Source organism: Saccostrea cucullata, unplaced genomic scaffold (assembly GCF_032062105.1).
Source record: "Saccostrea cucullata isolate Sc308-1 unplaced genomic scaffold, CSIRO_AGI_Scuc_v1 ctg118, whole genome shotgun sequence".
Lineage (NCBI taxonomy): Eukaryota > Metazoa > Mollusca > Bivalvia > Ostreida > Ostreidae > Saccostrea > Saccostrea cuccullata.
In genome coordinates, this window is record NW_026938921.1 from 72,415 (window position 1) to 200,454 (window position 128,040).

Below are 128,040 nucleotides of genomic sequence, written 5' to 3' on the forward strand. Positions count from 1 at the left end.
AAAGAATGATGTTTCAAATGTTCTTGGATAATACTATTTGTGTCCTTAAACAATACAGATTGATAAAAATTGAAATTCAAATATTGCCAAGTTGTGTTGTGAACTTTAAGCTCCTTTATATTCTATTTATGGGATTTTACAAGTTTTTTTGTGAACAAAGGGATGGTACCGGTTTTGGAATTGATGTGAGATGATGTTTGAAGATAGCGTTTGCAATTGAAATTTCAACTGTCTCATTATATTAAACGTTTTAGATTTGACAGTGTGCCGAATCATGTCAATCATAGGTGCAAGTGATACAGAGGAAGTGTGGAGTATATATTCGACATTTTGAATCATTTTAAGGCAGAAACATGAAAGCAAGACGTATTATTATACAACTGGATATTAAAATTGTTTTATGTGTAAACTCTGTAAGCTTTGGCAAATGTTTTATTTAATTATTATTATAATATTGAAACAGACTTAACAGAATTTGTTAGAAACTAACAAATAAATTGTACAGTTTATCACTTTTTCTTTTGCCTCTTTGTCAACATTAGCTCGTTATTTATTTTTGTCAAGATGGATTAATTTTGAATGGAAATCTTTATTTACGTAGGATAGGTTGGGCCTCTGTTGGCCCTACGTTGAAAAAAACAACTGTCCGTAAAAAAAATAATATACCATTGTTTGACCAACACAGGTACCGGACACTGAACCCCCATTGAGCCATCGGTGGTATGTTGGTGAACGGACGTTGGGCCATTGTTGGGCCAACACAAAAAGTACGTTGGGCCAACGTTGGGCCTTTGTTGATACAATCATTGTTGGTAATTGACGTTGGGCCAACGTTGGGCCAACATTGACCTAATACAGTAATAAAGAGGGCTAACGTTGTGCCAACGTTGGGCCAACATGTTGGGCCAACGTAGGGCCGATGAGCAAACTTGCATTGGGCCAACGTTAGGTTGCCAACGTTGGACCAACGCAGTCAACAACTGTGCGCCAACGTTGGCCCAACATAGTCATGCTATCTGGGTGATTATTACTTTTCGGTCTTGTTTGACATCTGTAGTTGAAAGTTAATTGTTTTCATTTGATGTTTAGTGAATGCAATTTGCACATGTTACCAATATCTAATTCTTGACATCTCTTTCCTGTCTCACGATATCAATGTCATTTACTCATACTTGTTATCAACTTTATGGTTAGATCTAAGGATCGTGTTCTTTGAATTTGTTATGCTTAGCTCTACCTAATTTCAGTGTTGTAAATTAATGTCATACGAATTCCCCCTGTTCTTGCAATTTTCTATCCTTAATTTAATTGGCTGGTCAGTACGAAAGTGGGCGGAGTTGTCAAAGATTAGATGTGAGTGAGTTTGTAAGTGAGTTACTTTTAAGAAATTCTTTGTAAAATTCAGTTTGTTTTATCTACAAAATTTGTTCTAAATTATACTTGTGAAATTCATATTTTTGGACTTTAAACCTGACTTATCAATTTGGCAATTTATTACAGGGGAATCATTCCCGGTCCAAACCCCTAGCCATTTTTACGTTATGGAAAAATCACGTAGGGTTTATCTTAAAAAATATTTTTTTATACTATAATTATATTTCTGAAATATTTATTCTCAAAACATCGTTTCTTCGTACGTTTAATTGTTATTTAGCGAGAAACTTATTTATGACCCACTTTCTTCTTTCGTTTTGCGTACACCTCGTGTAATTTGAATTACTGCCCTTTTTGTCGCCAGTTTACAACGACAGATCTTGGTGCTACATGTATTTTCGTTATAACATTTGATTCACAAACACGCAGTATATTGAAATAACCGAATTATTAAAAATATTAATTTTAAAGGAAAGAATTCGGGAAGGACCCTGTCCGCAATAAAAACCTGCTTTTTTCATGTATTTCAATTGAGCTACACATCGGATAAAAACGGCTTCATTTTACAATGTCGTGGGAAAACGCATACAGGTAATACACTCAGGTAACATCCTGTGTATATAGATAGTATACACGGGCCAGCCTCCTTCCCTCGGGGCTTCTCAGCCGCTTCGATTAAGCTCCACCCCACACCAAACTTACCTGAGGAAAACCGTACGGTTAAAAACCTGGGCCTTTAAGACTAAGACATTTCCTAAGACGCTCTTAGGACACACCGTAGTCCTAATATAGCTTCGTTAGCATGCCTGCTGTTTTAGAAGCGAAATTAGTCGGATTAATAATATTATAACATCTTGCTTCGCATTTAATTAATATTTGAAATTGTGAACCCTGAAAGAAAAAAAGTATGATGCTGATGATTCCATTCGTGTTTCACACATAGGCCTAGCTGTCAGGGAATCATTCTCGGTCCGAACCCCTGGCCATTTTTACAGACCATGCGTTATGGAAAAATCACGTAGGGTTTATCTCAAAAATATATATATTAAGACTTTAATTATATTTTTGACCAATTTATTCTCAAAACATTGTTTCTACGTTTAATTGTTATTTACCGAGAAAGTTATTTATGACCCATTTTCTTCTTTGCGGCCCCGTGGGGATCTGGGTTAGAATAGGTCCTCAGTACCCCCTTGCTTGTCGTAAAAGGCGACTAAATGGGGCGGTCCTTCGGATGAGACCGTATAAACCGAGGCCCCGTGTCACAGCAGGTGTGGCACGATAAAGATCCCTTCCTGCTCAAAGGCCATAAGTGCCGAGCATAGGTCAAAATTTGCAGCCCTTCACCGGCAATGGTGGCTCTCCATATCAGTGAAATATTATGGAGAGGGACGTTAAACAGTATACAATCAATCAATCAATCAATCTTCTTTGCGTACACATCGTGTAATTTGAATAACTTCCCTTTTTGTCGCCAGATTTCAACGACAGATCTTGGTGCTACGTGTACATGTATTTTAGTTATAACATTTGATTAAAATTGTCGAATTATTCAAAATATTAATTTTAAAAGAAAGAATTTGAGAAAGACCCTGTCTTCAACAAAAACATGCTTTATTTTATGAATTTCAATTGAGCTACACATGGAAAAAACGGCTTCATATTAGAGTGTCGTAGGAATTAAAACGCATACAGGTAATACACTCAGGTATCATCCTGTATGTATGTAGGTAGTATACACAAGCCAGCGTCGTTCCCTCAGGGCTTCTCAACCGCTTCGATTAAGCTCCAACCCACACCAAACTTACCTGAGGAAAACCGTACGGTTGAAAACCTGGGCCTTTAAGAAGGTAAACTTTGATGTTGTCACTACCAGGCAACTTTGACAAAAAATAAGTTGTCATGACAGTAAGTCGTGGTGGGTAACTGTCATATTCTAAAATTAATTTTTGTGTTTTCTTTTTGTTTTAAAAAAATAATTGATCAAGAAGAGCTACTGATTGTAGATAAAATTGCAGTGATTATCTCTAGAATAAGGATATAAGAATGAACGTTCTTATGTAATGTGCGTACTTTGAAAGCTGACAAAGAGTTTAAAAATCTGTTTTAAAGGACCCGTAATATATTCTGATTTTTATGGTATTTAAAGAGTTCTATTTCATAGTGTAATAGAGGATCCTAGGAATTTATATAAGTTTTGATTACTTATCGTCCGGTTTTTTTCAAGAGGGCGAATAGCAGGTGTGATTGTTCTCTTCCAACGCATCTAAGATAGACGTGGGGATAATTAATAAGTTCAAAACTTACTCAAAAGGTATTTATCTTTATTATCTTTTTTAATGCACTATTAAAGGTGCATGGATACAGATTTGAAGTTAACATTTTCTGTATAATTTTACAATTTATATATTTTAGTAGCATTTCAAACAAAAATTAATTGGCAATCTTATTTCATTTAAAAGTTATTAAAAATTTTTGGCGGGTCTGAATGACAAATCATTGCACTTTCACAAATTTTACTTAGTTTATAATACTTAAGAAAAGTTGCAATCTAGTTTTGTGTTAATGAGAAATATTAAAACTTTAATCCTAAAAAATAATTTTATTCAGAGTAGAAATGTTAGAAAGCAAAACTCCTACACAGGTATAGTCATTCCGAGCTAAGAGTTGCGTACAGAGTTTAGCAAATTGATCACACCCGTGTTATGTACACAGTTTTTTGTAAACAGGACACGAGCTCTGTTATTGTTGATGTTTACGATTCACCGGGTGCGTTCAATTGTTAAAGTCTACCAAACACAATTGCACGGCAGATGTGGCACGATAAAGATCCCTTCCTGCTCAAAGGCCATAAGTGCCGAGCATAGGCCAAAATTTGCAGCCCATCACCGGCAATGGTGGCGTCTCCATATCAGTGAAATATTCTGGAGAGGGACGTTAAACAATATACAATCAATCAATCTTCTTTGCGTACACGTCGTGTAATTTGAATAACTTCCCTTTTTGTCGCCAGATTTCAAAGACAGATCTTGGTGCTACGTGTACATGTATTTTAGTTATAACATTTGATTAAAATTGTCGAATTATTTAAAATATTGATTTTAAAAGAAAGAATTTGAGAAAGACCCTGTCCGCAACAAAAACATGCATTTATTTTATGAATTTCAATTGAGCTACACATGGAAAAAACGGCTTCATATTACAATGTCGTAGGAATTAAAACGCATACAGGTAATACACTCAGGTATCATCCTGTGTGTATATAGGTAGTATACACAAGCCAGCGTCGTTCCCTCAGGGCTTCTCAACCGCTTCGATTAAGCTCCAACCCACACCAAACTTACCTGAGGAAAACCGTACAGTTGAAAACCTGGGCCTTTAAGAAGGTAAACTTTGATGTTGTCACTACCAGGCAACTTTGACAAAAAATAAGTTGTCATGACAGTAAGTCGTGGTGGGTAACTGTCATATTCTAAAATTAATTTTTGTGTTTTCTTTTTGTTTTAAAAAATAATTGATCAAGAAGAGCTACTGATTGTAGATAAAATTGCAGTAATTATCTCTAGAATAAGGATATAAGAATGAACGTTCTTATGTAATGTGCGTACTTTGAAAGCTGACAAAGAGTTTAAAAATCTGTTTTAAAGGACCCGTAATATATTCTGATTTTTATGGTATTTAAAGAGTTCTATTTCATAGTGTAATAGAGGATCCTAGGAATTTATATAAGTTTTGCCTACTAATCATCCGTTTTTATTCAAGAGGGCGAATAGCAGGTGTGATTGTTCTCTTCCAACGCATCTAAGATAGACGTGGGGATAATTAATAAGTTCAAAACTTACTCAAAAGGTATTTATCTTTATTATCTTTTTTAATGCACTATTAAAGGTGCATGGACACAGATTTGAAGTTAATATTTTCTGTATAATATTACAACTTATATATTTTAATAGTATTTCAAACAAAAAATTAATTGGCAATCTTATTTCATTTAAAAGTTATTAAAACTTCAATTTTTGGCGGGTCTGAATGACACATCATTGCACTTTCACTTAGTTTCTAATACTTAAGAAAAGTTGCAATCTTCTTTTGTATTAATGAGAAATATTAAAACGTTTATCCTAAAAAATAATTTTATTCAGAGTAGAAATGTTAGAAAGCAAAACTCCATCACAAGTACAGTCATTCCGAGCTAAGTGTTGTGTGCAGAGTTATCAAATTGGTCACACTGGTGTTATGTACACAGTTTTTTATTAACAAGACACGAGCTCTGTTATTGTTGATGTTTACGATTCACCGGGTGCGTTCAATTGTTAAAGTCTACTAAATACAACTGCACGGACTGAAAATATACTGTGTTTATGTTTTGCTTTTGGACATTTCTACTCTGACTTTTCTGGATTATAGTCTTATTATTTTTCATTAATACACAACAAGATTGCCATTTTCCTTCGTATAATGAATAAAATTAATATTTATGAAAGTGCAATGATGTGTCAATCAAACTTGCCACAAAATGTAAAGTTTTAATAACTTTTAAATGAAATAAGATTTTTAATTTATTTTTATGTGAAATGCTATCAAAATATATAAGTCGTTATATTATAAAGAAAATATTAACTTCAAATCTTTGTCCATGCATCTTTAATGCTTTTGTTTCGTAAAAGAAAGTGTGTTACAATGGATAGTTCTTAGCTGATATGGATAGCACTGCGTGAAATTCTTTTAAAATGTAATTTCGAAATAAATCATTTTTGAAATGCAGATGGTTTAAAAAAATATTTTAGGGGGTAAACTTTTGATGCCTTTCAAACTTAAAACTTATTAAACATTAAAGTTGTAATACTATCAAGAAAACACAAGTATTTTTTATTTACTTTATAATATCCTTATAACCATATAATAGAAGGAACAAAAAGACGCATGCTATATAATACTTTTTTCCCACATTTTAAAGTCTTAAAACATTTTTTGAGGATATGTTAACTTAAATTCATCATTGTTTAATTATCCAGGTCACACAGAATGAGGTAAGTAAACTTTCTATTACACTGGTGTGCATTTTATTTCTACTTTTGTCCTTATGAGTTCCAAAAGCTAATGTTCATACCATCTTTAATTTTTATATTTTGTTGAGATTCTTCACTGACAAATGTCGTTATTTTATTTTTCAAGGACATTTTAATCCTGAAAAATTGAAGCCTTATTTTGCTTGACAGTATATAGAGCATGTTATTGTATCAGTAAAAATTGTATGCAATAACACTAAAAGAATGGAATTTTTGTCCAAGTTTAAGATATCAGACCTCATGTGTATATGATAGAAGATGCAATACTAGAATACCCCAAGAATTATGGTTCAAAACTAAGCTCCATCGAATAAGAGAATAGATGTAAATTGACATTGGTTTACAGAAGCTTTTACTGATATTTTCTACTTTAAACTTTTAACTTTTTTGTTTATTTTCCACTATTCAATGGATGAAAGATAACAAACAAAAATGCAACATATTGTGAGATAAGAATTCATTCATAATACGAATATTTACTTACATATGAAAAAATGAAATGCATGCATTTATCCCGTGTGTTATTTCCATTCACGACAATAAAGCATTTATAAGAATGTTCTTTATTCGTTTTTTTTTTCTAAAACCATATTATTTCCATTAATTTAAGAATGAATTTTATAGGGGAAAGGTATTACGAAAAAAAATAAGAATTACTTTAAAAATATATCAAATGAGATTTTTTGGTTTACTTGTCTATTCCTGAAAAATTAATCAGACCAGATTCATTTTAAAAGATCTGAAATGATACGGAAGGGAAAAAATCCAATTTCATTGTGACAATAAACATTTGCATGTATAAAGTGTCTTGGAATGTTAAATCTAAATCCATATACTATACTATTTTCAATAATTAAACTATTATACTTTAAATATAATTGTCCCCCGCTTTCACTAAAAGTAATTGATATTATTTTTGGTCGGTGTGTTCCACAGTCAATCCGTCTGTCTTTTGGTCTGTCTGTAACATTTTTGTTTCCTTGCAATATCTCTAGAAGACTTTTTTGCCATGAAAAAATATGAAACAACTCCTTATGGATTAAGAAAGATCGCTACTGGTCTTTAGGTCAAAGTAAAAGAATTCAAACATTCTGTAATTTTTAACAATTTGGTTTTCGCTCGATATATCGAAAAACCTTTGAGCTTTTGTAATAAAATTTTCATAATGTAATAAAATTCTGTGCCACAATGTCTCAAGGCCTAAGAGGATCCCTTTTAATTTTGAGGTCTAAGGTTAAAAAAAAGTATGAATAATGGTAATAAATACATACATTCTGTTAATAGTAAAAAAATAATCATTTCCGAGCAATATCGCAAGAAGCTTTTAATCTTATGCAATGAAATTGGATACTTACTCCCTATGGCCCCTGCTTACCCCTGGATTATCGCCTCACCGCACACAAACCCTCCAATGCCCACACCTGCACATACTTTACTTTATTTCCTATGCGGGGATACCGATTTCCTGAGTTGTCTTTGTTTTTTATCGATTAACGTATGATATGAACAACAAAAGAAATGCATACTGACAGAAATAAAACCTTCATTTGAATGAGGATCATGCATTTTTAGTCCTGTGCGTGACAAAGATTACAAAAAATAGAATATAACACATTTTGTACCATTGTCACATGGAATTCTTAAAACAAATGAATCATATTTAATTATTTTCTTGAATACATTGATTTAAAATTCTATAGGTATTCCATTTAAAGACTTTGATCAAAAACAACGATTCTATGTCAGTTATTTGTAAAAACAGACTTTATACTCTATTCAATATGATCGATAGTGTGTTGATAAAATAGCAATCGTAACTGATATTTAGGTAATACAATGAAGCGCACTGAAGTGGGAAAATTTTCCGTTTGGATGAAATGTTCTGAGTCATGTTTTGAACGTCAATTACAACATAATGACACGCCCATATTTTTAGAAACGAGAAAGAAATATTCGTCGTAATGTTTTAGGACACCCCATTCTTCGCGACAAGCAATATGATTTACACTGAAATGTAGCTTTAAAAAAATAAGAAGAGAGAGTTAGAGACCCTCCGCTTCTGTAAAACACAAATTGCAACGAATATGTACATATTTTTGAACTTATCATGTTTATTGAAGTTACCACAACACATGTTTCGGTCGAACACGTGTTTACTCGGTATCTATTTAGACCGTCAATTTCATTGGCTATTATATTTATGGAAAACCTGTTCTACAGGTATTCGAATAAACAAATTGAACGTTTTATCAATTTCTAAGGAAATGGGCGTGTCATAAGATGACAATAAACGTTCTTAAGATCGCCCAAAACGTTCCATTCGAACGGAAAATTTTACCACTTCAATGCGCTTCATTGTATGTCTAAATCGACTACTAAAGGCCGGTTTACACGGTAAAGCGAGCTGTATAAACCTTGTCGTATACAGCAAAATGTCACCGTGTGTACGCCGCTATTACACGGAATTTAAAGCTCCCCGAAATCATATATTCCACGCGTTCGAATAGAAAGTGTCTCTATTCTATACAGCAAGTTGTATGAGATTTTTTTTCTCTGGCCAATCAGAGGCCTGGGATTCGGTTGATCTATTTATGCTTCACGGACCACTTCGTTATTTTTAAGAAAACTTCAACCTTTTTATACGTGTACCTGTACATGAGATATGGCGTGCTCCAAGAAAAAAGAACTTTGTACTTGGAGTAAGGAGGAAATGGACGATTTGATAATTCTCTATCAAGGGGAAAGTGACCTATGGGACATAAGTACCCCCAGTTATTCCAAAAAAGATTTTAGACAAAGAGCGCTGGAAAGAGTCAGCGAAGGAATGCATGGAAAATTTACTGGTATGATTGTAAATATATTGTAAATAATAAAAAAAAATCACAAATATGAATTATTGAATTATCAAAAACTATTATGATGCATTATTTATTTTTATAGTAATTGGGTGGGAGGAAGTTGTTCGCATCTATTCATCCGACCATACTAATACCTGTTTTATAATTAATATCCAGCATAATTCAAAGAAGAAAACATAATTATACTAGTGCCTGTATTTAGTTTTATTGAACATGATTCAGTTGTTTGTTTCTTATAGTTTTAGAAATTAATCAAAAGCTTCAACATCTCCGATCCTATTACGCTAGGGAACTGGCAAAAACAAGCAAGAGTACAAAAAGTGGAGCAAGTACCGATGATTTGTACAAAAGTAAGTGGATGTACTTCGACTCACTGGACGCATTTCTGAGACCACAGATAACACCTAGAAAATCTGTCAGCAATTTGGTAAGTTTATGATAAATCCCATTGCCATTCAACACTGCCATTGGTATTAAAATAGTCACAATACTCATCTCTCACAGATCTTGCATCAGAATTGCATCTGTTGCCACCTTGCTGAGTAATACCCCTCAAACAGCTACCTACCATTTCAGTGCTGCATCTTTTGTCAGATTCCTCTAACATGTCTTCCGGTGTATATATTTGTCTCGCTGAATCCTTCGATCTCAGATAATTGTGCAGAACACAAGACGCTAAAACAAAAATCTTGACTTTGTCAGGATCAAATGACAATGGCTTTTGGAAAATACCGAAGCGACTAGACAAAATTCCAAATGCATTTTCAACAACCCGTCTTGCCCGGGACAGTCTGTAGTTAAATACGCGCTTTTCTAAGTCTAATTGTCTTTTGGGGAAGGGTTTCATAAGATAAGGTTGAAGGGGAAAGGCATCATCACCTACAATGACAAATGGTACCTCTAAATGACGCTCAGGAAGTGGGCGGGGAGGCGGTAAATTCATATTGCCACTTTCTATCATTTCTATCAAGGCAGACCTTGCCAAAATGCCACTATCATTGGCTCTTCCATTAGTTCCAACGTCAACGTATAAAAACTTATAATCAGCATCAACTAATGCTAACAAAATAATACTGAACTGATTTTTATAATTAAAGTAGGTTGAACCACTCCCTGTTGGACACTTAATCAAAACATGTTTTCCGTCAATAGCTCCAGTGCAATTGGGAAAGTCCCATTGTTCATCAAAACTATTCGCAATAGCCATCCACTCTTGTTGTGTTTGTGGGATCTGAAATAGAAAAACATTTATACATGTACACATCATATGTTTCTTATGTAGGATTGCAGTTCAGTGGAGAAAGATGATGAAGAATCCAAAGAAACGTGTGGTTCAGATGAGGGGAAGGGCAAAAAGAGGAAATCTACAGGAGCTATGGCGGTGATGTCTGAAGCCGTAGATGTTCTCAACAAAATCAAGAACAGAAACACAGCTACAGCTCAAGTAAGCATTGTCACAGAAAATAAAAAAGAAGACCATGTTTTTGCTACGTATTTGGCAAATGAGCTAGAGAAAATAAAATCAAAGAGCATAAAAAACGAAGTGAAAATCAAATTGCAGCGCGTCATATTTGAAGCTCAAGACAAAGACGACGTTGCTCAAAGTCAATCCCAAAGTGAATTTACTCAAATACAACAACAGAATGTGTCCCCCCAAAATGTAATTAAACAGCGCATACCACTTTGGAATCCGTGTGTTTATGATGCAGAAACATCAGGCAATGCTTCCAATTACTTTTAATAATGTTGCTTTTTGTCACATATACGACAATAAAAAAACAGCATTTCATATGAAAATAAAGCGTATTACCTTCAAGTAATTTTCTTTCAAAGCGTTATATATTGCAATACACGTTTCTGGTATTATCGTAGAGGCTGTAGATACAGGAATGCGATAAAGATACTCGAGAGAGCGATAGCTATCACCTGAAACAAATGTAAGTAAATTGTTTGAAAAGAGTTGGTTAATCCAACTCAGTGATAAAATATATGTTATATAATATATATATCAATGTGGCAGTGCATGAATGCAAGCTTATTATTTAAGCAATATATGTATTACTAATTCGTAATACCAGTATGCTAGCTATATATTAATTCCTTTTACCAGTGGCCAAAAAACGCAGGGTTAGAGCAAGTCTCTCTGCAGGAGAAATTGCATCTCCCATGAGGGTATCTCTCCTCTGTATCAATGGCGAGACAGACTGCAGAAGCTCATTAAAGGTTGCAAAATCCATTCGCAGAAAATTCTTCAAAGACGAAGGATCTTCATTCCTAAGCTCTGCAATGAGTGCATGGTATGCACCAAGGTTGTCCCTCCTCCCAATCCACTGCCTTACCCAAGGTCTCCCCCTTCTTTGTTGGCTCAAATGTAATGCAGACATGATGATGATGATACAAATTAAAATAACACATTGTTCCTCTTCCAATGTTTCCATGTCGATTAAATCGAACCTTATAAGGGCGTTTTATTTGTTTGCATAACAAAGAATTGAATATAAACCTGTTTTACCGTGTGTACAGGTAGGTAACATATTACAAAAGTTGTATACGACAAGCTGTATACAGCTTGCTTTACCGTGTAAACCGGCCTTAATCGATCTGTCAGGACCTCGTGGTTCTTCTCAACCCACTTTTTCTAAATCACCAAGCATGTCTTTCAGTTTTTGAAAAATACATAATAGATGCAATGTATAATTTAGAAAAAGGATAAGGAACATAAAAACAAACCAGCTAAATCTTAAGACAAATGAATAAATCTGATTTTTACGGGGTGTTTTTCTAAATTAGCAAGGAAATAGTATTCATGATAGTACTATGTCAATTTTGTAAGTGAATATTTTGTTATCATCATGATCGGTTATATTATATTCAGGAATATTCCTAGCAAAGTGAAGGCCAAGCAAATATATAGTTTGAATAACCTTTTACATGTACGTAATGTGCTGAATGTCCCATACGTATTATGAGTCGTGTGCAAAATCAATCGATATACTAGTACTACCTTAACAAACGAGCATTGTTAACTATAGTAGGCCTTTCATCTATATTTTTCAAGTTGCACATAATTTATGTTTAAAACATTCCATAGATATATTTATGAAGTAATGCAGGATGCCCCGATATTGATCTCTAAAACACATCCTCACCTCTCTTTTTTTTGGGGGGGGAGGGGGGGTAAACATTTGGTTTGAGATTTGTATGTGATCCTCAAATCATTTAAAACTTTGATGTTTAAATCTAAGGAAAATTGGTTGCTGTATCACAGCAATAATATATACTGAAAGGAAAAAGAAACGCAGGGTAACATAATTTTCGAAAACTTTTTGACCGCAAGACCGAAAAAAAAAGAAATTTAGTTACTATGCACCAAAATCAGTGTTCAGAACTACTCAACCGTAAACTATATGATGTTACGTAGGGAAAACGCTTAAAAGTCCAAAATACGTGCAATTTGATGATGGCGAGTTAATCAACAAATTTTGTTACACCATTGATGCACCTGAGGTGTACACATCGTTTTTCAATACTTAGAGACGGTATGAATTTCTTGCAATCTTGGTACAGTTTAGGGAAGTTACGTGGGGTCTGCTTTTCAAATTTGCCTATTTAATGAAAATGACAACAACGGGTAACTAAGCAGTTTCTTGTAGATTTTCCCCCATAAAACTTGTTACCCGTTGTCAGAGCAGGTCTGGGATTGTTTTCAATCAACCGTGACGATGACGTTAACGCGAAACAGAGTCATGTTAAGGGTGATTTATTCGTCCTGCCATCTCTTAAATCGCCACATTACTACCATATAAACCGTTATTTATACAGTAGACAATGATAATCATTACATTCACACGAAAAATGAAAGAAAATAAATCCGCAATTGGATTCTTTGAGCCGGCCAACTTACTGTTGTATTCCTCTTACCGGCGCACGCGCGCGTCGTTTGACTACTTTTTTGGTTACCCATGCCCAATATAGCCAGGGTTTGAAAGATAAACACTCTGATAAATTCTATGCAAAGGATAAATAACGCTCTGACGGATGCGCCGGAGACTTATTGAGGATCATGAGAGTTTTCGATTTTCACTTTTGGAGGTATCGTCATGTGAGTTTTTATAACTCATGAATTATTAGACAAAATCTAATTGGGTTTTAGTTAAATCTTTTTGAAAGATGATATTAAAAGTTAGATAGGAATACTGAAAAAAATGAAGACAAATAAAATTTATTCACCTCAAAAGTTTACCCTGCGTTTCTTTTTCCTTTTAGTATATAATTTCTTTGAATAGTAAAAGCAGAAATACAAATTCAATGCCCATGAAACTTTTTTAGATGACAAAATTTCAGCGATATTTTATCCCCTAGAGAGATTGTGTTTCTTCAATATTCATTTTTCTTATCTGCATTTTGTTACAGGACTCCGATGTATTTTACTTTTTTACTACTTTCTGGCTTTCCAATAACCAATGGACATGGTTGGTGGAAGAGCCCAGAAAATGGACCAACATGTTTAAAGGGTACATGTGGAGAATTCGATACCACATGTGAATGTTCTTTTACCATAGAACATGGTTTAACAATGATGACTTCTCACCCTGATCCATTTTTAGTTTGGCCAAAAGGAGGAAATCTTTATAAATATGATGATAAAACAGCAGAACACCCACTGCCACAGGAGGTTACGAAAGATGTTATAACTGCTGATGGATATGGATCGCGTCTCGTTATCCTTATCAATGGAAAATTTCCTGGTCCTCTAATAGAAGCGTATGAAAATCAAACGATGATCATACATGTCCGCAACCTTATGCACACAGACTCGACAACTGTCCATTGGCATGGTCAACATCAACGAGGAACTGTCCATTACGATGGAGTTGGGTTTGTTACGCAATGTCCAATACCACCAGGACAATCGTTTACGCACAAGTTTCAGACATACCCCCACGGTTCTTTCTTTTACCACGCCCATATTGGGGATCAAAGAAGCATGGGGTTGTATGGAGGATTAGTTATTTACCCACGACAAAAGCTGTCCCAACCACAGGAAGGTTTTTCACTTCTTTTACAGGATTGGAATCACAGTGACGATCCTGAAGCAATTTACCAAAGAATGTTAAAGGGGGTATATGATCTTTCAACCCTTACCAAAATAAACACTTCACAAGCAGTTGATGGCGCAAACTTTAGTCGATTTCATTTCCATTCGGGGATTTTTAATGGAAAAGGCCGCTTTTATTCAACATTGAATTCAAATAATGAAGCTCCTTTAGTAAAATTCGAAGTTGAATCTAATAAGCTCTATCGTTTTCGAATAATAAGTGCAGCAACATTGTACCCTTTTCGTGTGTTTGTTGAAGGGCATCCAGAACTGATTCTGAAAGCGTCCGATGGATATGAAATCCAAGGAGGTTATGGTAATGAATCAAAAGAAATAGTGGTTGAGTCATTCATAATTCACCCTGGGGAACGATATGATTTCATATTGAAAACTAATCAAAGTCCAGGAACCTACCTGTTGGTTGCAGAAAGCATTGAAGTAATTCCAGCTTCTCTTAATGAATATCGAGCAGTTGAGGCTATTATCCATTATAAAAATTCATCTTTCACATACCCGACAAAAGCTTTGCCTAACCCTTGCTCAAAGGAAAAACCATGTACAACATTCAACTGTCCATTCCGATATTATCCTGCTGAATCAAACAGAGAATGTATCACGTATGATAATGTTTTTGGAAATGAAACAACATCAAATTTCAACGACGTTACTGAAGTATACGAAACACTCTTTTTCAATTTTGCCTTTCCTGGAGAACCAGGAAATACCCCTGGGTCAATAAATGGACATCAGTTTGAAGTACCAGAATATCCTATTATTTCTGGTGTAAGTTATAGCTCTGTCTGTAACCCATCAAAGTGTACAGATGATTCTATCTGCACTTGTACATATACTACAGATCTCGTCAAAGACAAAGTTTATCAGTTTGTTCTAACTAACATTGGAAATGGTCGTGGATGGTCACATCCAGTGCATCTTCATGGACACTATTTTTACGTATTGAAAATGGGCTTTGGTACTTACGATAATGTTACAGCAAAATTCATTTCAGAAACAGATGACATTGAATGTTTTGGTACAAAGGGTTATTGCAATTCAGCCTCATGGAAAAATGATTCCTGGGATCTTAATGCTTCATCTATCACGGGTCTCCTAACAACATTTCCAGCAAAGAAGGACACAATTATTGTACCGACTGGTGGATATGTAGTGATTCGATTGAAAGCCGATAACCCCGGGGCATGGTTCTTTCACTGTCATATTGATCTTCACAATACTAATGGGATGGCTATGGTTTTATTGGAAGCTAAAGATGACTATCCGGAGAAACCTGACAATTTTCAATCCTGTTGGCACGTTGATATCAAAACGAACACAGGTAAGTGCAAAGAAAAGGAAGGAACTGCCCATTCATTATTCCTTAACACAGTCTTGTGGATACATACACACACATCCTAACATATATATATATATACAAATAAACCATGCCTTTTTTCCATTTTTTAATGAGAAGACATGAAAGTTAAATAATAATATACAAGTTTTTTTAATGGCAATTAAAATTAATATTAGTGCAAAAAACATTGACATTTCTCTAAAATCCCTGAAAAATCTGAATAGCAAGGAACATATAGAATTTCAAAAATGCTATATCATATTTTATACAATAAATACCCATTGTTGAAGGTTGAAATATTCCATTTTGTACCAACATTGCATTTGTTTTGGAATTCCACTTCTTGAGAAATTCTGACTAAGGATATAAAGGTAGCGCTTGAGCTTAATACACGTTTATAAATCCATGAAAATTCCCTTTGAAAATTATTAATGTAAATCTTGATTTTATAATGCAGGTATAAAGTTGTTTTTCATAAACAAATACTTCCCAGAGTGTATAACATGAAAAGTTTTATTTCATAAGGGGCATACATGGGATATCAGAATCAGTCTATTTAATTGATAACATGTTCAGAATTTGCAATTCCATGCAACTAAATATGATTTGTTTCTTTTTAATTGAAACTGTACAAATCTAGTTATCATGTTCTTAATGGTTTATTTGAACGAAGACTTCAAAGGCTTTATATGTATCAAGACAGAGAAATACCGGTTGCATTTTTATCTAGACACTTTTTTGTGGAGATAGAATCTATTTGTTATATAAATAAATTGTTTTCATCACGTAACACTATGTACGAGGGGTGATTAAAAAAAATTGCGAACTTTCTATATTTATATTGACAACGGATTTTCCCGTTATTTGAAGATCATGAGAAGGAGCACACGGAGGGTGTGACCGGTCGGCAGGAAATGGTCACTCCTCCATGGCACCTGATCCCATGGCCACCTCTTTTGTTTTGGAGGTCCGTGTTTGCTCTACTCATATTTTGTATTGTTTAATGGACTTTTGACCTTGAATAGTGTTTGTTTTTTTCCATATATTTCATTTACAAAAGCAACTTTCAGATCAGTATAATATTTGGTACACATATAGTCATAGACAGGTTCTATAAATAGCATATTGTTCATGTTTTGTTTCATGATTGTGACGTCAAAGTATGGAAATGATGTCAATATGTAGTTGACTAGTGACAAAAAAGGTCCACACAGTCTTACTCTAGCAGGGAACGACTGTAAAGTTTATGATATAACTTGGAAACTCCTTTGAAGTAGCATGTCATAATATTTACAAGGTTACTGAAGACAAGAAGGATATGGAGATAACGAACAGTATTCAATCTCAACGTCCATTAAACAATATACAAAATAAGAGCAGAGCAAACACGGACCTCTGAAACATCAGAGGTGGGATCATGTGCCATGGAGGAGTGAGCATCCCCTGCCGACCGGTCACACCCGCCGTGTGCTCGTTGTCATGATCAGGAAATAACGGAAAAAATCCGTCGTCAATTCAGTGTATAAATAATGGACTAACAATTGGTATGAAAAACGTCAGTCAGCATATGACTCAATGATAAATTGTATTTGCTGACAAGGTCATTGTATCGACCATAGAATTTACGGAATGATGACTTTAAACGAGACTGTTGATATTCTTGTTTCATCAACTTGCTTGTCAATAATTTACCTCGTTTAAGAAATTGTTCATACGTAGAGCTCGCTCTTGCGTATCGAATCAACTGAGATATATATACTCCGTATGCAGGTGATGAAGGTTAATATTGCTGCATAAGTAAGGGAAGTTGACGATAGAAAACGTAAAGTCATCACGTTTATCAAATAGCTTGGTTGTTAGATTACCATTAGTGTCTTTTTCAAGTAAAATATCCAAGTATGAAGCAGAAGTGTCGGACTCTGTGGTATCTTTTATCTCAAGCTCACCAGGATATATCGTATCGACGTAGGAATGGAAATTATCATTATTAATTGACAATACGTCGTCGATATATGTAAATGTCGAGTTGAAGGCCACAGCAAGTGTTTTCTTCTTTTCACGCATAAGATTTTGTATAAATTCTGCTTCATATGAATATAAAAATAAGTCTGCTAATAACGGATCGCAATTTGTACCCATGGGAATTCCAATAGATTGTTGGAATACCTGGTCTCCGAAAACCACATAGATATTGTCAATCAGAAACTCAAGCATCTTCTTGATATCAACTTCAGAGTACTTATGTGTGCAATCAGAATCTGTTTTAACAAAATAATTTTTCAAATGACCAATGACGAGGTAAGTAAATTTACGAGTTCCATTTTTGTTGAAGAAGACAAATAACTTTCCAGAAGTCCAATATTAATTTGGATTGATTATTTTAAGTTAAGGACGAGAGAATGGTTGAAACTGACATTTGTTCTAATGCCCAATAAAAACAAACTGAGGAAGAGATTTGTCTTTAGTGGAACAATTTGTCGTGAAAGATCGCCAAGCTAGAGTTTGAAAAATAGTTGTATATCTTAACAATAATGATAATATCAAATCCCTAAAATGTTGTTTACTTTAGACTTTACTTTAGCATATCAGATATAATTGAAAGAAGGCCACCATTTTATATCAATATTAGATAAAGGATGTTCCAAAGACAGAGGAATCGGGTTGGGATGGTCACCATCCTCTTATTGGGAAAAGCTCCAAATCCACCCAAACCATTACCAAGAATCGGCCATTTCGGAAAAATGGACTGTTCTTGTTATAAAACAAATAACTTGTATGTTAAGATAAGATTCGGAAAAATATTTTAGCTTTGATGAACTGAAAGCTACGTAACACATCAAGTGGTTGTCCGGATCACGTGATTGATGCATTGACAGAACAACGGAAAATGTTCATTAAAGATTGGAGAGGACTTCTTTAAACAAAATAATGAACACCGAAACCTAATTTTCATAGTTCTATGAAAGTTATTTAATTAGTTAGCAAAATTTTCTGACACCCCTCGTACTTTGTGAGAAAAAAGTATAATTTTTTTAATCCTATCAAAGAAAGGCATAAAAGTGTGAAACACAGTTTTATTCAGTTTGTGAGTACAACGGCATGAATTTATACAACGATAAATTCTGAAAAAAGAACATTGAAATCCTATATAAAACTATATAAAGTTTTAACATGTTTAATATAATCCTATACAAAGCTATAATAGATACGCATCATGCATAGCTTTCAGAAGTGTTATCTAAAAGAAAATACTAAAAATGTAAATATATTTGTATATCTTTGCTAATTTAAGTCTATTTCACAATTCTTGCATTAATTGATTCATTACGATTTGTTTTCTCGTTTACAGATCAAAACCAGAAGAATGTGCCAATTGGCCTCATTGTAGCCCTTATAATTTCTTTGATAGCGTTAGTTGTTTTTATAATTCTCTTTATACATGCAAAATGCTCAAAAAAGGGCTATGAAATATTTTAGCGATTAACTTGAGCATATTGTCAAAAATAATATCATATCACATGTTTTGATCATTAATCGATTGATGTCAAAAAAAGAAATATAATACAACAAAACTAATTTCATAAGCAAACATATATACAAAGCCTACGTCACTTAAAATGTATTTTGGAATTTTCTCCTCATAGAGTGGGTGAATAATATAATAATATAATAATAAGATACATGCACACATTAGTCAAGATGTTTTTCAAACTATAAACATCTTCGCTGCCTAGCCAAGTTTCCGATTCGGATTCGGACACTTGCCTAGCAAAGATGATGAGGGAAACGAATCGGACACATGACTAGCGAAGATAGGCTATAAATGATTTTCCGGTACAGTGATTTTAATACCGAATTTTAAATAGAAATAATTCATGAGCTACGATATAAAAAAGTATTGTTCAATAATTATGGACTGTTTAGTCGGTGAATTTGGTTTGTTATTCAGAAAAATGTTCATATTGACCGCGGCTTCGCCTCGGTAAATACTGATATTTTATGGTTAACAAGCATTCTGAGAGAATTGCCATAGCAATATTAATCCCCTTCTGAGAAGAGTAGCCATCCCCCCCCCCCCCCCCCCCCTAAAAAAAAATAAAAACCTGGAAATGTTGTGATTCCAAAAAAATCATTGAAGTGGAATGAATTTCAAACTTTATTTTTAAAGTAATACATGCTATATGAACGCCAAATTTTGTGTGAAACAAAATGATTAATAAATTGAAACACTTGAAGTGTAATGAAAAAAATAATACTTTCCACAAAATTTTACTATTGACGTCGTTGTAATAACAAAACAATTAAGCAATATCTGGCAATTAAGAATTCAATCTTTTTATGAATATTGATGAAGGAAGTGCGTAAACAGTAGGCCTTTATATAGACACGCATGTCCACGGGAAATCACAGACAACGAGATATACGCATTTTGACAACAATTATTAATAAAAGGTTAATATGTAACAAAGCAGATGGTTAATACTGATTACATTAAAAGATAAGTATCATTAAGAGTAAGATGCTTGCCTTCCACGTCAAAAGTTAGTAGTATCTCAAACGGCCTACTATGTTTTCTTCACGCCATGTTATTTTTTTATCAATCAGGTGATGGATTTATTTAAAAATAGCCATTTCTCTCCTAGCAGAGTTATAAATAATTATAATTTGATAACTTTATAACGCGGTAAATTTTAATGGTGTAATTAAGGTCTTCAGCGGAAGACCTTGTTTTTCTTAGGTTTCTTTTCCACTATTTTTAAGGTCTTTCGTCTTCAACGGAAGACCTTCTTGTTATTCTTAGGTTTGTTTTATTAAGGTCTTCCGAAGACCTTACTGTTTTTCTTATGTTTTCTATTATTATTCCCTTTTCATAGTACACGTGATTTCTCGGAAACTACTGAACCAATTTCAAAGATTTTTACAGGAATGATGCATTGTTGTTGTATCTCCAACAACATTTTTTTTTATTTTTTGAAAAATCAATTCCAGTCACATTCTTTGTCCGATTTTCTTTTTTTAAATTGCCACTTTGTCCAATCATCTTTTACTGAACCACTCAAGATTGAATCACGATATTTTCGGGGACCTTACTGTTTTTCTTATGTTTTCTATTATTATTCCCTTTTCATAGTACACGTGATTTCTCGGAAACTACTGAACCAATTTCAAAGATTTTTACAGGAATGATGCATTGTTGTTGTATCTCCAACAACATTTTTTTTTATTTTTTGAAAAATCAATTCCGGTCACATTCTTTGTCCGATTTTCTTTTTTTAAATTGCCACTTTGTCCAATCATCTTTTACTGAACCACTCAAGATTGAATCACGATATTTTCGGGGATGATAAAACATCTCTTTGAGATATGCATGGAGTCTTTTGAGTTTGCATCCGTCACTTCAGGTCGACACAGGAAGTGATATTCAATTTCAATATTTTTTTGAAAAATTCAACCGTTTTGAATAAAGGCAAATAAAACTTATGTTCACATTCACAATTGTCAGCAAAACGCATCCATTGGAATAACTTCCGGTGTAAACCGGAAGAAGTAGAAAAATTAAACTTTCTCTCTTGAGAAATATAAAGTTTTTGGTACTTGTGACTTTAATGTCATCCGGAAATGATGCCTAAATTGTCTAAATTCGTCAAATGGCGTCACTTCCGGTGAAAACGGAAGTAATCAGAAAATGCAAATTTTGCTTTTTTTCACGTTATTGGTTAATTAATGGCACTATAAGTGTCCAACCAGATTTTCCATCCTTTGATATAACTTCCGGTCAAACCGGAAGTAGCCAAAAATAGCTTATTTTCAAGGTTTTGATGCAAAATTCAAACCTTTTAAATTTTAAAGTCCTTGGAGGCGTCTTAACTCATTGCTTTCTCTTGTTGACGTCACTTCCGGACGAAACTGGACGGAAGACCTACTCGTTGCTCTGCAACGAGCTTTGCAGATTTCTTTGCGAGTTAAGGTCTTCCGTCTTCAGCGGAAGACCTTATTTTTTTCTTCGGTTTCTTTTTCACTTTTATTATTATTGTTTTTTTTCTAACCGATTTTGTGCACGCGATTTCTCGAAAACGGCTCAACAAGATCTTATGAAACTTTCAGGACGTATGGAACATCACTTGAACCTTATGCGTTTTTTTCCGTTTTGATGACGTCACTTCCGGTCTAGAGATATCGTCGATTTTCTGATTTTTAAGATTCATTTTGTCCACAATTTTCCCGAAAAACGGCTCTAGATAGAAACTTCAAACTTTGAGGCTAGGTAGAACTATGTTTGGAGAGGTGCATCAGGTATATCAAATTTACCGGATATGACGCACGTCGGCGCTCGCTATGGCCCGAAAATAGACCTATCACAAATTTCAAAATTTCTCATACCTTTTCTTCGATATCTTTTTACCTGAAAATATTTTGTTAAAACATAAAGAACAAAAGAATTGTAGAATTCCTAGATCTTTCAAATGATTTCTTAAAAAAAAGGCTGGCCCCTAAAATAAGGGGCCTAAAGGGGCCGAAAGTTTTTCCTTTATATCTCAAGAAGTATTGAGAATTTGTAATACGTCAAAGAAGCAAAGTTGTTCAAAATGTCAAGCTTTATCTAATGACGTCGTCAAAATACATCCAGCGACGTCACTTCCGGTCCAAATTTGCATATCTTTGCTGTTCTTGACAGGTTTTTGGATATCATATGTCACTAGAAGCTTAAATCTTAATTTTCCGTACGTCGACGTCACTTCCGGTCAAGCCGGAAGTAGCCAAAATGGCTTAATTTAGCATTAATTAACATAGATTTGGAGAATTAAACCCTTTTTGGACTTCATTACTCTTTTTTTTTTAAATGAAAGTTACTTCCGGTCAAACAGGACGGAAGATCTACTCGTTGCTTTGCAACGAGCTCGGCTCTAGTTATTATTCTTTTTTCTTACCGATTTTGTGCACGCGATTTCTCGAAAACGGCTCTATGGATTTCCATGAAACTTTCAGGACTTATGTAACATTACTTGAACCTTATGCATTTTTTTTCGATTTGATGATGTCACTTCCGGTTTGGAGATATTGTCGTTTTTATGATTTTTGAAGGGTCTGGTTGTCTCCAGACTTTCTACACAATGGCTCTAGATAGAAACATGAAACCTTCAGGTATGATAGACCAAAGTCTAAAGATATGTATAAGGTATTTCATTTTTATCGGAAGTGCCGCACGTCGGCGCTCGCTATGGCCCGAAAATAGTCCTATCGCGAATTTCAAACTTTTTAACACCTTTTCTACGATATCTTTTCACCTGGAAATATATTGTTAAAACATATAGAACAAAAGAAGTGTAGATTTCTAAGATCTTTCAAATGATATCTCGAGAAAAGGGCTGGCTCCTAAAATTTAGGAGCTAGAGATGCCGAAAGTTTTTCTTTTATATCTCAAAAAGTATTGAGAATTTGTAATACGTCAAAGAAGCAAAAATATTCAAAATTTCAAGCTAAATCTACCTGGGTCGTCAAAATACGTCTGGTGTCGTCACTTCCGGCTAAACCGGAAGTAGTCTGAAAACGCGTATTTTTGCCATTCTTGACAAGTTTTTGGGTAACATATGTCATTTGAAGCCTAAAACTGAATTTTCCGTTCGTCGACGTCACTTCCGGTCAAACCGTAAGTAACAAAAACTGGATTATTTTTGCGTTCATTGACATAGATTTAAAGGATTTAAACCAATTTTGGGCGTTATTTCTCACTTTTGTACAAAAAAATTAAGTTACTTCAGGTCAAACAGGACGGAAGACTTACTCGCTGCTTTGCAACGAGCTTTGCTCAGTTTACAGTTTTTTCGTAACTTCAATTGATAAACAAAATGTATAAATTTCCAATCTTATTTAAACTGGCGTAAGTTATAGCGTGTATACTTTTAACCTATTAAGGTAAATCAAAACCAAAAAATAGTTCAATATGTGCAAGGTTTAAAAAAAGTGAGGAAAACAAAGTGGCACAAACGGAAAGACGGACGGAGGGACAGCTACATATTCAGAGAAAACATATACTAGTAGTCTTCTTCGGATTCACCGGTAAGGGTACTAACTATAAAACCATATTAACCACCAAAATAGTCCGTAATTGTTTTATTATGAAGTCAGAATGAAGATGACATTGAGGATTGAAAGACTGTTGATAACTAATGTACCGTGTATATATCTTCCCTGTTTTGATTTCGCTGAGAGCAAGACATCGGAATGTTGTGAAAAATGACGTCACAATGCCGCTGCACGCGCACTTACCTCCCATCATTGAATACGGCTTCTAATCCAGTGAAGTGTTGCGTTATGGACTTTTTTTTAGTTTGCATAGGTTTTATAGTCTATTTGTAATCTGGAATTTTAATTATATGAAATGTTTATATCACGATTTTAATATTGCTTTTTTCAACAACTAATGTAATGGATTTTCGTTCTCCTCTGGAAACCAACCATTATATGCCCTCTGAAGAATTTTGTAACTACCGATAATTGTCAGTGTATGCATGAATTGGTGTCTGTGAGTAGAAAAATTCATTTTATACAGAATTAAAGAGATTTATGTGTACATGTATGTATCTGCTATGTATAAATGCAATGTTAAATTGTAATAAAAATATTATAAATTTTGACAGTATATTCTTACTTTTCAAGTTGCCTATAAATGGCTTCGGGGTCATAGAAACATTAATAATCAAAGTACTGAAAGTACTGGGAAGCGCTAAGCATATTGATTTGGAATTCGTCAGAATTATTTTAATTTAAAATTCCTGTTCTAATGAATTCTAAGCGATATTTTGACAGTGCGATAGCGCTAGATCGAGCGCAGTTGTCAAAAAGTATGTGAGTCTTGAATATGTGAACCCCATTGGGATATGAAATTCAACACTGTCTCATGCCTTTTTTTCAAGCATTATACATTATCTTCGTATGTCAAAAGATCAATCAATTTCATTTGCAGTACTGTACAAGAAATTGCAAGGTAATATTTTTCCGTGTAAAATTATTTTCCTTTGAGATGGTAATCGAGTTTTTCGATCAAATTTAAACTCTAAATGTACATGTAGCTATACTGTCTTCCCACAAATTTTAATTAAAATAGAAAATTTGGTGTTAACACCAAATTTTCTATTGTAATAAAAAATTGTGGGAAGACAATACTTTTGCTGGAAAATGTATACATTGTATTCGAAAAAAAAATGTTAACACTTGAAAATGTCGCTGAAATTCCTCACATTTACGTGCAACACTGAAAGATAAAATTTTCTGGTGATCATATTTAATAACAAATTCATTTTGCGTTTACAAGTTTTTCAAATTGAAGATAGGCATCATGTTTATAACAACGTATAGGTAAATGAAAGAACTACGAACTCTAACTCTTGATTCCCGCCTACATTTTGCACCCATTAAATTTAATATTAATGGCAATTTGGCCATTAAATCTTTTTTTAATACAAAGAACAGTTCTATGGTAAATGATTAATCATTTTAATTCCAGCGCTAGATTGTAAATTATCATTAATTTCAGCTCTTGAAAAAAGGGGGTAGACGATATTTTCTAGTGAAATCGAACTTTCAAGAATCACCATATTTTGAAATAGTCTTAAATATGATAAAATGTATCTCATATTTTTTCTTATGTTTTACGCAAATAAATAAAACATATATAAATTAATAAAATACAATTATTTAGTTGTAAATAGCTTTAAAATTGGTAAAAAAAAATCAGCATTTTTTTCGTTTTATGTCTATAAACATATGCCCCCCCCCCCCCCCCCCCCGTGAAACACAAAAAGCTTTGGCATGAATTTGTAAAATGACAGTCCATTTTACATGTAAAAAGGAATTTTTGTTTCACGGGGGGGAAGATGTTTTAAAAATATTTTCCGTTTTCCATTGATTTCTATAGTGAAAAACACACGTTTTACCAAAATTATATAGTTATGTCTCTTAGGTATCCATAATAAGTACCGTTTTATGAAAATTCATATAAATATCTATAAAATTTGTGAAAATCATTCGAATATGTTAACTTTTGAGAATTGACTTAAAGGTAGGCGGGAGAACAATACTATCGTTCGTAGTTCTTAACATCCGTAGAATTAACGCCCTTTATGTCAGAGATAATATGTAAATATAGTATAAAGATATTATATTTATCTTTTGATGCTATCCTGTAATCTCTGATTTTCAAATATATATGATTTATAGTGTATATATATTTGCAGTAACATTTGTGTTGATATACAATATATGTCACTCATTAGTAAATGATACGTTTTTTGCAATAAAAATTTTACACTTTTCTTCTTTGGATTAAAAATAATAATTAAAAAACTCCCAAAAGTATTTTTGACTATTGTTGAAATAATTTAAAATGCTTCATTATTTTTTGCGGACGTCTGGTGCTTTTCACCATTCTTTACTTGTGTATGTATGATCTTCACTACCATGCAAAACATGTTGAGACGAAAAACATCTACGGCATTGTTGTGCTAGTTAAAAAGGAATACTGAAAATTATTGCTCATAATATTTCGGCTATTTCAATGATTAATAATTCAAGAGTCCAAGAAAGAAAATACAGTATTAATTTCAAGTATTAATAAATCTTCATGAAGGTATACTTTATTCTGTTTTTATTTATCTTCATTAAGAATCGGCAACACAAGCTGAGACACATCTTTATATAAACTATTTAATCCTAGTTCCCTACTTCAAGTATTACACCGTTTGTTTAACATTTTATCAGCCCTATTTTGCTCCATATCCATTGCTTAGAACGCTAATTAAAGTTTTAGCATTTTTCGCCATATCCTGCACACTACACGCACACATGCAATACATGTATTCCGAGAAATAAGTTTTACTATAATTTGAGTGGATTCGTTGAAAACACATCCACCACATGCTCTACATGTCTGTACAGCCACAAACTGCCCTTCCTTTCGAATTATGTACAACAGACGTATAGACATTAAAAAAGACCGTCCTTAAATGCATTCCAGTCCGTTACTAATTGATACTTAGATGCGAAATCAACTTCACTGATAAATCTCAGCATGGCGCAAGATGTTAATAGAAAGGCTTGTTTTAGTTACATTGCCAGATATAATTGTCTAGAAGAAAAATAATTATAGTTAATATGGATATATAGAAGGTACCATATTATGTAAGTAGTACATTGTAAATCAATTTTATGTGATTTCTTTTTTGAATAACTCACTTCCAGTTTAAGATTTAAAAACTTATCAAAATCCCATCTGAGTTTTAAATCATGTACCGGGTACATATTGAATATTCAATCGCTATATTGCATTGTTACAACGCGAAATGTAATAACAACGCAAAATGTAATAACCCTAGATTATTACGTTTTGCGTTATTACATTTTGCGTCGAGATCATCGCAAAATGTAATAACGCAAAATGTAATAACACAATTTTTAGATTATTACATTTTGCGTTAAAACATTTTGCGTCGAGATCAACGTGCTTTTTCGTTGTTACATTTTGCGGTATTTTTATTTTTGCACTGAAGACAGCGCAAAATGTAATAATACAATATGTAATAAAACAAAACACAATTATTTTTTTTGATTGCGTTTTACAACAAAAATCATAAAATTTATTCAAAATATACATAAAACCAACATTGGAGACACGCTGTACAAAATATTTAGAACTTAAACAATGAGACCAACGTTAGGGTTTTTACGGACATAAATACATCAAAATGTATCGTTTTTCTGACTCTGACTTCAGTTATATTGAATACACTGTGCTAAATTATAAAGCAATAATTTAACTTTGATTGGCATATTTTTGATGAACCTTATTAAATTTCTTACCAATAGCACAAAATTTATTTAATTACCAAAGATTGACCATAGGTTCATTAATAGCTCTTGATATGCATGTTTGGCATGTGTACATTGATTAATAAAGAAGTTTATGTCTGTGTCAAGCGAGGAAGGGCAGGGATAGAGTGGAGTGTTTACTTATTATGTTTATCATTGTATTACTTTGGACATGCAGAATCAATCCATTATATTATAAGATGGAGAGGAAGAGAGAGGGGGGTGTTTTTGGATGTCTGCAATGCTGTTGATTTGCATGGAACAGTATGGTATCACAATTGTCAATAAACCCCTTCCGATATATATTTACACCTGCTAGTACAAATAAATAGGTTTTCTTTTAGATTCATTGCATTTGTCTATATAAAAAAAACAAAAGTACACTGGTCAATACCCCAACAATCCCATCTACACACGCGTGTTTCTAATTTGCAACGCCTATTATTTGAATACATTTATGAAACTGATTTTAAATACATGTAGCTTATTAAATCGATATTTAAGAAATTCATTAATCGTAAGAAATTGCATAGATCTATATCTGTTTTTTTCTCCCTTTTGTTTCATTTTCTCTTCATCGGCCACTACTCTATTAAAAATTGTACTCAATCTGGCTGACCAAAGAGTGTGTTATTACATTTTGCGTTCTTGCTTTTTGCTTAATCTCGACGCAAAATGTAACAACGCAAAATGTAATAATCCAAAAAACCTGTTATTACATTTTGCGTTATTACATATTGCGTTGGTCTCGACGCAAAATGTAATAACGCGAAATGTAATAATCCTCAAAAGTGTGTTGTTACATTTTGCGTTATTACATTCTGCGTTGATTTCTACGCAAAATGTAATAACGCAAAATGTAATAATCCATGTTTATTACATTTCGCGTTGTTATTACATTTTGCGTTGTAACATTGCATGTACATAATAAATAATATACTGGTTTTATCATTAAGTAATTGCGCCATAGAAACAGCAATTGTAAGCTACATGGTACCAAATTAATGTGTGCCGACATGATTTAAATGAACTACAATGTATAGAGAAGAGCATGATAAGAACTGCTCTTATCGTCTAACAGTATTATATTCTTTTACCTTACTAATTGCCTTCTATTATAAGAAGTGAACGTAACGCAGCATTACACAAAAATAGCAGAAAGAGAGTCAGAGATTTCCAGTTGCATATTTTTAGAATAACAAGTGGAGTTATCTAACTTGCTTATAGTGGCGCTGGATCCAGAACGGAAGTAAATTTACGCTGACAGAAAGCGCTTTGCGCTGCGCTTAAAAAGGAGGATCAGTAGAGAAAAAAAGAGGTATGCATGGCTTGTCGTGCATAATTTATACATGTTAGTAAGTAACAGAACAACATTTTAAAATTTATTTATTTTAGGCTTGTTTCACATGGTGTTAATCTTTTTAAATTCCATTTGTGGATCTAAGTGGGGAGAGGTGTTTTCAAACTTTGAAGATTTATACCGGTACGCTAAACCAACTAAATGTGACCTTGGATCCTCCTAGGAAACGCAAACCCTCCCTAGAGAATGTGATATATATTTCTAGTTTGACAAAGAACTTAACTTTTTCTGCTTGTCAAGATATTTTCGAGTTGGATGGTTTTTTATTTGGGTGGAATCAATGCTCCCTCCCCGTGGAAAAAAAATCCGCGCCTAAAATTCTGAAAATCACTTTTTTTTTTTCCAGTGACCAGTAGTCTGCTTTTATGATTAAGCATGCTTTCAGTGTTAATTTATCTCGGAGTGCACTTTTTCTTAAATTTAATTCAAGCGTTCAACATCAGCATGTATGGAGCATAATATACATGGATGGCAGTGTCCATATAAAGATGCAATACTGTTAACAAACTTTTTATACAAGGGGTTATATAAGGAATCTCTCTGATTAATCAGCGGATAGTAAAATACGCTGATTTCTAAGACTCTCACTATATGCCACACATTTTTTTGTAAGATGGAACAAATTTCCGTGAAAGAAAAAATTGTAGCCCGCAGCGTACACAGCGTTCATTAATACCATCGGTATACTTCTACAGTATCTGCACAAGAATAGTATAGATAGGTCATCTAGCATTTCTGAAATAAAATTTTAAACCAGACTAAAACTGACAGAAAGCAGTTAAAGGGATGTCCTGTACCAGTCTGAGAGCAGTTCAATAATGACAAGAGCAGTGTCCTGCAGTCGTGTTACAGGCCTCGGGAAACAATTTCTCAGGTATTCTCTATCTCTTTACAGACATTCATGTTTTGATTCTGGAAAACGTGTAAAATGCATGCAAAACCCGTGACAGTCAATACTTCAACTAAGATTTCTTCTGAAATATGTTTGATTATAGGCAAAAGCATGTCCATATTTTTTTAAAAATAGAATGAAGTCTAACCCCAGTACTTCGAGACAACAGTTAGATTGTTTCCATCGTAGACATAAAATAATTGTATTCTGTGTACTGTATTAAACGTACTAGTTTTTTTTAATTGACTAAGCAAAATCTAACAACACAGTGTATTTTGTATATATTCGGTCTTCTCTAGACTGATTCTGCTAAGATGGCCCTCATTGTATTTAAAAACGTTTACCTGATTTTGTAGGATTATTGGTCACTATATTGCAAAAATGAAATATTTTATGGTATCATCATTATTGCAAAGGGATAGACAATTCTTTAGAACGAAATTACAATGCATGTTGTTAAAACATTAGAGCAGGTTATTTTACAATATACATGACCAATAATCGTACAAAATCAGGCAAACTTACTCTTTTAGAATTGACATTTTTGTCCTTCTTGACAAATACTAATCTTGAGATTCAAATACACTCAAAAGTCTATGATCGCAGCGGGTGAAGTTGCATATCCTGCATTGTAAAATCAGGAGAAAAATAAGTCCGAATTCGACTGACAGAACTTCATTTTTTTTAAAAAATAACACCACATGTGGTGCGATTTGTCCTTTACGATTAGAACAAACTATAGACAGTATACGGAGATAAGGCTCTGATATGATCCTAGTGTTCTAAAATACATTTGAGTCGACAATCCTAATGTTTGATTTGACCCCAGGTGCCACTGATGCCAGGTGAGCATCCGCTGCTGATAAATACCTGCCAAGACCGGGTAAAACGAAAATATAGATACGAAAGAGCATGCTGTACGTATGAACAATTTCTACAACGAGGTAAATTATTGACAACAAGTTGATGAAACAAGAATTTTATCAGGCTTGTTTAAAGTCAACATTTCGTAAGTTTTATGGTCGATACAATGATCTTGTCAGCAAATACAATTTATCACTGAGTCAAATGCGGACTGATGTTTTTCATACTAATAGTTAATCCATTATGTAAACACTGAATGAATTGATGACGGATCTCTCTATTTTCTATCATGACAAGATGCACGATCGAGGCGGGTGTGATCGGTCAACAGGGGATGCTTACTCCTCCATAGTACCTGATCAGACCTCTGATGATTTGCTGTACTCCTGTTTCGTATTGTTTTATGGATTTTGATCAAGAATACTTTTTGTTATCTCCATTTGTTTCATCCTCAGACAATGCTGAAAAGTCCACTGTCTGTCGGAATCATCTTCAGGTTGGGGAAGGGGAGGCACAACAAAATATTCCAACATTTTTAGTTTGGGGAAGTATAAAAACATCTTAAAAAGAGTAAGTTATCTGTAAGGGGGCACAAGCATTTAAAATATACAAACTATAAGATAAATATCATAGCATTCTTTATATCTGTAAAATCTGTGATGGTGGGGGTATGGCCCCTCGTCCCCGCCCTCTCGATTTTCGTGGGTAGCAATTATGTTCCATTATTAGAAGACCTATTTCTGAATTCATATGAAGCAGATATTGTCTTAAATAGCATACGTGAAAAGAAGAAAACACTTGCTGTAGCATTCAACTTGACATTTAGATATATGGAGGACGTACTGTCAATTGACAATGGTTATTTCCATTCTTATGTCGATACGATATAATATATTTCGGTGAGCCTGACGTAAAAGATACCAAAGAGTCTGACACATCTGTTTCATATTTAGATAATTATATTACTTGAAAAAAAAAACGTGAATGGTAATCTACTTAGTATTAACCAAGTTTTATGATATACGTAATGACTTCCCTTATAATACTTATGCCGCAATACACTTTCATCACCTGGATACGGGGGTTTTATCTCTCAGTCGGTTCGATATGCAAGAGCATGCTCTTTGTGTATGAACGATTTTTAAAACGAGGTACCTTATTTACAAAGAAGTTGTAGAAACAAGAATATCAGCAGTCTTGCTTTAAATCATCACCTGGTAAAATCTATGGTCGATACCATGATCTTGTCAGCAAATACAATTTATCAATAAGACAAATGCTGACCGAGGTTTTGCAAGTTGTTAGGCCATTATATCCACACTGAAGTGTCGTCAGATTTTTCCAAGCAAATGTGTCAAAGAAGATAATAATATTCATGATTCAATCAGGAATGGTTTAAAATCAATATGAAATAATTTGAATATATGGAATGAAAAGCTTTAAAGTTTATAACAGAATTTAAGTCAATATTCAATTGAATATGAGTATGTGGGAGAAAATTCTGATTTAAGCGTAAAAGGGAATAAAGTAAAATATTGAAAATCTTTAACACCGTTAATCTCAGATAGCAACACTATTATATAATTATGGACTCTTTTGGTGTTGAATATGGTTTGTTAGTCACCAGAAAATATTCATATTGACCAAGACGAAGCCGAGGTCAATATGGATATTTTTTCTGGTGAATAACAAACAATATTCAACACCAAAAGTGTCCATAATTGATTTATTATTTAGTCCGAATTTGACAGTTTGTCACCTCTGTGTTTTCCTTTCCGAGTTTCGCTGTGTAAGAAGTCTAACTGTTTAAAAATAACCCTACAAAAGATTTGTATAATATTTTTCCTGCTCACGCGTCAGCGTGACGATTTCGCTAAAAAGGCAATAAAATGCAAAAATAACCTATTTTTTGAATTCCTCGTCATTTTTCATGTTAATAAACTTCGTTTAACTAACGAATTTATTAATTAAAACTAAAAGCACTTTCAAAACAAACCATTCACTTTCATTCTGTCGGCCACATTCCAAAGTCGTGACGTTGTTAAGCACGTGACTTATTTCAGTCCTGTGATTGGTCAGGATAGGTAACGTGAAATAGAAAGTTTGACTTCCACTCTATATGATTGTAAACAGTGATTCAACATGCACCTTATTTACGATTATTTGTATTGTGTTTTCTATGAATGGATATTTTTAATTGACTGACTGCAGCATTCTAGAATTTTTTGAAATTTTAACGATAAATGTGATCCTTAGTTTATATAGTATATATTGAATAAGTGGAGGGGCAAAACTTGTAAACATGCAGTGAGGACGGTCTTGTTTCGAGAAACAGCAATCGGCAGTATAAGAAAAATGAAATGTAAGAGACACATCTTTGATTTCTGGAAACAGAGCTGCAGTTAATCTAACATACTCCTGGATTTACGAACTAAAAAATCTAGAGATTTCAATTTGCATAACACTGGATACTTTACAATCATTGAGACTACATGGAATGCAGTTATATAGGAAATCTCTACTAAAACAAGAATGCACTAGGATAGTAGCTATTTATTTCCTTCATCGCCCATAAAAAACGTATTTACAACTCAGTGCAAAAAAAAAAGACAGTTCTATATGTATGTATAGTGACACGTACGTATGGCTCCGAGTAGCGAAGATTTATCTTACGACTAAGGTAAGTTTGTTTTATTCATTTGTTTTTTTAGATATCGTTTTTCTGGCTTCTCGAGTTTCTTACACAACAAAATGGCGTCGCCCATCATAGTTAATACGTTGCTTAGTTTTTACGCCGCACACTGTCACGCGCGGATCTAGAATCAAAATGGCGGCCGTACCAGTAAAGTGCATTCTATCCGTTTTAATCAAACCTAGGAGCAGAGGAGACTTTCAAAGGAATAATGCACTTTCAAAACATGAACTATATTCTCGTAAATGTTTGTTTAAATGCAGTTGTGACATCACTGTACAACGTATTGAAACTCTCAGAGAAAAGTAGTTAAAACTGTTATGAACAAAAGAGAATATAGTGTACTTTATATTGATTTTAACTTAAAGGATGTTTTCTTAGGTTTCGTAAGTTCTTAAAATTCATTTTAGAGCTGAAACCATTCTTGAAATAAATTATTACAGAAATCTCGCTTTTTCTGAACGTAAACACATTAGTATGAAGAGTTATCATTCTTTGTAACTATATGCATAATTTAATTACCAGATAAATTATATGGCAGCTCTTTTTACTTTTAAGAAATTTTTATTACACATACTGGCCAAAATTAATTTTAAACTAGAAATATCTCCATAGGACATGAATGCCCCGCCGAGGGTATATTAGTAATACAACATAAAAACCAGAAGTCTCTGTCGAGACTGAAGCTCTACTGGTTTGTACTTATAGCAAAGGAAGAGAAAAGTACTTAAGCAGTTGGAAATTGAAACTTTTCAACAGCAATAAATAGAATAATGATCCTTGATTAAGTCTCTTTATGTTCTTAGTGCAGTCTACTTGCATGCCACATTTATATTATAATCAGACTAAACTTGTATTTGGAGTAGCATTTTTAAAGAATTTCACAGAAATTTCTATTTTTAGTAACCACGGGAACACCGTTCATCGAAATCAAAAACCGATATATAGAATTATGTATCTTATTGTAGTCTACTTGTGTGCCAAGTTATATTGAAATCAGACTAAAACTGTAGGAGTAGTAGCATTTTGAAAGAATTTCACAGAAATTTCTATTTTTAGTAACCACGGCAACACCGTTCATCGAAATCAAAAACCGATACACAGAATTATGTATCTTAGTGTAGTCTACTTGTGTGCCAAGTAATATTGAAATCAGACTAAAACTGTAGGAGGAGTAGCATTTTGAAAGAATTTCACAGAAATTTCTATTTTTAGTAACCACGGGAACACCGTTCATCGAAATCAAAAACTGATACACAGAATTGTGTATCTTAGTGAAGTCTACTTGTGTGCCAAGTTATACTGAAATCAGATTAAAACTGTAGGAGGAGTAGCATTTTGAAAGAATTTCACAGAAATTTCTATTTTTAGTAACCACGGCAACACCGTTCATCGAAATCAAAAACCGATAAACAGAATTGTGTATCTTAGTGTAGTCTACTTGTGTGCCAAGTTATATTGAAATCAGACTAAAACTGTAGGAGGAGTAGCATTTTGAAAGAATTTCACAGAAATTTCTATTTTTAGTAACCACGGCAACACCATTCATCGAAATCAAAAACCGATATACAGAATTATGTATCTTAGTGTAGTCTACTTGTGTGCCAAGTTATATTGAAATCAGACCAAAACTGTAGGAGGAGTAGCATTTTGAAAAATTGTTTACAGACAGACAGACGGACAGACAGACAGACAGACAGACAGACGGACGGACGACGGACGCATTACTATCGCATAAGCTTTTCTGGTCTCTGACCAGTAGAGCTAAAAAATCAGAGAAAATTCGAATTAAGTGTAGAAACGACTAGATTTTCTGAGTTTAACTAGTAATGTAAGCATCTTATTATAATTTCTATAGTTTTATTACACTCAGTGAGATATTCACTCATTACTTCTCCATTTTGAACGACATTAAGAAAAAAATTTTAAAATTGGATGTCCGCCATTTTGAATCGCCATTTTGACCTCTTTAATGCCATTTTCACGAAGGCCAGCATATTTTTTCGGATTCAGCATACTCGAAATTGGTTAAAAAAACTATGCTGCACCGAATAAAAATTATTTGCCGTTAGAAGTTATTTCTAGCCTTCTTTTTAACCAGAAGTCTCTGTCGAGACTGAAGCTCTACTGGTTTGAACTTATAGCAAAGGAAGAGAAAAGTACTTAAGCAGCTGGGATTTGAAACTAAATAGAATAATGATCGTTGATAAAGTCTCTTTATGTTCTTAGTGTAGTCTACTTGTGTGCCAAGTTATACTGAAATCAGACCAAAACTGTAGGAGGAGTAGCATTTTGAAACAATTTTACAGACATTTCTATTTTTAGTAACCACGGCAACACCGTTCATCAAAATTAAAATTCGATACACAGAATTATGTATCTTAGTGTATTCTACTTATGTGCCAAGTTATATTGAAATCAGACCAAAACTGTAGGAGGAGTAGCATTTTGAAACAATTTTACAGATATTTCTATTTTTAGTAACCACGGCAACACCATTCATCGAAATCAAAAACCGATAAACAGAATTATGTATCTTAGTGTATTCTACTTGAGTGCCAAGTTATAATGAAATCAAACCAAAACTGTAGGAGGAGTAGCATTTTGAAAGAATTTCACAGAAATTTCTATTTTTAGTAACCACGGCAACACCATTCATCGAAATCAAAAACCGATATACAGAATTATGTATCTTAGTGTAGTCTACTTGTGTGCCAAGTTATATTGAAATCAGACCAAAACTGTAGGAGGAGTAGCATTTTGAAAAATTGTTTACAGACAGACAGACGGACAGACAGACAGACAGACAGACAGACGGACGGACGACGGACGCATTACTATCGCATAAGCTTTTCTGGTCTCTGACCAGTAGAGCTAAAAAATCAGAGAAAATTCGAATTAAGTGTAGAAACGACTAGATTTTCTGAGTTTAACTAGTAATGTAAGCATCTTATTATAATTTCTATAGTTTTATTACACTCAGTGAGATATTCACTCATTACTTCTCCATTTTGAACGACATTAAGAAAAAAAATTTAAAATTGGATGTCCGCCATTTTGAATCGCCATTTTGACCTCTTTAATGCCATTTTCACGAAGGCCAGCATATTTTTTCGGATTCAGCATACTCGAAATTGGTTAAAAAACTATGCTGCACCGAATAAAAATTATTTGCCGTTAGAAGTTATTTCTAGCCTTCTTTTTAACCAGAAGTCTCTGTCGAGACTGAAGCTCTACTGGTTTGAACTTATAGCAAAGGAAGAGAAAAGTACTTAAGCAGCTGGGATTTGAAACTAAATAGAATAATGATCGTTGATAAAGTCTCTTTATGTTCTTAGTGTAGTCTACTTGTGTGCCAAGTTATACTGAAATCAGACCAAAACTGTAGGAGGAGTAGCATTTTGAAACAATTTTACAGACATTTCTATTTTTAGTAACCACGGCAACACCGTTCATCAAAATTAAAATTCGATAAACAGAATTATGTATCTTAGTGTATTCTACTTATGTGCCAAGTTATATTGAAATCAGACCAAAACTGTAGGAGGAGTAGCATTTTGAAACAATTTTACAGATATTTCTATTTTTAGTAACCACGGCAACACCATTCATCGAAATCAAAAACCGATAAACAGAATTATGTATCTTAGTGTATTCTACTTGAGTGCCAAGTTATAATGAAATCAAACCAAAACTGTAGGAGGAGTAGCATTTTGAAAGAATTTCACAGAAATTTCTATTTTTAGTAACCACGGCAACACCGTTCATCAAAATCAAAAACCGATACACAGAATTATGTATCTTAGTGTATTCTACTTGTTTGCCAAGTAATACTGAAATCAGACCAAAACTGTAGGAGGAGTAGCATTTTGAAAGAATTTCACAGAAATTTCTATTTTTAGTAACCACGGCAACACCGTTCATCGAAATCAAAAACCGATACACAGAATTATGTATCTTAGTGTAGTCTACTTGTGTGCCAAGTTATAATGAAATCAAACCAGAACTGTAGGAGGAGTAGCATTTTGAAAGAATTTCACAGAAATTTCTATTTTTAGTAACCACGGCAACACCGTTCATCAAAATCAAAACCCGATACACAGAATTACGTATCTTAGTGTAGTCTACTTGTGTGCCAAGTTATACTGAAATAAGACCAAAACTGTAGGAGGATTAGCGTTTTGAAAGAATTTCACAGAAATTTCTATTTTTAGTAACCACGGCAACACCGTTCATCGAAATCAAAAACCGATACACAGAATTATGTATCTTAGTGTAGTCTACTTGTGTGCCAAGTTATATTGAAATTAGACCAAAACTGTAGGAGGAGTAGCATTTTGAAAAATTGTTTACAGACAGACGGACAGACAGACAGACAGACGGACAGACGGACGGACGCCGGACGCATTACTATCGCATAAGCTCTTCTGGTCTCTGACCAGTAGAGCTAACCAGAAGTCTCTGTCGAGACTGTAGCTCTACTGGTTTGCACTTATAACAAAGGATGAGAAAAGAAGCCATAGCCATCAACTGTAGAAGGAGTAGCGTTTTAAAGGAATTTCACAGACATTTCTATTTTTAATAACAATGGCAACACTGTTCATCAAAATCAAAAACCAATGTACTATTTTACATATCTTAATGTAGTCTACATGTGTGCCAAGTTATATTGAAATTACACCAAAACTGTAGGAGGAGTTGCGTTTTTAAGCAATTTTACAGGAAATTCTTTTTTTTAGTACCCATGGCAACACCGTTCATCTAAATCAAAATCTGATGCTCTATTCTATGTATCTTAATGTAGACTACTTGTGTGCCAAGTTATACTGAAATCAGACAAAAACTGTATGAGGTGTAGCGTTTAAAAGTAATTTCACAAAAAATTCTATTTTTAGTAGCCATGGCAACACTGTTCATCGAAATCAAAAACCGATACACTATTTCATGTACCTTTGTGTAGTCTACTTGTGTGCTAATTTATATTGAAATCAGATCAAAATTGTACAAGGAGTAGCGTTTTAAAGGAATTTCACAGAAAATTCTATTTTTAGTAACCATGGCAACACCGTTCATCGAAATCAAAAACCGATATACTATTTTATGTACCTTTGTGTAGTCTACTTGTGTGGCAAGTTATATTGAAATTAGATCAAAATTGTAGTAGAGGTAGCGTTTTAAAGGAATTTCACAGAATATTCTATTTTTAGTAGCCATGGCAACATCGTTCATAAATCAAAAACCGATGCACTATTTTATGTATCTTAGTGTAGTCTACTTGTGTGCCAAGTTATATTGAAATCAGATCATAACTGTAGGAGGAGTAGCATTTTAAAGGAATTTCACAGAAAATTCTATTTTTAGTAACAATGGCAACATCGTTCATCGAAATCAAAATCCGATGCACTATTTTATGTATCTTTGTGTGGTCTACTTGTGTGCCAAGTTATATTAAAATCCGACCAAAACTGTAGGAGGAGTAGCGTTTTGAAAAATTGTTTACAGACAGACGGACAGACAGACAGACAGACAGACAGAAGGACGGACGACGGACACCTTACTATCGCATAAGCTCTTCTGGTCTCTGACCAGTAGAGCTAATTAGTATTAGTGTATGAAATTTGATCAGAATATCTTGAATAGTGATGCAGTTGAATTGGTTACATCAATAAGTACCAGCATATGAAGTTTGACACTAATTTTATTAAAATGAGGTCAAGGTCAAAGGAATGCCAAAATCAAAAACTGTTGATGCAGTTGAAACGTTCTCATCAGCATATTCAGCATATGAAGTTGAAAAAAATATTATAAATGGTTTCTTTAAAACTGACTTAAAAACAATTTGATAAAAGTGAGGTCAAGGTCAATTAAAGGGTCAAGGTCAAATGTAAATACAGTTGAATTGATTACATCAGTATGCATCAGCATATGAAGTTTGAAACTAATCTAAGAAAAGTAAAGTATAGGTCAAAGGAAAGGTCAAGGTCAAAAATGCTGATGCAGTTGCATACCTCTCATCAATATGTATCAACATATGAAGTTTCATAAAAAAATATCTAGAATGATTTCTTTAATAAAAACTGACTAAAACACAATTTGATAAAAGTGAGGTCAAGGTCAAATAAAAGGTCAGTCAAAAATGTTGATGCAGTTGAATTGCTTACATCAGTATGTATCAGCATATTGAGTTTGACAGTGATTTAGGAAAAGTGAGGTTCAGGTCAAAGGAAAGGTCTAATATATTGATGCAGTTTAATCGCTCTCATCAGTATGTATCAGCATACAGAGTTTGACACTGATTTAGGAAAAGTGAGGTAAAGGTCAAAGGAAAGGTCAAGGTCAAAATGTTAATGTAGTTGAATTTTTCTTAGCAGTATGTAACAAAGTTTGAAGTTTGATAAAAATATCTTGAATGGTATCTTTAAAACTCAACATTAATTTAAGATAAATAAAGTCAAGGTCACAGGAAATGTCAAGGTCAAATAACAGGTCAAGGTCAAAAATGTTGATGTAGTTGAATTGTTTACATCAATATGTATCAGCATATGAAGTTTGACACTGATTTAGGAAAAGTGTTCAAGGTCAAAGGAAAGGTCATGGTCAAAAATGTTGATGCAGTTGAATTGCTCTCATCAGTATGTACATGTAACAACATGAAGTTTGATAAAAAATATCTTGAAGGGTATCTTTATCCTGAGCTTAACACTAATTAAAGATAAGTGAGGTCAAGGTCAAATGAAAGGTCAGGGTCAAAATGGTGATGGCAGTTAAATAGCTCTCATCAGTATGTATCAACATCTGAAGTTTGATAACACCATCTTGAATGATATGTTAAAAAACTGAGCTAAACACTAATTAAAGAAAAGTGTGGTCAAGGTCAAAGGAAAGGTCAAGATCAAAAAATGTTGATGCAGTTGTATAGCTCTTATCAGTATCTATCAGCATATAAAGTTTGATGAAAATATCTTGGATAGTTTCTATGCAACTGAGCTTTGAACAGAGCTTAACACAAAGTTTGACGGAAGGACAGAATGATTGATTGATTGTATGTTGTTTAACGTCCCTTTGAGCAGTGAGGGATCTTTTTCGTGCCAGCACCTACTGCGACACGGGGTCTCATCTGAAGGACTGGTCTCCATGTCCCGCAGTAGGATTCGAACCCGCGACGTAAGAGGCGGGCGACCGGAAGGACAGAAAGACGGAAGATGGACATGACAAACACTATACGCTTCGGCCATATTCATGGCAGGGCATAAATATTGCTACACCTCATTCAGCAAATTTTATTTATTTTGAATTTCTTTTTCCCCCAAATTTTTAATTAAAACTAACATTCCTTTTGCACAACACTTCATATATTATATATTTCTGAATGCATTCTATTAATAAACTTGTTCTGTACGCATGTGAGAAAGGAACTGCAATCCTACCAGCTGATGTTGTGTACATAGTCACTGTGATATATTTGCATTTCCAATAATTTTTACCTATGATTCTTTATGAATTCCAAAACGATTCATTTTCTCATGAACTACCATCAATAAGCTGGTCTCCATTGTTACGTCATAATAACATGCTTCACGTCAAAACTGTAGCGCAAAGGGTTTTGCTTTACAAATGAAAGTTAAATGGCATAATTTGTTGTAACTCATCAGAAAATCAAGTCAATATCAGATACCAATTTAGTTTTTGAAAATTCATGATATACATGAACTACAACGCTTCTCGCCAGCATATTCATCATGAAGCGCAAACGTGTTTAATAAAATATGGCGGCATGAAGCGTCATAATTCATGTCCTAGTGAATTTTCAAAAACTAAATTCATTTCTGTATTATGAATGCAACTTTTCAGTGCATGTTCATAGTTGGAGAAAAACAGAAAGTATGCAACTATACTGTTCTGGTTAAAATTTGGATTTATAAGAGATGACAAATGGTAATTAAAAAATAAAAACACATTTTAATTTTTAGATGTCATGTATTACACCAATTAAACATACATGTATATTACCGTACTTTATTGACTTTGGAAGCTGCCTTGTTATTATTCACATTGTGTTAACAATTGAAATCATTCATGTCATAAACATGTACATAAATTAAAACAAGAGGCCCACGGGCCTTATAGGTCACCTGAGCATCATGCAACAACTTTCAAATGAATGTTTTAAGCTAGATGCTATTGCATTCACGATTTTGAAAGAGGCACCAATGCTAATCATAACTATACACTTAGTAATTGTTTGGTTTGTTTACTTAATACCCATAAGCAGGGTAGGGGAACAAAAATGTATGTCAACTAATCAGTAATATTCAGCTATAATCAGGAGTGCTCCTACCACACATGAACCCCTGACCCTAGGTCTACACATTGCACAATTTTTGAAAAGGCACACTCGATTATAAAAAAATGTTTTATTAATACCAAGGAGCATATTTCAAACAATTCATTTTCAGTATATAAGTAGAGCCCCCCCCCCCTTAAATATTGGTATCCCAGACCCAGGGGCCTTGAAATTCACAATTCTGGAAGAAGAGCCCATCATAAATATGTAAATAGTTCATCTGCTTATTACCCAGAAGCAGAGAAAAAGATTTTCATAGATGTAATGCATTTTCACTATATAATCAATAGAGCCCCGCCCTAACACCATAACCCCTGACCCTGGGGCAATAAAATTCAAAATTTATGTAGAGACACTCTTGCTCATCATAACTATGTCCTTAATTAGTTAATTTAATACTCAGAAGCAGAGAAGAAGATTTTCAAAGATTTCATGCATTTTCACTATATAATCAATAGAGCCCAGCCCTAACACCATAACCCCTGACCCTGGGGCCAAAAAATTCACAATTTTGGTAGAGGCACTCTTGCCCCACATAACTATGTACTTAATTAGTTTATTTAATACCTAGGAGCAGAGAAGAAGATTTTCAAAGATTTAATGCATTTTCACTATATAATCAATAAAGCCCCGCCCTAACACCATAACCCCTGACCCTGTGGCCAAAAAATTCACAATTTATGTAGAGACACTTTTGCTCATCATAATTATGTACTAAATTAGTTTATTTAATACTTAGGAACAGAGAAGAAGATCTTCAAAGAAATAATGCATTTTCACTATATAATCAATGGAGCCCCACCCTAACACCATAACCCCTGACCCTGGGGCCATAAAATTCACAATTTTGGTAGAGGCACTCTTGCTCATCATAACTATGAACTTAATTAGTTTATTTAATACCCAGGAGCAAAGAAGAAGATTTTCAAAGATTTAATGCATTTTCACTATATAATCAATAGAGCCCCACCCCCCTAACACCAGAAACCCTGACCCAGGGGCCATGAATTTCACAATTTTGGTAGAGGACTCAATGCTGATTACAATCATACCAACAGTTTGACTGCTTGATGTCCGGGAGTAAAGAAGAAGATTTTTAAAGATTGCACTAATTTTAGTGGTTTTTGCCCCACCCCCAGGCCCCAGGGGGGCAGGGACCACGAAATTCACAATTTTTGTTCCCCTTCACCCATAGATGCTTTATGCCAAAATTGGTTGAAATTTGTTCAGAGGTTTCAGAGAAGAAGCTGAAAATGTTTAAATGTTAACGCACGACGGACGACGACGGACGAAAACAGATAGCAATAGGTCACCTGAGTTTACTCAAGTGACCTAAAAATGGTGAACACTGAACAATGCAAATATGTGACAAAAATATAAAAGGTAGGCAATTAATTAATAATATTCATGTAATAGTCAAAACATTAAAAAAAAATATTTTCTTAATTCATAATTTCTTAAAGTTTATACAATGTATTTAAAACATGATTGTGACGTAAACCTTTTGTTTGTGTTGTCCATTCTATAGCTTAGTGTTGAGCTAACTTCCCTAACAATCCATTAAGTCACCTGTAAGTGTCCATTCTTTTTGGAAAACTGTCCATTCTTTTTAAGAATGGACAGTTTTTTCAATAAGAATGGACAGTAAAAAACAAACAGAATGGACAGTTAAAACAAATAGAATGGAGAGTAACAGGTAAACCTTGGCATGTGCACAAGAGGGAAATAAAAACAAATTAATATATATAATACGATTTAATGTACATGTGAATAACAAAAAGAACTTTGAGATATGTTAATCCAGAACACAGTGTCTGCATCGGATCAGTGTTCGATTTTACACAATTAAATCCATGAATAACGCACATTACTATAGTATTTCAATTCACAAAACTTGAATTTAAATGAAACAATTTCTTAATTGATTAAGATTTTGGAAGCATCATTCCCTCGAAAAGAATCTATTTTAAACTTGAAGTAGGCTTATATTAAATCCATCACCAGAAAACAGTTTGCACCATGAAAACTACACTGCTGCAGTGAATATTTCGGTAGCAAATAATTAATTTAAAAATTGAAACATTTCCAGATTTGATTTAATATACATTTTCAGGTCGAAGTTTGGAACATGGCTATCCAACACTCAGAACACAATTTGCATTTCACCATTACACTGCTGCAATCAATATATCCTCAAAAACGGAATTCGAATTTTAATGAAACGGAAAGCCGTTTTCTATATTTTCATTATAGCGAAAGTTATCGCCCTTGTCATTTTAATAACTAATTATATATGTGCTTAAATAAATACTTAATTAGTGTTGAATTTGAATTAAAGTTATCAATAATAATCATTGTATGTTACACTAGTTGGATTACTAAAGATTGGTTGATTGGAAGCTTGATTCGTGTTTTAATTACTTTGTAAATAAATAATCACTAAGTATTTTAGATGGTGTTAGGATATATAGGATTTTTACTGGCGAGGATTGCGAGGTCGGTTCTAGAGGTAAAACTTGACAAACCTGTGTGTGTACATATAAGTGTGCGGACTTCCCTGCTTATAATGTACTGTTTTAAGTAGCAAGTGTGTGATCATCCCTGCTTATTACTTGACAGAGTGTGTGGTCATCCCTGCTCTGTGATTGGCATCTCTTAGCAGCAAGTGTGCGGACATCCCTGCTTGTTGCTGCGCAAGATCAGGTGTGCGGACATCCCTGCCTGCATCTTGTGATAGAGCATTGGTGTGCGGACATCCCTGCCAGTGTCTCTAGGCTAGAACCGTATTAGTGTCAAGTGTGTGGCCATCCCTGCTTGTCACTGCCCAAGGGCAAGTGTGCGGTCATCCCTGCTTGTCTCTTGTGGAAGTGCGCTGGTGTGTGGACTTCCCTGCCAGTGTCACTTGTTCGCTACCAGTAAAGACTTTATATAACGCAGTACCAAGTGATTAAGACTGCGCATTGTACATATTTGCAGCATCTCAAGGCTATCCGTTTTTATCACGGGTACGAGCCTGCGGGAGTTCACAGGCAGTGACCTCCCTTGCACGTTACATAAAATTTGGTGGCAACGGTGGGATACCTTGAGATAGCTGAACGATGGAAGACGTGGACAAAGAACCGACTTTGATAGAAGAGAAGCTTGCGGAGCTGAAGGAGGAAAGTATCAGGAATAGAAGTTTCAAGTCGTCGACTCCAGTGACCCCACGTATAAAAGACAAAGTAAGAGACTCGGGTGTTGGTGAATCTCGCATCTCCGGAGAATTGCGGCAGACAGAAGAAAAGTCATTAGCGCTTGAACATGATGGTGCGCTAACCCAGCGCGCACCTATCCTTGAAGAAAAGTCTCTAGGACAATCTCTCAGGGACATGTTTAGAGAAACCGGAGCAAGACCCTGCGATTACATTCATTCAGAGTCTCCTACAAGATTCGATCGAGAAGCGGCGCAAAACGACAAACATTGGCGTAGACTTCGTCCTGAAGAACTTTACAGAGACGATCAAGACGATTCTCTTCTCCCTGGGATAACAAGGAGATCCAGAGTAAGATTTAGAAGTCCTCAAAGGGGAGACGATGCCCTAACAGAATTTCCATCACCAAGACAAATGATAAAGCCAGCATATGATGGCAGTGGACCTTGGTTGGATTATCATGCGCATTTCGAGGCATGTGCGGAAATAAGTGGATGGAAATATCATCAGAAAGGATTGTACTTAGCAGTTTCTCTTCGGGGAAGTGCGCAAGGAGTGTTAGGGAACATGCCAAAGGGTGCAAAGCCCGATTATCAAACACTTGTTAAAGCCCTTGAAGACAGATTTTCACCCCCGAGTCAAACGGAGCTATACAGGGTGCAGATGCGTGAGCGGCGCCAAAGAGCTGGAGAATCTTTTCCGGAGTTAGGGCAGGCTATTCGCAGACTTGCCAACTTAGCCTACCCCACTGCGTCAGCTGAGATTCGGGAAACGCTGTCTAAAGACCAATTTGTGGACGCATTGGTCGACTCGGAAATGCGCATCCGCATAAAGCAGGAGCATCCTAAACATCTTAATGAAGCTATACAATTGGCTGTCGAATTAGAAGCTTACAACAGAGCTGAGAAAAAGAACTATGCGCGCCCAACTACCGTTGAATCCGCGGAAGGAAGAACTGCCTCGATACTTGAGGAATTAAGCGCAAAGTTTGAGACTTTGCAGAGGGAATTCAAAGAAATGAAAGGCACCTGGGCCAGCAAGTGAACCTGATTGGTTCTGTTTACCATTGGGTTAAACAAAATATAACATTTTGTTTTGCGCAATGGTAAATGTGATACTGTAATTACTATTCTGTTGAGTAGAATATTTTTACATATTTTATTTTGCAGAATGGGGAATACAGTGTAGATATTTGTTTTTGTAAATAGCATTTGTTCGATTCTTAAAAATGCAGTTCTGTTTTTTTTTATGCGAGGACGCATAAAGCTGGGGTGGGGGTGATGAAACGGAAAGCCGTTTTCTATATTTTCATTATAGCGAAAGATATCGCCCTTGTCATTTTAATAACTAATTATATATGTGCTTAAATAAATACTTAATTAGTGTTGAATTTGAATTAAAGTTATCAATAATAATCATTGTATGTTACACTAGTTGGATTACTAAAGATTGGTTGATTGGAAGCTTGATTCGTGTTTTAATTACTTTGTAAATAAATAATCACCAAGTATTTTAGATGGTGTTAGGATATATAGGATTTTTACTGGCGAGGATTGCGAGGTCGGTTCTAGAGGTAAAACTTGACAAACCTGTGTGTGTACATATAAGTGTGCGGACTTCCCTGCTTATAATGTACTGTTTTAAGTAGTAAGTGTGTGGTCATCCCTGCTTATTACTTGACAGAGTGTGTGGTCATCCCTGCTCTGTGATTGGCATCTCTTAGCAGCAAGTGTGCGGACATCCCTGCTTGTTGCTGCGCAAGATCAGGTGTGTGGACATCCCTGCCTGCATCTTGTGGTAGAGCATTGGTGTGCGGACATCCCTGCCAGTGTCTCTAGGCTAGAACCGTATTAGTGTCAAGTGTGTGGCCATCCCTGCTTGTCACTGCCCAAGGGCAAGTGTGCGGTCATCCCTGCTTGTCTCTTGTGGAAGTGCGCTGGTGTGTGGACTTCCCAGCCAGTGTCACTTGTTCGCTACCAGTAAAGACTTTATATAACGCAGTACCAAGTGATTAAGACTGCGCATTGTACATATTTGCAGCATCTCAAGGCTATCCGTTTTTATCACGGGTACGAGCCTGCGGGGGTTCACAGGCAGTGACCTCCCTTGCACGTTACATTAAAAAAAAAAATTCAGGTGTGAATTCGAAATACCTGTATTTGTTGTCAAATCTTTGAGGGGATCAAAGTTTGGATAAATAAATGTTTCTTTTACGCTTACTATTCTCTATTTCCAGATCAAAGTATCACTGGTTGTGTGCATCTTTTGGTTTCAATTCGATTTCTAGTCTGTCATATATTCTCTCCATCGGTGGGAAACATGTTTGCCCTAACAACGCAAAATATAAACTGATTTTGAGGAGTTGCATTCTTATAGGTAATTGCAAAAAGGCTAACGGATTGCTTGTCGAGAGGTTTAAATACTACGTCACATTGTCACCACATCAAAGGAAGTAGCCGAGATCGCTTCTCTCCCACGCTAAAGTCGGTCAGCTGCAACATACAGCTTGTTTGTTTGGTAAAAAAAGTGGACTAGACAGTCCAGATGTCGTTTTCTTGAATATTACCAGCATAGTTAAATGTCTTTAAAACTTGAATTAAACAATTAATCAATGAAAACATTTTATGCTGCGAAGCGGTTTATAAAAAAGCGTAAACTGCCCCAAGTTTTGTTATATCGTATAATATAAGTTGAAATAAGCTTCGTTCCTTATAATTTAATTTCAGTGCAAATAATAAGACAATTTTCCCCCTAGAATAAGACTTCACACTGATTAAATTTTAAAAGTAACGTCAAGCGGAGTAATACGTTTTTGACGTAACTCATTGTGACGTAGGCAAGTTATGTTATACAAAATGGATAAAATCTTTCATCCAATCAAATGACGTGTTACAAGTAAAATTAAATTATTCATTTGTTAAATTATTCTCTTTATATTTATTTGTTTTACTCTATGATCTCTCTTCTCCTCTCTCTCTTTCTCTCTCTCTGAATTCATTCTAAATACATGTATGTACCAATTGAAAGTCTACTCCTCATACATTTTTTTCAATGTTCACATCAATTACATGTACTCGTAATTGTACCTTGAGTTATTGAGAGAACAAACATAGGCATCTAAGTCTGCTGTTCAATCCAATTCAATGAATAAAATATATTTTGAACTAACCTTACCCGAATAGAGTTTACCTTTTTTTCCTTGGCTTGTCAAACATTTTTCGGATGAAAAAAAGAAAAGAAGTTATCCGTCCCTGACTTACATGATGATATGAAAGAAATACTCAGTAATCTGAAACGGAAAATTCACCAGACCCTCTCCTGGGGTTCCCTTTACCAATTCAGTGTATGTTCATTCATTTTCCCAAGGCAGCTACAATCGTCTCGTCTCTACAGCTCCATTTTTTCCCTTTCGCTTGCGTTAATACAATATAAATTGTGACATATACATGTACACAAATGGCAAATGCTATAAAATATACAATTATCACCTTCAATTTATCGTGGACTCTAAAAAATGCATAATAATGCTCTTTTTCAACTGTTTAATAAAATTTGTGCTGCCTCTCCCCCTTTTTAAACAGTTTAACGTCGGCGATGTGTATTGCAGCTGACCGACTATAGTGTTGGAGAGAAGCAATCTCAGCTACTTCCTTTGATGTGGCAAGAATGTGACGTAGTATTTAAACCTCTAGACAAGCAAAGCGTTAGCACGTCACAAACAGCGCAATACGTTAGCCTTTTTTGCAATTAGCTCTATATTAAAACTAGCATCCCCTGAAATCCACCTGTAATTGTCCATTCTTTAGACAAAGACCTTTTGTTATTTGCATATGGAAACACAATGGCTATTCAACAAATTGCTGTGCACCCCAAGCTTACCTGTAACTGTAAACAATGAATTTTTAGAATGTGTGCTACCTGTTTTGCACATTTTTGGTTATATTTTCAGAACAAAGAGAATCATGTTTTATGTAGGAGAAAGGCCTCAAACTGTCCATTCTGTGAAAGAAAGAACTAATCTCGGGTCTACGGCCCTCGATTATTTCTTTCTCTCACAGAATGGACAGTTTTCGGCCTATCTCCTTTACATAAATTTTATGCATCACTCAAGTTATCCTGACACACATGTATTTTTTTTAATGCTTTAAAACTTGATTTTTTTTTGTCAAAACAACACATCTTTACTAAATACTTATATTTTTACATTAAAGCAAATAAGAGGCCCATAGGCCACATAGCTCGCCTGAGCACTTTGGCTAGGAAAAAGCAGAAATCAATTCAGTATTGAAAAGTTTAAATTTAACAAGAGGCCCACGGGCCTTATAGGTCACCTGAGTATTGTGCAACAACTTTCAAACAATTAAGTAAAGGAGAAAGGCCGAAAACTGTCCATTCTGTGAGAGAAAGAACTAATCGAGGGCCGTAGGCCCGAGATTAGTTCTTTCTTTCACAGAACGGACAGTTTGAGGCCTTTCTCCTACTTAAAACATGATTCTCTTTGTTCTGAAAATTTAATCAAAAAATGTGCAAAACAGGTAGCACACATTCTAAAAATTCATTGTTTACAGAATGGACAGTTACAGGTAAGCTTGGGGTGCACAGCAATTTGTTGAATAGCCATTGTGTTTCCATATGCAAATAACAAGTCTTTGTCTAAAGAATGGACAATTACAGGTGGATTTCAGGGGATGCTAGTTTTAATATAAGAATGCAACTCCTCAAAATCAGTTTATATTTTGCGTTGTAAGGGCAAACATGTTTCCCACCGATGGAGAGAATATATGACAGACTAGAAATCGAATTAAAACCAAAAGATGCACACAACCAGTGATACTTTGACCTCGAAATAGAGAATAGTAAGCGTGAAAGAAAATATTATCCAAACTTTGATCCCTCAAAAATTTGACGACAAATACAGATATTTCGAATTCACACCTGAATTTTTTTTTTAAATTCGAATTTCGTTTTTGAGGATATATTAATTGCAGCAGTGTAATGGTGAAATGCAAATTGTGTTCTGAGTGTTGGATAGCCATGTTCCGAACTTCGAATTGAAAATGTATATTAAATCAAATCTGGAAATGTTTCAATTTTAATTATTTGCTACCGAAATATTCACTGCAGCAGTGTAGTTTTCATGGTGCAAACTGTTTTCTGGTGATGGATTTAATATAAGCCTACTTCACGTTTAAAATGGATTCTTTTCGAGGGAATGATGCTTCCAAAATCTTAATCAATTAAGAAATTGTTTCATTTAAATTCAAGTTTTGTGAATTGAAATAATGTGCGTTATTCATGGATTTAATTGTGTAAAATCGAACAGATCCGATGCAGACACTGTGTCCTGGATTAACATATCTCAAAGTTCTTTTTGTTATTCACATGTACATTAAATCGTATTTAATATATTAATTTGTTTTTATTTCCCTCTTGTGCACATGCCAAGGTTTACCTGTAACTCTCCATTCTATTTGTTTTAACTGTCCATTCTGTTTGCTTTTTACTGTCCATTCTTATTGAAAAAACTGTCCATTCTTAAAAAGAATGGACAGTTTTCCAAAAAGAATGGACACTTACAGGTGACTTAATGGATTGTTAGGGAAGTTAGCTCAACACTAAGCTATAGAATGGACAACACAAACAAAAGATCATGTTTTAACTTTGGTTCGTGTTTTAAACCAGAGGCCATGAAATTCACAATTTTGAAAGAGGCACCATTGCTTATCATAATTATTAACTTAGCATGCTTACTCTATTTACCTAATACACAGAGGTATATCAGAGTAACAAAGACAAAATGCACTTCCACTTTATACCCAGTTGTGCACCTCACCCCAAAGGAACCACTGACCCAGGGGCCACATATTTCAAAATTTTGCAATTTTAAAACAAAATGATTGATTAATAACAAAGAACAGATTAAAAAACATTGGTTTTTTTTCAGACTATGCAGCCTTCCCCCCCCCCCCCCCCCGGATCCTCTGACCCAGGGGGCAAAAACACCCACTTTGCTAGATGCAACTTTCTTCATCATAAATATATATACTTGAATCATTGACATAAAACCCAGAAGCAAAGGAAAATATTTTCAAAGAATTAATGTATTTTTACTATATAATCAATAGAGCCCAACCCTAACACCAGAACCCCTAACCCTGGGGCCATAAAATTAACAATTTTGGAAAAGGCACTCTTGCTCATTATAACTATGTACTTAGTTAATTTATTTAATACCCAGAAGCAGGGAAGAAGATTTTCAAAGAATAATGCATCTTCACTATATAATTAATAGAGCCCTGCCCCAACACCAGAACCCCTGACCCTGTGACCATAACATTCACAATTTTAGAAGAGGCACTTGTTCATCATAACGATGTGCTTAGTTAGTTTTTTTTAATACCCAGAAGCAGAGAAGAAGATTTTCAAAGAATTCATGCATTTTCACTATATGATCAAAAGAGCCCCACCCTCACACCAGAACACCTGACCCTGGGGCCATGAAATTCACAATTTTAGAAGAGGCACTCTTGTTTATCATAACTGTGTGCTTAGTTAATTTATTTAACATCCAGAAGCAGAGAAGAAGATTTTCAAAGAATAATGCATTTTCACTAGATCTAATCAATAGAGCCCCGCCCTAACACCAGAACCCCTGACCCTGTGACCATAACATTCACAATTTTAGAAGAGGCATTCTTGTTTATCATAACTATGTGCTTAGTTAGTTTATTTAATACCCAGAAGCAGAGAAGATTTTCAAAGAATTAATGCATTTTCACTATATGATCAATAGAGCCCCACCCTAACAACAGAACCCCTGACCCTGGGGCCATAAAATTCACAATTTTATAGGAGGCACTCTTGTTCATAATAACTATGTGCTTAGTTTATTTAATACCCAGGAGCAGAGAAGATTTTCAAAGAATAAATGCATTTTCACTATATAATCTATATAGCCCCGCCCTAGCACTAGAACCCCTGACCCTGGGGCCATGAATTTCACAATTTTGGTAGAGGACTCAATGCTCATTACATTCATGTAAACAGTTTGCCTGCTTGAAGTCCAGGAGCAAAGAAGATTTTTAAAGATTGCACTAATTTTAGTGGTTTTTGCCCCACCCCCCAGGGGGGCGGGGACCATGACATTCACAAATTTTGTTCCCCTTCACCCATAGATGCTGTATATCAAATTTGGTTGAAATTGGTTCAGTGGTTTCAGAGAAGAAGCTGAAAATGTTCAAATGTTAACACATGACGGACGACGACGGATGAAAACGGATAGCAATAGGTCACCTGAGTTACTCAGGTGACCTAAAAATAGTTGTCTTTGCTGTTCTTGAGAAGATTTTTAAAGAAAGTAAAATTTGATCTTGATTTTAGATAACTCCAACCCGGGGTCCATAAATAACCAGAAGTCTCTGTCGAGACTGAAGCTCTACTGGTTTGTACTTATAGCAAAAGAAGAGTAAAGTACTTAAGCAGTTGGGAATTGAAACTTTACACTAGCAAAAAAGAGAATATAATGATCCTTGAATAAGTCTCTTTATGTTCTTAGTGTAGACTACTTTCTTGCCACATAATATTATAATCAGACTAAAACTGTATTTGAAGTAGCATTTTGAGAGTACAGAAATTGCTATCTTTATCAACCAAGGTAATAATGTTCATTGAAGTCAAAAACGGATATTAAGAATTATGTACCGTAGTGTAGTCTACTTGTGTGCCAAGTTATATTGAAATCATACCAAAACTGTAGGAGGAGTAGCATTTTGAAAGAATTTCACAGAAATTTTAATTTTTAGTAACAATGCCTACACCATTCGTCGAAATCAAAAACTGATATAAAGAATTATGTATCTTAGTGTAGTCTACTTGTGTGCCAAGTTATACTGAAATCAGATCAAAACTGTAGGAGGAGTAGCATTTTGAAAAATTGTTTACAGACAGACGGACGGACGCCGGACGCATTACTATCGCATAAACTGTTCTGGTCTCTGACCAGTAGAGCTAAAAATTATGGCAGATCCTGGGATGTTGCAAATCAATGGTTCTATTGTGTTTTTTCATCAGATTTCATTTTTTATTATCCCTTTCTATGGAAATTTTAGTCATATTTCCCCCCTTAAAATCAGCCTACTGTACAGGGGATTAATTTCACGGGTTGTAATTTTCACATTTTTCTCTCATCTGACACGATCGCGGTTTCTTGAATTCGCGGAATTGGTATATAATAAAAATTACCTCCCTTGACTATATACATTTAATCCATACCATAGCTACATGTAAACGACATTAATAAGCATAATGTCTTTATTTCACGAACAACAGGGTAGGTTAATATAAAATTGTTAGATATAAAAAAAAATACTTGCAATTGACAATTAATTAAAACAAATACAGTTTTCAAACGACCTTGACTGTAAACGCACATGACTTTCCTATATTATGCTATTACGATGAGTTCATGTACAACCTAAGATCTTCAATACAACGCAGCGAAAAACCACTGGACAGCAATAAATGTACTAATGTAGTCCGACGATCAAAATAATATCCCTCCACATCTTCAGTAAGTTCGATAGTCATTTGAATGATTTTGAAAACCAAATTGTCGATTAAAATTGATATGCATGATAATACAGGTAACAAAATTTAATACACGTGTAAGATTATTTTCGCACGTGTAAGCAAAACCCATGGCCCATGTGTTTGATTCAGGAAACGTAGCTTGGCTATTAAAACAGTTTTTTAACAAGTACAGGTTATTATCTGCTGATTGGAATTCAAGTAAAGCGCGATAATTAAAATAATTGAATGTCAAGTATACTACTCGTAATTACTGAAATGGCCATGAACTGCACATATATGTTTATAAACATACTGTTGTCTATATAATCTCAAATTTCCAAATTAAACATGTAGATTATTGAAAATTTATTCACTGTTTCTTGAATTCACGGATTTATCAACACCGTGAAAATAGCGAATATTAACACCGCAAGTTATTTTCCCCCTATACAGTATATTGTGATCCAAACCTACCCCAGGGAACTATGATTTGAACAATTTACAATCTATATTATGTACAAAACCTTTACATAAGTTCCAAAATTTCGGGTCAGGAAATTAATACAAATTACTTCAGATACAGGTGATATCTGAAATATCTAAATACAACCTCAAATTTTCAAACATAGGTCACCCAGACCTACTCTTTGGTTGAAATACTCCACAGACTTCAAATGCATCAAATGAAAAAGAAAATTAGCTAATATCATTTCATAACTATGTCACCATGACCTACTTTTCAGTGAACATACTCCAAGTTCTTAAGATGCATCAAGTAACAAAATTTGATGATTGTAAGACAATCAGTATACTTTAAACCAAGTATTATACGCGTGCGATAAATATTCGCGAGTTCCGCGAGTAACCTCTGCTCGCGGATATTTATCGTCGCGAACCAGTTGTTCATTTTCCCATGTTATGATTAGAGTTATTTGCCCTTTTTTGAGTACTGATCCCGACGGTTCAATAAGTAATCACGGAAGAATTTTAGTGTTCTAGAAGCAGTTGAAGTTTTATTACAAACATTCAGAAAAAATATATAAACGAATGGAAAATCTAAAAATATTTGTCTAAAACGATTAAAATGTCAATAAATATTTCAGCTTGTGTTATTATTGTTCATTTATTGTCACACAGGCGGACGAGTGGGAGATAGCCTGGTTAATTACAACTAATTATGGCCCAGTCCTGCTCCGTCCCAACCATTTATAATAATTGCCCTTTGGCTATGTAGATCTTATAAAGCATCAATTACCCAATTAGCACGAGGTACTTTTACACTTGAGAGTTTTAAACCAACTTAAATCTCCTTGATTTTTTTTAACCGATTTTCATTCGAGCGTCGTGAATAATGCGTAAGAAGTATACTCATGGTAACATTTTACCTACTTTAGGTGCGGATATAAGATTTTAAATAGACGCAATCCACAGAATGTCTTAAATAATAGATAAGCAGTACTTACGGTAGCATTTTACCTAGTTTATGAGCGGATATGAAATTTTGATGCAAAAAATAAAATACTTGTGGAAATAAAAAAAAAATGACCACTTGTTCGCGGAAATAAATCGTCGCGGATTAGTTCTCCAGCGGTCAGTCGCGAATAAAAAATGACGCGTATAATAATTGGTTTACAGTATGATATATTTAAATATAGCCAGAAAATTCCAAAAGTATTTCATCTTAAACTATCTTCATTTGAACAAACTTGAATTTTCTTCACCAGAGTTTGGTGGAAATTTGTCCAGTGGTTCAAGGAAAGAAGATCAAAATGTGAAAAGTTTATGGCAATGCTGATGCCAAAGACAACAGACAATGGACAATTTTTAACAAAAGAGCTCAATTCAGCTTTCAGCTCAAGTTAGCTGAAAAATAGATCACTATGACACAGTAAGTCAACATGAGGTTCCAAGATGCGTCAACAGACAATATTTGTTGATTATAGTCTTTATAGTAGACGAAATATGAAATTTTTAACAAAACAAAATTGAGGTCAACCTTGAAGTGACCTTGAGACCATGCCCTTTGCCCAAGGGTGATGCTTTAAACAATTTTAATGTAAAACATATCTTCATCCTCAATTGCAAGTTCGATGATAATCTGCCAAGTGGTTCTTGAGACAATGTATTAGAAGCCCCCCTTTTTTGCCATAATTATCTTCCCCGTTTAATGGTCACATCCTTATTAGGTATAAATTAAAGACCTTGGGCAAAGGACACTCTGTGATAAATTTGACAAATATTGATGAAAAGGTTCTTGAGATATGGCCAGTATTCCAAAAAGTTCATGCATTCATGCACACTGCACAAATGGCCCTAGAATAGGTCTTTGAAGATTTGGTTCAGATGAGCTAAAATACATCTTGTTTTATTTCAATACAGCATTAATGATGGTGATTTGTCAAATTTTCTTCTAAGACAGGATGTTAGTTGTCCCCTTAGTTTTTCTCTGCCTTGCTACTTTTTCATGAACAAAATCCATTAATTTTATATGGAGAATAACCTTAAACAATTCTTGGCGTTCCGATTTTTTCAAAAAATCATATCGTCGACTGTAGTGAAGAACTGGTTTCTCCATATGCTTAAGTGATCCCTTTCTGGTGGTATTTTGAATTTTTTCCCAGCTGAGTTCAGTTAACTGTAGATGTGTAACAGTCACCTGCAAAGAAAATTTAATTTTTTTTTTCAATGAGAGTGATAATAATAAGAGTTGTAATTAACAAGTGGCCCTTGTTTTGAAGGGCCTTAATGGTCTCCTGAGAATAAAAAAACAATCCATAAAAAGATCCATAGAGTACATTAGTAAAATGAAGTGATAGAATAAGCTTACGTAAATCTTTCATTGTCCATTGTGGCCCACCCTACCCCTGGGGATCATGATTTTAACAAACTTGAATCTACGCTACTTGAAGATGTTTCAACATTTCATCTTTCTTAGCCCAGTGGTTCTGGTGAAGATTTTTCCAATGTATTCCTATATAAAACTTTGATCATCCATTGTGGCCCTACCCCAGGGGTCATGATTTGAACAAACCTGTATCTACACTACCTGCACTAGTCCGAAAAATCTTATGTTTTCCTGGCTTTTTTTTTACGATTTTGATATTTTACATGCCAGGAAAACGTCAGTACCAGCGCCATTATGAAAACTGGGAATATGCCGCCTCTAACCAGAGACGGCATTCTCAGCTTGATTTTCAATACTCGCAAACCGAATTAAATGCTGAATTCACATTTTATCAATAGTACAATACCTTTAGTATTCACCAACATCGTTCTTATGGTTCGTTTATGAAATAATATAGGATGAGTTCACCATGCATCGGACACATACCTTGCTTCGGACAACTTTAGGCAATAAACTCTTTCAACTTAAGAGTTCTGTGTATTTATTTGTTTCTGTCATCAAGATGAAGATTTAAATTTTTTAATGATACCGATTGTGTTTATCATGTTGTGATAAAAATACCCCGCAAATGGCCTTGAAGTTACGTCATATTTTACATCATCAAAGGGGAATAACCCGAAATTTATGATTTTGCAATTTTTAGAGTTATCGTTCTTTTAAATTCGACTTCCACGGAACGAGTCGGACTTTGGTGAATTTTGTCAGGGATAGGTAATTTTACATAAATTATAAAGAAATTTCACTTGAATGTTTAATTCTTATTAGAGCTGGTTTTTACTTGTATGCTAATTTCACTGTACATCAGACACAAATTAACCATGCATCAGACACTTTTCGATGCAAAGGTAAGCACTACCATTTACATACAAAACCCAGCTGACAGCTGTTTTTTGCGGAAAAAGAAAATAAAAACTCTATATTTTCAGTCAAAATACAAGTTATCGATATATGTCGTCTGGAATTTTACTCAGAGTATGATAAACCATGAGAAAAAGGTGCGAATTACGGCATTTTAAAGCATTTCTAAGGCAGAGTGAGGTCTCTAGAATCGTTCTACATTTGTGCAATAATATCATCGATTAAATTAAAGTTGAGGTTTATTTCTTAAATAAAAGATGAAAATATATCCATATCAAGGATTTTAAAGCACTGTGATAAAGGTATGACTTTTTTCCAGTCTCCATACCGTCTGTCCGATGCATGGTGAACAATGTCCGATCCATGGAGAATTCTCAGTTTTTCCTAAAAACTCGATTTTTGGAGATATTTTCTCAATAAACGGCATATAATTGTGTCCTAAATTGATATTTTAATCATAAACTAAATGTTGAACTCCATTTTGATAATTTTCCATCGGTAGCGATATCGCTAGAACTTGTTGAAGTACAAGGGTGTCCGATGCATGGTGAATTCACCCTAATACAATGAAAACATTTTATCTGACTGTTGAGATTTGTTTTCATTTCGTATATTTTAAAATCTTGCAAGTTCTGAATCGGAATGTGGAGTTGTAAATTCTATTCATTGAGTTTTAGGAGCATGGTGCCATTGACAAATTGTGAATTCTGCATCTAATTTGGTTCCCAAGTATAGAAAATCAACTTTGGGTTGAAACGGTGAAATTCCCAGTTTTAGTAATGGCACCAGCTCTCACATTTTCCTGGCATGTAAAATATCAAAATCAAAAAAAAAAGCCGGGAAAATGTCAGATTTTTTCGGACTATACCTGAAGATGCTTCCATACAAATATGAATCATCATTGCTTTGCTGTTCTTGAGAAGAAGATTTTTTAAAGATCTTTCCTATATAATTTTATGTAAACTTTGATCATCCATTTTGGCCTCATCCTATCCAGAGGTTCTGGAGAAGGTCAAGCATCTCAAAGTGGGAATTCTACCTTCCAATGATCCACTAAGATCATCTTAGCAGGGTTCGACACTAACGGTGGACCGGCGGCCCGAGTCCACCAAAAAATTGGAAGGTCCACCAAATGTTCTGGACTGGGTGGACCGTCGGTCCACTTAAAATTCAAACACTGTATTAAAAAAAAACAGTGAAATTCCAGGTTTTTTCTTAAATACGTAACTCAAATTATTAATTCCTCCATACCTGTGTTTTACAAAAAATTAATATATATGTAAATAATGTTTTAGGTAATCTGGGGGACATAGCAACTCGATATATTTTACATGTTAAATTGATAATTCAAACATTAAAACAATAATATTGAGACGCAAGAACATTCAATGTGGACCTTGAATAAGAAGCATGAAAAATCCATGCCAAATTAGCCAGTCTCTCTTCTGTTTACATAATGCATAGAGAGGTGTGAAAATCGCTTCACGCCTGAACACACACAGTTGGAGATAATCAGATTTGAATGACAGCTGCATTTATGCATTGTTTTTTTTTTGTTTTTTTAAATAGATGATCAAATAGGCGTAATTTACATTTATGAACTAATTTGCAGTTTCATTTTTTTCTTGATTTATATTATATCTTTACTTATTTAAATAAATAATAAATTTAGAAAAATAATTGATTAATAGTTTAATACACATACATGTTTCTATCTCAGTTTTGCATCGTAGTTAAAAAAAAAAAAAAGATCTAACCATAAATACATGAAAAATTCACTTGTTTAATATTTGAATAAATTAATTAATAATTGGAATATTAAATTTAATCTACCTTTGGAAACAAAATAAATGCAGGTTTTACGTTTTCACCATTGTAACTTTATGATAATAGTTAAAATTTTTTTTTTTTTGGTTTGTAGATTAGTTTTTTTTTTAAGTTCAACTATATTTCTGACAAAAAAAATTCTGACTAGTCCCTAATTGATTTGATTCTGTTAACTGGTTAGATTTATCCTTTATTAGTCTGACTGGAATTGGCATGTATTAAAGTTAGCTTTAATTAATGCCTCATGTAATGATTCATTCATTAATTCAAACATTTATAAAGGTCCACCAGATATTGAGAAGGTCCACCAATAATTTTTGACAAGTAGACCTGCGGTCCACCAAGGTAAACAAGAGGCCAAGGGGCCACATCGCTCACCTGAGCAATTGGCTAGAAAAAAGCACATATCGGGGGGGGGGGGGGGGGGGGGGGGGGGGGGGGGGGGGGGGGGCTTGAATTTTAACCCCCAGTGGGTCATGATTTGAGCAAACTAGAACTTACACTACCTGAGGATAATTCCCTATAAATATCACTAAGCTTTGAAGTACTTGAAAAGAAGATTTTAAAAGGTTTCCCTATATATTCCTATTTAAAACTTTTAACGGTCATTTGGCCCCACCCTACCCCCGGGGGTCATGATTTGAACAAATTTGAATCTACACTACCTGAGGATGATTCCACATGAGTTTCATCTTTCCTGGCCCAGTGGTTCTTGAGAAGAAGATTTTTAAAGATTTTTCCTATATATTCCTATGTAAAACTTTGATCGGCCATTGTGGCCCCATCCTACCCCTGGGGGTCATGATTTGTACAAATTTCAATCTACGCTGCCTGAGGATGATTCCACATGAGTTTCATCTTTCCTGGCCCAGTGGTTCTTGAGAAAAAGATTTTTAAAGATTTGTCCTATATATTCCTATGTAAAACTTTGATTGGCCATTTTGGCCCCACCTTACCCCCGGGGGTCATGATTTGAACAAACTTGAATCTACACTACCTGAAGATGATTCCACATGAGTTTCATCTTTCCTGGCCCAGTGGTTCTTGAGAAGAAGATTTTTAAAGATTTTTCCTATATATTGCTATGTAAAACTTTGATCGGCCATATTGGCCCCACCCTACCCCCGGGGGTCATGATTTGAACAAACTTGAATCTACACTACCTGAGGATGATTCCACATGAGTTTCATCTTTCCTGGCCCAGTGGTTCTTGAGAAGAAGATTTTTAAAGATTTTTCCTATATATTGCTATGTAAAACTTTGATCGGCCATATTGGCCCCACCCTACCCCCGGGGGTCATGATTTGAACAAACTTGAATCTACACTACCTGAGGATGATTCCACATGAGTTTCATCTTTCCTGGCCCAGTGGTTCTTGAGAAGAAGATTTTTTAAAAATGCCATTAATTTTTTTCTAATTCATAATTATCTCCCCTTGGAAAAGGGCGTGGCCCTTCATTTGAACAAACTTGAATCCCCTTTACCCAAGGATACTTTGTAGCAAGTTTGGTTGAAATTGGTCCAGTGGTTCTTGAGAAGAAGATGAAAATGTGAAAAGTTTACAACAACAACAACGACAACGACTATGACAACAACGACAGACAACGGACAAATTTTGATCAGAAAAGCTCACTTGAGCCTTTGGCTCAGGTGAGCTAAAAAGTTAGTGTCGAACCCTGCTTAGTGGATCTGAAAATTTGTCACCTTCTTTTATTTTTCTTAGTTTTAATATTTAACAAGAGGCCCATGGGCCACATCGCTCACCTGAGCACTAAGGGTAGGAAAAAGTAGAAAATGGCTTTTTATTGTAAAGTTTAAATCCAAAAGTAGTCCCATGACCAATCATGGATTTGCTATTTTTAGAAAATGATTTTTAAAGAATTTTCCTATATATATCTTTAAAAACTTTGGTCGGCCATTTTGGCCCCGCCCTACCCCTGGGGGTCATATGGAATTCATCATATATAAATATGATGAATTATGGCTTTGTCATTCTTGAGAAGAAGATTTTTAAAGAATTTTCCTATATATTTCTATGTAAAACTTTGGTCGGCCATTTTGGCCCCGCCCTACCCCCGGGGGTCATGATTTGAACAAACTTGAATCTACACTACCTGAGCATGCTCCCATATAAATATGATGAATTATGGCTTTGTCATTCTTGAGAAGAAGATTTTTAAAGAATTTTCCTATACAGTGGACCTTCAGATATCCGGACGCCAGATATCCGGATGCTTCAGTATCTGGACGATTTTTCATCATAACGAAATTTTTAAATATTATTCTGTCTTGTTTAACTGGTGATTCAGATATCCGGATGCTTCACATATCCGGACAAATTGACTGGGAACCAAAGCGTCCGGATAAATGAGGGTCCACTGTATATTTCTATGTAAAACTTTGGCCGGCCATTTTGGCCCCGCCCTACCCCCGGGGGACATGATTTGAACAAATTTGAATCTACACTACCTGAGCATGCTCCCATATAAATATGATGAATTATGGCTTTGTCATTCTTGAGAAGAAGATTTTTAAAGAATTTTCCTATATATTTCTATGTAAAACTTTGGTCGACCGTTTTGGCCCCGCCCTACCCCTGGGGGTCATGATTTGAACAAACTTGAAACTACACTACCTGAGCATGCTTCCATATATATATGATGAATTATGGCTTTGTCATTCTTGAGAAGAAGATTTTTAAAGAATTTTCCTATATATTTCTATGTAAAACTTTGGTCGGCCATTTTGGCCCCGCCCTACCCCCGGGGGTCATGATTTGTACAAACTTGAATCTACACTACCTGAGCATGCTTCCACATAAATATGATGAATTATGGCTTTGTCATTCTTGAGAAGAAGATTTTTAAAGAATTTTCCTATATATTTCTATGTAAAAATTTGGTCGGACATTTTGGCCCCACCCTACCCCCGGGGGTCATGATTTGAACAAACTTGAATCTACACTACCTGAGCATGCTTCCATATAAATATGATGAATTATGGCTTTGTCATTCTTGAGAAGAAGATTTTTAAAGAATTTTCCTATATATTTCTATGTAAATCTTTGGTCGGCCATTTTGGCCCCGCCCTACCCCCGGGGGTCATGATTTGAACAAACTTGAATCTACACTACCTAAGGATGTTTCCCCATAAGTTTCATCTTTCATGGCACAGTGGTTCTTGAGAAGAAGATTTTTAAAATATGCCACCAAATTTTCATTAATTCCCAATTATCTCCCCTTGAATGAGGGCGTGGCCCTTCATTTGAACAAACCTGAATCCCCTTCACACAAGGATACTTTGTGGCAAGTTTGGTTGAAATTGGCCCAGCGGTTCTTGAGAAGAAGTCGAAAATGTGAAAAGTTTACAGACAGACAGACAGACGGACAGACGGACAGACAGACGGACAGACGGACGCCGGACAAAATGTGATCAGAAAAGCTCACTTGAGCCTTCGGCTCAGGTGAGCTAAAAATTATAGACAAAATTAGGTTGTAAAAAATATTATTTAAGCATAGAGTATTTATTCAAATTAACAATGGCATACTTTTGTTTTTTCAACCGTAAATCCAAGAATATCTCTACCAACACTTCCACAGAGATCCATATGTGTAACTGATTTGTCAAGATAGGCTAACAGTTCTCCTATTTGTTGAGCAAGAAGGGCATCTGGTAGGCAGGGATCTACTTCAGAAGATGCATGGCATGTTTTCTTGATTACAGGACTGCCATAGGTATCTTCACCTTTTATGTTCTTTTTAACCTGAAAATATAAAAAAATTACTGTGAAAAATAAAAACAACAAAGCAGAGAGAATAATACAAGCTGACTGAGCACATTCTCTTCCCCAACTTCACTACGTCAAGGTTTTGTGACATCATGCCTCTTCACAAATCCTAGCAAGAAATGTATCCATAGGATATGATCACCAGGCCCATGGTACATTCAGACAGGTGATTCGATGTGGCTATGGTGCAACATTGTGGAACAGTCTTCCTCAAAACTTGAGATTTGAAAGACATTTCTTAAAAACTTATTTATTTACTACTGCATACCCATGCAGATTATTCTTAAGAAGCTTCTTTGTTTTTAATTTTTAAATTTGAATTGTCTTATGACATGGGACATTACAGCAATTTTACATGCATAAATATTTCTTGTCTTCTTAAAAGTTTATTTATGTATATTCTTATGGCTTTAATTTGTAGTCTTTTTAAAAGTTTATTTAAGTATATTCTTATGGCTTTAATTTGTAGTCTTTTTAAAAGTTCCTGTATATTCTTATGGCTTTGACATGTATTTTAAGTTGTATAGTGCTTGTAATTTTAATGTCTTTATGCTTATATATTTTCATGTGCAGCACTTTAGAGTAATTTTATATCATATTAAACACAAAGGCACTGTAGTCTGCACTAAAAAGATGGTAAGGAAATATGGAAAAGGAAAGCAATATACAGATCACTTGAATCTTCAAGACAGAAATAGTCACAAGATAAAATGTTTTTACCTTTACAACACATAAAACTTTCCCCTCCAAACCATAGCATAATATATCTGGTGCTGAAGAAACAATTTCACCCTTGACCTTCATCTTCTTTACAGCAATATCAGGTTGGTGCCTAAAATTAAGTGGAACAGCAATGTAAACATGAATAAATAAAATACACTACTTAATTAGGGCTGATCTCTTTGTATCTATAACATGAAATTCTACACAAAAAACTCAAAGCCTATACCAGATGTCTCAGAATGACAAAAATATGTCATTTATGAAGCATTATATACTTGGCAAAAAAAAAAATAACAGTCATGCATGTTTCTTACTACCCAACCAACCCTATTTTTGCGGCTGACTCTAATTTTTTTTTTTTGATTTTGGGGGGAAAAAAATCGAGAATTTCTGGAATTTCATCATTATGCCATCTGTTTCCATGTTAACACAAAACAAGCATTTCATGTAATTCTAAGTTTTAGATATGGACTTTCATCAAATACTAGCTGCAACAATGTTGCCCTCTCCAATTTTTTTTTAATATGATATTTTCAGGAGAGGGCTACAATACCACTGCATCTCCGTAATGGTGCATTTATTTGTTAGATACGGGCGACTGCAGGCAAAATAAATTGTTTTTGCATTCAACTTACTTCTAATGAGACAGAATTTTTATTCACTATCAGCTTCATAGCCCTTTATATGCAAACACCAAGTAAAATAAATGCGTATTTACCAGTCGTTCTCCTCAGCAGCCATGACAGTTCTCGCGTGAGACTTGCACATGAAATTTAGAATCACTTGATAAAGAGCCATGAAAGTTCTCGCATGAGACTTGCGCATGAAATTTAGAATCACTTGATAAAGTAAATGTTGGTGTTGATAAATGTTTGTGTTATATGATATCACTATAAACATTGATAAATCAAAGCATTCCATGGGATATTTTTAATTTTTATCATAAAGCCAAGAGTGATATTTATGCTTAAAATAAGGGAAATCCTAACCAATCCGCTTCCCTATATTCTGAATTCTTATTGGTTGTCCCAAAATAAAATCGATCAAGGTCCGTAAATATGGCAGATAAATTTGAGTTGTGATGTTGACATACACAAAAAATAACCAATACCACACATTGTTCTGTATATTTTTGGATCAATTCATGTCTTAATGCATAACTGATAATTTCAGCTGAAATCTGTGCGGTAGTGAATCACTCCTGCACTTGCACCATTACGGACCCTCCCCCCCCCCCCAAAAAAAAATTTTGTCAGAAAAAAGGAAATAAAATCATTTTCCTTCCTACCTACCCATCCCGTGAGGATCCGGGTTAGAATAGGTCCTCAGTACCCCTTGCTTGTCGTAAAAGGCGACTAAATGGGGCGGTCCTTCGGATCAGACCGTATAAACCGAGGCCCCGTGTTACAGCAGGTGTGGCACGATAAAGATCCCTCCCTGCTCAATGGCCCCGAGTGCCGAGCATAGGCCCAAATTTGCAGCCCTTCACCGGCAATGGTGACGTCTCCATATCAGTGAAATATTCTGGAGAGAGACGTTAAACAGTATACAATCAATCAATCAATCCTACCTACCCTATTTTTCAAAGGCTGGTAGCAGGAAACAAGACTATTTTTTGCTGACAATGCACTATCCCCTTCCAGAGTTTGGACTGCTAGTCAGACGAGCTTATTTTGGTCTTATTTTGACAAGAGGTCATAGGCATGCATGAGTCAGCTGGTGCAACACAGTTAGCAACTGGACTCTGAGAAACTGGCAAAGGGTTTAGTTTAGTGAAGAGTGCAGATTTTTGCTTCACCATCGAGATGATCGTATGCGTATTAAGGGATGACAGAATGAATGTTTTGCCAGGAGTTGTATTATAGAAAATGACACACTCCATGGGACAGTGTTATGATGTAGGGCACAATTTAATACATCCAAAGAACACTGAGGCACGATACATGTAAACTCTTTTGAGACAAATTAGAATATTTTTTCCCTATATTCCTATGTAAAAATTTATCCCTTACCGTCTCCCTACCCCATTCTTCTGTCACATGATTTGAACAAAATTCATCTGCATTTTATTCATCAGGACTCCAGTGATTGGGATGGCCAAAATGGTCAATGGGACTATGGCGCAACTGTCCACATTTTTGATGGGCCATTTCGAAAACGAATGGGCCATCAATATAATCTGAATGGCCATTTTAAGAAATAACAAAGTGACAAACAAATATGAAATACAAGAGAAAACACGTTTTTAATTAATCGAATCTGATTTTTAACGCATGAAATGCAGTAAAGAACTATATGCGGTATATTACATATATTTGCCCCCACAAAAGTCAAATTTTGAAAACTTCCCGAAATGTGCTGAATTCAATAAATTGTATGAGAAATATAAATTAACAGAAAATATTATAGTGTCAAAGCAGTGTATTCACAATTTTTGTTTTAATGACGTCACAAACTAGTCTGATTTTATATCCTTTTTCAGAAAGAGGTCAAAATTGACAAAATTTCAACAATTTTAGCTTTAAGATTTGTAGAGCGCAAGTTTGTTCAGGAACAATGTTGACATATTTCATTGATATTATCATTCTACACATCATATCAAAATATTGATCCTGAACACACATGCGCTCGGTGACTTTTACTCAAAATATCGACGAAATATGTACATTTTTCTGTAAAATTCATAAAAAACTGAAATTTACGTCATGTTTGTGACGTCATTACGTACATATGGCGTCATTATTTATGAAAATATTCAGTGCTTTGAAGTCAGCATATATCCCCCTGTTGAAGAACATAATCAAATATTTCTTAGTCAAAGTTCGATTTTGGGGGGCAAATATTGGTTATTATCGAATAAAGTTCTTTAAAGGAACTTTCTTAGAATATAACTGACCCATATTTTGTGTTAAAATTACGACAGTTTTTGAAAAGGAACAGCCCTATCATACAAATGAATGAAGTATTGTACCTCATGTAAGTGCTTTGTTTAACCGGAAGTACTTTTTGACAGGTTTCAACCAATTAGATTAATTGTGATTTTGTTTTAAATTGACTGCATTTAAATGAAATTAAAACAGGAGAGAAAGTCGTACACAAAATATTTCCAAATAACTTCGCTAAAAATTGAATGTGCACCTTGGCGCCATGATTGATTGATTTAATGTGCCATTTTTCACAAAATTTGACTATGGCGCGTGGCACAAGCCCTTTCCAATCACTGGGACTCTGATTTTTTGGGGTTTTTTTTTTTGGAGGGTTTTTTTTTTTACCTACATCCTCCTTAACATTTTAAAATCTTTTAGTATGGTCCTACATAGGGGTCATGATTTGAGCAAACTTAATATTATACATGTGCACACATACATTTGAACAAATTTCAATATGAATTTTTCAACAATTTCAAAACCTTTACTTAAGTGAACTAAATATAGTAATTAACGCATATTTACCTGGTGATTATGCCACATATTTTGAGAAAGTCCTCAAATAATGTTTGAAAGTTGGATTCTGAGACAGAAGCATTCACTTCAATTCCCTCTCTTAAAACAAGTTCCAATTTTTGTTGAAACTCCTCAAATCGTCCTGAACATCTGTTATTATCGAACAAAAATATTAATTTAACATTTGTACTAGTCTTAACATTTGTACTTATATGGCAAAGAATTCATTAATGAAATTTTTGGTGTGAATGTTATTTATCCAGCAATTTCTATCAGTCAAAAAAAAATTTCTAGTATGATTCATGATGTAATTTAAAAGAATATATATGACACTGGTTGGGACTGGTCCGTTTCACCTGAAATTAATACATGTATATAAAATTGCTACAGAACATCAATACAAACCTAACTAGACCTTGAAAGTACTCAGATTAATGTGTCAATGATTCGACAGATCGGGACAAGCGCTCAAGTCCCAGAGTTCTTGAAATCTTTTGGTCCTGTCGGCAAAACCGATAAAATCAACCAAGGACCGATTACTTTCCATTCTGTGTCAGTCCAAATGACCGGAACTTGCGAAAATCTTACTAAATTTCGTACGAATTCCCTGTAATCGACCGATCGTAATCTCTCAAACTCTTTTTCTGCATGTTGAAATAGCTTCTCGATGAATAAGAGTGCAAATATAGAGACAATGTTCTATCGTTAAAATGATATATGTTCTACGGACCCAGTTTAATAATAGAATTTGCTCCGTATATTCACTATGTCGCAAAATAAACACGGGCAATAACTCGAACTCAGTACATTTACTACGAAGATTCGAGAGAGTTCTGAATGCAAACATGGCATGTAAATTTGAAGCGAAAAAAAGCATAAAGAATATTAGTTGAATCATTGTCTTTATTTGGATCATAATTTAGGTTTAAAGGCATACGCGACCTAAAAGAGGTTTGTTGTAATTAATTTGAAGTTATTTCCAGTGCAAATTCGTTTCGGAGCAATTCTGAAATTAATTGCTACATTGCGAGTATAACTGTGAGGACTTGTTCTGAGACACAGATTATATCTAACTTGTGCCAAACTACTACAGTAACAAAATGGTAACTATGATTGGTAAACTGTTTAAACAAGTTTGTTGACGGCTCTAGGGTAAGAAGTGTGCAGTGTTTATAGACGCCCTGTTTATTGATAATAAAATTCAAATACAATTTTCATGTGTTTATTGAATTTATTTTGGACTGATAGAAATCTGTCTGGACTGACAAACTTCACATGGCAGTCGGTCCAAATGACTGACAGCGAGAAAAAGATTTCAAGAACTCTGAAGTCCCATTAGTAGGGAACCTATTCATCATTGTAGCAAATTGGACTGGATCCGCTCCGAAACCATTTTGAAGAATACAAAAAAGTTGCACTGGAAATAACTACCGATTTAAAAATAACTATCCTTTTTGAGCTCATATATGTCTTACTCTAAAATATAACCCATATAAATATATAGACACAAATTCAACTCTGCTTTTTATTGTTTTTTCACGCTTCGAATTTATATGCCAAATTCGGAACTCTCTCGATTATTCGTAGAAGTGTAGATGAAAATTATCTGTCCCTGATTATTTTGCTTCATTGCCAGAAAATAACTCGTTGAAAAAAAATCACAAAAGACTTTTTGAGATTATGATGAAAAGACAAAAACTATAAAACTATAGGTACAAAGAACACTAAAAAAAAAAACAACAAAAGATTGTTAAGGCAGAAAATGATTGGTTACAGGGACCGGTACTGTAGCAAATTGCATCAGACATTTCAATTTTCTCTTGGTTTTATCCGGTAGGACCATAAGTTTTTGGAAACTCTGCAGCTGTGTTATGTTGCCCTCAGAGAGTGCCTTCCGCATCGGGCAACATTATAACAAGCCTGAGCTTTCCCGTCACCTCGGGGCTAATATTCTGGTATGTTGCCCTTGAAGCCCAGTTACATAGGTATATATAATAGATTGTTCGGGTCATGATAAATCTTTTGGGATATAATATATCCTGTTTGGGAGATATTGGTCCAAACCTGTTTATCCCACTTAGGTGAGTGACCTAAACTTAGTAAAAAGTCGGCAAAGTTCACACAAAATTTCTCATCATATTTCATATATGAATGACAATCTTATATAGGACAATACTTACAATCCAATTCCATCAGGGATCTTTTCTCTTGGAACGAATTCATTACATATCACGGAATTTCCAATAAACTTTCTCTGTAATTCTTCAAACGATGTGAAATTCGCTTCAATTGAATTACACACATGTAAAATTTCCTCCACAGTATTCAATTCTTCTGAAACTACATCCTTTCTAAACATTGTATATAGCCCCCATTCATATACAACATCCATCGCGAAAGCCCTGTACAAGAGTTTTATTCCCAATTTGTCTATATCAGATCGCCTCCATTTGGAAGTGCTATTTGGAAATGAACGCTCTAACGTAGTTGTTGACTTTTCAGTGTCACTGTCGTGTGGTGGTGAACTACTCGCACTTTCACCCGCATCGGAGTGTGCCCTTTTCCTGCCTTCCATCTTGCAGATGAGGCAACCATTGATTTTGGATCCTTACTTATTCTTTCCCAGTCAATCTATGTAAAAACTACAAAAATTCTTTAATATATTTTTTTTTCAATGCAGGGCCATGTTAATCTTGAAAAATTAAACTTTTAACTAATGCTAAAGCCCAATGTCTAATCATGGTAGGCCTAATTTCTTATCCCCTACTTTTCTTATTTTAAAGCTCTCGTTTCTCTTAAATCACTGCTAATTTTATTTTCACTATATACCACAACAGTAGATTACGTCATTTTATTATAACACCTTCTTGGGTACTCATTATGTGGCGGATTGAACTGAACTAGTCTAAGCCAGTGTTTGTATGCTTAGCATGACAGGTCCAGTACAATAACTAGATTTAGCTACGTAGGTAGAATTACCTACGTAGCTTTATTAACCTACCTCAGGTAGCTTTATTTAGCTATTTCAAGGTAAATTTTCAAAAGTTTTCTTTTTATTAAAAAGAGACAAAAAGTCGCAATTAAATGACTATTGATATTTATAATAGGAAGGCTTTAAAAAACAATTCAAAGCAGAGATAATTTATACATTGGTGCGTTTGGACAATTTACAGCAAAACATGTAATTCCATTGTTTGGTTATCTGACCGTGCGGTAAGGTGCGGTGAGGCATGACTGAGTATGATTACTTCACATTGTGCTGAATAATTACCGACCTATTATCGTGTTAACCGGAACTGGACTTCTTTGTCATTTTATTCAAGGAGTAACTGTTCTAACTGTCATACATAGCCCCAAAACTTTCAGAACTTTGATTGAAATTGCGCAGAAAAAGACTTTTTTCAAAGAGGGATTTTTTCATGAGTTGTTTTCAGATGAGTTCAAAGTTGAAAATGATCACTGCATCAAAATGATATTGTCTGCACACCCTGAGAAAAATGCTTTTTAATAGAAATAGATCAATTTGGTAGCTAAATAAAGCTACCTCAGGTAGGTAAATAAAGCTACGTAGCTAAATCTAGTGATTGTACCAGACCTGCATGAATCTTATAACGTTGCAGTACTAACATCCCCTGACACAATAGATGTTAAGCTATGTAATAAAACTCAAAGCATCAGTTTAAAGTGATTTCCTAATAGTATGAAATCAACTGAATCACTTTAGATAAAAATAATGTATTGATTAAGAACAATTAATTACGAATTCAAGGAGCTCTGAAATTCGTGGCCTGCACCCAGCTTGGCGGAAACGCGTGAAGAGACAGAGAGAAATGGGCTCCCGAGCCCGAACCCAATTACAAAAAAACACCCCCAAATACACTACAGGTTTATTAACACGATTAAAATGACAATTGTAATCTTTGTTTTTAAAAAAATCAGTCTGAATTAATTTTAACGTTTCACTTATTTCTCATTTTGTTTCTGCATAGACCTAAAGCGAACGATCTATGTCTATGGTTTAATCATGTTAGTACAATGATATTTTAGTATAACGTACATGATCCAGTTTTGGAATAGTTAATTTCAATAAAAACCGTCTTGATCACTTGGAAATTAGAATTTGATGCCTGTAAGGATATTTTCTTTTCAGGTTTGTTGATGTTAAAAACACCTTTTCAACCAGAAGATAAAATCTATCGCCATCAAATATATTTTTTAGCAAGAGAAAAAAGTTTCAAAAATTTAACATGAAAAGGAGGCTATGAAATTTACAGTGAAGTCTTAGAATAATTTCCCTTGCAGAAACATAGGATAGTCGTAAATGTTTTCATGGAAGTTTTGAGGATTTAATCTTTTTTAAGTTCATTTCACAGAGATTAAGATGACCCAGTTTTGGAATACTAATTTCAACAATGTTGAAATAGGAGAAATGTTCAATACACGACTTAATAATATGTTTTACGGTGTGACCGTTGGGGCGAGCGCAGTTGTACCATCGAAAAAACTTGAAAAATTTATCAGCCACTTCAAACATCAAGCCGCACGAGACGTCTCGACTACCTGTGACGTCACGCGACGTCACGGAGCTCGTCGGAGCTTACGGAGACAGCCGAGCGTCTGGTTGAAACTCTAGACCTAGTGCAATTTTGGTCGAAAAACAATGCAGAGTTATTTTTTGATTATTTGAAAAATATCTACAAACTGATTGCCTTTCATGCTTTACGTTATTATTTATTTATTTATTTATTTATTCGCGCAAAGGTCATTGGGTAGTGCAGGAATTCTGGGAATGTTGCACAGAGAAATTTGCCTGACGTATGTACAGATTTCAATCCGAATTTCCTCTGTTCTTACACGTTAGTCTATTGAGCTCGCTTCGCGAGCGTCGCTTCGCGACGCTCGCTGCGCTCGCTATTAATGACATTTGTATGAACGGTACATGATGCACTTTTGAAATAGATAACACGATTATTGGAATTTTTGGCACCTAAATTTAATGATAGTCTTAAATGCATTTATGAAAGTTGCAGGGATTTGAATTAATTACATATAGTATCTTTTCAACAGTGTTGATATTGAAGAAATGTTCAATACGCTACTTAATTTCAATGATATTTCAGAGGTGTAGTCACAAACTTAAAAGGGGGGGGCTCAACTACAGAAATTCCTAGACAAGCAAAAAAAAAAAAAAAAAAAAAAAGGCCATGTGTGTTATATAAAGAAATATTAAGATGAACAACATGTAACATCCATGGGCGAACACAGGATATGTAATACGGGGGTATGACATGAAATAATATTAGTCATATCACACTTTTAATGGTGGGGCCTAGGGGGCGAAGCCCCTGGAAGCTCCTGAGTTTTCGTGTAATTTAATAGTAAAACCAGAAACAAAAATAGCGGCATTGGTTATATATGTATCAAAGTATGGCATTAATAATATTAATCATAACATACTTTAAAAATTTTAAGTGTGTGAGTCCCCCCCCCCCCCCCCCCCCCCCTTAAATCAGCAAGCCTTTCTAAGCTGAATGAGAGGATTTCAAATAGTGTTTTTAAAGTTGATTGATATTCATCACAGGTATACCGTCAGCATCAGAATCTCCAATACTACAGCGATCTTGTAGAAATTACTTATTTTGATGAGATTTGGATTGACTAGACAGAATTCTATAGTACAGATATGTAAAAATAAAAAGAGTGCTAATGAATCAGCAAAATGAAAGAATTAAAATCCGGAGGTTTGACAAAACTTACTTTGTGACTGTGTTATACAAGGAATGGGATACAGCAAATATTTAATAATGACTTTCAGATGTCAACACAAGGGGTAGCTTGTAATTCTCATTTAATTTTGTTAGATAACAGATCTATGCTGAGTGAACAGAAATGTCTAAACTTAAATTTATGACCTGTACTCCCTATCCCAAACTAGAAACAAAAGAGGTCTTGACAGATTTAATTACTATATTACATTACTATATTATACAACTATTACTTCAAGAGAAATGCTTACTTAGTTGTTGTTGAAAATATAATAAAAAAAATTGCCACACAATGAGGTTTAATATTTCAACATAGATGTGATTTTGTTCTACATTAATAAGTGGGGGGGGGGGCACAGACATATCTTGCCCCCCCCCCCGATCTGAAAGTGGGGGGGGGGGGCTAGTGCCCCCCCTGTGACTACGCCTATGTATTTGTATTAAAAAAAAACACACACCACTTTCCAATTTTGAAAAAGATATCTCTCAATTAACCATATTGGTAACATGAATCATAGAATTTTTATGCGTGTGGAGATGTCTTCACTTCAAGATTTATTGATGTCAACGACAACAATTCAAGCAGAAGATATAATCTATCAGAATCAAATTTGCATTTAAGGTAGAGAAATAAAGATGCAAAATACTAATTTTGAATTTCAAAAGAGGCAATGAAACTTGCAGATGATTAAAATTTGGTGTCTGTAGACATTTCCTCATTTTAAATATTTGTTAATGCAATCGATATCCTATTCAGCGGAAGATAAAACTTATCAAAATCTAGGTCTGTGTATTGAACAAAATATTTCAATACGATACACGATATTTTTAAAGTGATATGCGATATATTGGATTCTAAAAAAGTTAAATTAATCAAAAAGGCGTATGAATTATTTAACGCATGAATTTTAAAAAAAAAATTAGTGTTTTATTACCCTTAAAGAAAGGCTTGGTAGGTTTTACATTTAAACATATGTCGATAGTCATTATAATTACGAGTAAAATGATATACAACACAACAACCATCTCTCTTGCTGATTAGAGATATTACAAAAAGTAGCTTAGTTTACACCTGAGAGCTCGCACTGAAATTGGCTGAATACCGGAAGTGACGTGTGTGACGTCACAAGTGTGACCTGCAGAATTAGTATATATAGGGCCTTTTAGAAGATCATCAACACTGTCACCTTTGGCACAAAACTCAGAGGTTTAAAAACTGCAAGACGCAATAAAATGTGAAGCTAATAAGCAGTGCTAATTTTCAAAACTAATTTGATGTCCTATTTTCATTGCCTACAGTAATGGCAATGAATTAAAATCTAAAACGAAACGAGGTGTTATTTAAAAAAATCAAACGCATGCAGGCAGAACATTCGTTTTATTTTTGATAACTAGTTTTATTTCTGTCAAAAACAATATTCTTCCGAACTACAAGTATAAATATTGTAATTAAATGGTTTGATTACCCCCCTCACCCCACCCCACCCTCATTTTTTTTTGATGCGCATGCAAGTTTTTTATCACTACGGAAAGGGAGGCCTTTCAAAGATAATTCCGATTTTTTCTTTATTCTCTCTTAAAAAAAATTTTAAGTAATTTTTATTTCGTTTTGATCAGTTTTACTTCTCCATTTTCGTTTTTAAACATTTAGTTAATTTTTAGTTCGACTATAACCTTTAAAACGCTGGTACAAACACCACGCCCCCCCCCCTCTTCTAATAAAAAAAACATCGCTCGTATATTTGATCAATTAAATTGTAATGAAGTGCCGGATCGTTGTTTTGAAGTTCACATCATCGGCAATGTTTTAGAATTTTTTTTCAAACCTCAATTTCCGTATTCCTTTTCTATCAAAGATTTCATTTTCAGAGGATCAAAATAATTAATTTGACATTTGGAAGCTGTTCACCCCTCTCTTAGTGTTGCCGTAGACTTATCTCAGTTTACTCTGCAATTGTATTTACATGAAATCACTGCTTATTTACGCTTGAGAACTCTAAAAAATATTGTCTGTTGACTTTCTTTTTTTTTTATCTCTGTAAAATAATCTTTATAAAACCATTTCATAACAGCATAATTTGATTTTTTTTCATTCAGGAATGAAGACATTTTTAAGATTTACCCACCCTGTCATTACCTGACTATAAGAATGAAATGTTAAAATAATTTTTTTTTAATTTTAACTACGTTTTTTTTTTTTTAAATAAAACCCGTGACTTTATTAATTCTTTTGTGTGTGTGTGTGTGTGTGTGTGTTGGGGGGGGGGGGGTATGCGTAAACACATTACTCGGAGCTCCTTGGAACTTTGGAAGGCTCGTATACCTGTTTGAATGGAGTGAAGCAGAGTAAGCCGATTGTGCAAATCTAACATTATGCAAAAATGATCTTTCTATCACAGATAATTGAAGTTTTTGCTTACAGTCACACTCTGAAACTTCTACCGAGAACAGTGTGTACATGTATATTGTACATAATTGAAAATTGATTGGATTTTTAGGGGTGAGGCCCAATTCACACCGTCTATATTTCTATTCATCAATTGTCTTGTTCTCATTGACACTGAATACGAAGTTAATTGATTATTATTGATTTATATTACATAAATGTAATTGTGAGTGTGTATCAACTTCTATATTACAGTAATGTTTAGATTGGACATCTAAAAGGTAGAATAACGATCATCCGGGACCCTTGACTTGTTCAAAATTAAATAAAATATTGCATGAAACAACGTACAAAGACATGAATAATGTGACACATAAAAACAGATTATACAGATCAATTATATTTTAACAGTTTTAGTAAACTCACTAAACTCTGAAAGTCGAATTTAACATCTGACGTTTAATTGATTGTGTTGCATCAAGCCTAGATATAAACGTAACCTGTTTTTTTTTTTTTTTTTAATAACTGAACAAATTAAATTTCTCAATATTTTAACATGAGAATTAAAACTTTTTTTTTTCTTTTCATAAAATTGTAAAGCATACAAATTTTCTCTTTTAAAATCAATTTATACAACTGCAAGCACCGAATTAACGTGCCGTTGTTTCTAAATTAATTTTAAAAAGTCATGCAACTAGTTTTACTGGAGGAGGGGGGTCATTTGTTAAAATAAATCATTGCAAAACCTAAAATAATGTCAATGAAAAAAAATATTCTAAAACTTAAAACATATAGCAAAAAGAGTGGGTTCCCACGACAAATGAAAAAAATGAAGGCAAAATTAAAATCCGTAGGGACTAACATTATTCATGCGATCAGCTGTTTAGGCCTTTATATGTTAAAGTTGGGGGGGGGGGGGGGTAAATAGGTAATGTGTTGAATTGTGTTTTTATTAAATATATTTTTTTAAAATAATGATTTAAATACTACTTGTGAATATTTTCTATCGTTTTACTAACAAAATAATCAATAGTATACAAACGATTTGCTTCCACAGGTTCCGCATCGTTTGTGGTCGATTCTTCTTCGTCTGACGGTTCGCTAGCATAGGTCTCAAAAAGACGGTTCTACTCCCATATTTTCTGTTTTATTGCACAGCAATGAATCCTCCTAAAAACTGCACGACCCACAAGAAAGTTCTAACGATTCTTCCCCTATTGGACTATCAGAATTATCCGAAACAGCGTTTTCTGTCTATCGCTTGAGGGAAGCGAGACACACTTGTGACGTCATTTAACTTGATTGCGTTTAAACCGGAAGTGACATTGTCAAGGATTTTCCATCGTTTTCACAGGTGCAAATGCAGACGTTCTACATTGATTATCTTTGAAACGGCAGGATCGATTTTAGTCGGATCTTCGCCAAAATGTTTTATGAAGAAGGTTTAGTGAATTACGTTGATGAGTAAAAGTACCGTGGCCTATCTTTAAAGTTCTTGTCTCATTGTCATTACAAAATAATACTTCAAACTAAAACTTTTAATGACTGTAAAATTAACGTTAAAATAAAATTGTCTATGTATTTTGTAATAATTATAAAAACTGTTATTTCTTCAATAATTATCAGTGATTATATAATTAATGAACAGTTTTAATTTAGAAAAAAAAGAAATATAATTTTGTTGATTAAAATTTCCATCTTTTAAACAGAATTAGAAGAAAAACTGCCTGTCCAATACGTATTGGAAGTTATTTTTCGATACGATATGATTCTTGAATATCGATACGTATCGATATATTGATATAGCCCTATCAACATCAAATCTTCTCTTTAAGGAAGAGAAAGAAAATATGAAAAAATCTAATTTTGCTTTTCAAAGGAGGCTATGAAATTTATAGTTAAAACTCAGAAGAAATCCCTTGCAGGTACATAAGACAGGCCTTGATGCATTATTGCAAGTTGGGAAAATTTGAATCATTTTTGGCTCATCAATAAAGTTCATTTCAAAGAGTTTGAGATTATCCAGTTTTGAAACAGTCCCTTTTCAATAGTGTTGATATAGGAGAATTGTTTAATACAGTACTTAATATCAACGATATTTTTATATAAAACGTGTATGATCCAGTTTTGGAATACTTATTTCAATAAAAACCTCTCATACTTTAACATTTATCAATTTGAGTGGGTCTTCGCACCATTTTTAGCTCTCCTGGTCAGAGACCAGAAGAGCTTATGCAATAGAAATGCGTCCGTCGTCCGTCCGTCTAGCTGTCTGTCTGTAAACAATTTTTCAAAATGCTACTCCTCCTACAGTTTTGGTCTGATTTCAATATAACTTGGCACACAAGTAGACTACACTTAGATACATAATTCTGTGCATCGGATTTTTGTTATTTCGATGAACGCTGTTGCCGTGGTTACTAAAATTAGAAATTTTTGTGAAATGCTTTAACAAGAGGCCCAGGGGCCACAGCGCTCACCTGAGCACACCAGCTAGGAAAAAAACAAATATCAGATCAGAACTGTAAGTTAACTTAAGTAAGGGGGGGGGGCTTGAATTTTAACCCCCAAGGGGATCATAATTTGAACGAACTAGAATCTACATTACCTGAGGATGATTCCATATAAATATTACTAATCATGGCTTTGAAGTGCTTGAAAAGAAGATTTTAAAAATTTTCCCTATATATTTCTATGTAAAACTTTGGTCGGCCATTTTGGCCACACACTTACCCCCGGGAGTCATGACTTGAACAAACTTGAATCTACATTACCTGAGGATAATTTCACATTACTTTCATCTTTCCTGATTCAATGTTTCTTGAGAAGAAGATTTTTTCAGATTTTTCCTATATATTCCTATGTAAAACTTTGATCGGCCATTTTGGCCCCGCACTACCCCCGGGGGTCATGACTTGAACAAACTTGAATCTACATTACCTGAGGATAATTTCACATTACTTTCATCTTTTCTGATTCAATGTTTCTTGAGAAGAAGATTTTTAAAGATTTTTCCTATATATTCCTATGTAAAACTTTGATCGGCCATTTTGGCCCCGCACTACCCCCTGGGGTCATGATTTGAACTAATTTGAATCTATACTACCTGAGAATGATTCCACATGAGTTTCATCTTTCCTGGCCTAGTGGTTCTTGAGAAGAAGATTTTTAAAGATTTTTCCTATATATTCCTATGTAAAACTTTGATTGGCCATTTTGGCCCCGCCCTATCACCGGGGGTCATGTCTTGAACAAACTTGAATCTACACTACCTGAGGATGATTCCACATGAGTTTCATCTTTCCTGGCCCAGTGGTTCCTGAGAAGATTTTTAAAGATTTTTCCTATATATTCCTATGTAAAACTTTGATCGGCCATTTTGGCCCCGCCCTACCCCGGGGGGTCATGACTTGAACAAACTTGAATCTACACTACCTGAGGATGATTCCACATGAGTTTCATCTTTCCTGGCCCAGTGGTTCTTAAGAAGAAGATTTTTAAAGATTTTTCCTATATATTCCTATGTAAAACTTTGATCGGCCATTTTGGCCCCGCCCTACCCCCGGGGGTCATGAATTGAACAAACTTGAATCTACACTACCTGAGGATGATTCCACATGAGTTTCATCTTTCCTGGCCCAGTGGTTCTTGAGAAGAAGATTTTTAAAGATTTTTCCTATATATTCCTATGTAAAACTTTGATCGGCCATTTTGGCCCCGCCCTACCCCCGGGGGTCATGACTTGAACAAACTTGAATCTACACTACCTGAGGATGATTCCACATGAGTTTCATCTTTCCTGGCCCAGTGGTTCTTGAGAAGAAGATTTTTAAAGATTTTTCCTATATATTCCTATGTAAAACTTTGATCGGCCATTTTGGCCCCGCCCTACCCCCGGGGGTCATGACTTGAACAAAAGTGAATCTACACTACCTGAGGATGATTCCACATGAGTTTCATCTTTCCTGGCCCAGTGGTTCTTAAGAAGAAGATGTTTTAAAAATGCCAATAATTTTTCTCTTATTCATGATTATCTCCCCTTGGAAAAGGGCGTGGCCCTTCATTTGAACAAACTTGAATCCCCTTCACCCAAGGATACTTTGTGGCAAGTTTGGTTGAAATTGGCCCAGTGGATCTTGAGAAGAAGATGAAAATGTGAAAAGTTTACAACGACAACAACGACTACGACGACAACGACGACAATGACGACAGACAACGGACACATTTTGATCAGAAAAGCTCACTCGACCCTTCGGCTCAGGTGAGCTAAAAATGCTACTCCTCCCACAGTTTTGGTCCGATTTTAAAATAACTTGGCACACAAGTAGACTACACTATGATACATAATTCTGTGCATCGGTTTTTGATTTCGTTGAACGGTGATGCCCTGGTTACTAAAAATAGAAATTTCTGTGAAATGCTTTCAAAATGCTACTCCTCCTATAGTTTTGGTCCGATTTACAATATAACTTGGCACACAAGTAGACATGTGTGCCACGGTTACAAAAAACAGAAATTTCTGTGAATTTTTTTCAAAATGCTACTCCTCCTACAGTTTTGGTCCGACTTAAAATATAACTTGGCACACAAGTAGACAACACTAAGATACATAATTCTGTGCATCGGGTTTTGATTTCAATGAACGGTGTTGCTGTGGTTACTAAAAATAGAAATTTCTGTGAAATGCTTTCAAAATGCTACTCCTCCTACAGTTTTGGTCCGATTTTAATATTACTTGGAACACAACTAGACTAAACTAAGATACATAATTCTGTGCATCAGTTTTTTATTTCGGCGAATGGTGTCGCCGTGATTACTAAAAATAGAAATTTCTGAGAAATGCTTTCAAAATGCTACTCCTACAGTTTTGGTCCGATTTATAATTTAACTTGGCACACAAGTAGACTACACTAAGATACATAATTCTTTGCATCGGTTTTTGATTTCAATGAACGGTGTTGCTGTGGTTACTAAAAATAGAAATTTCTGTGAAATTCTTTCAAAATGCTACTCCTCCTACAGTTTTCGTCTGCATGATTTCAATATAACTTGGCACACAAGTAGACTATACCAAGATACATAATTCTTGGCATCGGTTCTTGATTTTGATGGGCGGCAAGGATCATTTTTCTACTTCTTGCTGTTTTAAAGTTTCAAGTCCCAACTGCTACTTTTCTCTTCCTTCATTATAAGTATAAACCAGTAGAGCTACAGTCTCGACAGAGACTTGGTTTTGAAAGATAATCCTAATCGTTTTCATGAAAATTTATTTTTTTGGTTTACAAGAACATGAAGCAAAGACCCACTTTACCTTAGAAGTACTCTTTTATGACAACACATTTGCATCTTTCAGAGAAATACTTCAATTCAATACTTCAATATGAATATGAAATCTCTCAAATATATGTCGAAGTCTTTGGGAATGCTGGACCAATGAGCAAGAGAGAGCTGAACTTTCACCGTCTTCCGTGCTATAAATATATTTTATGAGTACATGATACAAATACCGAAAGAAGACGTGACCTACATTAAATTCCTCCTGTCTTTGAAGCGGTGAAAATTCCTCCCAAATATGTTGAAAACGTCTCTCCCATACTTTTAAATGACTCCCGCGTTATCTGTTGTATACGGTGAAGAATCAACTGACAAGGTTTGAAAATCATACCTCTTGGTAACAAATTTAACAAAGATTTGACAATGAATAGCCATAAAATTCAGAAAGTCACTGTGACCTACTCTTCGGTTGACACATCCCAAGGCCCCAGTGTGCATCAACTGACAAGGAGAGGGCTTATATGAACAGTGCCTGCTGCCAGATCCTGTTTTGTTTCCATACATAAAATATTGTTTAAATTAAACTGACACCTTTTGATGATCTTAGGCTTATAACAAGCACAAAAGCATAGGTGATATGATTTTTAGGTCACGTTTACCACAAGAATACATTGCTAAGGTGGACCCCTGATGAGGCGGGACTTAAGGCATCTAGCCGTTTTAAAACTGCCGAAACACACTTTATTATATTATGATGTATGAATCAAAATAAAAATTTAAAAAATGTCACAAAGTTAAGTTAAGGGTGTCGGGTCCTAACAAAACTTCATGGACGAGTTTGGCTGATTGATGTCCTTTTTCTCACACCAGAAATGGGAGGTAAGAAAAGGGGTAAGTGTTTACAGTTTGCCTGCTTATTGTCCCTGAGAAAGATTTTAAATGATGTAATGTTTTCTCAATTTATACCAACATCTTCTAATATAATAGACATATCCTTTTAACCATGTAGCCATGAGTATACTCTGCTCTGTTTTTTTGCCAAACAGATAACATAAAACAGAGTTTGTCAAAAAGAGCATTTATTATTGAAAATGCCTAAAAAAAATATTCTACGTCTTAAAAGTACATATGATACACGTAAAAAATCTTGGGCGACAAATAGACAGTAAATCTCATGTAAAAAAATATTTCATTAGGCCTACGTGTATACAAAGATAAATGTGCCTAAGATAAACACAGTACAAATACTGACATAAAAATACATATGTATTGTCCATTGGACTAGGAATGACAAAAAAGATGGGACTAATTCTTATTAAAAATACGCCTTCTCAATATATGACCAACTTAGCCCAACCCTAAGACTTAAATCATGGAGGCAGGGGGTATGAATTTCACGGTTTTGGTAAAGGCTGAGTACTCATAATCTTACAAGCAGTTTCATGAGTAAAAAAAATGACTTTATAACATATAATGAATTTTCAGTATATGACCAAATTTAGCCCCATCCTTGAGTCTGAATACTGAATCCAGGGGCCCTAAATGTAGATGGGTCATTGCTCTTTTATAATCATAACCATTTTGTATATTTATTTATTTATTTTATTTTTGCATTTTTGAAGATTGCATTTATGTTTATAGTTTTGGCTACGCCCCTCAGATCCAAGGGAGGCACAGACCATGAAATTCATAATTTTAGGTTCCCTTTACCTATAAATGCTATATACTAAAACTGGTTCAGCCATTCCAGAGAAAAAATGTGACAAAATATTCCAAAGTTTATGACTGAAGGATGACAATGGATGAAAACAGATAGAAATAGGTTAACTGAGTGACTTTGGTGACCAAAAAATATCAATATTCAGGGCTAGGTCACTTTGGTTTTTTTTTTATTTTCTATCTTGAATGTTAGAAATGAAGTCAGAAACCAGGGCAAAAAAAAATACACTGACCCAGTACAATATTTTCCATCTTGGTGTGGCAATCAGCTTTTAAAGTTACTCATCAAATCCGAAATGAGAATTTAATTAAACCTTAATAACTTGCAACTTTTAGCCCTGTTATACAAAGGCAAACATCGCACAGAATGGTTGATCAAACCATATTGACCATCTCAGAAGTTAGTCATTGTTAAAAATGATATTTTCCTGGTAAGAATCAAACCCTATTTACAATTATCTCAGAAGTCCATAACTGCATTTAAAGCAATTTCATCCAAATCCATGAATATTGACCTGTACATTTCATAGTATTCTTAATCAAACTGACATTAAATGATATTCCTCCCATTATATATTTGATTAAATAATTTCACGACCATCTAAATAGAAAAGGAAACTCAACATACAACTTTTTGAAAAGTAAACCTTTTCATCTTTATGGTATTTCAAAAAAGAAGACATTTTGGAACAAAAAGACATTTAGTCTCTACCTTTCCTTTAATTATGTTCTACTGACTTTTCTTTCCATCATTTTCACAGCTATTAATGCTTTGAAAATTTCTCGACGATCATACTTCTTTAAGAAATTGTATTGATCTGTGTAAAAAAGTACAGGTTCTTCTTGCAATCCTGGGTGAAACCTAACAGATACTGGTTTTTTCCTTCCCCTGATTTTTTCGTAGCTCGCTGGTTCGATTTTCAAATAAGTGAACATTATCTGCAAAATTTAAAATTCAACATGTTACATAACAGTGTGAGCAACTACTAATTTATATTAACACAAATACACTTGTTCTTTCTTGAATCTTCGTTCATGCAGTATACCAGCCAAACACAACCTAACAACTGAGCAAACCCTGAATTCACTTTGGGTTCACTCGGGTATGCTGTGGAAAGATTTGATGCAGCCAAAGATGCTGCATACTAAATCTAGTTAAAAAGGGTTCAGCCTTTCCAGAGAAGAAGCTGAAAATGTTCAGAAGTTTATGACTGATGCACGAGGGACAAAGACAGACAAAAACTGATAACTGGTTGAAATTTATTCAGTCATTCCAGAGCAGGTGGAAAATGTTCAAAAGTTTACAACTGATGTTTGATGCCCACTGGAAGACAATATTAATAGAAGAAAAGCATTCATCACCTGAGTAACTCATGTGACCCCCCAAAAAAGACAAAAAGCTAGACAGCAATGAGTTTTAAGAATACATGTTGGAATATGAATGGTTCAATAATAGTTTGAGAACGTAATAGCCTTATAGTATTTGAAAAGAATTTTAAAGTTTTTCTAAATAAATATATACATGTATTGTGATTGTTGCAGGTGACCTACAAAGTTCAGTTTATTTTTGGCTCCTGCCAGCTAAAAACTGATATGTACCATGTAAAAGTATCAATCACCGAGTTACCACATATATATTTCATACCTCTTCCTATTACTTACATTGGTCTTTTGAATGACCATCCCCAGTAGTCCTCGATTCAACACAGACTTTTCCATGTATGAAAGCAGTTCACCAACATGCTGAGCAACCACATTTGATGGGATACCAATGTTAGATTCCATGCTAGAAGTTGCTTCCTCGGTTACAGTTGCAAGTTCTGTTGTGGAGCGTAGCTTTTTCTTAATTGGGGAGTATTCTGATTCATCATCAGGACATTTTCTCTTCACCTGACAAGAATTAAATAAATTTTACTAAGATACACCTAATATTTAAGATATACAACTCCAGATAGAAATTCAAGGTTGTGCTAATAAAATATCATCTGTAAGACATTTTCAACTTCATTGTTTCCTTGACAATCTATATTACTTGATTAACTATAGTGAGAATGTGTAATATCGCCAGTACAGCTGTACCTCATAGTTATCTTTCTTGCGCTCTTTTGCGGGGGGAGTCGAGAAAGCTCAAATCTCACGAGATTAATGGGGCACATGGCATTGTTTACAGTGACAACCGAATGATTTGAACAATTTTATGCCAAAAGTACAATGTATTGCCAAGAATTGAACTCCAAATAGTAGATTGTCAAATAAGGAAAGTTTAGATTTTTTTATCAGCTTTAAAATGTGACCATTTTCAATGAAAATTTAATAAGAGCCAGCTTAGTTCAAAAAATATCGTTAATGTACCATTTAGAATTAGCTCCTCTCAAAAATTAATAAATGCAGAGGATGGATATCTGGAAAAATTCTATAAAACCCCTATCCCTACCATATCTGAGAATCTATGAAATTGGACAGAATAAAGGAAGAGCTTTACATTTTTAACAACTTATTTTAACAATACTCTTTCTCCTACTATCGCATTCCAAATATGTTATGATATCTTCCCTTTGGGCCCAGCAAGGGGGGGGGGGATCTCTGTGTTGGTCATTATTCATGTGAAAAGGATTTGAAATAATAATTAGCTAGGATTTTTTTCGGAGAGCAATTACAGATTAAGATAATGCAACTTTTTCAATCCATGTCAGTCACAGTCCTGTTGACCTCCTTCCCAATACTTTTCACAATATATATAACAAAACAGAGTTCTGATAAAAATCAACCCATATGTAGCCATTAAATATCAGGGTGATTATTAAAATTTCAATGTCTTTTTTGAAAAAAAATTAAATTTCGTACCTACCTTACATACAAATAGTACCTCTTCTGGTTCATCACATTTTTGGCCAATAATATCAGCTTTTGAAAATATTTCTTGGCTGAATAAAGTTGCATGCCCTCTTGGAAATTGTGGTTGATATCTAAATAAATTTTCAAATGCTATGGATGAGAATAATCAATCAGTCATATGTATCATATATGTTGTCCATGCATATGCCTGTTGAGTTATGTCTTTTGACTTAGATGAGCTTTATTGTGGACTGAAGTCTGTGTTCTCTTTCATTTATGATTTAGATATCACTGAGATGATGCCTATACCAAGCAAGATTTCAACAAGGAAAATGACAATACAGATGTGTCAAGTTTAACTTACAATCTATTTAGAAGTAACTGCACATCTTTCATCAAAGGATATTATATGGGTGAAATGCAAGTAATGCTGAGCAAAGAGATAAGTAATTTTGTTCCATAAGAATAATTCAAAAAATGATCAGTTTTGAGTTTGTCTAATGAGTATGAAACTACAAACACTCCAGTATGGATAAAGTGCTTGTGAGATTGGGTCCTGAGGAGAGAAAGTATAATATACAGTTGAACTTCAGTATCTCAAATTTTGATATCTCAAATACCATGGGTATGTCAAAGTGATTTGGAAGTCCCAACTACCCTTTCTTTTTGTGTTTTACCGGTAATCTTGGTATCTCGAATCCTCATATATCTCGAATTTTTTTTCTGATCCCTATGGTTGACTGTATGTCTAAATGCCAGGTATATTATTTTATTAAAGAAACTACAATCTCCAACAATACTTGTGAAAAGACAGGTTATTTTATAAGTCAGCTGGAAATCAATGTCCAAAATACATGGGTACCAATTTCAAGTACTATGACCAATGAATGAAACTGTTTTCATTTCACAGGAATGTTTGCATATCAATTTGGTTAACTGTAGACCTTCTATTATTTAGGAAGAATTTTATGGATTTTTCCCTGAAATGCACAAACTGAGAGTTTCAGACATAACTTAAATCTCTACATTTAATCATTTACAAAGTTTCTATCCTGATTGAGGGAGATTTTAATAAAGTACAAATCACAATGTATCATGTTTTTTTCATCTGTCTTTTAGTTTATATTATAAATGTCACAAATTTATCAACTGTCAGAAGAGCAAAAAATGACTTACTTTGTTCTAAATTCGAATAATTTGAGTAAACTCTCAAAGAGATGGTTGTACTCTATTTCAAATGGTTCCTCATTCTCTCCTTTCCTTGGCGACTGTATTTGCTTGATAATATCAAACAGACGAAACCTAAATTCTTCAAGACTGTAACTGAAACTAAAAAAAATGATTTTTTTTTTTAAACTTGGCAACACATTTTAAACAAGTATCTTAGTAAAAGCATTGCATCCCCTACTGGCCAGAGTCCAACGGCTGTACTTCCATAAAAAATCATCAAACAGAACAAAATGTGAAGTAATCTTTTACAAGGTAGACTTACATATCAACATTCATGATCAAATATCAGCTCAATATTTGCAAGCATTAAAAAAAAAAATCAAGATGAAAATATGTTACTTTAATTTTCTATGTCCAAGGGACTTAATTCTGTCAAAAATCAATGAAGCAGAACTAAATTCAAATTCAATCCAAACCTCATCAAGGTAGACTAAGGCATCAAAATTAAGCTCAAAATCTGAAAATCAGTGCTTATAAAAAAAAGACTGGACAGGGTTCAACCAAAGGCACTTGTTTCGGAAATAAATTTTTAATCCCTAGTATAATAATAATTAACACAAGGTATCTAACTCCGAATTACACTCGATACCCCCTCCTCAGAAACGCACTTATTTACATTTTAAGATTATTTATTAATTAATTAAATTCTGTCCGCTGAGTGGAAAGTCGAACTAAACCATGAAAGGGTATGTGCTAATCTCGGGCAAAGTGCAAAATTAAAACATATTTTTAACTAAAAATGTGTATGTTCCTTATTTTAGAAGTTATTTTAATTTTTATTTTCAGGTTACAGTTTAGTTTGTTCCTGATCCAGATATAATTTAACTTCAAAAGTTAATGTGAAAAATATTAAATTCTAGCGTACTCTGAAGTACTCTAGTGTACTCTGTTTCGTAGTACCCATAAGTATACATGAAGTTTTGCCCTTCACTTTGTAAATATACTTACAATTTAAAGTCAGCACAGTTTGGTGGAGCAAACCACTCTTTTCCAAATGTACTAAAAGGCATATCTTCTTCATAAGGTATCTCCTCTAATGACTGGAAATTAAACCCACGAAAATCGCATACATCGGCAATTGTATCAATTCTAGCTAACTCAGCTTTACTAAGTTTGACTAAATGCCATTGTTCCCAAATCAATCTGAATGGACTTGTTTGCACTTTTTTTATTCCAAATTTATCGACCAGATCAACTGAACAACGACAAAAATTCTTTGGCATCTTGTTCTCATCCGAACTACCAAGTGAGGACTGAGAAAATTCAGACGTACTGCTGGCTGAATCATAGCGTGACATTTCGCATCGAACCGGGGGCGATGGAGTTTCATCTTTCTCCTTCATCGAGGGTGGCGAAGATGATGGTGAAAGAGTTGATGGCGAAGGTGTTTTCTCTTTCTCCTTAACAGCGATCTCTGATGAAGATGTCTCTTCTTTTGTTATAATAGAGGACTGCACGATAGGCGCGAAAATATGTTTCTTCTCCATTGGATGCACGTTTCGGGACCTGTAAGCCAATGACGACACAATATACTTCTTTCAAAGTTTATTAGATAAATCCAAATCGACAACTTCACCCTGATCGTATAGGTTTATAATTAATCATGTTCTGAGGATCCGTCCAAGACAGAAAGACTGAGCTGAAGACTGAACTCCCAATATATAAATAAGGAAAAGTCCAAAAGAATGACTCCCAAAAATAGAAAATGAAGCGAATAGAGAATTAAGAATTTACGAATATCAGAATATTAAGAACGGGAATAAAAACGGGAATGCTCTTCCCGTTTCATAGCAATAAATACCGATTTCGGTTTCAATTTTAAGGGCACATCCCAATAACTTACTAATTTTTTCTCCCCAGAATGAGAATCCACTTCTAGTTAGGCGCCATACTCAATCTAAATATTAGGAATTTCGAGCCCGATCCAAATTAAAGTAATGAGTACAGTAAAATTCTAAATTAGGTTCAAAAAGCTATATTTTCCCAAATTATTTCATTAAATCCCTTGAAAATTTCATTATCACTCATATCATACTATTTTTTTCATTTATACTTTGTTCAACTGGAAGTACCAGTTTTTTCATATTTATTCATTATAAATAAACATCATCAAATCTTTGTCATCTTTGTTTTACTTTGTGTTTCTAAAATAGTAAATAGTCACTGACAAGTGACAGTCACCCCGAAACCCGACTGTCCCAGGAGCAGAATATTTATTATTCCTCTCTTGGGGTAGCAGTCGTATTACATTTCTACCAAGCTTTTTATTAAATGAGGCAAATCATACCTATATTTCCAACTGCAATATGCTTGCAAAAGGGCAGAGAATTTAATTACATTCACTTGTTTTAATGAACTGCATTATATAACAGGCGGAATTACTGGGTTTATATTTTTCCTTCATAAAAAAAATGTTGGCAAAAAAGTAACGTCAAATAAATTTCTAGAACTTAACGTAAAATAACGTTATTTTGACATTACCGAAAATGACACCGTCTATATTCTATTTTTGTAAACTGATGGGCTGTTGTGCCCAAAGTTATATTCTTATAAACTATTATAATACATGCAATTTGACTGGTAAGCTTTATGAATCTACATTATTGTTCATTTTCCTTTTTAAATAGCCTTAAAATTTAGGTAGAGGACTGTTAAAATATATTCCTACCATAAAATACTGCACAAGTCTTACTCATTGTTTATGCATTTATTTTACTTTCCGTTTCTACTACACATGATTGAGTACACTAAAGTTATATATACACTTTTATAAAACAGATAAATTACAAATAAAACTAGAGGAAAGAGGACAGCAGCAGAGAAGGGGTAGAAAATGACAATGATACTAAATATAGAGATGGAAAATCCCATGACATCATCTGTAACTAATAATAATTCAGTATTTCTCCACGGTATATTATAGTCCATACTGGTCAAACAGTCAATGCAGATACATGTAGTACATGTAGCTTTTCTAAAGACTTTAAGGAAAGTGGTAAAAGCAGTATTGCACAAGCACAAACTCAAGTTTTTTCCAGTCTTTGTTCCTAAGATCATGGCATTTACACATCTGCAGAATTCATTCTTTTTTAAATAAAATCTTTCTTTGTTTTCACTCTATCTGGCTAAAAGTGAACGTCTTGTCTTTTTTTTCTATGAATCGTTGTTGCTGGATCGGAGTGGAAGTCTGGTTTTGTTCCGAGGGGTGATGTTGGCACTGTTTACTTTCATTTTTCTGGGTTTCTTCATCTTGTTCTCTTTGGTTTCTGATGTCTACAAAAAGAACAACCAAATATTACAGTCCAAACCTTCTACATTTTTCACATTTAAATCTTATAAATGAAAAATTTTGTCTATATCCTTTCTCAAATTAAAGAAAAAATTGCTAAGGCCACCCTTAAAAAATTGTTTGTTTGGAATTGCCGCCTGGAGGTTTTCAGACACAGGAGGGAGGGAGGGAATTTTTTTTGTTGTTCAAAATTGAAGATAAATTTTAATTTTAAACACATTTTCTGACCTTTTAAAAAAGCATTTACCATCAACAAAGAAACTTAATTTTGCATAGAGCTGACATTACATTTCAGTGTTTTTTTTTATTGTGCATGTGATAACGGGCAATAAAAAAAAATCTTCCTACTTTTGGTCAATAATTTTTTTTCAGGAGGGGGCATTTCAATGAGGCGGGAGGCAATTCCAAACAAACAATAATTTTATTTTGGCCTAAATTCCAAACATTTTCCTACGACAAACGATTGTATAATTTGCACCACTCTAACAGAGGAAATAAAAGGTTCACCAACAAATTCTAAGCTTCTCTGTTATGATGGAATAACCAGTAATTTTTTTTAACCCAATTTAGGTCCGAATATCCGCCCTTTTCCCTCTAAAAAATTACTGATTTTTTTTCCCAATTTCATTTGCTTTTTTTCACATAAATAAATCCGCTTATGGTTTTGCTATATCGAATTGTTCCCAATTTTAAAGGCACAGGCATCTTTAAAAATTGTAGATAAATCAGTGCTAACTGTACCTTGCTGGAGTAGCTGAACACTGACACTCCTGACGTGGTGGAGGAACACGACATGTCACTTCCTGCCTCACTGACGTCGTCTGCTATGTCCTTACTTGTCACCTGGGCCAGACCATCCATCTAACAAACAAAAACAAAATTACAGATTATCATTTACTTCTGGGTAAATTTTGTAATTATGTTATTTAGCTTTATTAAAATGTAAATGACAGAAATTAATAAAATTCTAATTATTCTAAAATAAACGGTCCTGAGAAAATCTTTGAAATGGATTCAATATAATGAAGTTAAAATACCTAGATAAAAACTTGTTAGGGACTTCTTTCTCACACTGACATACTCATGGTAATTTTGAGATACATGAATCATGGGTGAACTGTATTCATGGGTTAACTATAAATAGACATTGTGTGTACTACCTGGTTATTCTCGCCCTCGGTCTCCTCCTCCTGGGCGGCCAGCTCTAGACTCCTCATCAGGTTAGCCTTGATGGGAGGAGGCTGGAATCCAAACTCCTCCAATAACTCCTCGTGGCGCCCCGTCCTGGTCAGACTCTGGGAGTACGTGATATCTCTCCTCTGTGGGGTGGTGCCTGTTGGGAAATAATTTACATTTTCACAATGTTTCCTCATGTCTGTGAATTTCAAACTAAGTTTTTATGGGGGGAGAGGAATTGGAGGTTCACTTTGTGGTTCAGAGAAATATCTCTAACATCTAGATTTAATACTATTTTCATTTTCTTCTAAAATTTCATGTAGGTCCATGCACTAAAGTTTTAAGGTAGTTATTTTACTTCAAAAATGATACCTATTCCTTTTGCTTTTACCATGCATGGCTCAATTTTTACTGTACCTGTTGGTAAGTCTTTCCTCATTTTCTCCTGTAAGAAAACATTGAGATCCTCCACTCTATTTCCTAAATCTGTCTGTAACTGTTCTGACCACTGAGTCATGTGACCATCGCTCTGATGACTCTGACTGGATAGATCAGCAGATGAAGATTCTACTAGCTCCCTCATGACCCCTTCACTCGCTGAAACTTTTTCTAAGCTGCAAGTACAGTCTGTTTTCATGCTCTGAAAATAAGTCAAAGTATATGTATATTAATTTTTCTTTCTGTGCAATGTACATGTAAGCTATATAACCTTAGTTCAATAACTTTTTGGCACTTTAATTATAGGAGAAAGTTATTAAGTCTTTATAGCAAGACAAAATGATAAAGAATACAATTACACACAAGAATGAATTTCCTGCAGACTGTCACACATAATTACATGAAGCTTAGGTTCGAAATAAGATTTTTAATTGATTTTTGTGTGAAATGCAAATTTACAAAATAATTTATTAAATTAGCAACACATTGAATAAATTACACAAGAATGACATTCCCCCCAATCTTTTCAGTGAAATTCCTAAACCTCCACCATTCCACCATTGATGGTGAGTTTCCTTGGCAAAAGTCCCCAGAGATTTTTCCTTTTCCACACTTTCACTCAGTCTCTGTACATAGTCACTTAGCACCTATATAAGCAACCGAATTTTTTTTTGTTCATACATTATATTGTTCTCGATTCAAATTTGAAAAGAAAATAAGGTTATCATCTTCTGTTATACTTTAAAACAAATCAATTAATATTTATACTAATTAAAACTTATTCTACCCCAGTACCTGCTAAATGTTAACAGGTACTTCATTATTTAAGATTAATATTTTTTCCCTGAATATTGTACCTTATTGCCTTGCTCCATGTTATCATTAACTTTCTGAGAAATCTGTCCACAAGACTCCCTACAGCTGTCTAATTCACTGGATACCTAGAAAACATTATACAATCACTTTGAGATGTTGTCAATAAAATATATTCAAAACAAATACAATGTATGATAAAGCTATTAATACAAGATACAAATCATTTCTTATTTCAAATGCATATTATCAATTTACAAAAAAGCCTACCCCCATCACACCAACTTCCTCCTTTATTCAAAAGAATTTTAACATGTAATTTAAAGGCATGTGATTTTTTTTAAATTAATATTAGACTTCATACCTTTGAGATTTCCTCTCCATGTGACACAAATGTCTCCTGGAACTTCTTTATGACAGACTTAGCATTATCATGACAATTACTGTCATGTGTGTCGATTTCCATACTGATTTCTTCTGAGAATTTGTCCACTCGTGTTTGAGAATCCTTAGTTGTGGTCCTAGACTCACTCAAGAGTTTTCTCTTCTTAATCAGAATTTTCTCCAATTCCTCATCGAGTTCATTCATCTCGCTCTGAGATTGCTCGAGCGAGCTGAGTTTATGGTTCATGTCCGTTGTGAATTCTCCCACCATGTTTTTCATCTTACTCAGATGCTCTGAGATGGAGTTTGTCCAACTCTGAGTTGTCTGTTCAAAATCTTTCTTCTGCAGATAAAAATTCATTGATTTTATATTTCCTTCAGATTTTCTTTTTTGACAAATACATTTATCTGTTCAAAGATGCACATAATACATTACACATGTAGATGTATTTATGAATTTTTCTATTTCAAACAAATACATTTATTCAGGATACATTTTCAGACATCTTTTGAAATGTGTTTCTTATATATACATGAAGTTTTAGACTCAGGATCCGGTTGTATCAACATTTAATGAATGATTAAAGCTTCATTAAACTGATTGTTTTTAATGTGTCATTAAATTCCGTTGTATCAATGTTTTAATGAATGGATGTGTAAACCTTCATTAACTTCTCTAACTTTAATCTCAAGAGGGCTTCTTTAAACGTTCATTAACTATGGCGGCCAACGTAATGTTTGGTCAGTTGGGTAGAAGGAGGGCTGATAGAGTGTTTAGAGAACGTTTTTCTGTAGAAAACATGACTGACGAGGACATCCGTAGGCGATATCGCTTTGGAAAAAGATTAAACAAATCGTAGATGTATATGCATATTCACAGAACTAGACGGTCACAGGCACTATCAACGGGATTACAGGTACATAACTGGTTAAAAAACTTACTTTGTCATACAATGTATTGTCCATAAAAAATGGTGCAGAACACCACAATACATATAGGCCTACCCCCATGCATTCCCTTGTTTTGGTTTGGTTGATTATGTCACATATTGCGTCACCCGACATTACCCATAGATAACCCAAGAATAAAAATTAAATAATAATACATGTAATACATATAACTATACCTAAAGTGGATTTCTTATAATGTTTTTATTTATTTATTTATTGTTTTAGTATAAACAGGTGAACCGTGACAACAAAATTCTTGATTGAAAAACAATTCCCCTTCATCAAGGCACATAGGTTACTTACAGTGCCTCTATATATAGAGATCTACATGTATATATAATGATAACTATGTCCTTGTATAAATCTTAAATTATCTTATCTTGTATATTGTATACATAATTCATGATTGTTCTCCTTTTTTTTATTTGTTAATAATAATTTGTTTACTGTGTGTCAGTGTGTTGCGGGGTTTTTTTTTTTTTTAGAATAGTATAAATTTTAACAAATTTCATTGTAAATTTTTTACCTTTTCACCTTTTTTCGTTCATTGAAAAAATAAATTTAACCTCATCAATCCTGCGTGTTTCATGATTGTTTGATTGCATTAATTATTTCGTCTTCATCAGGTGAATTTCCAATAAAGTGTTTAATATTTTGAACGGATTATGAAACAAAATCTGTTTTGTAAATAATTAATATCATGATTTTATGCCGGTAAATCGAAACTAGATTTGAATTGAATATTATGAACTTTGTACCTAAAAAAAGTTTTAAAACGAAACTTATTTTTTTTAATTCGGTTATTTATTTCGTGATTGACCAAAGTGATTCTATAAAAAGTGAAAACTAAAATCTAACATTATGATTTATTAATTCTTCAATTCATATCACAATCTCTTCCGCTTTTAGAAAAGTCGGATGAAAAAGAACACTAAGTTAGCCTACATTTCATGGCATAAAAAAATCCGGCGAACTCAAAATTATTTTAACACACATTAAAGTAATATCGTTTCTGAAATTAAAATTAATATGACTCATACATATTATTTGCATTTAAAAAAAATCTCATCAAAACCTTCCCTAACAATGTCCCTTAAGGTAAAAATCAACATTTAGGATTTGTAATGTTTTCTTTCTTGAAATAATTAGAACAACATCTTACATGTAGGTCGATCATTAACAACATAATTTGTCATAAAATACTAGTACATGCAAATTTTTAAATTTTTCGAATGGTTCTTTTTCGACAAAAATCTTCATATATTGAGTAGACCTTTATTATTATTTTATTTCAATTCATTAGGTACTCATTTCATTGCGATATTACGCTAGTGGCAGTTTTCTTGAAGTCGTCGGAGATACTGTTGGAGTGAATAAGTCTACTGTTTCTCGGGTTGTCCGTAAAGTTTCTAGAGCCCTTGTTTCCCTGGCTCACCGATTTATTAAATGGCCTGAAGATGACGAGCTTGCCATCATAAAAAAAGAATTCTTTAATTTGGCTGGATTCCCTGGTGTCATAGGGTGTATTGATGGCACCCACGTACGAGTCCAGGCCCCATCTCAAAATGAACCAGCGTATGTGAACAGGAAAGGTTTCCACTCAGTAAATGTGCAGGCGATCTGTGATTATAAGAAAGAGAGAGAGAGAGAGGAGAGAGAGAGAGAGAGAGAGAGATTTTCTTTGTTATTTTGAAATCTAAACTGCTATATTTTACTTCAAAGGAGAGCACACCATATAGCTAGATGGCCCGGAAGTACCCATGACAGCCACATATTCCGTATGTCAGGAATAAGGCAGACTATAGAGGAGAAGTTTCACTCGATTAAGGATGGGATTGTTCTTGGTGACAGCGGTTACGCTTGTAAACCTTACCTCATGACCCCGTATCTGAGACCATCGACACAGGCCCAGGAACGCTTCAATTCGGCCCATTCGAAGACCAGGGTGACCATTGAGCGTGCATTTGGTTGGTGGAAGAGGCGATTTCACGTCCTCCATGTGGAAATACGGATGACACCGGAGAGGGTCTGCACAGTCATTGGTAAATGTACATAACAAGGCTTGAGTAGATGTCTTTATTTGATAAGCTGAGTAACATGTTTATTTAGCATTCGCAAGTCAGGCAGGTAGCAACGGGAGGGGGGGGTGCCCCCTTTTTTTTCCCAATATTACTATTCATTGGAAATATTCAGAAACTTTGCATGTTTGATATTAAGGAAATTGATATTGGGAAACCAGTACTGAATGCAAAAAAGGGTACTGAAAGAAGTTGGCATTGAAAAAAGAGTTGGCCTCTACCCCCCATCCTTGCTCTCCCCCACGAAATAGGATTTTCGAGAGAACAGTTCCCCCCCCCCCTTTTTTTTTTTTGCTTTTAATATTTTTTAGGTAAATCAAAAAAAAAATTCTCTGGCTGCTCCCCCCCCCCCCCCACTTTCAAAAACGATGCTACGTGGCTGCAAGTAAAAATATTTGCATTATTCAGGTACTTGCCGGGTTAACATTTAATTGCATACATATTTTTATTTCAGGAGCATGTGCTGTACTTCACAATCTTGCAATTCTATTCCGGGAGCCACTTATAGACGAAGATCAAGACTTGGATGTCGATGGAAATATTCAAGGGCAGTACAACGGACCCGAGGATGGGAAAAACATCAGAAATTACATTACGCAACATTATTTTTAAGAACGTGCATGTATTGTATGTGCATTCAGTGAAACGATATGAAAACAGCTAGTTGAGGTGTTCATTGGTATATACACTGGTGTATGGTGATTGTATTTTATTCATTTATTGTATTGTAATTTTTTTTATTGAATATTTATCAATATGTGAGATTCATGGAAAAAAAATGATGACAGTGAGTAGAATTATTTATTAAAATACTGAGAATTCGGAAACAGAAAGCGTTCTCTGATATTTATACAAACACTTTAAATGCATTTGTTGTTTCCAAAATCATAATTATATTGGAAGTGAAATATCCTTCAATATGAAAAAGAAGAGAAAAAAATCAGTCAATCTTCAGAAGACATATCCAATTCCCGTCTGAGCTTTTTGTTCATCAACCTGTAGTACTCTGTTTGCTCCCGTAGTTTCAGCTGTTGTTCCACCAAAACTGCGTACTGCATTTGAGTCACGTCCTCAGGTTTTACCCTCTTGCGCTGACCAATATCCCCACCTTTTTTGACCTATAATGCTTGTTAAGAAAATTACTATTGCTGCAAGATGGAAGTTTAACATTCTTGTTAAAACTTGCTAACATACCGATGTGTGCAATCATTGCAAGAAAAAGTATTATATATAAATATTTATTACACAGTTTAATTCATATGCTACTGAGTACTTATATATAAATTATTAATTAACTTTTATTACTTGTCAAAACTTGCCAGCTAAATTTTAACGATGAAAATGGCAATCTTAATTTACAAATACATGTAATTTCTGTTTAATCAAGTGCATTTACTAGTATAGCACTGTACATGTAAAGAAATATATATAAAGTCAAAATGTTCTGTAATTATTTTAATCATAATAAAACTCATCCATCTTTTATCTGAGCATAAAATGTGTGCATTTAATAACTTATTACATGCAATTAGTAAATCTAGGTCACTACACATATACGACACTCGGAATCAAGGTAACCACTTCAATTGCAGAACTAAACATTGTAATACATTATTAAGTTGCTTTACTTATTTACTGAATCAAAAGACGTTCATTTATGCAAACTTTTCACAATTTATTTATTTAGGAATTATTATTATAATTACATGATTGGCTCCATGCTCGTCATCGCCGTTGTTGGTTTTTCTGCTGCAGAAACGTGAACCTCTGCCTCCACGGTGACCACATTTTTCGCTAGATCTGACAACTCATCGACGACCTGCTCTCCTTCTTTAGGTTGATCGCTCGGATTGAGCAATTCCGTTAGCAGACACACGGTTTGGGGTGAGCCCAAGATCTCTATGCTTTCGTCTATTTCTTAAAAAATAATAAATTTTTGTTCAAATTCTCTGTTGGCCATTATGCTCTAAATAAAAACACATTTCAGTTTTACAAATTCATTGGAGGAGTCTAGTCCGAGGTGGAGTAGAAAAAGGGGGGGGGGGTGAATTTCAGAGTAAACTAAAAATAGTCTTAGACCCCTATCCCCAATCTCCTTATGCTGAAAGTTGTCAAAAGAGGTACACCCATGTACAGAAAATGCTATAATTACATAAAAATTCATGACAAAACCTTTTAATGAAATAAGGTAAACCACCAACTCAAATAAATTACCACCCGCTTGATTCATGAATGTGTTGTGCTATAATAAGGACACGACGTTTATTGCCACTCGCACGATAGGTGGCGTTGTTAGTACAGTGACGTCATTTTGTGAATGAAGGACTATATTTTATTTTGCCTGTGTATCACGGTAGGGATTTAAAGAAGAGACTCACACAGCTTTTTGTTTGGAATATTTAACTGAAACTAAACAACGTAAACGATCCTGATTCAGCATACAGGAGGTATGTAAAGCTTTTCCTTTTGATGTCTACTGCTGCGATATAAAGCTTAACAAAGGGAGAAAACTGGTAGATATATATGAAGTGACTTTTTGCAATGTTTGTCCGAAATAGGTATTTACAGATTACAACTGTGTCTACTTGACTTGAGTGAATGACACCAATATTTCTCCTTTAAAATTACATTTACATGTATTATCAATTCGAATCAAGTCAATTTGCACACAGTTGACTTGTGAAAACAATTTATCTATATAGCTACTGCCCAATCCATATAAAGGACCTCTTCGCAGGTATAATTAAATGTTTTATGTTCATTACACAGTACTTATAGTTTTCATAGTTAAGCCTACTTTAGCGCATTTACACAATATTTCTTCTAGGGTACATGTATATATATCATTTTGTAACTTTATTCCGATAAATGTTTTAACCCCCCCCCCCCCCCCCCCCCCCGGAAAAAATACAAATCAGTCTTTGTATTTGGACCATATAACATTTAATATAAGTAATTTGTTTTTAATACACTGTATTTCTTACAAATTAAGAACTCAAACCTACCAGGTGCCTGAGTCTCGAATCCAGACAATCCAGTAAAGGTTGGAGAATCTTTATAGATGTCGATAATTTTTTCGCTGACCGTCGACAAAGGTTTTGCGCAGGGTCCTCCTCCCGTTCGCCTCTGTGAAAGTTTGTTGTTGCTAAATTCCTTTTTTGCCGTCTGGTGCATATTCGTCCATTTAGTTTTGATTTCTTTAGTTGAGCGACTGGAAACCCCTAATGCATTAATCTGTGCAGTGATGTTGTCCCAAATTTTTTTTCTTTTTCTCGTTGGTAACACTGTTTGTGAGTTTGCTATTAATGATGTCAACATTTCTCTCCACTAGATCAGCTAAAAGTTGAATTTCACTTGAATCGAAATTTTTCCCCCGATTTCTATTGTTTTTAAATTGAATTCCATCAGTCATTGTGCAGCAGAGTTTTTGATTTTTGATGAAATGACGTTTTTTACGATTTATCCTTTTAGACGCTCGGAATTGGTTAATTGACGTAATTTTTTAATTTTTGCGTCATAATTAAAAATGAGTTCTAATTTGGCGGATTTTTAAACTGGTTTTATTATAAGTAAATAGTAAACAAAGGAAACGCCCACGGAAGTGGTAACGCAATGCATTACGGGATGTTTTCCTAATGTTAATAGATCTTTAATGAATTCTTAAATATTTAATGATTCATTAAGTAATAACACTCTAATGAAGGTTTTGTACAACACACTTTAATGCCTTCATTAACTAATGCATCATTAAGAATTTAGCTATTCATTAGGCTTAATGATTCATTAAATTTAATGAACCGTTGATACAACCGGGTCCAGAACATTAAAACCCACCTGTTGCTGAAATCGCTCCAATTCTTGCTGTAGCACTTGTGTAGACATCTCCAGTCTTTCTTGAGCACTCTTCATTAAAGTCAGAAAGGTATCCTGATAGAATTGTTGGTGCCTGGCGGCTTCTAATTTCTGCAAAAGATACACAGTCATGTATATGCATTTACTCCAAATATCAATGCATCTATAGAATACCTGTAGTTGTGGGTATTTTGGTATTTGTTGTTGAATGTCTTAAGTTTGTTTAAATTTAAAATTACTTATCAATATCAGTTATTGTTACCTCTTATATCATGAATAACATAGAGGAAAAACAATTTCACAGGGCAATTTAGAATCATTGTGAATCAACTGAAGACACATTACCTGTGTATTTTGGGACTCCTCTAGAGTTTTCTCTATCCAGGCTAACCTAGATTCTGTCTGTGTGTCAGTGTGTTGGTGTAATGAGGTCACATGTTCACCTAGTTTCTCCTGTAAACAGCTGACTATGTTCCCTAGTGTGTCTGTTTCACTTCTTCCCTTCTCCAGCATTTTAGCTAAAAGTATAATAGTTTGAATGAATCCATGCCATCAGTACTAATTAAGAAGCATCAAATAAAATGTAAGGAACAATGATTAATTAAAACCCTAATCATACTTTCCATCAGATATCAATAAAGTATTTCCTCCATAAACTATGAAGCGGGAAAAAAGCAACATTAAACCTGTGATTTCTGAAATTTAAATAAATTCATAAATTTTCCTTCCTATCTACATGTAAAATAACATTTCCAACATTTTGTAATGTTATTTTACAATTGTCTTTTTCAAATACTCCTTTTAAAGTGTATAGCTTGAAATCTGAAAATCTCCTACCAATGCTTTGTGTGCGTTTTGTGTGGAAATCTTTCTGTGACTGTACAAAAGCCCCCAGCTTGCTCTCTATCGTGTTGATTTCTTTGTTAAACGCCCCCTGGAACTCGGTCTGACACTGTTCATTGTGTCGTTCTACAGATCTCTTCCTGTCCAGTTTGTCGTGCAGTCCGTGTACGTCAGAGATTGTGGATGAGACGGTGGACATTAACTACAATGATCCAATAGACACACATATATATAGACAGTATCTTAAGTCTACATTTAAATACTTAAGAATAAAGCAAACAATTCCCTGTACTTTTCATTTAAACACAAAGAAAAAAGTTTATTCTGTTACTCTAAACTACTCATTTTTACAACTTAAGCAAAACAATGAAATTGAAAAATAAGCAATCCCTCTAAGTTTACACAAAAACGTATTATCTATAGAAAATCCAAAGTCTTCATTATACTTCTAACATCAAGAACTTTGCATGTTTTTAATAAATTATCTTGTGGAAACCATACCCTTACATACGTAAATAGCTTATCCCTTGATCAAAGTACAGAGAACATTTTTTTTTTTACCTGAGTTGCCTCCCCATAGAGACAGTTCTCAGCGTTGACATGTTGTGACACCAGGTAGCGTTGTTCCTCCCTCTCCTTGACCGTGACCTCCAGGGTCTGGGCGGTCTCCTCCAGCGCTCCTGTTGTCCGCACCAGGTGATTAGTTGTCTTTGTCAGTGTCTTAGTTGTCTCTTCCAGCTCCTTTTGTGTTGTCTTAAACAACTCATTTATCTGTAAGAAAATACGGAATTACTTTTTAAAAAAAGAAATCCATCAAAAAATATCATTAAATTCATTTTTTCCTTTACAATTTGCTTTTTTCTCAGAAATATCATAAACTTAATCTTACTGTCCAATAAAAATTTAGAAACTTTAAAAGTTTTTGATGGCTAGTGGCTTGACAATAATGACAAGGAAATTTTTAATTCTAGTACTTTTTCCTTTTCTTTTGTGAGAACTTCCAGCTGTTCTTCCATTTCATGAATGGAATCTTCCTGTTGTCTAATCTTAGTCTGCATGGCACTGTCCAAAAAAAAAAAAAAAAAAAAAAAATTACAAATTACATCTTCAATGTCTACATCACTCAATAATTTACATGTATCTCTAAGCCTAAAATTTTCACCATGTAGAATGCAACAAAAAGGGATTAGTGTAGAGTTTATTTACACAATTTTAAATAAGATACAAGAAAAAACATTAGCCAAGACATGAAAAACAAACATAAATACGTCCAATCTTAATTTATCCCTAAGATTTATAACACTTACATGTAATTTTCTTCAGCAAGAAAGATGCCATTCTTCTCTCGTGCAGCCTGAAGATCTCGTCTTAGTCTCTCAATTTCTTCATTGTATGTCTGCAAAGTACAAATAAGTAAATGAGACAGTGATCCATGACAAGAATTAAATACACAGAGAAATTAGGTTTCCTTCCTTTTTATATCTTGATGGGCAAATACATGTACATGTAAGCACTTTAAGCTGGGAGGTATCTTTACAATAACTTAATCTACACTCACCCTGAGCAATGCCTTCTTTGTCAGTTTCTGGTTTACTTCGGGTTGATTCTGGATGTTCTTGGCTCGGAAGGCATAATCTAGAGTACTCAACGTTTCCTATAAACAGAATTGATTAAATTCTAACATCTCTTTAAAAGCAAAATGTCATTAAGAATTCCAACATTTCTGTCCTTTTGATTACATGAAATGATGAATCATTTCAGTTTATTGGGCAATTTTTCAGTCATTTATAGTAATGGGTAACGCTACTTTGTAATAAGTATGTTCACTGTTTGTTTTAACTACATTTGTATTTACATGTACTTGTTAACCTACCTCTAGATTGCAGGAGGCGGGGGAGATGGTAGCTATAATGGAAGTCTTTGTTCTTCCTCCCAGGGAGTCTTGTAACAATCGGGTCAGTTTACTCTCTCTGAAAACATTATAAAGATTCAGATACTATAGAGGTAATGCTCATGGATGAATGTACTTCTATACATACAATGGTGATTTTTCTAAAAAAAAAAAAAATATTAGTATGTTATTTGGCTTTTCTTTCTGCTGAAGTCCATGTAGGTTTGCCAAATTCTTGATTTTTTAATGTAGCTCAAAAGAGTTCAAAGATACTGCTGAATTTAAATGAACTACCCTGTACTAAAACATGAATTAAAGGCATCAATACTAAATCCAAAGTGTAATTTCTTTAATGAGCTATAATATCTCCATTATAGATCATATACTAGTGACAGCTTACCTGTACGGGACGTGTGGTGCATGTTCCACCAGAGCGGTAATGACCCGCCCCAGGGTCAGCAGACTCTGGTTAATGTTACCGGCTTCCCGGGCTCTCTTGTCCACTGCACCAGAGCGACCAATGTTTTCACTTCCAGCCAAATCCACCTATAACAGATAATAAATCTTTGTTTAATTACAAAAAATTTCGTTTGTTCACGTACCAAAATACAGTCTCTGATACAGATCTAAATTTGTCTAATCTACACAACTTAACAGCTTGGTATTACAATTTTGAATTTTTAAAACAAATATGGATTTTTTTTTATTTGTGAGTTCCCATTTTCATCTGTTGCTTGAAATTTTCCAGATCATATGCAAATCTGCTCTTATTATGAATGTTAGTTTTTATTTTGATGCTTTTGTTTAAATCATGAAGGTAAGTTAATATAACAAACCAGATAGAGTTTTCCTGTTTTCAGCAGTTCTTCCCCATCTATTGTATTCTCCTTGATGTGTATTGTCACAGAAAACACAGTGTGAGAACGACTGTAATTAAGAAACAGGTAATTCATTAACCATGTGAATATTAACTCACAAATAATGTACAATAAAAATCTAAATGTAATTCTGTTTCATTAACTTCAATGTAATGTAAATATTTCGTTGTACAGAAAATTTGCTCAAGACTGCTGCAATAAACTAAAAGTTAAAAATTATGTACATGAAACAGAATAATCGAGTTGGTTTAAAAAAAACAAAACAATGAAAATATATGAAACCTAGATGTAGCATTCATGAGAGTAGCTGCTGTCTGTCTTCGAGCGGAGCCTCTCTCTAAGATCTCAAAAACTTCTGATTTATTTCTGACTACCACTTCCTCTAGGCCTTGTATGATGACTGAGCCCTGTTATCCAAAAGAAAAAAAAGGAATAATTCTCAAATACAAGCATGACAAAAAATAAATTATCCCATATCAAATTCAATATCTGGAGGAAAAAAATTGCCTGTGTTTTGCAAAATTAATTTAAAAAGGAAAATCTTAAAAGGTTTTAATATATATTTCACTTTTTTACATTTTGATGAACATTATCTTAGACAATTTAAAAAAAAAAATCAACTGAACTGCTGAAAATTAGAAGTATTTGACTTGTACATCTGTATTTGACTTGTACAAACATTACAAATGTATATGTTCATCCATATGTACCTTTTTCGTACTGTCTTCGTAGATCTTGAGGCGGAGGGCATCTTCTGAGGAGCCCAGTAAATCAAACAGCTCCTCATTGTACAGTTCCAGGAAGGACACCCTCACAGAGAACTCAACATCCTACAGTCAGAGTGAGGAAGGAGACAAGATAAAATTCAAACATTTACATAATAAACAAATGATAAAAAATCAAGCATTTACAGGATGTTTATAAAATGCATACATTTACAGGATCAACTTCAAACATTTTCAGGATCAAATTCAAACATTTACAGGACCAACTTCAAACATTTTCAGGATCAAATTCAAACATTTACTGGATCAAGTTCAAACAGTATACATTTCAACTTAATGAAACCTACAATTCACCTTCAATTTTTTTTTAAACATTTATTCAACACGAACACAGCATGTAGATAAATAAACTACTGTCACTAGTTTAAATACTAACATATCAAATTGGTTAAAAATTTAGTCAAGAAACAGACTGCATTTCTACAAACCTGTGACTTTGAGAGCTGTTCGAATATGTTGAACATGGCCCTGGGAATGATTCCAGCCAAGGGATCTTTTTCCCAGGACACGTCGTGATTCTCCACTCGCCCTCCCTCCATCGTGAAGGTTTTACCTGTACCAGTCTGGCCATATCTGAAATAATACATATAAAAAATTAAAAACTAGGTCAAATATCTCAACAAAATAATGCACTGCCTTTTTTTAGTTTAGTTTTTTCTTGTTAAAAAAAAAAATTAAATAAAAATGTTGGAATGATATATTTTTTAATAAAATGCAAATTCAAAAATCTCTGGAATCCAAAATCAATCAAGTTTTATCAATTGACAAGGAGCTATAACCAGCCTCCTTTTCCAGGTCAAACTGTGAGCTATACATACGCAAATATGGTACAGTTATATCCCATGAGTACTTCATCAACAATGGGAGTGACAACTTTCTTGTACACATCTATCTGTTTTGCTGCCGGTGGAAAGACATGGTCAAAGAAGAAGGTTTTTGTGTTAGGGTTGACTCCTAATCTCTCCTTCACAATTACTTCCCTCTTCTCGCCATTGCATTCTACCACTGAATAGGAAGCCTGCTTTTTCTCAATGTCATTGATAGGCCTATAAATAAAAATGAAATGTAAAAACTGGAATTGTTTGGAAAACTTATAGAAAAGGACAGAGTTCAGAGAAAACTGGACTAGTAATTAAATATGAAATATATAGAGTATAAGCATATTTTACACAAAAGTTCATACTTAGTGAAAATAATACAAAAAGTGAAACTTTTTCATGGACATGGAAAAGTTTATTGATAAAACTGCCAACTCCTGTGATTTTCGTTACATAAATGTTCATACTTTGTGACAAAATACAAAAAGTGAAACTTTTTCATTAAGTTTGTACAGTACTGGATAAACATGAGGAAAAGTAGTACACGTTAGAAAATTGATTTTAAAAATATTTTTCACTGGAACGAAAAAAGCCTATTTTTGCTTTTAATTTCTGTAAAAAATGTATTTTAAGGATTTCTAGCACGTCCCGGTAATCTGTGTTTCACGTGCATTCACAAAATATAGCACATGATGTGCAGTAAAAAAAAATGATTAAGTCAAATGGGGATAAGCTGAGAGATGATCAGGACATAAATTAAAACCTTTTAAGCATGTATGTACAAAAATATTAATTTATTGATAATTCTGCTTGAGAAAAACTGGCTGTCATCGAGTCTATTCAAGTTTGACAACAGATTTGTTTATCGACAACGATCAGCGAGTAATGAATGATCTGACACGACTTTTTTTTCACTTGATAGTATTAAATATATTACCTGCATCGTACAGACACTTGGATGTTTTGATTTTTCTCCTTTTCTGGTTTATTCCTCATTTTCTTTCCTCAGTATCCCACTTATCCAACACTCACACTCTTTTCTGTTTTGAAAATTCCTGGCTATTTTGAAGTGAACCAATCAAAATGCAGATAGCATATCTCCGTTCTTTTACAATAGCCCATTTCATTGGACAAAACATTTTCAATAGCGCCACCTATATAATATACAGGAAGAACGATCACTGTCATCTGAACTTTGGAATAAGAGGCTAGAAAGTTTCAGGTTATCGAAAAGTTCTTTTTGTAGCAAAAAATAAAATAAATAAATGAACTAATTGATAAATAAATAAATACATTGTAAATAAATAATGTAAATTAATTAATTAATTGATTTATTTATTGTAAAAATCAGGCATATGTGATGAAACCCTTAATATTTCCCGTAACTTTGACTCAGTGTCCGTATACCATTCATAAAAAATCTCCAAAATTTGATTATTTCTTCCAAAAACTATTAAATAGTAATGTTTAAAAATCAAAATATTTCTTTTAATATTATTCATAAATATTAATTGTGTTCCAAAGTAGTAATGCCTTTTTAAAATAAAAACCGAAGATCATCACTGATATAAAAAAAAAAATCTGCATTGAGGCCTACATGATTTAGCAAATGTGTTTATAAAATAAAAACCAAAAATCTGATCAAATATGTTCAAAGTGATGTATAAATTCTATAAAAACATGAGTATATAATTTTCGGGTGCGTCGATTTACCCAAATGGACCCAAATGAACCCAAATGGACCCAAATGACGACCCAAATGGACCCAAATGGACTTAGTTGGCGACCCAAATGGACTAAATTATGATGAAATAGTAATTAATTAATTATTTATAGTGATGTAGCATCGTTTTTGAAAGTGTGTGTGTGTGTGTGTGTGTGTGTGTGTGTGTGTGTGTGGTGGGGGGGGGGGGGGGGAATCGGCTTTTCAATAAACATTTTCAGTGGAAAATAAACTGTTGCTACGTACCTGATTTACTCAAAAAGATTAAAACTTTGTGAAAATGGCAAACTCTTATATTTTAAAATAATTCGCTTAGATGTAATGAATAAAGTACGCATTTTTGCCTAAGATACAATATTTTGAAGTTTTGTGATAAACATGATAAACATAAAACACATTCAGCAGCTTTTATTTTTATTTATTCTGAATATTCAACGATATTTATATCTAAATGCAAAAATGAATAATTTTATTTTAAATGTATAGATGCATTCTAGTTTTGAAATAAAGTCTACAGAAGTCCATTTGGGTTGCCATTTGGGTCCATTTGGGTCGTCATTTGGGGCCATTTGGGTCGCCATTTGGGTCCATTTGGGTAAATCGACGCGCCGTTATAATTACGATGAATGAATCGACGCGTATTTAAGAGCATGAAGAGATTTACCCAATCTTAGAAAGCTTTTTAAAAAAAACAAATTAACAACACACATGAATACAAGAGGTACTTTTTCTTTAATGTATACCTAAATAAAAGGAAAACGTTGCATGTTCATACGATCTTGTGTTTTCATTCACAGGTGATTAGGGACAGAAACCTTCCCCTTTTGATATATATATAGACCCCGGGTCTTTTCGACTTTTTTTCACATAAATTATATATGGATGACACATTTGTGATATAATCTATTCTATCAATTCAAAAATTTTGCTTAAACAAACGTTTTATGAAAAATACTACCTAACTCTATATAGATTTTTATTTAAATAGAATGTAGCTTAGATTTTATATAACGTTTGTTTTAGTTATAATTTTTCGAATATTGGTCAAGATTTTATCAAAAAATATAATATGCCATTGAAAGATAATTCACGAGAAAAAAGTCGAAAAGGTCCCGCTAGGGGTCTATATCGAATAGGGGGAGGGGTTTTGTCCTCATGCAAGCACCTGTGGTTTTCATTTTGTGAAACAATGGACATGTCAGATTTTACTAATGTGTTAAAAAAGACTTCTTTTATTTTTTTCTTGAAATTCTGGAAGTTTTGATTTGCTTAAGCTTTAATGTTAACTTGAAGAACTAGTCTGCGGTCTATATATTTTCAGTGTCTGTATGTCCGACTGAGTTTGACCCAACTTTGCATTAACCATAACTTTTGAACAGTTAACATGGTTAACTTGTGATTAATTGTTGCTAGAACTTGCATACTTCACAGGTGTGTTCAATGTGTCAAAACCTTCCAGGATTATAAATATTTTGACTTTTGAGTTTGACCCACTTTAACAAAATAAATTTTGGACATAAAATTTGAGAAGTTAGGGTCTTCCACGGGTATATTCCATGTGACAAGGCCTTCCTCATTCGTTTGGATACCATCGGTTTTGACCTTTCTAGACTTTGACTTCGGAATTTCACCTATCTTTTGAACAGTTGGTGCAAGGGTTTTAAAAAGCTGAGTACAGGGATGGGTGTATAAAAATGAATTAAAAGCTAAGTAGATAAAATTTATTACCAATATGAATATGTTAACCATTTCAGTTTTACTGACATCAAGTAAAATTTACAATTAACATAATTGAAACAACATGCAATGTAAATAATATGACTTTTTTCCCAAATTGTTTAACATGTATAATTATTTTAGCAAGCGCAAGTACTAAGTATTATACCCGGTACATAGACACAACAAAATCATAATTTTAGCCTGTCAAAGAATTTCTGGTATAGGAACAAGAAATTCAAATTAAACGCTGGGGTCAAATAAAGGCCTTGTGTAAAGCAATTTCAGTTAGAGGAGGGTGTTTTCAGTTTGGGGGGGGGGGGGGCAGTTCCAAACACAATTCCTCGACAGGTATTAAAAACAGCAATAAATGTTATTATTTATAGGAGGCATATATAGTAGCCATGTTTTCTATCCTTCTCTATATATATCGGCCAAATTATTGGGAGGGCAATGTCCACTTCCTTCGATTCCTAAGACAATGTGTAAATATCGAAAATAAGTTCTTTCAAATTGTTCTTGTATGGAGATTGCACACATTCAAAAACTTTGCAACACTAGACACTTTCATTCATTTGATGACTATCGCCGTTTATTTCTGCATACAGGGAATTTCCAAATGAAATATTAGCATCCTCCAGCACCGGAACGGTCTCTCGTTCTTTACTTTCTCGGGTTTTCTTCATCCTAAATCAGATAAAAACGTCATTAATAAAATACTCTAACACTATTTATAAAAGGCATTGAATGTATAATTTGTTCTAAATACCTTCTGCGTAAAACGAGAAAGCAGGCGATGACCAAGAGAGGGACTACTAGGAGAGCAGTGAGCGGATACCAATTTCCGGAATCCTTTCCGTTCATTAAAGAACTTTTTCTGGTTTGGTTTGCTTTTTTGCCATTTTCTTGTTGAGATAGATCGCCATCAAATATTAATTGTGTACAGTTTTCCAAACTTTCTTGCAGCCAAGTTGAACAATTTGTCCAAAAGATAGAATTGGAACTTACTCCAAGTATGTTAATTTTCTCTTGATTGCTGAAAAAACACAAAACACATACGATTAACTGAGAGAAAAACAAACCAAAAATCGATCAGAATATATATGCTTTATTTAGAAGAAACAATGGATTTCTGAATGCAGTCCGGTGACTATATTGTTTTGCTTAGCACTACCTTCCTCGTTTCCCTGATAAAAGTTTTCCTTCAATACTATACTTACGGATATGCTGAAACTTTTAACTGGGTAATGTTAATTCCCACACAAGAAAGGAGGTCTTTAATAAGCCCTTTATCCGTTTTTGAAAGAGGATAGGTTATATTTAAATCAAAACCTGCAACAGAAAAATCACAAAACGCCATGGATGGCATTTATTAGTAATTATAAAGTTAAAGATAAAAAAAATATGTCTTTAGACTTTGCAACAATTTGAATCTCTTATCTTGATATTCATTCAAAAAAATAATAATAATAACAAAAATAAATGAAGCAAATTAATACGTATGTTTGTCAACTCATGCAAACCTTTTTGCATTGAACACTTTTCAGGAACAGTGGTTTCGCAAATATTCTCCACTTGACAATTACATGTCCATTTCCCTTGAGCGTCCACCTTACATTCACCATAAGCAGAGCAATCGTTTTTGCAGGACAAATTATAATCTTTCAACTCAGAACATCTTTCCCCTCCCCAAGGTTCTATACAAAGACAACGTTCTCCTTCTCCATCTACAATACAAGTGCCGTTATTTTGGCAGACCAGCTTGGAACACTCCTGATTGGGTAGAGAACAATCTTTCTCCGTTGAATTCTCCAAACATCGACACCAATAGCTCCCTATGGTGTTGACGCATTCTGCAGTGTCTGCACATGGTTGTTTTTGACATTCATTTACGTCTTTTGTACAGTCTTTGCCTTTCCATCCATGCAAACATTGGCAAAAATAACTTCCTTCTGTATTGATACATTTTGAGTTTCCATGACAAGGGTTACCCAGGCATTCATCGGTGTCTCTCAAACATGCTACACCTTGCCAACCTGTTTTGCAAATACATTGGAATTCATTCTGGACTACTGCGCAGGTTCCGTTGTTGAAACATGTGACGTCATCACAACTTTTTAGTTTTGATTCACATCTTTCGCCCGTCCATTTTGAGGGACAGTCGCAAACCTTTGTGTTGTTAATAATATAACAGACTCCATCGTTTCTACAGACATTTTCTTTGCAAAATTGCATGTCACAAAGTTTACCTAGAATTTAAAATATTATTTTTAGTACTCAGTACTCAACAAGTGGAGTACTTTCTATAAAATTGAAATTAAAGGGAAAATATGAAAATGAAAAGAGTATTAAATTACGATACTAAATCAAATTCGTGCCAGTAAAAACAAATTGCAAAGTACATATTCATTAGTCCGATCTATTATACCTGCTGTCATTAACTTATTTGTCTTTAATATCTTCAAAATGTTTTTTAAAGTATTGCTTGTACATGTATATCGTATCGGATAGTCGATATACTAGTTACAGTATTGCTTGAACTTTGATTCAACTGTTTATACCTGTAAACCCATGCTGACATTCGCAGAAGAAGGAATTGTATCGATTATCAGTCAGACATGTCCCATTATTTTGACATGGCACGTCCACACAGTCATCAACGAGGGTGCACTTAGATCCCTTCCAACCTGCAAAATTGAAATAAACTGTATTCTTTGATAAAATTCAATATTCAACACAATTCACTTAGAATAATTATAGAATTCATCTTCTTCTGCAGATTTTTTGGTCCAAAATTCACATGTATATGTTTCCAGAATAATTGGTTGGTAAAATCTATTCCCCTCTATGATTTCCTTCGGAATTTAAGACTTCCAAAATTATGGCATTCAGATTATCAAGGTTCGACTGCATACAGGTAACACATATGTATGTATTTATACACTGTAGAGGACATGTATTATTAGACTAAAGGGTTGCTTATTTTTTTAAATTCTATTAGTCCATATCCTTATGATCTTGTTTGTTTAAAAAGAATACCAGCATAAAATTTATTGCCATACATTGTCAAATACATATATTTTTATTAATTTAATATGATAAACAATGATATTTTAAAACACGTTAAAACTGTACTTTACCCTTCAGACAGACTTTGTGACCTTCTTTGTTACAGAGGTAGTGGCCAGTATAGTCATTTCTAGGTCGACAGTAAATGTCACATGATTTACCGAAATAGAAATCGTCACAAAACACTGCAAGCTCTATCACCAGCCTGTGAATCATTCAAATACTAGGTATATTTATAGTAACAGGACATGTACTAAAACAAGTGCAAATCCAAGGGTCTTCACATTATATTTTTTTTATTGCGTTCACATTGCCTTCCATGCAATTTGAAAATATTGAATGTAACATAAATGTTTGTGATTTCAGTATAATATTGTCTACATTAATAGGTTTGAATATGTCCAGCGTAGCAACGTCAACATTGCTTGACATGATATTCCAAAAAATAGCGACCCCAGAATTTATGCGCGCACGGTTCACTGTTAATGTATTTGTATAAAACATTGAGAAGTGATTCGTTATGGTGAAAGTTTTCAAAACTAATGACATATTATATCTATTATAGCTGTAGATCTGTATATATAACTCGTGCGACGGACTGAAATGGTCGATCGACCTATCAGTATAGGGAAAATTATACCGTGCAGAGGGACAACTCTGAAACACAACAAAACTGAACCCCCTCCTCCACCCTAGCCTCTATATCCCTCTGCATGCTGGAATTGCCACTGAGCATATTGCATGCTTTGGTACATAGTTTATGTACAGTGAAGCCTGTCTAATCCCACTGAAATCATTTTGTTTTCAGTTTTCACTTTATAATTATTTTAATCTTACTAAAGTTTCCGCTAACAAACATGTACATACAATGGTCATGTATTATGTAGTAATTATGGGATTGCTGATACATTTGTATATACCTGGTTCTGCGATGGAGCATGAACCGCACGTGAGTATGATTCTCCCTGTGGCCACTCGGTTTTATCTCAAAGTTTCTGTACAGAAATGCCACATGGTCATCGGCAGAACTTGAATCGTCGTCCCAAATATCAACTTTTAATTTAAACTTTCCCGAAGCCTTAAGAAAAAAAAAACAAAAACACACACACAAAATGATATCATTTTAAAGTTATAGAGGAAGTCCTTCTATATATATATAGCATGTGTATATGACAAACGTATATAAAAACAGTTAGACATGCGTTTTTGACGAATGTTGTAAACCTCGTCCCTGCCACCTAACCCAACCTTCTGTGAAGTTTTATTACACACGATTATTTATCAAAAGACGATGAGTTTCGGGTCATTATAAACAGTAGATACATGTATAATATCTCTTTATTCCGATAGCCAATAATATTATTGAAGTAGTGGGATTTGAAAATTATTTTCAGTTTTTCAGTTTATTAAGGTCAAAAGACAGATATCTCATAAACAATATATATATTATTTAGATTTATTTTTATCAATTAAATAAAAAAAACTTTCTTAGATTTAGGTACATACCATATATAGGTATAGCAAAAAGTCGTTATAAATGTATTTTTATAGCTAGTAAGACTATACTAAGAGAGAGAGAGAGAGAGAGAGAGAGAGAGAGAGAGAGAGAGAGAGAGAGTAAATATATTTTAACAGTTTAAAACTACCCTTAAAATTAAAAGAAAAAGAAGATATAAAGCAGTATCTTACAGGCCACGATGTTACGTTGAACAAGAGTGGGTTTTTCATTCCTTTGATGTCTGGGAAGATTATTGTATCGGCATTTAATATAACTGGTGTTTCAATGCGGCCAAAGGAACACTTGTTTATTGAATTCCCGCTAAAAATAAATTATCATTTTAAAAATGTATACATGTACTGTATTTTTTTTTTTTGTCATTATATTCAAGAAATAATATTCTAAAGAAAATACAAGCAAGCCAACAAATGAATTTTAAATAAATAAATAAATAATACATCAATTAAATGAAAGAAATTGAAAAAAGAAGCAATAGTGGAGCGATTTTTTAAGTGAATTACATTGTGGAGACATGCAATGATTTTCTCTTTGAACTCCATATATATTTTACCCCGTCTGTTTGTCAACACAAATGACGAAGCGATGATCGCATCGGCTGAAGGCGAATCCAAACCTTCCGTCACAATTGCGGTTGTTACTCCCCTTTCCACCGGGGTTGACAAATTCCAGCAGTTTTACTGACAAATGGCCTCCACCCTGGACAAAAGTCTGAATTCAAATATGGCAAAATATTATTAATTATGTCATTAGATGATTAGAGTAGTGTTATGCAAGTAATATTAAACGCTATGAAAATATTTTAGATATCTATTGTAGTACAATAAATAAAATTTTTAAAGTTGCACAATGAGACAAAATACATGTATCATGTGTTTCTTTTAAGATATCTGTAGCATACAGAGAAAGACTTATGAAAATTATGAGTATCTAGCAAAGATATGACACTTAGACTGCAAGAAAAGACTGCACAATATAAGTGCCGGAAAAACAAAGGTTGTATCTACTGTTTTGTTGTTTTCGGGAATGTCAAGGTCACGTCACTTTTAATTATTATACCCCCCGCTTGAAAAGCGGGAGGGTATATAGTAATCGTTAATTCCGTCCGTCTGTACGTCTGTCCGTCCGTCCGTCCGTCTGTCCGTCCGTCTGTTACGCTTTGGGGTACCCATCTCTTATCCGCAACTCCTCTCATACCACTGAATGAAACATGATGAAACTTTCACAGAATCTTTATTACATATTGCCATTGTGCACCTCCTATTTTGCTTTTTGATCCGACACATATTTTGGGTTTCCCGGGCACAGCAAAACATGGACTTTTTCATCAGTTATAACCATATGGGAGGCGGGGGTATCATTTAGTGATCGAGCTCATTGCTCACAGTACCTCTAGTTTTTGGCTCAAACTTGTAAACACCATTCAATTGGAGCATGCAGTATGTAAAAAGATTGTATCTAAATTCTTGGTCTGCATACATAAATTCCTGGGTACTTGAGACCATGTGGTAACTATGGTAACTTATTCAACTTTTCTGCGCACGCGTACAATAGTGAGGAAGAATTTAAGTAAACGCAATATTTTGAAATTATTTTTACTTTTATTTCTCTCCATTAACATGATTAAAATAGATTTTTTTTAAGGTTCTGAAACCTGTAATTTTCTAAAACCTTAAACTTTTAGGAATTGAACAAAATTTTCACAGACCATGCAAAAATTATACGTTTCCCCTTTTCACGTCACGGTGTCTCTTTAAAACTGTTTAAAAAGATCATGAAGATCGATGAAAAAAGTGATTTCAAATGCTTCCCAAACGTTCGTAAAATATTAAGTTTTAAAATATATATTATTATAGGATGTGTCTCAAATTAGACTTATATATTACTGGAAATCTATCAGAAATAATTAAGACGAAAACAACCTTTTCATCTATTTATTTATTTATGTTGAATTTTCCTCAAAAGGACACAGAATTTAAATGACCTTTTCATACAATAAATTAAAGAGGTTCTTTTAATTTAATTGTACGAGGGTTGTCCCGTAAAATCGTGGACAAGTTGTCTAGTGTAAAAAATAAACATCACTGCGTTCTGAAATTTTCACTATTATTTAGTACATATTTTAGTAATATACACAGCAAATTTCAGATAAATATATGCATAAATAAACAAATTATGAGATTTTATGCCATGTATTGTATCACCTTACGGCGCATGGATTACATAACGTCAAAGTGCCTAAAACAGCGTCACGTTTCATCTTTGCTGAAAATGAAGTTATATGAGTCCGACTTAAAGTTAGGAATTTCATTGATACACATTCCTTAGTCTCCATAAACAATCGAAGAACCAAGTGGCATCCTCATGCGATCTTCTGAAAATTTATTAGTAAGTTACGGACAATATTCTCGCCATCATTAAACTAAGAGAAAATCTCATTTCGGCGGTCTACTGTGACAGCGTCTTTTGCTATTACATTAGGAGCTTGTCCGTATGTTTTGTACTCCCCAGGGACTCGATCAAAAAAGACTCCTATTTCATTGTATACTAAAGATATGGTGATATTTTTATAATCTGTTTTCTTCTATGGTCATTTTAAGTCTCTAAAGGTGTCATTACAGCATCGAATTAAAACTGAACAGCTCTCCGGTGCGCCGTAACGTCATAAAACGTAGCCATTTTTCGTGTGTTGTGTTTACCACTTTCCCATTTTGAATGCTTGAGAAACTGCCAGAAATTAACCAAATGCCTTAAAATTTTTACAAAGACTACAAAATTGATCGTGGAATTGAATTAGGATAATTGTAATCCAAATCTTGTGTATTTAAAACTTTTATTCTGAAATGAAACTTGTGTATTCTTTTATAAAACCTTGGTTTTTTTACCGTGCGCCGTAGGACAATACCCCGTGCACATTTAAGCATAATAAAATATTTATTTTTGCCTACATTTTATCAAAAAAATTATCATGCACTTACATATGATAAATAAACATTTACTGAAATTTTCAGCTTAGTGCGCCCATTACTTTTCGAGAAAAACGCTTTGTCCACGATTTTATGGGACAACCCTCGTAAGTTGCGCGATGAACGAGACTTTAAAAAAATGAAGAATTATTTATTAATTCTATAACGCATTTGAAATGATACATGTACCATGATTACAAAATTGAACCTTTATTCATCAGGTACAGAACGATAGTTGTGTTATGATACATTATACAATGTATAAAGAGAAACCTGTGATTTAATAAAATAAATCATCAAGCATACATGCATGTAATTTTACTCAACAATCCCTTTGAGATATAAATCATATTAATCTTCTAGGAAAATCTTCACCATTGCTCTTTAAATCTGAGTTCAATTTATACTTACAATTTTTAAGATGACCAAATACAATCCCAAAATAAAATGCATATTTCACAGAAGCACGAACAAATATTATAAGGACCTTAATTCATTGAATAATTGAATTCATTTATAAGTCCTGAATCGATTTGTCCAACATACTCAATATATTTAAATTTCCACATGCAGAGAATCAGCATTCAAAGTCTGCTTGAATGCGCATCATGTTTTTAAATCTCGCATCTGGATTATATAATTAAAAAAATGATTCAAGTACAACAATTAAACTGTGGGGTCAATTTTTTTTTCATTGCAAATAGCGAAAATGGGTCGTTTTAAAACAGAATTTTCAATAACACTCATCACTGAAACAACTAAAAATGAAATTTAAAACCGTATATAGTATATATGTATTTATTACACACTTAGTAATAAATACAGGTTTTTTGCATATGCGATATGGCTGACGTCACAATAGCCGTATCAGCCCTGCAGGGCTGATATGGATTTGCGGGGCTGATATCCGTATCAGCCCTGCAAATCCATATCAGCCCTGCAGGGCTGATACGGCTATTGTGACGTCAATAACACACCATTAGTAAATTAATTAACCCACAAAACAGTACTTGTGATCATACACAATTTTTGGTGGGTTCATATTCTCTTAATTTCAACTTTTTGAAAATAAGGTTAATCATAATTTACAAATACATGTAATACTATAGAATATTTTCAAATTACGGATCAAGTGCGTTGAAATAGAAGTAGAAACAAACCCAAATCGTATGAGACATAAGACTATGTACATGTATGTAAGAAGTCCATGCATGATTATATACTTATTTTCTTCTCAACTGAATGTGTTCTGTATTTTATTACTAAGTATGTAATAAATATAATAAAACATACCCTTTTCCACATCACATCCTGTATCAGCCCTCGACCAATATCAGCCCTCGGGCCTTCGGCCCTCTGGCTGATATTGGTGTCTCGGGCTGATACAGGATGTGATATGGAAAAGGGTATGTATTATTCTCTATATATATACCGGTATATATAGTACTTATCACTTTAAGTGTCTTCCGTGTATTCCATGTGTAAGTTAAAAAGAACCGTTCGAATAAACATGTATATTATTTATGTCACACTTAGATTTTGACTGTTTTTACATTTTTGTATAAATTCATTCAGTCGCATATAAAGCCTCTATCAACGCGTTAATATTATTATTTAATAATTATATTTTACATTTCAAGATATGTGTCACGTATTTTCCTTAATTCAATAGTTTCTGATTGTTGTATAAATATTTAATATTTTGTATACTTCATGGTTCAAACTTATTTTTTTAAATTGTGACATCTGAGTCTAATTGTATTTGATTATTTTTTAATCTTTGATGTACATGTAATTATTTTTTCTCACTGTCAGACAGATGTAATCCAATTAATTAATCAGTTCCAAGATGTCATAAGCGAGTACCTTGTTTTCTCATGTTGAGTTGTTTTCGCTTCAAATTGTTTATAATTGTCATTTAATTATCATTACTCGTTAATTGCCTTTTCACTAATTGTTATCTTAAAATCCTGAGTTTAATTTTTGATTGGTCCTTTTTCAAAACCTATTTCTTTAAATTGGGCAAGAGTGGGGAAATGCGGATCCATTCTATGATTGCGCTAATAAAGACATAACATTTATAATTCCCACTCTTCGCCTCTATTTCTAGATCAAGGACAAACCTGATTGCAAGGATAGTCTAATTGACAAAAAGAATTGTCTCAATATACGGATCGGGCTCAGTTAACAAAAAAAACATACCCAAACCGTGTGAGACAAAGTGGCGGAGATCCATTCGACCCCAACCTCTCATTGCCAAGCTGACGTGCTCTACCAGAGAAATTCCCCAAACTCAACAAGTTCCCCACAGTTACTACAACTATACCATCTCTTTCAACGAAGTCAGCACCATCAAAGCATTCTTCACGTGATTTATCTACATTATGCCTGGACCTACAACTAGACTCCAATCGTCCAGTAGTTCTCTTTTCCGCCGCTTAGGATACAAACCAAATGTCCCACTAAATTATCAAAAACAAGCGACTTCTACGAACAATCCCGAGATGGAAGCAACAGTCGCAACTGCAGCTGACAACTATCCCTATTCAGGGACAACATCTGCATCTTCTTTGGCACCACCAAAAGATCCTCCCCCACCTCCACCTCAACTTCACCAAGAGACAGATACTTCCCAATGTGTTGAGAACAACTTGCCACCAACACCAACTAGAGCTGCCCTGTACCATTCTCAGAACGATCAACTTACTACAGACATAACGCACAACACAGCGATACCCGCAACACCAGCTGTCTATGCACCACCTCCACCTACACAGAGTAGTACGGCTGTTCCGCACACAGTACCAACATCAACATTTGTGCCTTACCCGCGCGCAAATATTAGCCTTGAACATTATGATGGAAAGACCTCCGCGACCCAATTCTGGACACAGTTTATGACCTACATAACACTAATGAACATACCGATCGAAGTTGCTCACGATTTCTTCTCTTTCTATTTAAAAGACGCAGCAAGAGACTGGTTCTTTCAACTTGCTCCAGAAATTCGGACATCTCTGGACCATCTGAAAGCTGCTTTCCTGAGCCGTTTTAAACCACAAGTTCCTTTCAGTCTTGGATTATTCGATATAAAACAACAGAGTTCAGCGTCAGTCGACCAGTATATTTTAAGAATTCAAAAGTTAGCCACTGACTCCACCATGCCGGAAGACTGTCTTACTACGATGATCATGAAAGGATTGCATGCCCCAATTCGAAAAATAGTGATGCCACAATTCCCACAAACTATAGAAAACTTGCGGAATTCAGCTTCTATTGCAGAAATGACAATCAAAATGGATTCTCAAACATTTACAAACAATGATGAAAATAGTGTTATCAACGCCATGTCTGCAGTGTGTAATGTCACTAACCAGCTTCAACAAACAATTGCAGCTATGCATTCTAACGTACCAAACAACACCAGCTGGGATACTATTGCTCGATCGACTAACAGCAATTCACAGGATCATCCAAGCCAATACAGTGTTCCTCCACCAGATCATTACCCCTCTGGACCTAGACCTAAATACAGCCATAAGCCACCTCAATACCAACGTACACAGCAACAACACTACATGCAGGGTCCACGGCAACCAAATCATCAAAGACCACGAGATAACTTCCCCGCTTCAACCAGTTCCAATCCAGTTCCTGAACATTACTGTCATGGATGTGCAAGTGCTACATGTTTTTCTAAACTACATTGTCCAGCCAGAGGTCATTACTGTACTGAATGTGGCAGATACAATCATTTTGAAAAATTTTGTGTAACGAAATATCTTCGCGATTTAAACTGCTCACGCTAGGGACTCGCGCCTGTTCTTGGGGTAAAATCTAAGGATAGGCACCAGAAAAAGACTTCATCACAACATCATAAGGAACCTGCTTCCATAAATTTGGCTACAACCTTAAAACAAAATAAAGTTGAAATTTCCGTCAAGACAAAACGTACAAATGCATTGTTGGATACCGGTGCAAGTATCACAGTAGCTAGTGCTTCTTTCATTAACAAAACAAGTCTCGCTGGTACTTCCTTTGAACCTGCTACACATCCAATCATCAAAGGTGTTACAGGTGCTAGACTCAACGTTCTTGGTGTGTTAACAATTCCTATATCTATTAGTGGTGTCAAATTTTCACATCCCGTCCATATCATACAAGATCTTCATTATCCTTTCATTCTTGGAGTGGATTTCTTAAATCAACACAAGGCAAAGATTGATTTCGACTCCCAGTTGTTGTTGCTTCCTGATGAAAACAATGACATTCACAACATTCGACTTTTATCTGCAGCCGAAGGACAAGCCCGAGCTTCTAAAACAGTGCTTATCCAGAAACAAAGTGAAACAAATGTACCTGTTAACATTTCTCATTTAAAGAGCTGTGATAACGTTCTGTTGGATCCACACCCTTCTCTTTCCCATAAGAAGCAGCTTATTGCTGCAAGATGTTTGGTTCAAGTTGACAAAGGCAAGGCATACCTTCGCGTTATGAACCCGACACATTCAGATGTCGAAATTCAGGCTCGAACAATTCTTGCTTCTGTCATTCAAATAGATCAACAAAATGTATTTTCTTTCGATTCATCTCCGAGTTCTACTACCTCTGATCAAAACGTGCAAGACAACAACCTAAACTTTGACCTCTCAACTTCTGATCTTACCACTGAACAGAAGACAGTGCTACTGGACTTCCTGCGTGAGCACAGAGACTCTTTTGCATCTGATCTAAGTGAACTAGGACGTACTGACTGCTACAAACATAGGATAGATACTTTGCCGGGAACTCGACCTGTTCGACTGCCCCATTACAGAACAACTCCTCAAAATCTGACCGAAATTGACCGTCAAGTTAAAGAACTGTTAGAGAATGACATCATAGAACCTTCCAATTCCGAATGGCACTCCCCTGTCCTTCTTGTGAAGAAACCAACAGGTGAATTTCGTTTTGTTGTGGATTACCGCAGACTTAACAAATCAACCATACCTATGTCTTTCCCACTTCCTCAACTTGAAGATGTATTTGATTCTCTTGGAGCTTCTTCACCAAAATATTTCTCCTCCCTCGATCTTAAGAGTGGATTCTGGCAACTCGAAATGGACCCATCTACAAAACACAAAGCTGCCTTTATCACCCAAAGTGGCGTTTATGAATGGAAGAGGATGCCGTTTGGACTCATGAATGCCCCAATTTCATTTCAAACTTTAATGACTAGTGTTCTTCGAAGCATTCATTGGAAATTTGTACTTTGTTACATTGACGACATTCTTATCTTTTCGCCAACATTTGAAGATCACTTAAGACACCTGCACGAAGTTTTCGCTCGACTTAAACAGGCAAACCTTAAACTACAGCCATCGAAATGCCATTTTGCTCTGAAAGAATTGAAATTCCTGGGCCACATCATAACACGTGAAGGAGTTGAAGTCGACCCTACAAAGACTGACACAATACGTCACTACCCAACTCCTACAACCCAAAAACAGGTTAGAAGCTTTTTGGGTATGGCGAATTATTACCGGAAATTCATCGAAGGTTTTTCCAAGATAGCTGCTCCGCTTAACTCGCTTCTTGTCAAAAACACGAAGTTTTCTTGGACTCAAGAGTGTCAGACATCGTTCGAAACATTAAAACAAACATTAATAACCGCTCCAGTTCTCTCTTATCCCGACCCATCCAAGACATTCATCCTGTCTTGTGACGCCTCTGATGCAGCAGTTGGATATACTTTAGGACAGAAGACCCTAGACAATAAAGAAGTTGTCATCGCCTATGGTGGAAAGTCGCTCACAAAAGAAGAAAAGAAATACACAACTTCAGAAAAAGAATTACTTGCTGTTGTTCGTGGTGTACAAGCTTATCGCCCATATCTTGCTGGGAAGAAATTCACCATCTACACAGATCATAAAGCCCTAATTTGGTTGAAAACAGCAAAACATACCGGAAGACTCGAACGTTGGGCGTTAAAACTCCAAGAATACAACTTCGATATTATCCACAAACCTGGAAAAAAGAATTGCGTTGCCGATGCTATAAGCCGCATTCCTCATGAAACCTCTGAAACAGCTGCCCCAATCTCTGTTATGTCGACTACGTTTCCACCAGCCTCTTCCTCTCAACAACCATCTGCGGACCAGCTCATCAACGAAAATGACATACAAGAAGGTATTCAAATCAAGTTCACTTATGATGAACCAGAGACTCTTATCATGGCTCTAGAAGACGATGAAATACACCAAATTCTCCAAGACAAAGACACTTTATTTCAACTTCAAACAGCATGTCCTGATTACGTCGATATCGTCAAATACTTAACTGATGGTTCCCTACCAGAAGAACGCAAAGTCCGTGACAAAGTAGTTTCAGAATCACAACATTATTGCATCATGGAAGGCCTCTTATTTCACCTTTTTCAACGACGTTGCAAACGCCAACCGGAAGAAATGAAATTCATCTACCAAGTAGCTCTTCCTAGAGAACTTCGTAAAAATGCTTTGTTTGCCTACCATGACAGCCTTGCTGGCGGTGGACATCTTGGTATCGATAAAGTGCGCTTCTCTATAATGCAGAAGTATTACTGGCCCAGGATGAATCAAGACATCATTGATTATGTGCGTTCATGTGATAGATGCCAGCGTGCCAAAAGGGACTTCCACCCTTCCAAACCTCCTATGACATCAATGCCACGCCGTGAAAAGTTTGAATCTTGGCAGATAGACATCCTAGGTCCACTCAAGAAACCATCTGAAGGATATGAATATATTCTTCTCTGTATCGACTCCTTCACTCGTTGGCCTGAAGCATTTCCCCTGAAATCTCAGGATGCACAGGAGGTGGCTGAAGTATTGTTCCGGGACATATTTGCCAGATATGGTTCTCCATTGATTCTGATGTCGGATCGTGGTAGGAATTTCATGTCCAAACTTATCAACGCCTTGTGTGAAATATTCGAGATAACACAATATCACACCTCTTCCTATCATCCGAACACTAATGGCCTTGTGGAGAGACAAAACAGTACCATAGCCCAATCTCTACGTGCATACTGTGCCAATGACCAAGATAAGTGGCCAAAACTTCTCCCCGGCATAATGATGTCCTTTCGAAAATCTCCCCATCTTGGTTCGACAGAATTTGCGCCATTTGAGTTGATGTTTGGACAAGAAATGCGGTTACCTTTTGATGCATCCCTCCAACCAAAGGACAATTTACAACGCGATGCCAAGCAATACATGAAAGATCTCCTAGACCGGCTCAAAGTTTCAACTGATATCGCCAAAGCCAACGATCTCCACAATCAATCTAAAAACAAAGAATACCATGACAAAATTGCCAAGCCACCTGACTTTTCCATTGGAGATCTTGTCCTTATGAAGAATCACAAAGTCCCCACTGGTTTATCGCATAAGCTCTATGACAAGTCTGATGGACCGTACCGGATTGTTGGTAGAGGACAAAATTTCACCTACAAGCTGCGGCGCCTCTCAGACAACAAACTGCATGTTTCCATGATAAACGCAACGAACCTCAAGCATTACTATCCCCCCGAAGATATTCGACAAAGACTCGCGATCCCAGATGCCATCGTTCCACCAACTGATAATGATGATGCCCCGACAGTACCCCCTAATGATGGACCTTCTCAAGACAATCAACACCGACCCGATAATGACCAGGCCATCAACAACCCTCAAAATCAACTCCCTGATGCACAAGAACAACAAACTCCATCCCAACATGATCAGCAATTACCTGACAATTCTGTTTTGTTACAGGACAATCCCGCTGAGTCACGGCCACAACCCCCGCTTCCCGGAAACACGCAAAACACAAAGAAATGGAATTTCGAGAAAATCCTACGTGGTAAAATGAAAAACGGTGTGCGCCATTTTCGCATCAAGTGGTTAGACGGAACAACCACTTGGGAGCCAGATACATGTTTTGATGCTGACGTTCTCCGTGATATCAATCGTAGATTCACCATGACTGGAAAATTTCGCAAATCAAATTTCAAACGCACTGCATGAGTCAATTTTATTTTCACCTTTTTTTTATATTGCTTCAATTATTACCACAATCATGTCTATTTTTAAGCAATCTTAGACTTATACTTAACGTTTCTGTCTGTGACTTTTCAAGCCAATTATGATTTACACAAGAGGTACTCCACACTTTGAGTTTATGTATTGTAGGTAGTTAAGAATATGGTCACTTTTTGTGTAAGGTTTTATGTTGCATGCAACACATTACTTTTACTTTTATGTACAAAAAATTATTATTTTAAATCAACTAAAAGAAATATTTTATGAGTTATAGTCGGTCACCCTTTAAGTAGGTTTCCTGCTGATAGTTAGTGCTGGATTGTTTAGCTGATCACTAAACTTTCATCGATTGTGCTATATCTCATAACTCCATTTAGGTTTATTTCGGATCTGTAGGAAAACCTTCACATAATGTTTTGATCATGACTTTTTACTTACGACTTGCATATTTTATTTTCATTGTGTTCACCTTAGAATCCTTAAGAGGAATGCTTTGCAGAGAATTTGATCTTCCTAATGCTTATCAGCAATTGTCGACCAGTTCTTTCATGCATACCTTGTGTTCTTCTGATGTGCTACTGTGTTACCAGATGCATCTATATGTAATTGGTTTGAATGGTTAAACAAATGAAACTATTGTCGTGGTCAATATTGCGTTACCCAATCTGGATACTCCTATACATATAGAATCCATAATGCTTATAACAGAGTACAGTATCTAAAATGTTCTAGATCCACATTTACATGATGTTACATAGCGAGATATATTTTATGCTTGCCCTATATGACAACGTTCAAGTCCAAATTTTCATCATTCAGTCTCATACAAAGCTTTGAGGGCCCAAAGCTATTGGGGCCATGGGGGTATGTCACACTTAGATTTTGACTGTTTTTACATTTTTGTATAAATTCATTCAGTCGCATATAAAGCCTCTATCAACGCGTTAATATTATTATTTAATAATTATATTTTACATTTTAAGATATGTGTCACGTATTTTCCTTAATTCAATAGTTTCTGATTGTTGTATAAATATTTAATATTTTGTTTACTTCATGGTTCAAACTTATTTTTTTAAATTGTGACATCTGAGTCTAATTGTATTTGATTATTTTTTAATCTTTGATGTACATGTAATTATTTTTTCTCACTGTCAGACAGATGTAATCCAATTAATTAATCAGTTCCAAGATGTCATAAGCGAGTACCTTGTTTTCTCATGTTGAGTTGTTTTCGCTTCAAATTGTTTATAACTGTCATTTAATTATCATTACTCGTTAATTGCCTTTTCACTAATTGTTATCTTAAAATCCTGAGTTTAATTTTTGATTGGTCCTTTTTCAAAACCTATTTCTTTAAATTGGACAAGAGTTGGGAAATGCGGATCCATTCTATGATTGCGCTAATAAAGACATAACATTTATAATTCCCACTCTTCGCCTCTATTTCTAGATCAAGGACAAACCTGATTGCAAGGATAGTCTAACTGACAAAAAGAATTGTCTCAATATACGGATCGGGCTCAGTTAACAAAAAAAACATACCCAAACCGTGTGAGACATTTATCTAAAATAAACATACCGCGGTATTAAAAAGTTATAATATCCCGGGTATGATTTTTAGAATTTTAATCATAAATAAATCATGTAAATCTAAAGGGTATACTATATAATATACTATTGTTTTGTGAATATTATCTAAATAACATATATACGTATAATAGTATATTGTGTAACGTTTCTCTCTCTATGGGGTGTTTGTTTCTACCCGCGTCACAAAATATTGTGGATCCCGTGTATAAATTCAGGAACTCTAGATCTTTATAGATCTAACATAAGAACAACGACAAAGTTCGTTTCAACGAGTGTATTAATAATATCCAAGAGTAGTTTTATAAATCAAATCCAAGCTATGTATATCAACTCACTAACCCTCTCTCCTTATATACCCTGTCTGACACCTAACGTGATTTAGGGCACCTAGTTAGGGCGTTAGGCTCCATCGTTAGGGCACCTATTAGGGCATTAGGCTCCATCATTAGGGCACCTGTTAGGGCAATCGGCTCCATCATTAGGGCACCCTGTTAGGGCAATCGGCTCCAAGTATTAGGGCCTCTGCACCATAATTAGGTGTCAAGACACAATATATAAGCACCATATTAATTAGGACACTAATTAGACTTCCAAGATAAGGGCGCTAATCAGGTACCATGGTTAGGACTTATCAGATAAACAAAATTCTTATCTCAGTTTTACTTATAACAATAACATATTTTCATATAAAACAAAAACATTACAATTGTATCAAATGCTGACTGACGTTTCTCTGACTAATTGTTAAAACCAAAATTAAATATTAAACACTGAATTGCCGACGGATTTTCCCGTCTTTTCCTTTTGATCATGAGAAGATCGAGCGCAGGTTTGACGTTCACTCCTCCGTGGCACCTATAGCTGATCCCGCCTTTGTTTTTTACGGGTCCGCGTTTGCTCTGCTCTAAAAATTAAAATTGTTGGTTGTTGCATGGACTTTAGAGCTTGAATACTGTTCGTAATCTTCACTAAACTTCACCAAAACGTATAGACCTATATATCGTCATTATGATATTCAGAATTTAACAGGGTCATTCTCAAATTTTGTCCAGATTCCATCAACAGAATTTAGAAAAAATAAATCCCGAGAACTAAATACTTTAAAGTTTTATGTTAGTAATGAAACATCAGAGATGCGTAAATAATGTTGAAACACTAAGAATTCTATCAACATTTACTATAAAATCCATTTTAAGTACATGCATCCAAAAATAAACGTCCATGGTGTTACTTACTTAGAAATCGCAATAAAATAATAACTAATAAAAATCTAAGGTTTCTAGAATCATAATCTCAACATCTTGACCAAAAATATTCTATCAAAACAAACTGGGGATTCTTAAGAGAGAAATTTCAGATGGCATGAAGCTGAAAGTTGTTAAAATTATAAAATTTGATTATTCTTACATATATATCTTAAGCATATGTCATTTTACGTCAGCATGAAACACTGGCTTTGCAAATATATTTCGTATTAGAAGACAACAGGATTATGTAGCAAGTTTTGATAAAAGTGTGGAAAGATTTAGAAAATAAATTCAGGAAAAATGGTTGAGTTACACCAAAGACATATTCATAACACAAAGGACATAAAAGTAACGCAAAAGACATTTTGTTCAAACCTTAAGAATAAAAAAATAAATTTGTTTCCCTCCCCCCGCAAAAAGCACAACAATGGCATTATCTTATAGATGTTAAAGAAAGTATATGATTTTAAAAAGAAAATTGCTTGCATGGGATTTTATTTCTTTTTACATTTGGAGTCTGACTAGTAACACATGATTAAAATGTAACAACATAGACATAATTGTCCAATTATAAAGATACGTCAACATCGACGAAAAATAAATATAAGTTATGCATGAATAATGAAGGATTACTATCATAGGACCTAGAATCATTGATCAGTACATATACAAGTATTTGTATGTCCTAAAAGGAGTTGTAACACCAAAGACAAAATGTAACACAAAGGATATCCTATTTTGTTTGTTGTTTTACATGCAGCCTCCTTCCACACTGGGCTATCTATTAATTATTTCCTACCCACAGGATGTGGAGGACCAGTTTATATAACCAAAACAGCACCTATGTTGTACTAATATTCATCTTTTACAGCTTTTGGTCGTATTTAGTTTTTTTTTTTTCATTACTGCTTTGATCACATTTCTGATTGTCTCTTTACCAGTGTTTCAGCAATTTTATCTGTTTTCTTTTCCAGGCTCTCCGTGTTTTCAGCATTTTTATTCGAATTTTTCTCCAGGAACTCTGGTTGCTTTGGTTTCTCTTCAAATGTACTGTTTTGTCCTCTTAATACCCCAACTTTCTGCCTTTCCTTTTTCATAAATTATTTGATTATATGTTAAGTGTTGATCAGCTGCATACTCACCAGAATAAAAAGTATATACCTTTGTCTAATGCCTATTTGTTGTTTGATATAAATTTCAAGATATGCTGGGAAAGATAGAGATCCATATTAAGTACTGCCTCTAATATAATGTCCACTCTTACTTCAGCTGCTCTATAGTGCAAGGTTTACAAACAATTTCCAACCCTTACTGGGTAACTAAATTAGACAAATCTGCATGAAGAGTATCTTCATCTACATTCAAACAACAATTCATGATTGTTGACAGATGCCTTGTTCCTCGGAATTACAATCTTTCGATATCGCTTTTGATAGTGATGAAAAATTCGTAACTATTTTATCGTCGGACATACTCATTCCATGCTAGAATAGTCAAATGTTCTCTATCTGACGTTAAGAAGGTGTCTGAATTCATTGGATCTTTCACTTGTATGTCTGTCTCTTTTTTGCAACTTTTGAAATGTTTCGTCCTTCCAATATCTTCATCGAGAGAACATGACATAGAATCAACAGGTTTCCGAGTAAAAAATGTTATATATCATCAAATCCTGGATTCTTATTTTATT

At 34.4% G+C, this 128,040-nt stretch overlaps 7 protein-coding genes and 1 long non-coding RNA gene across 9 annotated transcripts in view; 3 read left to right on the plus strand and 5 right to left on the minus strand.

Moving 5' to 3' along the window:
* The window catches only part of LOC134251790 (uncharacterized), a 2,178-nt gene extending 1,669 nt beyond the window's left edge, over positions 1 to 509 (plus strand). The window contains exon 2 of the long non-coding RNA XR_009988818.1: positions 1 to 509. This exon is cut by the window's left edge and continues 156 nt beyond it. This is a non-coding gene — a long non-coding RNA (uncharacterized LOC134251790).
* A 9,225-nt stretch (positions 510 to 9,734) lies between these two features.
* Positions 9,735 to 11,739, minus strand: LOC134251814 (uncharacterized). The gene is made up of 3 exons (XM_062734233.1): positions 11,409 to 11,739; positions 11,112 to 11,227; positions 9,735 to 10,532 (listed from the first exon to the last, which is right to left on the minus strand). Exons 1-3 carry the CDS (start codon positions 11,737 to 11,739, stop codon positions 9,735 to 9,737), a joined length of 1,245 nt encoding a protein of 414 aa, XP_062590217.1.
* A 1,979-nt stretch (positions 11,740 to 13,718) lies between these two features.
* Positions 13,719 to 44,560, plus strand: LOC134251816 (uncharacterized). Its single transcript, XM_062734234.1, has 3 exons — positions 13,719 to 15,735; positions 19,103 to 19,167; positions 44,390 to 44,560. The coding sequence occupies exons 1-3, from the start codon at positions 13,722 to 13,724 to the stop codon at positions 44,558 to 44,560; spliced, it is 2,250 nt and encodes a 749-aa protein (XP_062590218.1). The 5' UTR covers positions 13,719 to 13,721.
* Positions 44,561 to 53,882: 9,322 nt separating this feature from the next.
* On the minus strand, positions 53,883 to 70,867 carry LOC134251825 (uncharacterized). 2 transcript variants are annotated; one of them, XM_062734244.1, is made up of 6 exons: positions 70,834 to 70,867; positions 69,254 to 69,715; positions 67,083 to 67,223; positions 63,628 to 63,739; positions 62,668 to 62,874; positions 53,883 to 56,185 (listed from the first exon to the last, which is right to left on the minus strand). In XM_062734244.1, exons 2-6 carry the CDS (start codon positions 69,646 to 69,648, stop codon positions 55,940 to 55,942), a joined length of 1,101 nt encoding a protein of 366 aa, XP_062590228.1. In that variant the 5' UTR covers positions 69,649 to 69,715; positions 70,834 to 70,867; the 3' UTR covers positions 53,883 to 55,939. The 2 variants fall into 2 exon arrangements, with proteins under 2 accessions (XP_062590228.1, XP_062590227.1); XM_062734243.1 differs by having other exon boundaries at positions 62,668 to 62,883.
* Positions 70,868 to 81,604: 10,737 nt separating this feature from the next.
* LOC134251791 (uncharacterized) lies at positions 81,605 to 88,145 on the minus strand. Its single transcript, XM_062734207.1, has 6 exons — positions 88,126 to 88,145; positions 87,231 to 87,788; positions 86,229 to 86,381; positions 85,066 to 85,183; positions 83,880 to 84,107; positions 81,605 to 83,156 (listed from the first exon to the last, which is right to left on the minus strand). Exons 2-6 carry the CDS (start codon positions 87,767 to 87,769, stop codon positions 82,941 to 82,943), a joined length of 1,254 nt encoding a protein of 417 aa, XP_062590191.1. The 5' UTR covers positions 87,770 to 87,788; positions 88,126 to 88,145; the 3' UTR covers positions 81,605 to 82,940.
* An 820-nt stretch (positions 88,146 to 88,965) lies between these two features.
* LOC134251794 (kinesin-like protein KIF11-A) lies at positions 88,966 to 105,567 on the minus strand. The gene is made up of 22 exons (XM_062734210.1): positions 105,416 to 105,567; positions 104,479 to 104,706; positions 104,089 to 104,233; positions 103,586 to 103,705; positions 103,158 to 103,282; positions 102,834 to 102,924; positions 102,398 to 102,543; positions 101,980 to 102,076; positions 101,665 to 101,760; positions 101,414 to 101,502; positions 101,081 to 101,168; positions 100,668 to 100,877; positions 100,101 to 100,308; positions 99,609 to 99,781; positions 99,246 to 99,374; positions 92,363 to 92,725; positions 92,043 to 92,126; positions 91,747 to 91,832; positions 91,165 to 91,397; positions 90,732 to 90,904; positions 90,313 to 90,432; positions 88,966 to 89,555 (listed from the first exon to the last, which is right to left on the minus strand). Exons 1-22 carry the CDS (start codon positions 105,472 to 105,474, stop codon positions 89,436 to 89,438), a joined length of 3,183 nt encoding a protein of 1,060 aa, XP_062590194.1. The 5' UTR covers positions 105,475 to 105,567; the 3' UTR covers positions 88,966 to 89,435.
* Positions 95,076 to 96,137, plus strand: LOC134251793 (putative nuclease HARBI1). Its single transcript, XM_062734209.1, has 2 exons — positions 95,076 to 95,375; positions 95,866 to 96,137. Exons 1-2 carry the CDS (start codon positions 95,114 to 95,116, stop codon positions 96,021 to 96,023), a joined length of 420 nt encoding a protein of 139 aa, XP_062590193.1. The 5' UTR covers positions 95,076 to 95,113; the 3' UTR covers positions 96,024 to 96,137.
* A 1,942-nt stretch (positions 105,568 to 107,509) lies between the features above and the next one.
* Positions 107,510 to 116,198, minus strand: LOC134251792 (protein jagged-1b-like). The gene is made up of 10 exons (XM_062734208.1): positions 115,880 to 116,198; positions 113,056 to 113,213; positions 112,676 to 112,805; positions 111,907 to 112,064; positions 111,058 to 111,191; positions 110,479 to 110,604; positions 109,441 to 110,166; positions 109,138 to 109,249; positions 108,687 to 108,953; positions 107,510 to 108,604 (listed from the first exon to the last, which is right to left on the minus strand). The coding sequence occupies exons 1-10, from the start codon at positions 115,919 to 115,921 to the stop codon at positions 108,475 to 108,477; spliced, it is 1,983 nt and encodes a 660-aa protein (XP_062590192.1). The 5' UTR covers positions 115,922 to 116,198; the 3' UTR covers positions 107,510 to 108,474.
* Between the last annotated feature and the right edge of the window lie 11,842 nt (positions 116,199 to 128,040).

Coding starts and splice junctions, on each gene's coding strand:
- LOC134251814 (XM_062734233.1), bottom strand. CDS start 11,739: ATGGAAACATTGGAAGAGGAACAATGTGTTATTTTAATTTGTATCATC. Junction 11,228..11,408: donor CCTGCGTTTTTTGGCCACTG/GTAAAAGGAATT, acceptor CATTTGTTTCAG/GTGATAGCTATCGCTCTCTC. Junction 10,533..11,111: donor TGAAAGAAAATTACTTGAAG/GTAATACGCTTT, acceptor TTTCTATTTCAG/ATCCCACAAACACAACAAGA.
- LOC134251816 (XM_062734234.1), top strand. CDS start 13,722: ATGTATTTTACTTTTTTACTACTTTCTGGCTTTCCAATAACCAATGGA. Junction 15,736..19,102: donor TGATATCAAAACGAACACAG/GTAAGTGCAAAG, acceptor TCTCGTTTACAG/ATCAAAACCAGAAGAATGTG. Junction 19,168..44,389: donor TAATTTCTTTGATAGCGTTA/GTTGTTTTTATA, acceptor ATTACTTGACAG/AGTGTGTGGTCATCCCTGCT.
- LOC134251825 (XM_062734243.1), bottom strand. CDS start 69,648: ATGGAAGGCAGGAAAAGGGCACACTCCGATGCGGGTGAAAGTGCGAGT. Junction 67,224..69,253: donor ATCCCTGATGGAATTGGATT/GTAAGTATTGTC, acceptor CGATAATAACAG/ATGTTCAGGACGATTTGAGG. Junction 63,740..67,082: donor ATATGTGGCATAATCACCAG/GTAAATATGCGT, acceptor ACTTAATTTTAG/GCACCAACCTGATATTGCTG.
- LOC134251791 (XM_062734207.1), bottom strand. CDS start 87,769: ATGGAGAAGAAACATATTTTCGCGCCTATCGTGCAGTCCTCTATTATA. Junction 86,382..87,230: donor AACTGTGCTGACTTTAAATT/GTAAGTATATTT, acceptor CATTTTTTTTAG/TTTCAGTTACAGTCTTGAAG. Junction 84,108..85,065: donor AGGTACTATTTGTATGTAAG/GTAGGTACGAAA, acceptor AATTCTTGTCAG/GTGAAGAGAAAATGTCCTGA.
- LOC134251793 (XM_062734209.1), top strand. CDS start 95,114: ATGTCAGGAATAAGGCAGACTATAGAGGAGAAGTTTCACTCGATTAAG. Junction 95,376..95,865: donor GAGGGTCTGCACAGTCATTG/GTAAATGTACAT, acceptor TTTTTATTTCAG/GAGCATGTGCTGTACTTCAC.
- LOC134251794 (XM_062734210.1), bottom strand. CDS start 105,474: ATGAGGAATAAACCAGAAAAGGAGAAAAATCAAAACATCCAAGTGTCT. Junction 104,707..105,415: donor CAAGTGTCTGTACGATGCAG/GTAATATATTTA, acceptor TTTTATTTATAG/GCCTATCAATGACATTGAGA. Junction 102,077..102,397: donor GCACCACACGTCCCGTACAG/GTAAGCTGTCAC, acceptor TAATGTTTTCAG/AGAGAGTAAACTGACCCGAT.
- LOC134251792 (XM_062734208.1), bottom strand. CDS start 115,921: ATGCATTTTATTTTGGGATTGTATTTGGTCATCTTAAAAATT. Junction 112,065..112,675: donor TCAACGTAACATCGTGGCCT/GTAAGATACTGC, acceptor TTTTTTCTTAAG/GCTTCGGGAAAGTTTAAATT. Junction 109,250..109,440: donor AAAGTGTTCAATGCAAAAAG/GTTTGCATGAGT, acceptor TTTCTGTTGCAG/GTTTTGATTTAAATATAACC.